This window comes from Gastrolobium bilobum, unplaced genomic scaffold (assembly GCF_033153095.1).
Source record: "Gastrolobium bilobum isolate Gb01-03AN ecotype WA unplaced genomic scaffold, APGP_CSIRO_Gbil_v1 utg7782, whole genome shotgun sequence".
Taxonomy (NCBI): domain Eukaryota; kingdom Viridiplantae; phylum Streptophyta; class Magnoliopsida; order Fabales; family Fabaceae; genus Gastrolobium; species Gastrolobium bilobum.
The window spans coordinates 692,633-818,371 of NW_026899380.1; the positions used below are offsets into that span (position 1 = coordinate 692,633).

The following is a 125,739-nucleotide window of genomic DNA, read 5'->3' on the forward strand; positions in this document are numbered from 1 at the left end:
GAAACATCGTTATTTTAATGCAAAATTCATGATTTTTTACTTTCTTTTTCTCCTTAAAATTAAGAAGAGAAAAGAGATAAGATAAAAAATCATCAATTATGCATCAAAATGACATTATTTTATGTAAAATGATACAAAATTGTGTTATTTAAAATGACAAATATTTTCTCTCCTTTTTTTGTGAGATTACAATTTTAACATATTTCTTACAATTTCATTAGATCATAATTAATCTAACAGTGAATGTAAGATTGTAATCTAACAGTGTGGAGAAAAGTAAGTAAAGTGACCATAAAAAAAGATTGATATAATATTTTATTATATTAAAAAAAAGGTTTTATATACGATATATCATTAATGTTTTATTTGAGTAAGATTTTTCTACAAGCCAAGTAGATATCTACGGAAGGATAAATTATTTATTTTCATTCAATGTTTTTGAAGTATGTGGTTGCTTAAATTTTTAAACAACAATGCTACAATGTTATAAAAGTATACGTGTTCTTCCGTTTTTCCAATATATAAATATGATAATAAAAAGATAAATACCACCGAAAAAATATCAGATATTCTTTAAATAGTCAATAAATCATGAGCGAGTAAATCATATATAACCATAAAAAGGTGGATCAATGATAATAAAAGAGGAGAGAAAAAAAATGTTAAAATAGATAGTTACAAAATCATAACCATTGATTTACCTTTGTATGGTTATGATCTTCCCACATGACCATATCATATTTTTTTTCACATGAGAAGATCCATTTCCGCAATTAACAGAGTATAATAGAAAATCATATGATTCTCAAGAACGACGACTCAATTTTATTATAAAAAGTTAAATGATCTTACACAAAAAATTTATTCTATATAATATAACTTTTCTGTCGACATTTAGGGTTAAATCATCCAAGGACTTACCGAAAGGTATTTGCAAGAAAAATTGCTGAACCAATCGGCCCATAGCATCATGTGAATTGTGGACGGACATTTTTAAAGCCCAAATCAGCGCAGGAAACATGCTCCCAATAATATATCATACTGTTTTGTTAGAATATGTGACAACTGCCATTTCAATCCAAAATTTTAAGGCATTGAGTGAGATTAAGTTAATTATTTTTATATCTCCTTAGCACACTCGCTCTTGTAAGAGTTCTTTGGACTTGAAACGTGGATATGACACAAGTTCATTATTGATTTGCCTTGTGCTATATAAGTCTATTTGCTTTTCTTAATTCTACCTGAAAGTGAGGGCGGTAAGGATCGAACTCGTGACCTCGTGGTCACTTGAGCGCCATTGCACATATCCTTCTATTGACAAAAATAAAAAATAAAAAAAATTGCCAAAATCAACTCGGAACATCAATTAATTAGTTGTCCTGCTTATCTATTAATTGGTTGGAAAATTTTAGTATGTTCTAAATTATAGAACGCAATGAATTCAGACTACGTTAAATTTACTTTGTAATTTGGGAAACGTAAAAAACTAAGCCAGAAATCTACATGCTATAACCAATAAAGGCATACATAAAGATAATTTGATAATACTTTTGCAAGCAAGACCAGCAAAGAGTATATATATTTTTTACGTTAAAAGTTTAGATGAGATTAGATATTGGTATGACATATTCCCAATTTTATTGAGAATTTTTTGGAAAAATTACAGATTGCTCACCAATAAACTCCTTACCCTTATGAAATACGAGGCTAATTCTTAACGAATTGTGGACACCTTTAGTCGAGGCAAAAGATAGATATATACATTTATGAGGTATATTTATAGTCTACAGTCTACACCGTTAAAGAAAATTGCGGGTCAAAGAATATCCAATCGAAGAATGTGGGACTGGGAGGGTACGTATCTAACTTCTCAGCGGAACAGAGTTCACAATAAGGGAAAATATTATTTACGCATAAATAAGAAGAGGTTTGCATTTGTCATTCAATATGATTATAAAAAATTTCTTACATACATAATATTTTGTGAAGCCCGCATGTTTTGAAGAAGAAAAAAACTACGGCACGCAAAACGAATCTCTATAACATAACACAATAACTTTTCCTACGACATAACTTTTATAAAACCCAAATAACAAATTCATAATAATCGAATTCGATATCGTATTTTTGATTAACTTTTTTGCAGTTGTCTCAGGAAAATTTGTCTGCCATCCTCACAAATAAAATAATGGGTCCTACAAAAAAAGAAGTGGATCTCGTGTAAAAGAATTCGTTTAAAAAAATTTATTTATATACTTCAAAAAATACATTATATATAACAAATAAAAACTTTTACAATAATTGGAGAAATATTTGTTTCCTATCTTTATAGATCGTTTTCCATATATATTTCTTAATTCATTCAACCGGCTAAAATTTATTTGTTAGTTCATGGTGAGACAGCAGCACGTGCACACAATGCACTACGCACAGTAACATCAAAATGGCAAGGGGAACCTTGGGACATTCATTGCACAAGCAGCACGTGTGTAGGAGAAATTTTTTAGTATTCGAAAATTACGATTACTTAAAATATATTGTGAAAATGATTTTTTTTTTAAAATGTGACTAAAAATTATTTGATAGATAAAAGTATTATTAAGATAAAATCATCTTTTATTTACTACTAGGGTTTCTGTGAGAATTAATGGCGACGACGGAGAAGGCTGAAATCTCACCGGAGGAATTTGACAACCTCCAGAGGAGAAAGAAAAAATATAAGGGAGATGATGCTCCTTTCAGTCAAGATCAAACGATGGTACCGGGAGAAGAGGAGTGGATGAGAGAGGGAATCTCGTTCAAAGAAATGTTAATGCGTCACAACGGAGAATGGTGGAGTGACGAGGAGGAAATACCATCGGAACACGATGAAGTGGAAGAGAAAAAAGAGGAAGATGGAAGCAAGGAAAAACAACCTGAGGTAACATGGGAAGTGGATAATGATGGTCGTATGAATTTCAAACTCTCAGCTAACTTCAAGAAGAAGGCATGGCGACCATGGAAGAAAACAATCTATGTCAAGTTGTTAGGTAAGAATTTGTCTTTGACTTTCATGTAAAAAAGACTGGAAAACATGTGGGCAAGGGAGGGACAAGTATTTATCACTGATGTGGAGAATGGCTATTTCCTAGTTTGTTTCTCATGCCAGAAGGATTTGGAACATGCTTTAACTGTTGGTCCTTGGGTAATCTTAGATCATTATCTGACGATTCGATCTTGGGAACCAGATTTTAACCCTTTTCAAGCAGTTATAGCTCGAATTACAGCTTGGGTGAGGCTTCCGGGATTTCCAATTGAGTATGCAAACACAGAACTAATTAAGGGGATTGGTAATTGGTTGGGTAAATTTATCAAGGTTGATGCAGCTACAACTTCCTTGGCTAGAGGTAGATTTGCTCGCATATGTGTTGAATTAGATCTTACCAAGCCATTGAGTGCTGAGTATAAACTGGAGGGTAGACTGAAGCAGGTGAAGTATGAAAGATTACCATTGGTGTGCTATTCCTGTGGCCAATATGGGTATAGATCAGAGATGTGCTCAATTAAAAGCCCTACTGAAAATGATGAATCATCCCAAAGCAAAACTAGGGAGGAACAAGGAGGGAAAATAGTCACAAGTATGGCTACAAGCTACACAAATGGAGAGAATGCAAAGGAAAATAAATATGGTCCTTGGATGCTAGTGAATAGGCAGAGGAGATTCAACCGAAATAGTGACTCCGCTCAAAAAGGGAAGAAGGAGAACCAATTTTTCCACCAACCCACAGGGAGACAATCATCCAAATTTACTGCTCTTGAAAATGATTCAAATGGTGCAGAAGATGAAAAAGAGGAGAATTTGAGTGTGGAAATTAATGATGAAGCAAGTACTGATGAGTAGAGCACAAAAAACCATCCTATTCGGGCTAGACAGGAGAGGAAGAAAGATACAAGAAATGCTATTCAGGTAGTTGAAACTAGCACCAATTACAAATTGGTAGGGGGAGCTAAAGAGGGACCCAGTGTAGAGAAGAGCTTGAATAAAAAAGAAGCTAGAGTTACAAAAGAAAGGCATATTAACAAGGAAAAGACATCTGCCAATTCAAGTCAAGTTGAGAATAAAGTGCACCAGAAGACCACAAAGACAGATAAGGAAGAGTTTTATCCCAAAGAGATCCCTTCAATCCAAATCCTATCGAGAAAAGATATTCCTCCCAACAAACTGATGCAGAGCAAAACTATTCAAAAAATTGAAATCCAGCAGGCACTAAGGCCACCTGATCAGAAGCAAGATGATATGGAGCAAGATAATCTTATTCAGGATATGCAGACGCGAGATGAATTGGATGGCAAATCTTCGCCAATGGAGTTGGAGGTACAGGTACTCCATAACCCTGTAAATAATGCTTCATTTATTTATGTCATTTCTTTTCTGGAATGTGAGAGGAGCTGTTGGGAAAGAGTTTAGTCGTGTGTTGAAAAATCTAGTTAAGAATTATCATATTTGCATGATAAGTCTACTAGAACCTAGAGCCAATAGTTCTTCTGGTTCAAAGATCATGAAAAAGTGTGGTTTTAATAGTTGTTATGTGGAAGAAGCTCAGGGGTTCTCTGGTGGAATCTGGTTTATGTGGGATTCAAATGAGTTTCTCAATCTGATCAAATGATTCACGCAAAAATAACTTTTAAGAATGGGAACAATTTTCTTTGTACAACAGTATATGCTAGTCCAAGGGAGACAAGGAGGGCCTATTTGTGGGATGGGTTGAAGAGAATTAGCAGGAACATGACTGAACCTTGGTTGGTTGGAGGGGATTTTAATGAAATTGCGGTTGCATCAGAAAAGAAAGGGGGATCTCCTCCAAATTATACAAAATGCTAGTTCTTCAAAGAAATTCTTGTTGATTGTCAATTAGAGGATTTGGGATTCACAGGGTCTAAATTCACATGGCAAGGTCCAAAATGGGCTCACCTTGACATAGTGTACAAAAGACTAGATAGGATTGTTACAAATATTCAGTGGAGACTCGAGTTTGATGATGCTAAAGTTATTCATCTTCCTCGAGTCCAATATGACCATAATCCTTTGCTGTTAAATCTGGATGCTAGAAAAGATACAAAAGGTAAAAAGCCTTTCCGTTACTTAGCAGCTTGGCATCAACACCATACTTTTTCTAGCCTCATAAATGATAATTGGGATCAGGATTTTGATATCCCATATATGCTCCAAAGACTAGTGCTTGCTTTTCAAAAGTGGAATAAAAGGGTGTTTGGTGATATTAATAGGAAAAAGGAGAAACTTTTGAAAGACCTGGAAAATATTCAGAATCAAAAGACCGGTAATGAAAGTAGAAGACTGAGAATATGGAAGATATTTGTCAAGAGAAACTAAAGAAAGTCTTGGAAGAAGAAGAGTTGTTGTGGTTCCAAAAGTCTAAGAAACAATGGATTGTTGATGGTAATATAAACACTAAATTCTATCACCTAAATACAATTATCCGGAGAAATGGCAATAGAATTGTGAGACTCAAAGATGGTCCTAATCATTGGATTTCTGATCCAAATGAGCTTAAAAATCATGCCTGCAATTTCTTCCAAAATCTGTATTCTGACGAGGTTCCTCATAGAAGCTGGCTTTCCTCTCAAAACTTATGGCCTTCTTTATCAAATGAGGATAAGACCATGCTTAGTAAAAGTCCATCAATGGAGGAAGTTAGAAGAGCTCTATTTAATATGGGTTCTTATAAAGCTCCAGGAGTGGATGGCTTTCCAGCTGCTTTCTTTCAAGTGAATTGGGAAAAGATAAAGAACCAGTTGTATCAGCACATTCTCAGTTTATGGGAAAATCCGGATCTAGTGGCAACTATTAACTCCACTTTACTTGTTCTTATTCCTAAAGAGAAACATCATTCTCAAATGGCACAATTTCGGCCCATATCCTTGTGTCCAGTAATTTATAAAGTCTTGAGTAAGATTGTGGTTCAAAGGATGTTTGGTATTATGGATAAAATCATTTCCCCTGTCCAAGCAAGTTTTGTTCCAGGAAGACATATCCAAGATAATATAATTGCAGTGCAGGAGTTGATTCATTCAATGCATAGAATGAGAGGGAGGAAGACTTTTATGGCCATCAAGGTGGATTTAGAAAAAGCTTATGACAGATTAAATTTGGGTTTTATTAAAAAAAATTTCCAGGAGATGCAGATTCCAAAAAAATTAATTAGTATTATTATGGCTGCAATTTCTACTGCTAAATTCTATGTCCTTTAAAATGGAGTGATGTCTGAGGAATTTCAACCTTCAAGAGGAGTCCGACAAGGTGATCATCTCTCTCCTTATGTGTTTGTTATTGCAATGGAAAAGCTCAGCCATATTATCAATACTGCAGTTCAAGGTAAGCTTTAGAAGCCAATTCAGGCTGGAAAAGGAGGACCTGATGTATCCCATTTGATGTTTGCTGATGATCTAATGCTCTTTGCTGAAGCTTCTATGGATCAGATCCAAATTATTCTCAAGTGTTTACATTTGTTTGGTGAAATTTCGGGACAAAGAGTGAATCAACAGAAGACTAGTATTTTCTTCTCTAGAAACACTCCAGATGATGTAGCAGTTGAGATCACAAATGCTTGTGGCTTTAAGAGGGTGCACAATGTAAGGAAACATTTGGGGGTGTGGATGAAGCATGGTAGAACATCTAAGGAAGCATATGCTAATATTGTTGAAAAGGTTCAAAATAAGTTGAATGGCTAGCAATCAAAGTGTCTTTCACAAGCTGGAAGGATCACCCTTGCCCAGTCTGTTCTGTCCACTATTCCCTTCTTTCAAATGTAATGTGATAAAATCCCAAAATCAATCTGCAGTGAAATTGAAAAGTTGCAGAGAGGCTTCACTTGGGGAGACACAGAGGAGAAAAAAAAGATGCATCTTATGAGCTGGGAGGTAATAACAAAACCGAAAGAAGAGGGAGGTTTGGGTTTGAAAAAGTTAAGTTACATGAATGATGATTTTATAGGGAAGCTTGCCTGGGATATTTTTGCTCATCAGGATAAGTTCCGGGTTCATCTACTCAGGGCTAAATATAGTGGTTAGAAAAGAGGGAGTGCTTTATTCAGCTGCAAAGATGGAGATTCAAGATTGTGGAAGTATATCTGTTCAATAAGGAAAAAATTAGAAAATCACCTCAGATGGGAGATTGGGAATGGAATTGATATTTCATTTTGAAAATATAAGTGGATTCATGAAGGTAAAAGGCTTATGGACATGACTGCTGACCCAATTCCATGGGAGGAAAGTAATAAAAGGCTAAAAGAATATATTGATGATCAGGGAAATTAGGATTTACAAATGCTAGATAATTGGCTTCCTGCTGATGTTGTGTTATTAATTAGAAGTATTTTACCTCCAAATGAACAGGATGGAGCTGATTACTTGCGTTGGAATTTAAATAACGCATATCAGATTTCAGTCAAAAGCATCTACCAGACCCTTGCAGGTAATGATACTAATCTTCATGGTAATTCAGCGATTTGGAAAAAGATTTGGAGATGGGAAGGTCCTCAAGTGATTAGATTATTCTTGTGGAAAGTTCTTCATAATAAATTACCAACAAAGGAAAGATTGAATTCCTTTAATATGGGTCATCCTTTCTGCCCAATTTGTTTGGATGAAACCGAGAGCTCTATGCATTTGCTAAGGGATTGCTCGACTATCAAAAGGCTTTGGGAAGAATTAATTCCAACCAGTTTTGACAACTCTTTTTTTACTAATGATTTGTTTGGATGGAAAAAAATGTTTCTTGTATGGGCAGGTATACAAATAATATTCCTTGGTGCATTGTGTTTGGTACCGCTGTTTGGTTGGCTTGGAGATGGAGGAATGATTTAGTTTTTGGAAATTCTGTTTCTTCTCATCATTATAAGAAGAACACGGTCCTTACTGCAGCTGAAGAATCCCATATGGCTTTTCAATTTACCTCTAGTCATCACTTAATCAATTATAAAGCAGAAATTCTCGTTAGCTGGAATCCTCCAGAAGAAAATTGGATTAAATTAAATACTGATGGAGCTGCTAGAAGTTCTCAAGGACTAGTTGCTTGTGGTGGAATTGCTAGAGATGAAGCGGGTCACTGACTTAAAGGTTTCTCCCACAGGATAGGTAACTGCAATGCTCTCAATCCTGAACTATGGGGCATTCTCAAAGGTTTGGGGATGGCTTGGGTGGAAGGCTGGAAGAACTTAATTGTTGAGTCTGATTCAACAACTGCAATCACCATTCTTTCTAGAAAGGAGGTTGCAGCCCGTGAACCCCATTTGGTGGCTCGAATACGGGCTTGGTTTCAAAAATAGGATTCGTCTTGTTCACACATATAGAGAAGAAAATTATTGTGCTGATTGACTGTCAAATTATCCACTGGACAATCCTACTGCTCCTGATATGTCTGTCTTCTGTTTTCCTCCTTTTCAGATTCAGTCTATTTTTATTGCTGATTTAGCTTTTGTTTGTAGTGCTAGAACAATTTCTGTTTTGTAGTTTTTTCTGCTTAATTTCTTCTCAGCATACCAAAAAAAAAATAATATTATTAAAAATATTAACTCAAATATATTAATTCTATATTTAGTTAATAGCAAAATATTCTCATATGAGTTGATTTAATAAAAATAACCCAACCATCAATCTTTTCTTCAGGCACGATTTATCTGTTCGTTGGATTTTCTACACCCACTTTCGTTCAAGCACGACTTTCTACATAGGTTTGTTGGTTATTTGACTAGATTGGTATCTTTTGAGTTTAAATATACGAATTTGGTATCTGAACAAGAGAAACTACAGTATGGGGTCGTTAAGTGCCGGGAGGGAACCCTAGCGTATCTAAATGACGCTACCCAGTCCCTGCGGCACTCTTGTGATTTTTTTTTTGTTTCCGGAATGAGTGCCTCCCCCGGTACCCCACGAGACTCAATGACGCCCCCACTCCCAGCGGCACTCTTGTCATTTAATTTTTTTTCGGGCATAATGCCGCACCCTGTCCCCCACAAGACTCAATAAAAATTTTGATTTTAAATCAAACAAGTACAGCACTACACCCCTTACTGCACTAATTAAAAAAAAAAATTATATTGAGAAGTGCCACCCAGTCTCACCTTCGGCACCAATTAGATAAAAAAAAACTTTTTTGAACTTCTGCGAATCAAAAAGTAAAAGGGGTCAGTTGCAAAGTGGAAGAAGACACTGGAACTGAAAGCGACGCTGAATTTAGGGGAGAAAAAACAAGGGGAAAGGAAGAGCGGGGGAATTATTCACAGGCTGCATTGTGTAGTGAGTGGGAAAAAGTAAAAGAGGTCAAGGGCGTTGAGAGGGACAACATTGTCAGGTAACTCATTCATTCTGCCGCCGTTCGTTCATCGGAGCCACCTTCGCCGTCAACCACCAGCAGACGAGGCCTCTATCACTTCGAATTTGGGTTTAGAGGAAACAGGTTTTTGACTTGAAAACCCTAAAGTCTCTGTCACAAAATATAATCACAGGTATTGCGGGTTTGGGATTTTCCTTTGATGTTTCTCACTTTGACATGTTACTCTTGAGTTTGAATCTGAAAATTAATTGCTTTATCTATTTTTCTTCTTAATTGTTTCTCACAAAATATAATCACGGATACATTAAGTTGTTTGATTGTGAGCTCTTATTTTTAGTTTTCTTCTCCTTATAAACAAAAGTTTAACAAAACATAATTTTGCAAAAAAAATTATCTTAAAAAGAGCTTTTTTTATAATGAAAAAAAATTAAAAATTAAAAAGTTTTTACAAAACATAAAGAGCTTTTTCAATCCTTGATTTAGTTTTTACACTTAAAAAGTTAAAATTAATGAGGTGTTTCATATACTAGTATTTCAAACTGTACAAATGTACGATATTTTGTATAATTCTTAAAGTTGTCAAGGTTGGAAAAAGATCCGTTTATAAATTTTTACAAATTATAAGTGTTTTCTGGAAGAACATAGTGTAGTTTGTAAAAGTTCATAAACAAAAAATTTATAAATAAAAAATTTGTAAACAAATTTTTTTTAAATATAACCCTCTCCGTCAAGGTTTGAGTTAAATAAAATATTTAATTTAAGATTCTAATATTTACTGTCATAATATCAAATTATCTTACAGTTATTGAAGTGTTCAGTAAGAAAATAAAAGTAGTAATTAATAAAAATACCATAATTTTTGTTCGAGAACATGGGTTTTCATATGTCCTGTGAGATGTCAGCCTTGAAAATTACTGAAACGAAGATATATAGGTTATAGAAAAACGGTGTCCATAGTAATCTCATAATTAAATAAAAATCGGTATGTTAATAAAGAATAAAATATTAAAAATATTAAATGCCTTGACAAAAAATACTTATTTACTGAAGACTTTCTATATATAAGATGAGGAAACATTTTCTCATTTTAAAGGAGAAAATTTTTCTAATGTTAGTGACACATTGTATAAGTGGGTCCCACAAAATAGTGGAAAGAGAAAAAAATTAAAGGTGAGACCCACATATGCTTTGAGTTACTAACATGAAAAAAAATTTCTCTTTTAAAAGAAGAAAATGTTTTCCCAGATATGATTGTTCTACGAGATATTTTGTCACACGATTCAAAACTCTGATGTTGGAATTTACCGTCGAAAAGAAAAAAAATTAAATGACAAGAGTGATGCTGGGAGTGGGAGGCGTCATTGAGTATTGTGGGTAACTGGGGGCGGCACTTAACAAAAAAAATTAATCACAAGAGTGCCGGAAACAAAAAAAAAAAATTAATCACAAGAGTGCCGTAAGGACTGGGTAGCGTCATTTAGATACGCTAGGGCCCCTTCCGGCACTTAACAACCCCATGCTGTAATTTCTCCCGTTCAAATATCAAATTCGTATATTTAAACCCCATATTATAATTTCTACCGTTCAGATACCAAATTCGTATATTTAAACTAAAAAGGTACCAATCTGGTCAAAGAAGTTTGTTAGCTGTGTTTTCTTCAACCTCCATAATAAGGTTTAAGACGCTGCCTCATCTTCAGGTCTCAGGAGTAGATGGAACAACTCGTTTTTCTCTGTGTGTGTGTTTTCTGCCAAAGGTTGCAGAGCAACCATTGAAAAGGAAAAGGGGTTCTTTTCACTATTGAAAGTTTATTTTATTTTATTTTATTCAGGTGCTTCATTAAAACGTTGGATTTCCTAATTTTCTGTTTTCAACATTGTTTTCACTTCAATTTAGATGGGTCTTCTATAAATTCTTCTGCCGATATGAATTTGCGCGAATCGAATGTTTTGAGATTTCCTTTGGTTCAGGCAAATATGGGTTCCTCATCAAGGAGGGTGAAGCACAAATGGCATAGTACAAAAGAGAGGAAGATAGATGGGGAACAAGATGTTGTTTTGGTTCCTGATGGTGGATGGGTTTCTGGTTATGGACGAGATTATGGTAGAATGGTGGAAGATAACAGGGTTAATTTTGTCAGATTTTTCATGTGATATTTTCACATGTTCCGGGAATCAGTTGGTGGTATTCTAGGATGGCATTTTGACTTACAATTTGTTAACAAATCAAAATCCTCTGCAAATTAGATTTTTTGAAAATTTTTTACAAACCTAATGTGGATAAATGAGATTTTCAATATCAATTGTTGGGAAATCTAAAAAAAAACCATCTACCAAACACTCCCTATAGGAAACAGGTAAAGGAAGGGGCAGTAGAATTTCCAAATTTCACTAGCATAATGGTCTATACAATTTGCTAATTCTGCATTTTGAAGCAGCTCTCCATCAAAATCTAAATAATCTATGTACAAAGGCATGATTTTCAATACCAATCTGAATAATCTATGTACAAAGGTTTGAAGTTTCTACTGGCGGAAGCAGACATTAATTGATGAATTGGAACTTCACTGTCTAATCTGAGAAGAATTCTTGCAATTCAGCTTGGTCCGTTCCCATTTGAAGAGGGAGTGAATCCGTTCTAGTTCCTTTGAGCTGAATCTGATTTCTACTGTTTGAATAATCTACATCGGACCACTCCTGCTCTTCCTCGGTAAACTGCTCTTCCGTCCTGTTTTCTGTCTTACTATCACCTTCATGGCTGTCACGAGTTTGAATTTGGGGATTGGAAAGGACCTCAATTTTTACCTCCGACTCTGAGTTTTGACATATGCAAGATGTTGGATTCTCGTGAAATTCACCTCTGCCAGGCTTCAACTCATTTGGCTCTCCCATGAAGCCTACCTGGGAAGTTCGAACTCGAGAGGCAAATTCTTCCCACGTCATATTATTTTTATTCATGAACAACCGGTTCAACTTTTTTCCGTTTGGGCGGATGGTGGGTTTATGACCGAAGTACCTCCTGCAACAGAGAAAGTATTAGTACGCGTAGGCAAAAACCTGATTTTATCAGCACACAGAAATGTTGAAATATGAAACCAACTACTTAGAATAAAAAAGATGACACTAGCTACTAGACGATAGAAAAATAATTCATCTTACTCGTGAGAAATGTATTTTATAAACTTATATTCAATCTAATAAAAGACTTGTTGATTAATACGAGAAGTTAGTTTCTCAAGTATCAATCAGTACTGTCTAATTTGATGGAAGTTGCACACAATGAAAATGGTAATGCTTTCACTATAGTTGTTACCATGAAGAAGGGTTTTGTAAAAGGAAGGAAAAGACGAGACATAAATTGGGTTTGTGTAGATCATTGCTTTACTGTCATAGATCATGGTCAAAATCCAAGTTTTATACTTCATTATGTTGATGTTTAGATGTGATCATGTGAATGCAAATGAATTCCAAAGTCAGTGTTGATCTTTTTTAATGACTATCTTATGTTTTTACATAGAATCTAAAAATATAAGACTTCTGTTTGTTAAATGTGAACACACACTATGTATGTGTGTGTATGCTTACAGAATAATTCCTATTTATATCCAATCTCTTGATTCTTCCCTCATAATCGCATTGGATACTCAACTTCTGGGATTTAATTCTCTTAAGTGTTAGTTTAGGCTGAACTCAGTGAAATAGTTGCTATCAGGCTTAAGAAGATCGTTTGAAGTTGGTAGTTCAAATCATCATTTGAGTTGCTTTTGCTCCAATGATGCAGCTTTCCTACTTCCAGCTAATATTTTATCCATTATAAACTTAAGCATCGCACTAAAGAAACAGCTTACCTTCTTCCAGCTAAAATTTTGGCCATGTTACCATTGTTGTTTGTGACAAAAACGTCACTGTCATCACAAACTATATAATCAAGTGCAGCCATGCGAGAAGAAAATGATACAAATGGTGCCAACTCCTCCTTGGTAGCTAAGGTCTCCTTTGAATGGAAGTTTGGGAAAAGTGCCTTGAGGGGTGCTAACGTTTCCTCACCTCCATATATTTCGCCAGATGCCACGTACAAATGCACGTCACTTCCAAAACCTAGTGCTCTAAGCATAATACCAACTTCCTCTGGGGTAAGCGGGCATCTTCCATGCCTTCGAACTTTGTCAGGATTGCTTACCTGTGTCCCATTTCCAAATAAGAATATAATCAATTTTTATACAGGCTAAAATGATTTGAAGTTGATTTCTTAGATGCTAGTAAAACCTTACATGTAAACTTTTCCACCGCTTCCTGATTTCACCAAGTTCTATTCTTTCTTTGTTTCCCCCGCCATAATAGCAACCAGAGAATGCAAGCATATCCGGTTCAAACCTATGGGATAAAACATCAGTTTGAATCAACAAATCATCACATTGAACTTAAGAAAGAAAAATGAAATCGAAGTCGGCCCAGAACTGTGCGTCTCAACTACAAATATGCAAGTTTTCCTTTACAAAAGAAGCTGATCGCAAATTCTGACGGTGATATGCTGCTCATTGATGCATATTGCATTCTTTTTTGAGGAACTAATGCCAAAGCAAAAGAACCAGAGACAGAGCTTGGCTATAATTATCAAATCTTACCTCAAATGTAAAGCAATGAAATGCTTGCTTTTCAATCTCATCCGCTCAACCAACAAGTTACCCATTACTTGAATGGAATCCGTAAATTTGAGAGCATGGTAGTTAACTCTGCACCTCAGCCTTTGTAGATCTTCATCCAACATATTAGAAAGTCTGTAGTCAAACTTAGTGAGCCGAACAGCCTGCATCAAGAAATTTATGAGTCATTAATGGGATAAAGGACAATACCATAACGTACTTATTCCGTTAACTAGAAGTTAACAATTATAATTAACTATTTTACTATGGAGGATGGCTCAACCGGTACAAACAAGCAGGCCCCACAAAACAGTCTCAGTAGATAATAAAATTTTAGTTAAATCCTGTCGTATACGTTGACCTTAGAATGAAATAAATAATGTTTCTTCTTTTAAACTTTAATGTACCAAAAAATAATTAACACCGCAATAACACATTAATACTCAAGGTGTTAATTGGTGGAAGGAATGCAAATAATTTTGATGAAAGCCTACAACTCCAATTGAGGATTTTAACACTTACACGCTTCTTGAGCATCACGGGTAAAACTCGATCCTCATAACACTTGGGGGTGCATTTCCTTGGAACACGCATTGTATATGGAGCCACAAATTTCTCTCCCATATCTGGAAGCTGTTTTATAATTCTTACGTCATTCTGGAGAGATGTTATAAACCAGTCTGCATCAAATAGTTCGGAAAAGTGGCTGCAAAAAATAGCATATGTTACTTACTGATTAAGAAGTGAAAAGACGATGAAATTTGCTTCCAATAAGAGATGTCTAATAGAAGTAAAATGTGTAAAGACGGACCTGGTGTCTTTCCAGAAAGATGTATGATCCAACTCTGGAACAACAAGAGTAGCATTCAAAAGATATGCAGCGACAACAGCATCGATTATCTGCAGTCACAATCAGCACTTCAACTACATAAATTGTCCAACTACATAATTTAGCACTCACATGACTCAAATTTGAGTCTCTAATCACTCATCAATTGTTTCCTAATTGAGTTTTTGCCAGCCAAAAACCAGTATATCAAATCTTCATTACAAGAATTTTAACCGTTACTTTTGCAAATAACCATAGGGCCTTTCCTTGTTTTTATAGCAAATGATATTTTAGGTACCATCATTAATAAAGAAACAGTATGCTTACAGTACTTTCAATACAATTATGTTTCCTTACGGAAAGAACTACTCAAATTTGATTGTAAGTGTTGCATCTAATACTAAACCAATGCCATAGTTTATGAAGAAGCTTACCCCTGTTCTCTGTTGATTTAAGCCTCCACTGGTGGCGATCAACAAGTATCGATCTGGATGTGTTTTGACATTAGCCTCTGCAAGAAATACGTACATAAGGAATCAAACTGCAGATCAAGTAAAAGCGAATCAATATACGATTTACCATTTGATTTAATTAAAATTCCTAAATTGAATAACAAAAAACAGGAGTCTAAATTTTCATAAATTGGTTGTGAAAAGCGAAAAAAAAGATTGCTATTCACTTTACTTGCAAAGTTGACACTGGCGTTACTGCAGCCAGAGAAAAGCTCTGAGTGCATTGAACTCCATAAATCACGCCCGCAACTACCTCCAATCGCCTTTAAAGTCCAACAAATAAAAACATAAGTAAAATAAAAACGCAGAAGCAGAGTGACATTTCATTGAATTGCTTACCGGAACTCGAAACGCTGAATCCTGATTTGAATTCAATGCTGGTCCATTCACGCGCTCCACCTAGCAGCGCAGCACAGAGAAGAAACAAAGATTGATATAAATAAATGAAATAAAATACTAATGAAATGGAACTGAATTTATAGTGCATTTAATTTACAGGTGACGGAGCAAACAGAGACAGCGCGGCGAAGAGCAGGAGAAGGGAACCGGAGACGGCGGAGATGAGAGGGCGGTGGAGGAGCCGATGGCGAAGGAAACGCGCGACGAGAAGTCCAATAATTCTGGATTTCTCTGTGTGTGCATGATGCTTCTTTCTCTTCATTGACACAGACATTGTTACGTCGTGCACTTTAGACAGCAAATTTTCAACGTGGCGTTATGTGTATTTATTGTTGCTATTGATCGCATGGAAGAAGAAGAAGAAGAAGTGCATTCGAAACGACGACGCCGTTTCTTTCTAACTTCCGTGTGCAACACAGCAGATCAAGTTCTTTCTTTTCTTTCAAGAAGAATAAGAAGACGACCCGTTAACAATAACTAAAGCAACCGATTAGGTGCTGATACACGTGGATGATCAAAATTATATCATCAGCCGTTGATTTGATTCGAACGGCTCAAGATGCTCGTTCGCCATCCCTATCTTACCGAAATATGTCTATGATGATCTTTCTTCTAACTAAATTATACTTCATTATCATCAAACCATAAAGTAAATTAAGCTGGCGTTAATCTAGAATTTATAATTTATCAAACGGTCGTTTAGCAATTGGTTGTCCAAGTTGGTTTTGACTCACACTCTGGTGTGAGGTGTTTACGATCCATTCCATCACTACGAAACTGTTCTGTGAAAATATAGTGCATACTCTAAATATGGAGTGCATGGCAAGTTTCTTGGATGCTGACTCGGACTAACTAACCAGCGGATTCTCTAGCTAAATTTGGTATTCCAAGTTGGCTCAAGTGTAGTTACTATTATACATTCTTCCCCTGTTTATTTGCTGGAGCAAAATTCTTACTGATTAGTCCGTTTCTGTTTGTTATTGCTTTTTTTAAGGAGTTTCTTTTCTTTAGTTTATCCTTGTATTCCAGAAAAAGCGGGAGTAGGATATGATGCTTTTTCGGGGGAGAAATCTTCAATGCAGATGCACCTAATTCAATACATTTGCACATTTATTTTATGACAACGTGGAAAAAAATTCGCATCACCCAAAAAAAAATAGATGATATGATATTTTTTTTGTCTACGTATCATAAAATGAACGAGAAATAATATGATATTTTTTGTTCACGTATCACAAAATTAATGAACCAATTAATCTTCGACTAAAATTTTATTTTTTTTCAGCTCAACTTTTAAGCTAATAGTCTATTTATATTATTCTAATAAATTAGCTTTAAAATCATTATCAAGAAGAGGTGACGAAACAAAGTGTGTTTCATGAGGATTAAGATGTGAAATAAATGTATATCATTCTCATTATTTGCAGTTTTACACTGATTAATTTAACACAAATTCCTTATAAAGAGATCATTTTCTGTACATATGTAGTAGATATATTTGTCATTCAACAAATGACACTTGAATAAAAAAAATATTTTTTTTTCTTTTTCATACAAGCATGACAGATATTACTCATTTTTTATTGGATAGATATACTGAATGAATTGTACAGCAGATAGATATTTCCCCTCATAAACCCGCAGTTCATTGGTTTTCAAACTGATATAATCATTTATTATATATATATCATAACGTTTTGATTTATGTCTGTATAAAATCTAATTATCTGATAACAATCATTTCCATATGTATTAAGATTAAAAGGGAAAAAAGGCAAAAGTTCAAAAAAAATAAAGTGGTTACTTAAATTATACGTGGGTACTGCCAACGGTTGCAATGACATAAATAGTTAAATACATTGATGGATGAATACGTTAGGCATAAATTCTTTCTCTAGCTTAGCTTTATTACACTTATTTGCAGTCCCATCAAAAAAATTGGTTCCTCTTTAATACTCTTAAGTGTGTTTCATGTGGTTGCAGAATTTCGCTCTCGCATATAATTTCTTAGTTACGGTTACGAAACGAAAATGGGAAAAATGTAACTATGGAAAGGCGTCAAAAGGACTTGCTACCTGTGAAAAAGATAGAGTGAGTGAAGAGTAAAAATCACCAAATCGGTTTACTCGAGACATTAGTTCGTAAAAGTCACCAAATTGATTATGCAGTGCTTTACAAATTATTCCATAAGTCCAACCGTTAAGTAATTTTTTTTTTTCAATTAACAAAATAACTAATGTGGTGCGTTAAGTGTCTCAGTGTCCCTGTTTCTTTCATATATGCTACATTAAAAGATGTGTCACATTATTCTTCAAAAATTTGAAAAGTCAACGGCATTATTAGTCTTTGAACAGTTAACAAATATATACTCATTTACACACAGAAAATATAAAGCTTGACATTTTTCTTCTTAACCAAATTTGAAGAAACAGTTTGGCTGATAATACTTGCTAGATTTCAAATTAATATTGGGATATATTGAATATCCATCTATGAAATAAACCTGGTCAAAGAAAGTCACGAGTAAAGCAAATACTGATAATTAAGATTTGGCATGAAACAAAATGACAGATAGACCACCACAGCTATGGTTTTCTTGCAAAGCGATAACTATTTACTCATAAGTGAATCAGGTATGATTAGGATATGATTTATAGCTCTAAAATAAGTTTTAAAATAATCTAATTTTAGCATAGAACTTTAGTCATGTATATTATCCAATAGCGAACAAGATTGCATTTTTGTGCAATTAGTTTGGGTTATATCAGTTGGATCGGTTGTAGGAATCAATCATATGTCTAGTTGACCGTATTGGCATTGGTTTGTTGCAAAACGAAACAATTATGGTGAAAAATGTACCTAATCTTTAGCTAAAAATACTGGGTAGTTCAAATTATAAGTCAAGATAAGGATGGTTATAATGACATTGGTGTTACTGAAGTATTCGCTAGGTTAAATCCGAACAAAGTGCTCTAGACGTAATGTCAAAAATTCAATCAATTGTACATTAGCTTTATTATCAACTAAAAATAAAAAATAAAAATCAATTCTGCATTTTTTATAAAAAATTAATAAGCACATGTCAATGTGATGATAAGTAATGCTAACAAAATTAAAAAATAAAATTTTATAAATGAAAAATAAAGTAAAATGATGCTATTGATTTATTTATTTTTATATAAATTAATAAGCTTCTGAACCAATAACGTCATATAATTTAACCTAAAGATTTTAATAAATAAATACGATTAATTAAGGTCATTAATGGTATTAAAATAAAAGATAGAATTTGATTAGAAGAAACTAAGATAATATCATTACAAGGACTCTTATAATTTTTTCTTTTACTTGACAAATATGTATCTCTTATGTATCTTTTTGAATTTTATTACATTAGTAACAAATATTCCATACATTACATAGACATTTCAAAATTTAAGTAAAGTTTAAAAATAAGTTTAAAAAAATATTGAAGATAAAAATATTTAAAATTATCACAGAAATATACATAATTAGTTTAATCAATATTAGAAATGCATCGCTTGGGTGCAGCTCAGTTGGTAATTTGGCGCTGAGTTAGTTGGATTGGTATGTGTTCGATTCCCGCTGAATGCATTCTTGGGGAGGGGGCTGAACCTTTAGCCATCACTGTTCCCCCGCACTCCGGATTAGTCCCATAGCTGGCTCAAAGAGTCGAAGCTCGTGGGGATACCGGAGGGAGCCAACTCGTCTCAAAGAGATAATTAGGGTTGGGTAACTCAAAAAAAAAAAAAAAAAATGCATCGCTTGTAATTTGTTATTGTGATGTTCGGGTCGGTGTACACGGCTCAACTATTCTCCACTTTCGTGATTTGGTCAAAGGTAAAACTAATTACGCTAGGATTCCCAATGATATTCTTTATAACTTGACTTCTAATTGACATAGCTAATTATTCATTCACTGTGTATCTGCTTGATATGAACAGTGGTGGAGTCAGGATTTAATTTTAGTCGGGGCCAAAAAATTTGACATAACAAATTATAAAAAAAAATTCACAATTACATAAATCTATTAAGAAAAAAAATTAGTTAAAATTTTCAAAGTAATAGGATCGATGTTATTTTAACAAATACTAGTTATTTATTTAAAATTTAGAATATAATATGAAAGTGCAAATTATATATACATATATGAAATTTTCATGTGATTTTTATGAACATTTTCATGTGATCTTTAATAATATTATTTCATGTGATGTTAATGAAAGCTTATTTCATGTGGTCTTTATGAATAAATTTTTTATTTTTCTATTTTAATTTGATTTGCGCCTACATACTTTAGTTTGCAACTTGGTAGGTCTTTCAAGTCGTATTCGATTTTTTTAATTTTTTTATAACATGACAGACCATAAATCAAGTATTTAATAAGCTAATAGGTCAGTATAGGTTTCAAATATTTTACATGAATTTAGGCTATCAAAGTCGAAGTTTGGCTTAACTAGACCCATTTATACCCCTAGTTGTGACCTGTGAAGAACATTAACATAGAAGGACAACAAACTTCGCAATTAAAAAGAAACATGGAATAATCAGCGACAAATGTCTAAAATCTTTTAAATGATATTGGATTCACATAAATCATTTAATTAGTGTTTAGATATTTTAAAAATTTAAAAATACAAAAAAAGAAGTTGTTAATGGATATGTATAAGAAATTTTCATACTCCCTATATATACATATATCTTCATTGATTTTTCTCTTTAATAGTTTCCACTAATTAATAACCAAAATTCACATTCTTGTTGTGAAATAAAATACAAATAACACCAATAAACAATTCAATTCCATTACCAATAGCAACTATAGCTCAACATTAAAATAATTTTTTTTTAAAAAGGGAAACGTAAAACAACACACCATTTTTTCAAAAGAAATAAAATCAATAACTACAACCACAAAAAAAAGTTGTTAATAAAATAAAGGGGGCGTGAATTTCACTCATGTTAGAAACACCCAATAAACAATTATGGTCCGCAAAGACAAATAATTTCACTTTTATAAGGTTAAAAAATATAAATCTTTTTCGCCAATGGACAATATAATTACCAATGCATATTCCAAGAACAGGTATCTATAAAATCTTGAAGAAAGGAACGAAACATCGTGCCTTATTGCAGAATGGCTAGGTTCCGGATGGTGAGTGCGAATAAGAAAAAAAGGTTAGAAGAAAACCTCAATTGGAAAAAGATGAAAGAAGAATAAAGAAATCTGTTATCTAGTCATACACGGAAAGCAGCTCCATATCTTCATATGTTACCACTGTTACAATTTTAGCTAGGGCCAACTTACAATTTTAGCTAGGGCCCAATTATAATTACTTATATAAGTATATACACGAAGGAAAGTTCTCACATTTGAGAATTAGGTTTTTGACTATTCTTTGTGTGCAATAACCCAAAACACAATAGTTCCATGGACCTTCATATTCCATAATTATAGTCTAGTTATTCATTTGGTTTCATGATTGTTACTTTCAAGGTTAAGTGCTTGTTCTTTTAAAGGACACAAATTGTGTCCTTTTAATTTTTAACACTATGCCTTACCGGTAAGACATAATTATAACATGAAAAATAGTTTTTTCTCTCTCTCCACGTTAGCTGAAGTGACTGAGAAAATATTTTTTTTTTTTCATATTATAACTATGTTTTACAGGTAATATATAGTGTCAAAAACTAAAAAGATACAACCTTGTGTCCTTTAAAAGGACAAACCCTTTTTCCTACTTTTAAATGAGTTTATTTGGTTTTATTGAGCCCATGTTTTGAAATAGGTCAATTAATCATTTTTGTGATTAAGTTTAGAAGTCTTTCTTTTTTAAAATAATCGGAGTAAGAATAAATAACATAACTGATTAGAATAAAACAGAAAAAAAATACAGGATAAAAAAAAAAAAAAAGGTAAAACACAAAAATAACCATACTATACATGTTCTTTATTATTTGTTTGCATTTAGATTGTTTGTTGTTATTTTGTATTGAGTATTTGATTTTCTATTTAGGTGGTGCCAAATTATAATTTTTACCTTAGTTAATTATAATTAATTATATAATAAGTAAAAAAAAAAACAAAAACAAGCAGGTGCCTATGCACCTGCTGGCTTGGATGTGGCTACGCCACTGGATATGAATAAGTGAATACGAACCATCTGAACTCCTTTTCTTTTGATATTATCACAGTATTTATAATAGTTCCCATAAGCGGTTATTGATAAAGATCATGAGTAGGGAGTAGTTCTCATAGTGATAATCATGAGTTCGTAACAGTTACATAGATCGTGACTTTAGTATTGCAGAGTGGGAAAGGATCGTGAGTCTAAATCCACGATCCAGGCTCTTAGCCTATAGTCTATATAATCCGGGTTCATGGCCTAAGATGTTAGTCATATGTGCTGCTCCGGATAAAAAGATCTTGGATCAACGCTTTGGATTATAACTTGATGAGGCTAACCAAGTTAATGAACCCGGGACAACTTGATGGGCGTAATCAAGTTCAGTGGCGGAGCAGCCCAAAAATTTAGGCGGTGCTAAAAAATTTGACGTATCAAATTATCAAAATATTTATGATAATTACACAAATTTATTAGGAAAAAAATTTATTGTGAATTCTAACATAATTATCTAAATTATGTACTAAATAATGTCACATAATATTACAAATTCAAATGAACAATTATCGTTGATTATATATCAAAGCAAACATATAAAAATGCATTAACCTTTTCGGTAAACATTTCAAACATAAGAATTTCACTTTCTTCCCACAATATAATAAGTAATGAACCAAACATTATCCTAAGGATATGAAAACACACAAATATAATAATTATGTGTATAATAAGCATTGTTTTTCGTCTCCTCTTTTATTATTTTCATTCATTAAATTTTCAATATCTCACATTAGAGAACATCACACTTGTTTGCAACAACCATAAGCACGATGAAAAGTTCTCACATTTGGGAATTAGGTTTTTGACTATTCTTTGTGTATGCAATAACTCAAAACACAATAGTTCAATGTACCTTCGTATTACATAATTATAGTCATGTTATTCATTTGGTTTCACGATTGTTACTTTCAAGGGTTAAGTGTTTGTCCTTTTAAAGGATACAAATTGTGTCCTTTTAGTTTTTAACATTATGTCTTACCAGTAAGACATAGTTATAACATGAAAAATTATTTTTTTTCTCTCTCCAAGTTAATTGACTGAGAAAATAGAAAAAAAAGTTATTTTTCATATTATAACTATGTTTTACCGGTAAAATATAGTGTCAAAAACTAAAAGGGTACAACCCCATGTCCTTTAAAAAAGACAAACAATTTTTCATACTTTTAAATGAGTTTATTTGATTTAGTTGGGCCCAAATTTTGAAATAAGTTAACTAATCATTTTTGTGATTAAGTTTAGAAGTCTTTCTTTTTAAATAATAAGAGTAAGAATAAATAACATAATTGATTATAATAAAGCAGTAAAAAAAACAAATATACAAGATAAAAAATAAAAAAAAGGTAAAACACAAAAGTAACCATACTATACATATTTCATATTATTTGTTTGCACTTAGATGGTTTGTTGTTACTTTGTATTGTGTATTTGATGTTCTATTTAATTAGGTGGTGCCAAATTATAATTTTTACCTTAGTTATTTATAATTAATTATATAATAAGTAAAAAAAAACAAGTAGGCCTTTGGCTGCGCATCTGATCAAGTTAATGAACCCAGAACATTAATGTTCTAATTTCCAACCATATATCTACTAACACATAACATGTTCATCAAAAGCTAAGTCAATCTCGTGAAATTGTCTTTACTTTTTGTAAAATTTGCAGAGAATGTGCAAGTTAACTTCATTCAATTGTATTTATCTGTATACAGATTAATATTTTAAAATGAAATTTAAAAAGTAAGTATTTATCATATATAAGAGCTGGTCATGGATGAAAGTTTTATCTGATTTGCAACATGTCATAACTCATTGATAGGGTTATACTTTCATTAAGGCAAACAAATATTTATTTCGTAATAAAAAAAGGGAAACACTCATTTTAATAATTTTTTTATATTTTTTTCTTAAATAAAAGAGTAAATTATATTCCTCTTTCTGCAAGAGATTCTATATTAATAAATTATACTTCTCTCTTTCAACCAAAAAAAAAAAAAAAGATTATACTTCTCTCCCATCTATTTTGAAAAATTATATTCCTCTCTCCTAGTAAATTAATATATGCTACATTTAAGTCCATTTTAAGAGTTTGTTTGACACATTTTGTAAGGTAACAATTTTTTTTAAGTGAAAGCTTAAAAAAACGTACTTAAAAAATAAAATTAAAAAATATTTGGTTATTATATAAAGTTATTATGAGGGTTTTCAGAAAGAGAAGATGAAAATAATTTGTTATTAGGATAAAAAGTAAATTATTTAATTTAACTTTAAAATAAATATAAAACTGAAAAATAAATATGAAAATTCTAAAAGCCTAATATATATTTTAGAAAAAGTCCCTCTACGAAGTTTTAACTTTTATTTTTATTTATTATAATAAAAAAGACTTTAATATTTCTAAAGTGAATGTAAATAAGTTATATATATTCGCTGCTAAAACAATGTCGTTTTAGGTTAAAAAATTAAAAAATTATAATGAAAAAACTATTATAACTATGAAATAAATTATAATTATAAAAATACCTTGATTTTCGTCTCAAAACGACGTCATTTTATGCTTAATATAAATAAATTATATATATTGACCGTATAACAAGCGAACCCATAAAAAAATTCTTTTTACAGTAAGAGTGGTTGTAGAAACAATCGCTGCCGTCGCTCTTAGCATTGCTAATAATTAGTTTTGAACTTTTATTATTATTGATTTTGAAACACTAGAAGATGAAATGAAAAATTTGAATAAAGTTCTTCAAAATTTTATTTTATTTTTTAAAGTTCTAGGTAGAATTTATAGTAGAATGGACAAAATTAATAGGTGTTAGAATTATCAAAGCTAGCTGCTCTGACACAGAGAAATAAAAAATGCTATTGGTAGGCTAGTTTATAGTTGTTCATCAGTCATCACTCATCACCACTAATAGTTTTGTTTACTTTAAAATAACAATATATTTTATCTCTGAGGCGAGAAGAGTGTAATTTTTCAAAATGAAAAAGAGAATAATGTGATTTAAGTATTTTTCATAAAAACGAGAGCACAATTTATAACAAAAAAAGACACAAAAAATAATGTGAACAAAACAGTGAAAAGAAATAAGGATGGGACACAGAAGTAAATAGTGGTGAAGCCATGAACAAGTAAGGATGGATGTTTCCAATTTCCATCCAGTCAAATTTGTAAGTTTTTTGTGAGATTTATTTCCGTATTTTTGATTATATAGATAGTGATCGTTTTTTCCGTCGTAAATTTATATAAGCCTTTAATTATAGTTATTATTTATATTTTCTTCTGTCATATAAAAAGTTTTTTTTTGGTAGATATAAAAAGTTTTAATTTATAAGAAAAATACACTTGTAATTTCCTTTGTAAAACTTTCTGGCTCCACCATTAAAAGTGAGAAGTCTATAACCAATCTATTTTTCATCCTATTTTAGTCTAGCTTATTTAACAAACAAGTCAGGCTTATACTTTCAAAATGCTTATTTAATAATGTAATCTAAGTCATGTCTAAGAAAGATTAATTATAAGGACATAGTCATTTTTGTTTTAAAGTCCTCTGAAAAAGCTATAAAAAAATAAGAATTATTTCTTCAAAATAAATTAACCGAAACACACATTAGATCTAGGGTTTTAAAAAAACTTATTTAACCTACTAAAAATGACTTAATTATTTGTTTTATATATACTTAAAAATTTATAATATATGGGGCTTAGCCCCTCTTTATTTACAAAAAAAAAAAAAAAAATTATAATATATACGTAAATTATTAATTATATATTAATGTAACATATTTAATTTATACAAAATACAATAATTTCGTTAAAGGTTATATTTATTTAAAATATTATTTCTTTTGCCTAATAAAAATAATCATATGACTCATATGAGATACGATTTTCGCACGCCGACCTCAATAAAGAGCTACGTTATAAAATTGGGTTTAAGGCTCCGTTTTACGAAATAGGCCCAAATTAATTGGGTTTAGGGAAACGTGGCAAGAAAGTTGGGTTTAAGGTGGCAATGTAGCGAAGAACGCTATCCCAACTCAAAACGTTCGTTCGCGACGATACATTCTGTGGGCGGTTGCTGCTTCTTATAAATTTATTATTATTATTTTGTTTCTCTCTGTTACGAGATTTTGATGTTCATTTCCTTCCAGACGATGAATAATTAATTTGTAATTATCCCTCATCATAACCAAACTCGGACTCGGAACTCACCGCCATGAAGGGTACCCATTTCAGCACCGCTTCTCTCTCTCAATCTCATGGCTTTACTAGAATAACCTCAAGACCCCGCAAATGCTTATGCTATCATAAACCTTCTTCTAACTTTCACTTCCTTGGGAATTCCCACCTCTCTTCCACCACCTCGCCATTCTTAACTCTTCGCGCTAAACCCTCTTCGTTCCTTCCCATTCACTTCAGTTCTGATCCTCATGTTGATGAACAACCACCTTTGCCTTTACAACAAGACACTCTCCTCACTAATTCAGATAAGGACCAGGCCTCTGCGTAAGACCTTATTTCTACTTTCACTCATGTATCACTAGTATGCAGTGCAGTTGTAATAGATTAAAAAAAAAATGAGTGATAGTTAGAATTGTCAGGAATTGTTACGAATTCAGTTTAATTAATTAGAGGATATAAGAAGCTAACTCCTGTTATCAAGAGCTGATGCTTAAAAATGCTGTAAATCAGAATGGAGAGACTGGAGAGGAATTTGGATCATATTTAGGGTTTAGGGTTTATGTTGAATACAATTCAAATGTTCAATAGTAATAATATCTATCATTGGTTTTTTCTTTCAACTTGTTGACAGTCAATTGCCACTCAATCAAAATCAGAAACCTGATGTCAAACGTGAGCTTCTGTTGCTGTCTTTGCCTGCACTTGCTGGACAGGCAATTGATCCCTTGGCACAGTTGATGGAAACTGCTTACATTGGTCGACTCGGTTTGGACCTATGCCTCTTATCTCTCCACTATTTTAAAACCATTACTTCGGTTTGGAGCTTTAATTGTGTGTTACTTATTATTCATAGGCACTGTGGAGTTGGCTTCTGCTGGTGTTTCTGTAACCATCTTTAACATCGTTTCAAAGCTATTTAATATCCCCCTTCTAAGTGTTGCTACTTCTTTTGTTGCTGAGGACATGGCCAATCAAGATTCTGCTTCAGGTGAATTTATTGTGTGCATAATTGATGGCTTTGTTGCATTTTTATTCTAGTTGTTGTATTTCTATCACTGCATTCACATCATTATCTAATGCCATTCATTTGCGATATGCAGATCAGGGTGGTCTAGAAAATAGTGGCAATGGTAAACCTCTGAAAAGAGTTTCTCAGAGAAAGCAGCTATCCTCTGTCTCCACTGCTTTGCTATTAGCACTGGGGCTTGGTATTTTTGAGGCTTTAGCCTTGTATCTGGGATCTGGAACATTTCTACATATAATTGGTGTATCAACAGTATGTTTTCACTTGAACACAGTCTTCCTTATCATTGATGGCGTATCTTGTGCATCCATTTTTTGTACCTTGTTAAATGCGGGATACTTTTAGTTGTGAATAATACTGATTAGAAGTTAATACTTAAAGTAGGTGAATTGTAATCTCATTTTTGAATAAATTCTTTTCAACAGGGAAATCCAACTTACGTTCCAGCACAACATTTTCTCTCTTTAAGAGCAGTTGGTGCTCCTGCAGTTGTTCTATCTTTGGCTCTTCAAGGCATTTTCCGTGGTTTTAAGGATACAAAAACTCCTGTTCTATGTCTAGGCAAGTGTTTGGTTTAGTGTGCGTTTCTTAGCTAATTTCATCTTTTTAATACTTTTTATATTTTTTGGGGTCTTTCTTCTGCGTCTACTATAATACCTTGCTTTGCTATTATCTGCTTTGAAGTTTAATGTTTTTTAATCCTTTTGAAGGCTCTTGTTATATTCACAATTCATGAATAAATTATTATTAGTTTTTAACAACCTCACGTAAATCACTGAAAAATAAGTTTTCCATCATTACAGCCATTCCTTGCTTTAGTAATAATCTGCTACGAACTTGAAATTTTTTTAGCCTTTTGAAGGCCTTATAGTCATGATTCTTGAAAAAAATAAGTAATTTGAATTTTCAGATGAGCTCACTTAAATCACTGAAAAGCCTTACTGCCTAATGTTTCTTATTGCTAGCATGTGATGATTTTAAGGAGTTCCAACAAAAAATCCTTTCTGCATAAAAGGTTACCCATATGCTGCTAGAAAGTTGGTGACTAACTGTGAATTGTTTGTGATTGTTAGGAAGCTTGATATGACTAGATAGGGAAGATCACCCTGTTTTTTTTTTTGGTACATAGATCACCCTGTTTAATCATATTGAAATATGTTTATACTGATCACAGAGCTTCTATTTAAAACAATGTATTAAGTTCACTCTATGATGTAAAAGCAAAGTTATGGGTACAGCCTGGAAAACACCGATACACTTTAAAAAAAAATTTGCGTGCCAGACACGTGTCGGACATGTTCCAACACGCGTTTTTGACAGGCGGTCAACGCTCCTACACGTTTTTTTTTAGGTCTAAATTTTATTTTATTAACTAAACATGAAAAGATAATTTGTAAATCCATTTTTTCTGTTATGGAATTTGACATGATTATTTTTGCTTTATATTTATGTTATGGAATTTGAATATTTGATTGGTTATATGACTTATTATGGGCTGTTATATGTACTAAATATAAATTATATTATATATATTAAAAATATATTTTAATATCAAAATGTGTCCTAATATGTCGAAATATGGCATTTTTTAGAATTAACGTGTCGGCATGTCGTGTCCCGTGTCGGTGTCGTTGCAACATAGGGTACAACTTTTGAGCTGGACATTGCTCTTATTAACCTTTATTATTATAATTTTTTTTTATCCACCATTTATCATGCGTGTACCTGACTCTAAGGAAGAAAAAAAATGCTTATAGTATATTTGCTGAATGGTGAAATGGTTATCAACATTTTAAATTTTTGGAATACTTGTGACTTTATCTTGAAGAATGAAGAATAATTTTATATTTTGATATCTTTAGTGTGCATGTGTTTTACTTTCTTTCAAAGAATGATTAGATCTTATAATCATATTCATTATATTGTATGTATTGTCCTGAACCAACTTTCCTAAAAGTTGTTGGGTGAAGAAACATGAATAGTTTTATATTACATATTTAACATGACCCCGCATAAAAGAGTTTTTTGGGCTTGAAGCATGGACAATAAACAAATTCATCTATCTTATGTTGCCATTCAACTTCTATTAGAAAAATGGGGCGACAAGGCTAGAACTCTTGGTCATTTGGTTACAGAGGCTGTGATACCATGTCATGAACTAACTCTCCTAAAAGCTTAAGTTGTTTGGTGAAGAAATGTGAATAGTTTTATATTATATCTCTAACATGTATGTTTATGCTAATTCATTTATCAAAATGCAGGCATTGGTAATCTTTCAGCTGTCTTTTTATTTCCCTTACTTATGTATTACTTTCAGTTGGGTGTAACTGGTGCAGCCATTTCCACCGTTCTCTCGCAGTATGTCCTTTTCAAAAGCATTATTTTCTTCCTTTATTTCATAACTGGATTTAAGCCGAATTATGACGGAGTTTTTATACCTCAGATATATTGGGACTTTGTTGATGATCTGGTTTCTGAATAAGCGAGCTGAGTTACTACCTCCAAAGATGGGAGACCTGCAATTTGGCAGTTATATTAAGTCTGGTAAGGGGTTGTCTTTTTCTTGGTGATTTCTTCTTTTTTTTATGCGTTGCTAAAACTGGAGTGGTTTGGCTTTCTTCCTAAAATAATTTTCTCTCCCTAGAAAAAATAGGGGAAAGAGGGAAGATAACATCTAGATGCTAAATGAGATCTCAAAAACTGTTTCCAAAACAATTTCCAAGAAAAAGAGATCGCTTCAATTTTTATTTTCTGTTTCTGTTTGTAATTTTTTAATTTAAAGGCAATAGCGTTAATAGAGCAAATTTGTTTGATTTATTTTTTTAAGTTGGTTTTTTAAGTTTTGTCACCTGAAATGCAATGCTATTTCAGCCAGGCGTTTGTAGTACATTTTGTCAACAGATAAAATTGGATTATTATTTGCGTGGTCTTTCTCGTTTGATAGTAAACAAGTATTTACTTGTAGTCATTTCTGTTTCCTGTTTTACTGTGTATATTATTTAGCTTTCTGTTAGGTTAATGTTGTTGTTCCAGCTATGATCTGTGGGCTGCTATAGGTGGTTTCCTTCTTGGTAGAACACTTGCGGTTCTTACAACTGTGACATTGGGAACATCAATGGCTGCTCGTTATGGTCCAGTAGCTATGGCTGCACATCAGATATGTATGCAAGTGTGGTTGGCTGTTTCCCTTCTTACAGATTCGTTGGCTGCATCTAGTCAGGTATTGAATCATGCTTTATGTAAAACATTTACATTTTTTTAATTTTTTTGGCCCTTGTTGTATGGTTTCTTAAATTTCTTTTAATCTAGTAATAATACTAATGTGTCTTGCAAGAAAACAACTTAAACCAACTAAAGGCAGACTATAATGGAATACAAACAAAAATGCTGTAGTTCCTATTTCTTAGTCAGGATTCATTAAATCTATTGGGAAAATTTCCAGTTTGTTTGAGCATGATGCCTTTTTACATTTTAAGTCATAGTTTCTTTAAGCTTGGCTTTTACTCACTTCATTACTGTCCTCTTGTTTGCATTTGCCTTTTTTATTTTTTTTCCCTCTTATACTGCTATATTATTATTTATAGGCCCTTATCGCAAGTTCTCTATCCAGACATGAATACAGAGTTGTGAAGGAAATTACTAATTTTGTATTAAGGGTAAGCCTTTTCTTTTTTGTGCATTGAGTTTTGACCTTTTGATGCCTTTCCTTCATTAGTTATTCTCAGAATTTATGTAAACGATGGCTGTTTAACTATGTTAATAAGAAGTTTTATGAATTTGTTTGAGAACCTGATGATGTCTTTCCAGATTGGACTGCTTACGGGTATCTGCTTGACTGCTATTCTGGGTGCTTCTTTTGGATCTTTAGCTAACCTTTTTACCCAGGACTACGAAGTCTTGCAGATTGTCAGAACTGGGGTGTTGGTATGTATGGTATTGATTATTTATTTGTCAGTGTTTGTTTGCTTTTGTCCCTATATCTGCCTCGTATATTAGTTTATACTGTTATCTGTGATTTTTGCCAGTTTGTTAGTGCTTCTCAGCCATTTAATTCTCTGGCATATATTTTTGATGGTCTACATTATGGGGTTTCTGATTTTCGATATGCTGCTTTCTCCATGGTAAGTTGTTTGCTTGTCAAAATATGTTCCAATATTTCTGTGTGGGTATATTTCACGAAGTTAATTTTTATGATTATTGCTTCATAGATGTTTGTGGGAGCAGTCTCCTCAGCATTTTTGGTATTTGCCGCTCCACTTTTTGGCCTTTATGGTGTGTGGTCAGGCTTGGTTCTCTTCATGGCTCTTCGTGTTGTAGCTGGTTCTGTCAGGTAAAGTGACCTATTACTGTTGCATATATACACACACACAAGTGCGAGCGTGCACTCAAGCACATATTCTTATATGTAATGCATATGGTCAGAGAAAGAGATAGAGTATAGGAAGTGAGAGTATCATCCTGTCCTCTTAGTCTTAGTAGATTTGCTGAGGTTCCATTATTGTTTTTTTGGCTGTGCCTGTTAAGCTATTTTTTGGGTTGAATCCTTCTTGTGTTTACATTTTCAGATTATTATCAAAGAATGGTCCTTGGTGGTTTCTACACAGGGATTTACAAATTGCGGAGGTCAGTAACATGTCCGTTCTTTGTGAATGACTAAAATTTAGTTAATTATATTCCTGTCTTTTATTTTTCTCTCAACTTTTGAATATTTTATTGTTATTATTTTTATCTTTCTGCCCTTGGTTTTGCTTATCTATTTACTTGCTGTATTATATGACGAGAAGTTAAATATTATATTATAATGAATTCCCAGAGTTTTATATCATTAAGAAGTAAGAACTTGAGATGAAATGGATGACGACTCCTTTTTCATAAATGAAACTGGGTCCGTGTATGCATGTTGAAGTGCAGTGCAGAAAATAGAGTGAAATTGATATGTGAATGTAAATCTGACATTTGAATGCCTTCCCAAAAAACTTTTTTCCTTCACAATATTTTACGCACCAAACACATAATTTTCTCGAAAAAATCTTCCACGATGGATTATATTAAATGCTAGTTTAGCAAGATGGGAGGAAGGTAGAAATGTTTTGGGGGTTAAAGTTGGGGACCACATCATACCACAAGTTGAACGGTTTAAGTTTCTTGGATCTATCTTACAAAGTGACGAGGAATTAAGGAGGTTGAAGGGTATACGCATAGGGTTCCAGATGGGTGGATGAAATTGAGAATGCTTTAGGCATAATTTGTGATAGCAACTTGCCTATCAAGTTCAAAGGAAATTCTATCAGATAGCAATAAGACCAATGATGTTCAATGATGCGCAATGAAGTTCCAACAAGAGCTAAAACTAAGTGTTACGGAGATAGGCATGTTGTGCTGGATGAGTGCATAACTGCATATACAAGAAAAATATAAGATTATATTCAAGAGAAAGTAGGAGTAGCACTTTTTGAGAAAATGATAGAAACTTGACTAAGGTGTTTTGGTCATGTGAATCAAATGGAAGATAGTTCAATTAGAAGAGGTGGAGGAAAACCCTGGTAAACTTTAGGTGAAACCATTAAAAAAGACTGGCTCTAAAAGGACTTGTTGAAAATTTGATTTTTGATAAATCCCAATTGCTTTATTTGATCTATGTAGCTGATCCCAGCAAATGGGATAAGGCTTGGTTGTTGTATATCTTCTATGAACCTCACTCTATCCTCAACTTTGGAAGTTTATAGATGAATTTTAACCTGTTTAAAAATGATATTGACTGTAAATTTGAACATGTATGTCATTGCTGATAGCCTGGTGTCCCGTTTCTCAATGTCACTAGAAAGAGCAAAGATAATATTACATGGCATGATCTTGGCTGTGTGCCCATTTATGGACACTTAATTTTTGCTTCTTGTGAGTATAGAGGTGAACTAGGGCATGCCTAATCCCCTTTAATCAGAAAGTGGAAAACTACACTGCTAATTTCTAATTTTTCTCTGTTGATTAATATTATGTGATGACGCTCTTGACATTCTGCATAGATATTTATATCTACTTCTTAGATATTTGGTACCTTAAATTTTGCAACTCATATTTGCAGATGGTCTCTTGAGTCTTAAGATGGAGAAGATGGATAAAACACTGGATGTGAAAATTTTCAGGATGATTCTCTGCATCGGATATTATATTTAGATGTTTAACTTGGGTAGAATTTGGGATTTTCATTTGTGCATGTGTAGAAAATAGGACTTAGAAGCACTTTGTAGGCTCTGGCAATGAAATCAGTCAATTCTCAATATTAGTGTAATTATATGACGTCCATCTATTAAGTACTTGTTACCCATCAATGTTACTCAACGTAAAGGACAACGGTTCAATTTAAAATTTTTATAAACCCAAATTGCACTTCGGCTGTATTTTGATCAAATATTGTATAGATAAGTAGACTGTCCAGGTTTTATAATCCTTGGCCAAAACACCAATGCTCTGAGTAAGAATTATGTTGTATGAAAAATATGGAATGACGACCACATTATTTAGTCGTTGTGTTGCAGACACGACCATTAACAAAGATGTGAATATAAATTGAATTTATACAACGTTTTAAAGCTAGAATGATGCTCCCTTTACATACTTACACACACATATCCTTATATATGTAAAGCTTTTACCACCTAATTACGATTGACTTATCTCATTTTCTGCACAATTATACTCTAATTTTCCTAGTTGTGGAACATGTAAGATGTAGATTTGCAAAATAGTATTTTTCTTAGAACTATATGCATTTGGCACTTGCATATTTCCCAAGTTAAATAATAACAGTGTAACTCAATTGAGATTAGTTCAAGTCGTGCTGAGGTTTGATCTTTTAGCAATACTAATTTCCCCCCACTTTCCTCCTCCACCTAATTGCCTGTGCTTTAGGTAATAACCTGATCTAGAACAAATAAAAAAGGTGTAATAAAAAATGTGATGTAAAAAATGGACGTGTCATTCGTTTCAATCACGTCACACAAAAGGAACAGCAGCCTCTTTTAGATCCATAAGCGTGTCTCATCTCTTTTTCCGTTTCTCAGGACATGATGCACCATGAATGAAGTAGCCAATTTTGTTCTCTCCACCTGAGATTTGAGAGGATGAAAAAGATTTATTTCATTGCCTCGATTCGAAGTCATGGACTTTCGAGACATGTCAGTCAAACATGCTACTTGAGCGTACTCTCACGGCTACTCATCGAGTGAGCATTCACTATTCTTTCAGACCCCGAACCCAACCTTGGAATGCAACAAGTTAGGCACTGCCCTTGCAATCGCAAATTGACTTCTAACGATAGACAGAAACTTGCTATTGTACCATAATGCATCTTCCATTGAGGAGCAAATATCTCCTTACATGACAAAGCCGAGCAAAATTGAATAAAATTGTTCATCTAGTAATAGAGTGGAGAAGAATGTAAGTCAAGCCTTCAACCATTTAAAAAAAAAAAATAGTGAAAGAAACTTATTACAAAAAACCGCCATAGAAATCACCTCCTCCATGCCAAAAGTTTTATTTCCAAAAGATTCTGGCAGCAATGATGGAGAATTAGAGATATATAATCGGTATAGGAAATCTTATACCCATTCAGCTGGTCAACAAGACTTAAGAATGGTAAACGAACACCCATTAATAATTTAGTCGAGGTTGGCAATGACAGCGTCAACAATCTCCTGGGTAGTGCTGTCTCCCCCAAGATCTTTTGTCCTGTACTTGCACTCTGAAATGACACGCTTCACAGCAGTCTCAAGTCTATCAGCAAATGAAGGGAACCGAAGATGCCTCAACATCATGGCGGAGGAGAGAAGCAAAGCAACTGGATTAGCCTTTTTCTGCTCCACCATCTTTTCATTTCCCACATTTCCTGCCGAAGCACCTTGCTCAAAGACAGCATGATCAGCCCCAACGTTGCCTGCAGTCACCACAACTGTTATGCAACAGAACAAAAGCTTTGAACCTCTAAGCAGATGGATAATTAATAATAATCTATTTGTTGCTTCTTCTTCAACTTCATTTTGATATTAGGTAACTGATTGAAAATAATAAAGTTGGCACATTGTTTGTTCGGAGAAAAGGTATGATCCATTCTATACATGTTAACAGAAAGAAAGATTATTGCATATTAGTATTACCTCCAGGCATGACACCAGTGCCTCCGGCAATTCCAGCTGCCGTATTTGCCACTAGATTGCCATAAAGATTAGGAGTGACCTAAGGTAAGATGGAAAACATTTTATTTATTTATTTATTTATTTAGAGTATTGAAAATGTAAAACATTAGAACATGATTCTTCATACCATAACGTCGAACTGCTCGGGTTTAGAGACAAGTTGCATACAGCAATTATCGACAATAATCTCATTGTACTTGATACTAGGATATTTTGTTGCTACTTGTCTGCAAGATTCTAGGAAAAGACCATCTGCGAGTTTCATGATGTTGGCTTTATGGACAGCGGTGACTTTCTTCCTGTTATTTAGGTACGCATACTCGAACGCATATTGTGCAATACGTTCGGAGCAGAACTTGGTCATGACCTAGTTCAAGTTGAACAAACATTAATTGAATTAAAAATTTTGAAATTGAAAGAACAGAATAAAAGAAAAGAAGAATACTAACCTTGAGGCTCTCGACAACGCCAGGAACAACCTCGTGCTCGAGACCTGCGTACTCGCCCTCGGTGTTCTCCCGAACGACAACGATGTCGACGTTGTGGTGGCGCGTGAACAAGCCGGGCAAGTTGAAGCAATTGACGAGGGAAGCGTAAAGATCAAGCTCCTTTCTCAGCTGCACGTTGAGGGAACTCACTCCACCACCCACCGGAGTCCTCAACCCCCCTTTCAAGCACACCTTGTTCTTCCTTATTGACTCCAAAACCTCCTCCGGAACACGCTTCATATCCCCGTGCACCTCGTATCGCTCGAAGTACAACGGAGCGTGCATCGCTTCCATAACTTGCTCCACCGCGTTCGTCACCAGAGGGCCAATTCCGTCCCCCGGTATCAGCGTCACAGCCCGCGGTGCTCCGTCGCCGGGTCTCGGCATATACGTCACATTCCGTCCACTCACATGCTTCGCGAACTTTATCGCCTTTACCAGTGTGCTTCTTCCACCCATTTCCTCCTTCTCCTTCTTTCTGATCCAAAACTTCACCCTTCACAGACTCACTGGAACATATTCCGTTTCCACGGTGCGAGAAATTGATGATATTTTGCAATTTGCAGTGATGCCCCTCTTGTTAATAACACACACTCGCCACCTCACCTCACTGAAGATATTTTCTAAAAGTTTAAAAAAAAAAAAAATTTGCTCTGTCGTGACAGCTTGAGGTGGTTATTATGTTGTGGTGGTGGTGAGTATATGAAATGGTAAAAAAAAATTTAACTGATAACATGATGAAGCAGATTGCGTGCTGGGTACGCAGGTGAATGCTAATGGGCCGTTTCAACAGTGCGGGCTACCGTAACGAGAAGTGATGGGCCGTTTCAACAGTTCGTTATTGGGCCGAATGATCCAAAACAGAAATATTTTATTATTTACGGTAGAGAAAAGAGCGAGGAAGAAATCTGAATCAATGTCGATTGAATTGAAGAACAGATACTGGGTTCTCAGGCATGGGAAGAGCATTCCCAACGAGCGAGGCCTCATTGTTTCATCCATGGTTTGGTTTCTTCTTTATTAATCAATGATCAGATCCATATCCAATCTTACTGGTTATTAATCATTATTGGTTAAATCACAGGAAAATGGCACGCGTCCTGAATTCCAGTTGGCTTCCGATGGTGTTAATCAGGCACAACTCGCTGCAGAATCATTTCAAAAGGTACTTTACTTTAAGCTACTATGATTGGTGCAGTGCTAAGGAATTTGGGTAGTTTGAATTAAGATATGTGTTAGAATTCTCATTCATATATAAAAAAAGTACCTTACTTTTCATTTTTCTAATATTTAATTATATTGTTACAAAAGGATTGTTCGATCAACCTCGCAATTTCACACCCATCTTTGACAATTAATTTCAATTCACCACACCATACCACCTTCTCTATATGTATTGCATTTACAACCAATTTAAGGCTAAGCTAAGTGTTTTATTCTTCGACAGGAACTAGAGGTTAATAATATACCACTTGCTAATGTACGTATTTGCTACTCCCCATTTTCGAGAACAAGCCACACGGCAAAAGTTGTTGCAACTGTGTTGAATCTTCCTTTTGATGGCCCCCAGTGTAAGGTGAGCCTTTCAAATTCAACTTCTGTACTCAGTAGTTTACTTTTGTTAACCGATATGGTACACAAGAAATACCCTTTTACCACTTGTTTCTTAATGTCTTTAGCACTCAGAGTTCACAATTTTTTCATATACATGTATTTAATCTGTTTTAGTTGCTATGCAGGTGATGGAAGATCTTCGAGAACGCTTCTTTGGTCCTTCATTTGAACTTGAGTCGCATGATAAAGTAAGTGATGGTCAATGTCACTTTCTTCAGCTGTGTTGGCACTTCACCTAGAACTTTTTTCAAAAAGAAAAAAAAAGATTTGGAAATTGAAGGACTTTTAATTTAGTCTCTGCAACATATTTGGTTCTAGAGATATTGGATGTTCAGAACATTAGTCAAGTTCTGGTTAAGACCTTTCAGTACCACTATTTAAATGTTCTGGTGCATATAAGTATTCTCCAACCAACTGTAGTTTGGGAAACTCATTGATTTTATCTTTCATTTCATCAACAGTATGAACAGATTTGGGATATAGATATAAAGGATCCACTTGTTGGGCCAGAGGGAGGGGAAAGTGTTAAGGATGTTGCCTGTAGACTTGCAAGAGCAGTGACCATCATGGAATCAGAATTTGAAGGGTAGTGATTTTTGTCTTAAACATTCTTGTTTTTTTTAGCACAAACCAGTGTAACAAATCTGTTGGAGGCCTGCAGTTATTTCAAGCTACCAAAAGACACTTTGAAATGCAAATGCATTCAAAATTTTAAGAACTAAATTTTCTATTCTAGCTTGTGATCTAACGGAGCAGGTCTTCCATCTACAGTTACAAAATATTATTCACCATCGGGATGTTCTTATTTCTCAAAGTATGCTTTTTTTGGTATTTTCATTCATATTCCATCAGCTAATATAATTCTGTTCCACATCCTGCAGATGTGCAATTTTGGTTGTCAGCCATGGGGATCCCCTGCAAATCTTTCAGACAATTCTGCATGCAGCTAATCAGCACAAGGAACCCACTTATAATGACTTAGTATCGATACTAGAGGCAGTTCAGGTGGCATCGATCTTGTCCCAGCACCGTAGATATTCACTGGAAACCGGAGAACTCAGGTGGGTCATTTGAGATTTGAGGTCTACGATTTGGATCCCCTATTGTTGCTAAAACGCAAAAGGATAGTAGGCTTATAAAAAAAATAATGAGAGACCACAAAACAGCACCCCCGCTATTTAGGAATTGGGATCTAAATCCGTTTTGGTTTCCCCAATTCCATTGATTAGTTTATTATCGTATTCAAAACTTTTTTGGGAGTATTTAGCAAATAATTTGCTGGTGGAGATGCTGACTTTTTTGTGGGAAAACAAATTGCTGTTTATCATATTCAAATGCTTATATATTGGGTTTTGTGTGAAAGATGAGTTTCCATCTATGTACAACCTGAAATGGTATAAACTTCTCAATCTCTAAAAATAATTACTTTCTTTTCTATTTTCTTGTCGTATTGGACAGGAACCACACAACACTGCTGTTATTTTTATTACAGATGAAGTATAACTCTGTAGCAGCTTCCATCCAATGTCTTCTTGATAAATCACTTGTATTCGCATTTCTGAGAAAAATCCGAAGTCATTCTATTCTGATGTCTTATGAAAAAAAGATCCTAACGACTGGAAATTGAGAAAACGTAAAATGGAAACGGACATGTTATATTTAACATGATCAACATAACATATTGGTGTCCTCTCCTTAGACTCGAGTTAACACAACGGTAATCTGTTTTATTCTCTATCGCTTTTGTTTTTTAAGTCGTTCCCTATTTATTAAAAGATCCTCAACCACATAATTCACTGCGTTTCTCGTGGATGTTGATGGCATAATCATTTCAGGGGACAATATCTGGTAGGGAAATATTTTTAGTATTCCCGAGAGCAGTCGTATATCACTTAAAAAAAAGTAACCTGTCTAATACCATTTATACTATCCTTCCTTTATGATTAATGCCATATAAATTTCCCTTTTTACTACTTGAGTACCTACTGGAAGCACTTAAAATATGCTCATTCAAGAGATTAAAGATGCTAATCAGTTGTTAGACTGTTCTTTCAAGATTAAGGACCCGCGATATCCAAATTATTTCTATGTTTTGAGATTGCTCCATCCTCCAAGGGCATTTCCATTTTCCAAAGGAGATATATTCTAGAACTGTTGCAAGATACTTGGATGCTTGCATGTAAATCTGATTTCAAACCCATGGTTATTAAACTCAAATTGCAGAGGGATAACGGTGCTTCGTACTAGATATTTCCTCCTACTACAAGTTAATTGGAGACTGCTTTATCTCACCAACACATGAACTGACATTAGCTTTGCTGTTAATCAGCTTAGTCAATGTCTTGCCAATCCCATGCAGTACCATTTCAGATTTTTTTTTACAAGCTACGAATGCTCAATATCCATTCTCCAGGTTGAGGGGGTGTTTACAGTTTACACATTGCTTATTATGTATTGAACTTGTATGGCTACTTGAAGATGTATAGTAGTTTGTATTGTACAATTACGGTGTTAATTAGTTGTTAGAATCGATTATGTTTGCCGTCAGAATTGTTATTTGAGTTAATTAGGTAACTGTCTCCAGGAGCTTGTATATAAGCCAATCTGATACTGTGATACATTGGAACAGTGAATGATCAATGAGTTCATCCAATTTTTTTCTCGATCTCTCTTTTCTCAAAATCCCAACACATAAGAAAACAAGCGGCTCACTGATTACAAAAATAATGGTATTTTATTATATTTACAATAATAACTAAAATTGACTTAGGAAACATTAAAGTTTTTATTCTAATTTAAGATTTGTGTTTTTTTTATTATCTTAATTTCGTATGTTATATCTTAATCGTAATCTATTCAAAAAAAATTAGAATTTGTCATATGACTCATATCTACATATTGGTGTCCTGTGATGTCCATATCCAATTAGTGTACCCGTGCTTCCTAGACCAAAACCCAACCAACCTCTTCCCTGCGAAGCCCATGGGATTAAATTTTTTCAATGGGTTCATCCCAATCCTAGGACATATCAATATTCAATACCGGTGGCACACTGATTAGATAAATAATGATATTTATTATACTTATGATTTTGACCCATATTAAGCGGGATAAAGGATCCAGTCTAATAACAACCTAAAAGACCTAATGATAAAGACTTAATAAATAAGAAAGTATGTATATCCCGTACTCATGTAATTGACTTATAACTGAACTAACAACAACATAGAACTCATAAGCCTTCTCCAGAGTCAATGACCGAACTCTAAAAGATAAGCACAAGGCTCCAACTAAGTTTATATATCATAGCTCGCCAACACATAATCTGCAAACAAGATAGATTGACAAAGTCACCTCAATCCACCAATGAGAGTGAATGTTGTCATACTACGACGATACAAACAGGTCGTGTCGCTATTATATAAAGAGGACTCAAAATCAAGATATAATCATCTTTTCACCCATTCAAATAATGACTTGAGTGTGAATATCTTACAAGTACCTCCTCCATTAGTCCCGGATAAACATCTCTCCAACAATAGTGCGACCATCCAGCATAATCATCCTGCCTCAAAGCTCAACCATATCCCATTGCAGTCTCACTTCAAGCATCACTTAAACTAGATTTAGGGCTCATTTGAATGAGTTTTTTTCAGTTAAAAGTTACTTTAAAAAAAAACACTTATTGTAAAGTGCATTTGGATGACTGCTTTTAAAAAAAACATAAGTCATAAAAAAAGTAAAAAACCTGCTTTTTTTTAGAAGTTAAAAATTTTTGCTTCTCAAAAAAATAAAAGTCAAAAGTCAATTTTTTTTCAAAAAATTATTTTTTTAAAATCTAAATAATTTTAACTTTTATAAAAAGTACTTTTAAAATCAGCAAGGCATAAAAATAACTTTTTTTAAAAGGTAATCCAAACACACTCTTAATGGTGTGTAGTTAGGTCCAACATTTCTTGGACTAATCAACTTGTAATAATCAAGGTTGACTTAGGAAACATTAATGTTTTTGTTCTAATTTAAAAATTGTGTTTTTTTATTTGAAATAACTATATTAATTTTATGTCATATCTTAATCGTTACGCATTCAAAAATTTATTCTATCTTAATCCGTTTTGGTTGCTCCTCCTATTCCAGTCATCGGTTTATTATCGCATCCAATTCTTTTTGGCAAATAATTTGCTGATATAGATGCTGACCTTTTTCGGGAAAACAGATTGCATTTTATCATATTCAGATGATCATATATTGAATGTTGATTGGATTTAGTGTGAAAGAGGAGTTTCATCCATGTCCAACCTTTTTAATCAGTAAAAACTATTACTTCGTTAGCTATTTTCTTGTCGTACTGGCCAGTAACCACTCAACACAGCAATTACTTTCTTTTCTATTAAAAATGCGTTGTCGTATTGGCCCGTATACTCTTTTTTTATTTGGTAAATAGCCCGTATACTATTTAATATAGATGTTAATTTTATTTTATTTTATTTTTTTCCGTAATCCAAAAAAAAAATAGATGTTAATTTTATTTTATTTTTTAATTACACGAGGAAAAAGAAGAAGAAAGTAGAAACCGCCAATTCAAAGTGTGAGAGAAGTTGCAGTAACCGCTCCTCCGGTGAGGGGTGTACATAAGCCGTGCGCCTCCATTGGAAGAAGGTTTTGGTTTATTTGAGCCATGACGGATTCTGATTCTCGCGACACAGAAACACAAAACCAACATTATCATGATCATCATCATCAACAACAACAACAACATCCATATGTGGTTGCTGCTTCTTCCTCTTCTTGTTCTCGTAACCCACGAAAGAAGAGAACCAAAATGGAAGAAGGGTTGAAAACCAAGAGACCAGACCCTAGTGCTCCTAAGATCACCCGTCCCTGCACCGAATGTGGCAAGAAATTCTGGTCCTGGAAGGCTCTGTTTGGCCACATGCGATGCCATCCAGAGCGTCAGTGGAGAGGGATTAACCCACCCCCCAATTTAAAACGACAACAACATCATCATCAACAACAACAACAAATGACTCAAGAAGACCACGATGTTGCTGCTTGTCTTCTTTTACTTGCAAATGGAAAGGTTAAGGAAGATACTGTGGATTCACCGAGTCTAAGCATTTTCGAATGCTCAAGTTGCAACAAAGTGTTTGGATCACACCAGGCTCTTGGAGGACACAGGGCTAGTCACAAGAATGTCAAAGGCTGTTTCGCCAATGCCATAACAACCAGGTTAGTTACTGACGACGACCACCACAACCACATCAACATGATGATGCTTCACGGCGGTGCAGGTACAACAACCACCACCACAACAACAACCACCACTACTAATAGCATAGGGGAAGAGCCAGATGACAGCGTGGGTCACAAATGTAGCATTTGTCTGAGGGTGTTTCCAACAGGACCAGCACTTGGTGGTCACAAGAGGTGTCATTGGGAGAAAGGGGAGAATGTGATTGAACCATCACACAGGTCTGTTGACTTGAATTTTCCTCCTCCTTCTCCTTCTCCTTCTCTTCCTCTTCCTCTTCCTCTTGATGATCATTGCCCTTCTTCTCCTCTCACTCTGGATTTGAGGTTGGGACTTTAGTCATCATAACCAACTTCACAGCTCATTGAATTTGCTATATTTTGTATCTTTAGGTTAATTGGTAATTGACTATGCCTCTCTATTGCCTAACACATAACTGGTTACGTTACCTTCTTTTACACAACATTCATTGACTATTCATCATTCCTTGTCTTTAATTACTTACTGATGAACTTTCAATGTTAATCTGTTAGCCTCTCCCCTGCTCTTTACTTTCTTTTTTATATGTATGCAATAATGTGTTTGTGGAATTAATGCTCTGTGGCATTAATTAAGCCATTCTCTGTTGCTTTTATTTTGTTATGGACAAATATTATGATTGCTTCTTATGATGATAATATTATATTATAAATATATAAATTGATAAATTAAGAATACTTAATAATACATCTTATTTCATATCACATTTTCTAATTAGAACTCATTTGTTTTCTCGATTTTATTCTATTTTCAAATATTGCCCATACTGTTTCCAACAAATATAACCTAATCAAGAATAAAAAGGATGATTTATTCATGTTACATAAGTTTTTTTCTTCACCAGATGGAAGGTTTGTTGGATTTTTTGTGGTACAAACAAGAAGTTTTTTTTTGATTAAAAGGTCAAAGAAAATAGAAATAATAATAATAATAAAAAACATTATGTACAACATAGTATAGGGATACCACAGCTAGAATAGGACAGTTTTCATATGCTTTTGAATACTGGACATTTTTAGAGGAATTTCTTTTTTTCTTCTTCTCCCTCTCCCTCTCCCTCCTCTTTCCCTCTCTACTTTTTTGTGTCTTGGGGGACCAATGGGCCGGGAGCCCTACATTTTCTCTCATCTTCAGATGGTCCAATACGGGTTATTTAGGTAAGCCTCAACAAATAATATCACGTTAGAATGATTAGACCTAACTAAATCAACCCCAAAATTTAGCTCATGTGAATGCTCAAGCATTACAAAGAGTATTTATTATATGTCAGTTTACACTACCAATCTAAGTTCTAGTGATAAAAACACAATTTGAGACACTAAAAAAATCTAATCCACATTCTTATTAATCTATAAATATCTTATTTGTTATTTGTATTGATATAACCTTAACTTGCTTGGACAATAAAAAGAAATAATATATACGGATAGACAGGAGCCCGTGGTTATCCAACACAAAATAAAATAAGGGGTTTATGGTTAATAATATCTAAAATATATGCATAATAAGCATATATAGCCTTAAAGGATTTAGTCAAACTAGCTAATAGTGTCTATAACATCCAAAATATTGACAAATTATAATGTATCATACTATTACTATGTAGTAAATCTAATAACGAATATCAAATTTCACTCCACCATCACATTCTCATTATCTTTCTCACAAAAGGACATTTTTGGGGGATCTTAAACTCCCGAAGAATTTTTTGAATTGTTAATTATGAGAAAATTTTATAACTACGTCAATTTCCTCTTCCTCAGTTAATTCCAATTTCTTTCTTCTTCTTTTTAACAAAGTCAATCCCAATTTTTTAACCTTTTTAACAAAGTTCTTTTCGAAGGATCCAGTATTTTGGCTGCTAACTCTTCAAAATCAGCTTAAAACTTTCAACGAAAACATGTTGAGAAAGGCGTTGGCGCTTAAGAGGTGATCCAATATGTTCAGTCCTAACTAAATTTCAATATAGAAGCAAGTAAATTGCAAGGCTATTGAAGCCAATCATCACCATCATAAATTTAATTGTCACCCATTTTCTTTTTCAGTACATCAGCAGTTTTAGCTCTATGATGGTTTGTGCAATCCTTGCCGAAAATACCTTGCAAACTCAAAAATTTTAAACTCTTTATTGACATAGTTGTCAACTTTAGCATACTTTTGCAAGTCAAAAAATAAAACTTACTAATTAAATAAAAATAACAAATTAAAGCACTTTACAAATTAATAAATTAAGCACCTCCAAATATTGGCCTAGGACTTAATTGCTACCAAGCATGATATATTTTCTTGTACGTTATGCATTTAAATGTTAAGTAAGGATTGAGTTATGTTTTAATTTACGTTAATTAATGAAATAAAAAGTGTTTGTCATTTTAATTGACATAAAGTTATGTCATTTTAAGAGAGAGATAGACACAAAAAAATATTTTTTTATTTAAATTTTAAATTAAAAAAAAAACCACCCACTTTCTCTCCCTTGATTTTCATTCCTTGTGTCTATCTCTCTCTTAAAATGACATAACTTATGTCATTTAAAATAACAAACACCAAACTCATTAATGAAATATGAGGTGAGGGAGCCCATTGATTAATTGGTAATACAACCATAATTATCAATTAGAAATTGGGGTTTGCATTTGTCATTTAACATGACACAACAAACTTTCCTACACACACGACATTTTGTGGGCCCCACACTTTTTGAAGAAAAAAAAAAACTACGCACGCAAAACGAATCTCTATAACATTACACAATCACTTTTCCTACAACATAACTCTTATAAAACCCTTAGAAATTAGGATAAAACCCAACGCATTTACACTGTTAAGTGTGATATGATTAATAGATGCTTGAGAAGTTGGTATTCCTTCCAAGCAGGCTTTGGGCCAGAAGGTGGATGTGGGACTGGACAACTTTAAAACTGGTTTATAGTTACAGAGTCCACAAGATAAAAAAACGTACATACTCCCAACCCAAGATTATTATATTATAATAGTTTAGGGAGGAGACTTTTCAAGAGGGTCAAGGGAACCGGTCCATTAGTATGTATTGGGCCATTGGCTGCGAGATCTGATATTACTGAATTTTAAAGATATATTGCGATCATTCCGTGTCTTATTTCAGGTACTGTTTAAGATGCACCCCATAAAAAAAAATGTTCCTACCTGAAAACAGAGACCAAAATCAAAGCCCCAATCTACTTTTTACCTTCACCAAATTAAACCACCGTTCCCCACCTGAGAAACAGAAACCAACCACCATTTATCCAAGAATCCACGGTAAAATTCACTCTTATTCACTTTTGTTCTTAACTATCCACAAATTAATTTAGGCCGCCACTTGTGAAAGTTTTATATATTCTTATTTCTGATAATCACAAGAATGACGCATCACTTAATGTGCAAAATGATGTACTTTAGAATCAATCTATTTATTGTTATATATAAAAGCTGAAGCAATGCATGGAGGATATATATCAGCTCATGAATAATGAGTCTTATCCTATAGACAAACGAATTCCTTGTTTTTGAAGGGCCAAGATTGAGTATCTGATTTGGTAATATAGATCTGATTCGCATGTACTTAATTGTTGTTAATTAGTCTACCTGCCCATCTCATGTCCCTTACAATATTCTGGATTTTTTTTAATTAAAATGAAAAAGAATAAGATATAATCAAAGAAGAAGAAAAAAATTGAAATCAAGCTCGTAGACCAAGTTTTCTTCTTACAAATAAAATACACAGGAGAGGATCTCCATTGCAGATGTAATGTAGATTCATTAATATCTAACGTGGGCCCCTTTAAAAGTTCTATAGATCGATTATGGAAAAACCAAAAAACCATTGATATTTACGAGCCATTAATAATTAAATAGAGATGTCTTAGATATAATTTATCAGCCATTTTGGTTTGTTATTTTCTTTATGGATCTTGGTTTCAATCTTTAGATCATTGCACATACATAGAGGTTTACTTTATTACATTTTATGTTTTATTTTTTTTAATTGAAAACTTGCTTAAATCAAAAGAAATTTTTTGGGGCTTTTAATTGGTACAATATTTATTTAAGTGTGGTGCTATTAGAGCATACATAAATGCTCGAGCTATTCACTGTGGTAAAGCTTCATCAGTTTATATAGCTTCTTAAAAACAAAAAAGATTCTCACATAAAATTGGTTCCTGACCAATACATGAAGTTTTGGTTCGATTATTTCATAGCAGCACCCTTTATTTAATACATCAAAGATAGTTGAAGAAGCGACTAAACCAAACATATATTAAATAACTAGAATTCGGAAAATAAATAGTAATTGATTTGATTCAATGGCGTTGTTGCAGGTTGGAGCAATAATAATAATTATTTCATGTGATGGCAAGATGCGACTATTCAACTGTTATTGCTAAAGGAAAAGAGCAATCAATCAATCAAAAGAAAAGAAAAGACAATTGTGGTAACATCTCTATAAGATATGGAAATCCAAAACATAGCAAAACTGTATCTATGATTTAATGTGAGAATCTAAAACATTACGATTGCCTATCTCATAACCATGCATTCTTATATAACTCAAGCAGATCTTGTTAAAATTGATTGCCGGCATACTTTAGTTTAATTTTGTTTCCTGTTGATCAGACATGTTGCATTGCTATGGAAAGTAATTTTCATCATTATTTAAATACTAAACTAAAATTATGTGTCATGTCAAATCTATAGTTTCTAGAGCCTAATCTATATTGCGATATGAGGGAATTTGGAACTCGAGGAGAAACAAGTCAAGGAGAAGATCCCAATGAACCTTGCAAGCACCTTCCCCAGCTGGTCTACAAGCATGTCATTATTTTAATTTTCTTGCTTTGACACATGCACATGACTTAGACCTTATGGCACGAAATATGTAATCATGTATTCTGATGAGAAATGTAACGTATATATGAAGAACGTTTGTGTACTTGTGTTGAGGCAGATACAAGTGAGGTCGATTCAATTCAAACATGAGATTCCCATCACTTTTATTCGTAATTATTTTATACATAAGACTTTGAGACATGCTTTCGCACTCTATGTGTGAAGTGTAACTAAAAAAATGCCTTTTGAAAGTTTCTGTAAAATGTATGACACCTCTTAATGTTAAGTTAAATTTTACTTAAAATTATTTTGATATCAAAACATATGTACTTATTTAACAAACGTAACTAGAAAAAGTAATATATTTCTTTTCTAAATGTTGTGATTGATTACCTGCCAAATGTTTGAATTTTTAGAAGGATAAAATGCACAAAAACATTTCAATTTTTATTTTGTTAGAAAGAGTATCTTTAGGATATCTTTATTATTGTTGGAAATAATATCTTTAGGATATCTTTATTATTTATAAAGATTTATTTTCTCATTTTATTAGGATTTAGGTTAGATATAGGCTAAGCCCATTAGTATTTCTTTATATATTGTATTCTCCTTAATCAATTCAATATACAAATTTATTCTATGTTCCTTTCGTCTCTTGTTATTTTACATATTTTATTTTTGTGATTGTATTTTGTCCCCTTTCTTACTTCTAATTAGGAATTTAATGAGAGAAATGAAATAAAGTAGTTGTCAAAAATATTTTTAGAAAGACTAAATTATATATAAAAAATGTCTTGATATACAAGCATTAACTAATTAGTTAATTCGATAATAATTGAATTGCTCATGGGCAAAATTGTGGTTATTAATTTAAAAAAAGGTGAAAAGTAGGGTCTGTTGATCTAATTAACTACTAAAATATTGGAGGCATGACTAAAATATTTGAACCTAAACAGTTGCGAATCAGCTAAAGTTAATGGGGTCAGAAAAAACAAGTTTTTTAAGTTCAGCAATAGCGTTCTTACCTCATTAACAAGTTATTCCAATTCTTAACATCATTATCAACTTATATTATTATTTTTATTTCTTTATCGGTTGATGGACGTACTATTCAACTTAATTCCATTTGAGCATATAGTTGGATTTACATATGGGTGGCTCTTGCAAGAAGGGTTGGTAAAAATGAACCAATCGTCGGTTAGTTTGTGACCCGTCAAAAATAAGTCGGATTGAATTGGTAAAAATAAGATGTCAACCCGAGTTAACTTGACCTGAGCCAGCGCGAGAAAAAATGAGTCAACCCACAAGTCAAATGAGTCAGTTCGTGGGTTAAGTTTTTTTTTTTTAAATACAAAATATAATATTAAAAAAGGACAAAACCCACACACGTTGTCATCGTCTTTCTTCTTTCTCTAAACCTAAGTCCCTAATCTTCTCACATTGCTACCATTTTGATTCTGTCTCTCACTCAGAAATCGAGACGCAACCATCAGCCACCACCATCCGCGTTTTGTCAGCCCCTGGCTTCATCGCCTTAACTGCTCAGTCTTGGCCTCAGTTCTTGCATTGAAAGCTTCTTGTATTCTCGATTTTTTTGCTTCTCATTTTGTAACCCATTTCTATTTTGCTTTTTTTATAAACTATTATGTAAGACAATTGTATTGTTTAAGCGAATGGAAGCCACATAGCTGGTGCATTAATACTACATGTTCATTTAAATAGGCTAAAAACGAGCAAATCACGAGTCATTTTTGAGCCAACCTGCGAGCTAATTTTCGAGTCGACCTGCGAGCCATTTTTTCAAGCCAGCCTAGAGCCATATTTTTTAGGCAACCCTAATTCGGCCTAATTCGGGTCGAGTTTTCTAGCTCTTTTTTTTTTCGAGTCAACCCTAATCTGACTTGTTTTTTTTTAGGTTGCACGTAATTAATTTGGGCCAGGTCGAGCCGGGTTGACTCGTTTTGCCAACCCTACTTCCAAGTCCTAAGACTATTTTCTATATTTTGAAAGCTCGAATAATTCATGACCTTTAATTAAGAAAAATAAATTATTTATCATTTGAATCAATGGTTATTGATAAATTATTTCCTTTTACTCATATTAATAGAAAAATATCTTGTTTATAAGAGAAAACAATATAAATTATTATTGAAGGGCCTATTATATAATTGGTGCTAGATGTTTATCAATCCCATATCAAAATTGTTTGACTCTTTCTATCATGCATCCATTTTTCCAAAAAATTAAATTGTTTGATGAAGGCACGTGAATATTAAAAATTAGATTTCTCTACATGCCTCTCACACGAGACTCCTTATTTTCATAGACCCTCCTTACTTTTTTTTTATTTTTTATTATCTTGTGCTAATATTTTAATTTTTTTTAGAAAAATGAAAATGATTAAACTTTACATGACTTTACTAATCAACTCTCCTAAAAATTTAAACCACGTGATCTCTTTTATTATATCTATTACACTTTCTCTCTTATAATAAGAGTATTTATTGTTAATGAATAAATAGAGAGAATCCCTATCTCATGATCCTTGCTTATCGAAATTTAACTGAATATAAACCTTTGAGGGAATTCAAGTCCCCAAAAAAAAAAAAGCGAAGGAGAAATTAAATAGTATAGAAATTATGGGAGGAGGAAAACAAGTGGATGTCTAACTTTCAGTTCAAAAATCCACCGCATATGACTGGGTTTAAACGTCATAGAATGAAAATGATTGGTTGGGTGTCAAATCTTTCAAAGGTGCAAATGGAGGGGTCAACCTCAAAAAGGATATCATCATTAAAAGCATACAATTAGTGGACCACGATTAGTGCTTTAATACAAAAAACTTAGGTGCAAAAACACGTAGGCATAATTCCTAATATAGCATCATCTTGTTGGTCCCCGAATCCACATTCCAATTACTTTAATTGGACACAGGTAATCAGCAATTCGCCGCTTAGAATTTCTACATCAAATGACATACATCGGGGAAAGAGGTTCTATCAACAAAGAAGAAGAATAATGTAAATATTGATATACTGTTCTCTCTTATTTCTATGGTTCAGCATCAAACTTTAATTTTTAGTCTTAGGTTCGTATTAATTAACATTTTATTTCGTTTTCAATGACTAACCCATTATTGTATAATATTAAATCACTTTCTGCTAACATTAACATATAAAAATAAATAAATCATTGAAAATGATAGACTGCGACACAACTCATGATCATGGCCTGATAATAGAGGACTAAATTATTGTTTATCTAATAAATGAGTAAGTGATAACCATTTGATAATTTAAATGTTATTGGCTTGAAGATTGTTGATGCAAAGATCTGATTATCTTGATGCCAAACTTGCCGGCCAAAGATTTTAGGGGTTTTGACAATTCATTTATGGAAAATGCATTTGTCATATTACATGACAAATGAATACTTGTTATGTTAAGAAAAAGACAAATTATATAATATTAAAAAAGTAAGAGGACACATTATTCAATGAATTCATCTTGTTTTTTCTTAACAAAACAACTATTCATTTGTCATGTAACATGACAAATGCATTCCCCTTCATTTATTCAATTAAACAAATGCATATTGCTTTGAAAATATAATAAGTTTGTTGAGCAAGAAAATCATAAAAAAATATTATTTCTTAAATTTGATAAAATCATCATTAAAAATATTTAAAATCATGAATTAATAAAATTAGAATAATGACTATTTAAATTTTATATTATAAAGAGTTCAAATTTAATGTTGTATTGGTTTTGTATTATGCTATATTATAACAATGTATTATCACAGTTTTTCTTTTCTTTTAAAAAAAGAGTTAGTACATTATTAAAAAAATGCATTTTTTAAAAAGTTATCGTGATATTTGTTTTTAAATAATTTAGTTATATATATGACCGGATATAGAATAAGTAAAAATGTAATGCATATGATTATATGAAGCATCTATCACAACATATCTTAAAAATTGATTGATATTTCTATAAGAGTAGCGGAAAAAAGATCATAAAAGAAAACAATCCATTACAGATTTTATGATTGTTACCATAAAAATCTTATCAACGACCATGCATAAAATAATAACAACTATTTTTAACAAACAAAAGTGAATAACCATAACATTTTGTTAAACGATCCTTGATATATATATATATATATATATATATATATATATATATATATATATATATATATATATATATATATATATATGAGATTTATTAATCTACTACAGTAGGAGATGACTTACCTCATGTTATAGAAATAAATCAAGTAGGTCCCACTATTTTCTAAAAAAATCAAAAAAAGAAAAAGGAATGGCACGGTTTTTTATGTCTCACTTGCATAAGAGAATTCTCTTCATCAACATAAGATAATTTAAACCATATATATATAAGGATCCGTTTACAATTTTTTTTTACAAATTACACTAAGTATGACCACTCATACACTCTTGATTAGTAAATATAATTTTTCCCTATATATATAGGGATTTACATTTCTGCAGCTGCTATACGTGGAGCAATCAAATACCTGCAATATATATACTTGAAATCATTAAAAGTGGATAATCATAACCATACAAATGATGAAAGCATTAAATGTAGAGAATCATAACCATACATATGACGTTGCTGTACGTAAATCGGCTGCAGAAATGATTTTACCATATATATGTGTGTGGAAAATTATACTCTTATGTTACATAAGATCCATCTCTTATGTTACACTCACATAAAAAGATGTGCCTCTTTTTTTTTTCTTTTTTTAAAAATTGGTGGGCCCCACTTAATTTCTTTAGTCACTTGGGATAAGCTTATGTATTATGGATAGTACATAATTATAATGTTAAAGTTATTTTTTTTTTCTCTCCAATCACTTTTTAGAACATGTCTGCTCACGTGGAGAGAGAAATATTTTTAACATTATAACTATGTATTACGAGTAGTACATAGTTAAAAGGGATAACTTGAGATAAACTTATATCAAATAGTTGGAGAAATATTTTTTCAGATATATATATATATATATATATATATATATAGAGAGAGAGAGAGAGAGAGAGAGAGAGATATGATCATTTAAAATCAGTGTCAAATTTAAAATTTGACACCTCATCTGATAGCCATTAGATCAAAAAAGATCAATGGTGTCACATGCTTACAAATCAGAGCCATCTGATAGCCATTTTACACCAGTGTAAGTTACACTCTTAATCTTGTCCGTTGATCCCACTTATATCTAAGGGCTCTAATTTTTTTAGTAAATTGAGCCATTAGATACAAGTGGATCAATGATCAAGATTGAGAGTAAGACTTCTAACTTTTACACCGGTGTAAGAATATTCTATCCATATATATATATATATATATATATATATATATATATATAGGGATATATTTTTCTTATGTTGTAGGAAAAGAATTACCTCATGTTGTAGAAATAAAAGTATAAGTGGGATCCACATGTAAGAGGAGAGAGAAAAAAAAAGTGGTGGGACCCAACCCCTTTTTGTGTGTGTAGGAGAGATGTTTATCTCATGTAAAATGAGATAAACATAACCCATATATATATATATGGAAAAAGTGTGTGTCATTCTAAAGGATGTAAAATTGTGTCATTTTAAGAGAGAGAAAAAGATAGATAAATGAGGAGAGAGAGTTGACAAAAAAATAAAGGTGTGGGTCCCACCTCTTTGTGAGAGTGAAATAATATAAGTTGTGTCATTTAAAAGGATAAACAATTTTTCATATATATATATATATATATATATATATATATATATATATATATATATTTGAGTTTTCTGAGGCATACTTACTTCATGTTAAGGCTAGCAAGTAGCAACTCACGGTAACGGGGCGACTACATGAATAGTAAATATTCAATATTTTAATTTGTATTATACAATTTCTTATTAAAATTAAAAATATTATATGAGAAAGGTATTTCTTCAGACACTGGAGATAAAGTTATCTCAATGAGCTCAAAACGACGTCATTTTGGGTTATAAGATTAAAAAATTATAATAATAAAGACTAATATAACCCTACAATATATTAAAATAGAAAAAAAATTCTGCATTTATTGCAGATAAGTTATATGCATTTACTCTCAAAACGACGTCGTTTTGAGATTGAAAAATTGAAAAATTATAATTATAAAGACTATAATAACCCTGAAATAAATTAAAATTACAAAAATATCATGATTTTCGTCCCAAAACGACGTTGTATTGGGCTTACTGCAGATAACTTAGCTGCAGTAACTGCAGAAAAAGCAAACCCATATTAAAATTATAAAAATACCTTGATTTCCATCCCAAAAAGACGTCGTTTTGGACTCACCGAAGATAACTTATCTACATTGACTGGAGAAATCTTTTACCCATATTATATTTATGTAATATTAAAAATAAAAGAAATGAGTGTAATAAGTATAATTAAGTGAATTATATTTTTAATTTTAATGGGTATTCTACTAAATGGTGAGTAATACAATAAGGGAAAAGTTTTTCTCCACCGAAAATAAAATTATCTTCAATAAGCTTAAAACGATATCGTTTTGAGATTATAAGATTAAAAAATTATAATGACAAAGACTAATATAACTTTGCAATATATTAGAATTACAAAAATACATTAATTTCTATCTCAAAACGACGTTATTTTAGACCCACTGAAGATAACTTATTTTCATTGACCAGATAAATCTCTTACCCATACAATAATAATGATGAAATTATTTTCATTGAGTGCTGTAGTGCGGATCCAGGAAATATATTCTCTGTGAATCTTTTGTAATGATTCTTAAGGATTTCAAAGTGTGGATTAGCCAAAGTACAACGCTAAATTAAAAATAAAGATGTACTTTAACCAAAATAACTGGAACTAACAAATACATTAAAAAAAAAAGAACTGCTGAGAATTATGCTTTTGAAAATAATTTATTTCAATTATTTGTTATTTCAAAAGCTTAAAAGTATATATTTTTTAAACTTTATCATAATTATTTTACTTTTGTTAAGTACAAAATTATTAATAAATTAAAATGATAATTTAATTAAGAACTTAATATTTCAAATATTATAGGTAATAAATTTATCTCCTACACGGCTATACACATAAAAATATATAAACTCCACATTTTTTCTTTTTCTTTCTTCTTTCTTCTCTTCAAATGATCCTACATTGACCCATATATTTTATATATATTGGAGATAAATTGAGATAATTTATCTCTAACAATATGATAAATATTAAACACTTTAAATAAATAAATAAAAATTTAAGGAAAATTTATTACTTTTTGATTTTTATACAAAAGTATTAAATAATTATGAATTTAAAATAAAAAGTACTTGTTTAGGCTAAGTTTGGCTCGGTGTGGCTTACCGGAGCATCGAAAGGCAATTTAAGACAAAAAAGTCACCTTAACATTATTTTTTACCGCAATTCGAGAAAGTGACCCCACAAAATTATTCATTATTTTAGTTATTTTGGGTTGTGAGTGGAAAGTCTCAACCTTAGAGAAACCTGTCACGTATTTATTGGATGCTTTAAGGAAAAGGAATTTCATTATAAAATAACCGTCCATTTACTCAATATACTATCAACAGTAACTATTCACACTTTTCCCCATCAATCATTTTAATTATTATATATTATATTCTCTTTCGAACTTCGACTAATATAAGGTTTCCCTTTTGGGACTATAAAGTAGTACTTTTAAAAGTAAAATTGCTTGAATCATACTTTTTTTTGATGAATAATACTTGATACATACTTGGTGAGGGTTAATCACATTATATTAAATATAGGCTATAAAGTTATAAAATAATAATGTAAAAAGTAAAATAAAATAACTATAATTAAAGGATTTATTTTTTCTACGGTCAATGTAGATAACTTATTTATATTGAGCTCAAAATAATGTCAATTTAAGGCAAAAATCAAGATATTTTTATAATTATAATTTATTTCAAGATTATAATAGTCTTTTTTATTATAATTTTTTAATCCAAAATGACATTCTTTTGGAAGAAATGTAGATTATATTCATTGTAGAATAATGTTACTGTTACATTCATTGTAAAAATATTAAAACCATAATTAAATCATAAAAGTTATTAAAATGTAAAGTAATATGTGCATGAATGTAATAGTAACATTATTCTTGCTTCTGTTTTATTGCATTTTTTAAAATAGACTAATTACATAATTTAATAGTAGTTTATTAATTTCAGTTTGAGTGTAAAAAATCTAATACAATTATCTAAATTTAATTAAATAGCTAATATAATTGTTTGAAATTATATATTTATATTATATAAATTACTAAACAAAATAAAAATATATTGCTAATAATTAGGTATTTTTAGTTTTAAAAATCGATCTGTTTTTCCTGTGATATAGATTTTTTTTTCAAATTATAAACAATACCATTAGTTAGTATTTTTTTCCCTCAATTATTTTAAGCGAAACAGTGAATTTCTAACGTTACTAAAGAAATTAAGATCACATTACAGTTTGCGCAATAAAGATCTACAATTTCACATTCTTTTTATGCACTGAATTATTTTATTATTATTATTATTATGAAAATCTTTTTCTCTTTTGTTATATTCGGACTCGTGTTGTAGGGAAGAAGCAGGTTAGCTGAAGTAGTAAAGTGTAATAATAATAATAATAATAATAATAATAATAATAATATATCTAAAGCTGCAACAGTTTTCGATCTAGTTTGCAAGAGGATTATTTGATATACTTTCATTTAGTTACTAGAATTCGAACATGTAAAAGATTGAAGCATTGTTATCAAAAAAAAAAAAAAAGAAGAAGAAGATTGAAGCATTAAATTTAGCTATATCCATGACGAGAACAATAAATGTGCTGATTGGTGAAGAAATTCATATCTACCATCACTTATCTCAAGAGATTAACTTTTATGTTCTCTGCTAAAATCGTAGAGAAAAAAAAATTAGATTTAGATTGTTGAATTATGTGAAATTTATTTATTGCTTCGAGAGGCTTTTTGCCCTCCTTATTTATAAAATAAATAATAAAAAATCTGTCACGAAAATCACATTCCTTTTCAAACGTATATTAAAAATGTACTATGCCGTGGTGCTTATCTATTATACACATGTCAGCAAGCAAATCCAATTTAGGACATGGTTAATTTCTTACCCTTTTTTTTTAGTTTAGTTTTTGCAAATGCAAGGAGGTGACTCAATATCTTATAAGAGTAGAATTAATTTTTAATCAGGTTGACTCTTGGCGCCACATACTTTAATTTAAATGGGCTAATCCTGTTGTGTAGGTTCTTCAATTCAAGTTGTTTTTTTTTTCTTCTCTTTATCTTTCAATTTTTTTTTCTTATTAAACTTATAATTCGTTGAGGAAGGTTGAAAGAAGATTCGTTGGCCGACCAATTTGATAAAAGGGATTTCTTTGCTCAGTTCACTAACTACTATACGTAAGCGCATTAGCAATGATCCACCGTGACCAAAGTTGGCTTAGTAACGAAGTATAATTAATTATCGGATGATAAGCATAGAATAGTTAGGCTAACGTAACCACACTCCGTTGAAGATAATCAATCGACTTGGGCTGATCTACAAACAGTTGAGAAGGCTCATTTGGAGGTGTTCCGATGGTATTTTTTTTGTGATTTACAAGGTAACAAGTGAAAGGTATATTTGTAATGCATTCCAATGCTCAAATTAGTTATTGACATAAGTACGTTTACATATTAAAGAATGAGTTGTGTATCTTGCATGAGACACACATTTATTTATAGTATGCGTAGGATTTGCTTAGAAGTTCTTATTATCAATCTTTTATGGGTGGGTGTCAGTACTCTTGAAACTTTATGGCGGAGATACTTTTGTGGGCTACAAGTATGGTATGTGCTTGAGTAACCTTTGCATAACTTTGCAATATATTGAATCATAATGGTTAATTGGGAACTTTCTTGATGGTTTGGGTTATTTATGGGAGGGTTAAAACTCCTTGGTATAGTGGAATCTTGAGTATTGAACTTTCTATATCTTGAGCATGTTATATTGGTCCATAACATTATATATAACCCTATTTTATGAAGCTGAATTACAAATATTAAGCTCTTATATTGTTATATCTTACCTATTTATAGCCATAAATTAATATTATAACTTTTAATATTATTGGAACATAGGGAGTGGGTATTTTTTATTTTTTTTTAAAAAAAAAAAACTTGAAAGAAGCTAAATTACGATTTTGCTACTCTTAATAAGCATTAACTACTCTCAAACTTTTTATTGATTAGCCACTTATAGTGATCCTCGAGCAAAGATATATTGCTAGAATGATTTATTAACACTACTCTTGGGTTTTTAGGAAGTTTGATTGACCTCATTTGACTGGTTTTCTTTCATTCATTTTTTTGTTTGTTTTTTTTTTCATTTTTTATTATAAATTTTTGTGATGATTATTATTTATTCTTTTTTGGAAAATATTCTAATCGGTTCATTCATTCGCAACTAATCTGATTTGGGGATTAAAGCTTTAAACCCCTCCCAAAGGTGATACTGGAGAGATTCGAACACATGCTCTCACCCCTACTGCTTAGCTCTCATGCGCCAACTGAGCTACCACCATTTGGTATTTTTGTGATGATTATTGTATTCTTAAATAATGGTACATTCAATCTTTAACAGAGGCGAATATGGTGTTGAATAAAGAATAACCGATTTATAACTTGTAAGGCAGACAAATGTAGCGACAAGATTTTAGCAGTAGAATAGAATGAATGTAATTAAGAAGAATGAAAGCAAATTGAGACGTTAACCCTCATATACCCGTTGGTTCAGAAGTAAAATTTATAGTACCTTATGCAGCTGGCCTTGTTGGTACGGTAACCCATTTCATGACAGATGTCAGTACTATAAATTCCTTCTCCACATATAATTTTTAATTATTATCATTATTTTGATATATAGATATAATTCCTTTTAGACCTATAAAGGATAGCTCGAGTAGTAAACAATTTTGAGCTCATTAGTTGAGGGTCATGTACAATGTTAATAATTTAAGTTAGTAAAAAGTACTTGTAGATAGAGACAAATTCAGTATCTTGATTGTGAATTAGTTTGATGTCTAAAGAATGATAGAAAAATATTGTAATAAAAAAATTTATGCAGTTCTTTTAATATTTTGATGGGTATTGCGTGCTTCTCAATTTGCATCTTTTTTTATTTGTAGTTAAGATTAAAAGAATTCAAAATTAATAAATGAAGATCATACAAACCTATTATAAGTTGCAGTGCGCTTAAGTATTTTGATTTTATCATACAAAGTGATGATGAAATAGAGGGATATATAAAACATAGAATTAATTCAAGCTGGTAGATAAAATGAAAAAAAGTTTTGTTTTATTTATGGCTGAAAGATATGTTTCAAACTCAAAATAAAATTTTACAGCACAGACCTATGATGCATATATAATATTGATTAGTGAATGGTAAAGAGCCAACAGAAGTATGAGGTAAGTGTTGTAGAGATAAGGACGTTGTCGTAGATGAGTAGACATAATATGAAAAGACTTCTATTCTTGTTGAAATAATGAAATAAATTATACCATTAAAGTTTCTAAAAAAAATGATAATTACATCGTGAATAGTTAAAGACTGTTTAAAAGTTATGACAACTATAAAATAAAATATATTTACAAAGTAAATATAATTAATAATTCATTTTTTTCTATTTAAAATTATCACTAAATGTGTGAATCGTTATGATAATATAGAATATAGGCACAGAATATAACTTAATTAAAATTATCACAACTTATCTGCAATAGACTTTATTTTTTATTTTGGAATAGTATATTATGTCTATATTTTTTCATATCTACTCTACCTACTAATCTCCAACACCATTGAATCAGAATCTTAAAAGAAGAGAGAAACGATGAAAATTAATTGAGATTCTGATCTAACAATATTAAAAAATGAATAAGTAAAGTATGCATTAAAAAAAAGGCAAGTAGAGTATCATATCTATTTATTTTATTTACATTTTTGTTAGGGATTTTATGAACTTTTCTCGGGACCCATAGTGGATCCTTTCCTTTTTTATAAGAAAAAAAAACTAGCACTAGTTGAAGGAAAGTGATTTCTATGAGTTGTCCGAGAATCTTAAATCAACAAACCACAACAAAAAAATAATAATTCTTTCGTTTTCAAAAAGGGGCCCAAACCATGCATCTAGCTAGCTAGCTTGAATAACCATGCCCAAGGTTTTTAACCACAGTGGTTATCCTTGGTGGAGATGCATTCGGTCAATGAATTCACCAATGAAACAGAGAAGAATCTTTTTCAATTTTCACGGCCTCAACTTGGAATGTTTAGAATATATTATCACTTTTTCTATTTAAAAGAAAAAAAATAAAAATCCCAGAATTCCGAATCCACAAAACAAGCTTAATTAGTCGCTCAATATTATTGTTGCCATCCACTTGCATTGTTAAATTTGAATAATTAAATGCAATAATATGTATGTAGATCGTAGAGACATCAATTTCGCCGATATCGTACCCTTATACGCAATCTCTAGCATCCTTAGTTTGCTTTTGTTGAGACACAAAATTTGTGGGATTGCCATGTGGCGAATGGAGAGGTGGCCCCCCTCCTACTCCTACTCTCTCTCTCTCTCTAATCTCTCTTTATATATATTCTTTTTGTTTTGGTCATAACTTGAGCTTAATATTCTTCTTAAGATTCTTCATCATAATGATCTACCACTATTATATAGCCGGTCATGCATAGTTATCTTATACATATACAAAGGGGTGAGACTTTACATTACATATATATACATTTTTAGGTATAGACAGACAGACATCCCAAAGTCAGTAGCATTTGTACCCCCCAACACTTCAATTAATTCTATATATAACAAAAGAATAATATACCCTTTTGTGTCTCTTTCTGTCTTTCTTTCACTCCCTCCCACTGTATTGAATTCATCTTTATATGTTGCTCTCAGATTGAGTACTACTTGATGTTTTTTGTTGTGCTGTTTGTTATACAAGAAGCAGCTAGCATATTCTCTATAAACTAAACACTGCACTCATAACTGAGAGGTTCTACTTAAACATACAAGAAAAATAAAAAGAGATTTCTAGAATCGCATGCTCAGCTAATCATTCTCTTTACAAGTAAGGTGAGTACTTCTTCTACTTCTTAATGCCCTTTCTCTCTCTCTCTCTCTCTATGTATATATATATATATATGTATGAACTCTAACCTTAATTAAACTTTTATGTGATGTAAAATTATAGGATCACATACTAAACAAGTGAACCAACAACATGGAATATGGTGCCTTAGTGCACAATTCTGCATTTGGGAACTTGTCAGACTCTGCCACAGTTACAGAAGGAGAATTCATTGATGAGCTTTTGGTTGAAGGTTGCTGGTTGGAAACAAGTGCTGGTGGATCCTACAACTTCATGCAACAACCATGTGGTAGTGTTGTTGTGACGGAGGCTTCACAACAACACTACTTGGGAGCTTCAGAACAGTCCAATCAGCAGCAGCAGCAGCAAATGTTCCAACAAGAATCAGAGGAAAGTTTTGTTGTAGGGAAGAGATGGTGGATTGGACCAAGTGCGAATCCTGAGCCATCTTCTTCTGTGAAAGAGAGATTAGTGGTTGCTGTAGGGTACTTGAAAGAATACACAAAGAACGCTAATGTGTTGATTCAGATATGGGTGCCCTTAAGGAGAGGACTTGATCAGTATCATAGAAATGTTTCCAATCCAGATGAGGGTGTTTCAGTTGGTTTTCCTATGAGTCCTAATGCTAACCCAAACCCCAATGTTTACGTTCGCTTCTTTAGAAGCAACGTGTACCCGCGTGTTCATGATGGTCGTGGATCTTTGGCTCTTCCTGTATTCGAAAGAGGTAGTGGAACTTGCCTTGGTGTCTTCGAGTTTGTAATGACCAACCAAAGCATCATCAACTACCGCCCACAACTTGAGAATGTCTGCAATGCTCTCGAGGTTTTCATCTTCTTCTTCTTCTTTAGAAGGAAATTATATCCAACTATTACTATCCTAGTTATGTAGATGATAAATATATAATATAAAATGACGAATTGAATGTATAGTATACTTTTGCCCCCACCATCTTTTCACCTTTCTTCTATCTTTTAAGGGTCTCAATAATTGCTGGCATATATATAGTAGTTTTCTTAAATTCTGAAGACCAATATATGGTATAATAACAAAAGTACGTGTACGTACTTACATGTTATGTATGGTTTTGCTTAATTCACATCTTAATGATTTCATCAAAGGTTTTGATAAAATCTGGGACTAATTATTAATTCAAAAACCTCTCTCACATAAAAGCGTATCTAATGATTTGCAGGCTGTTGATTTTAGGAGTTGTCAAAACTTCATTCCACCTGCTGTAAAGGTACGTAGAACCTTACCTTTGTACGTATATATCCAAGTTTTAACAAACAATAATGTTTTGATGTTATTAATGATTAATGATCAGGTATTTGACGAGTTGTACCAAGCAGCACTGAATGAGATAGTGGAGGTGTTAACATCTGTGTGCAAAACACACAATTTGCCTTTAGCTCTGACTTGGGCTCCTTGTATACAACAAGGAAAGTGTGGCTGTGGTCATTCAACTGAGAATTATGTGTGTTGTGTGTCCACTGTGGATTCAGCATGTTTTGTTGGGGATCTTGACATATTGGGATTCCAAGAAGCATGCTCTGAGTATCACCTTTTCCGAGGTCAAGGAATAGTTGGAACAGCTTTCACAACCACCAAACCTTGTTTTGCTATTGACATAACTGCGTTTAGCAAAGCTGAATATCCTCTTTCTCACCATGCAAAGATGTTTGGGTTGCATGCTGCTGTGGCTATTCCTCTTAGGAGTGTCTACACTGGATCAGCTGATTTTGTGTTGGAGTTTTTCCTACCAAAGGATTGTCATGACACTGAAGAACAGAAGCATATGCTCAACTCATTATCCATGTTGGTTCAACAAGCTTGCCGTAGCTTGCATGTTGTCATGGAAGATGAATTCACGTTACCACAAGCACCACCACCACCACCACACAATAATAAAGAAGAAATTAATACTCATCGTGCTTCACAATCACAAGTTGAACCATGTTCAAAAGAATCATCATGGATTGCACATATGATGGAGGCACAAGAACAACAGAAGGGGAAAGGTGTGTCTGTGTCATTGGAATATTTGGAAGAGCCAAAAGAGGAATTTAAAGTAACAACAAACTGGGATAGCACTGATCAGGATCAGGATCAGGAGCATGTGCAAGCGCAGGTGTTTTCAGATTTTGGACAATTTGAGCAAAGTTCAGTGTCCAGATACAGAACAAGTGTAGAGGGTGGGGAAGAATCTTATACATTCGGTGGACGCCGTTCATCTTCTGGTGGCAGAAAGTCAGGTGAGAAGAGAAGAACCAAAGCAGAGAAGACTATTAGTTTACCAGTTCTTAGACAATACTTTGCAGGAAGCCTAAAAGATGCTGCAAAGAGCATTGGTGGTGAGTTCATGACTTCAAACTCTTAACTAATTAAAATATAAAAAGTAAAAAACTAAAAGTTATTACTTTAGTATTGAAGTGATTTTGTGTATATATTTAATTTCTTATTCTTATTGCTTTGCAGTATGTCCCACAACTCTCAAAAGGATATGCAGACAACATGGGATAACTAGGTGGCCTTCAAGGAAAATCAAGAAAGTAGGCCACTCTTTGAAGAAACTTCAACTTGTGATTGATTCAGTCCAGGGTGCTGAGGGTGCCATTCAAATTGGTTCCTTTTATACCAGTTTTCCAGAGTTGAGTTCTGCTGATGCTTCTACCTTTAGGCATACTGATTCATCTAAGAAAATGCATACTTATACTGATAATGTCTTGTATGGGCATGGAGATGGAGTTACTAGTTTAAAATCCCCACCCTCTTCTTGCAGTCAGAATTTTGGTCCAACCATAAACCAACCTTCCACTCTAATCAACACTGTATCTGTATCTAATAATGGGGATGTTCTAATGACAGAAAGCACTGTTCCTGATGCATTGCTAAGGAGAACTCATAGTGAAGCTGAGTTGCATGTATCAATACAAGAGGATACAAAACACTTCACAATACCCAAGAGCCAAACTCTACCTCCCTTGTCTGAAAGTAGTGGCTGGAACTCTCGAGAAAGGGGTGCTTTTAGAGTCAAAGCTACTTTTGCTGATGAAAAAATCCGTTTTAGCTTGCAACCCATTTGGGGCTTCAGAGATTTGCAGCTTGAGATCGCAAGACGTTTCAATCTTAACGATGTAAGCAACATAGTCCTCAAGTATTTGGATGATGAAGGGGAGTGGGTTGTTTTAGCATGTGATGCTGATCTTGAGGAGTGTAAAGACTTACATAGATCATCACAGAGCCGCACAATTAGACTCTCCTTATTTCAAGCTTCACCTTTGAATCTAGCAAATACTTTTGGTAATAATAGCCCATCCTAACACCAATTATGTGGCTTTCTTTAGCTTAAAGTGGGGGTGAGTGTGTATACTGTGTAGGATCCCAAGCACACATGACGGTCATATACATTTTCTGATTTTACTTATGAGAGTTGGCGGCTTTGTCAGATTACCTGATGTTTAGAGCAATGAAAAGTGAGAACCATTTTATATCTGTTACTTCTCTTATTTATTTTGAAATAATGCCAAGATTACCCACACTTCTACACTTTATGCACATGCCTACAAAGAAGGGTGGCAATTGCTTACCCATCCAATTCCATATAACCAAGCATAGCTTCCAGGCTAGCTAGTTCAACATTAGATTATTTCTCTCGCTTAGTTTTTCCCCCCTTTAACAATTATCTAGTAGACAGGATAGAGTAGCATTGGAATAGTGTAAACTTAATTCTTGACCATGCGTGCAATGCAACTCGATTTTTTAACAATCTAAGTAGTTGAAAATTTCGGCTTTTATAAATGAGTTAATTTTGAGTTTTTACATGTTCAACTTATTAGTTCGTGAGTTTTTTTTTTGATACAATAGTTCGTGATATATATATATATATATATATATATATATATATATATATATATATATATATATATATATATATATGGAATAGGATCAAGTTACACCGGTGTAAGAATAATAAATCTTACACCAAATCTTAACCGTTGATTTTCGTGCATCCAACGGTTGAGATTTATTGAGAATTAAATTTAATTAATGAGTGAAACCTAATAAATCTTAACCGTTAGTACAGAAAATCAATGGTTAAGATTTGGTGTAAGACTTATTATTCTTATACGGTGTAAGATGATCCTGCCCCTATATTTTAACTCTAAAGTAAGACTTACAAATCTTACTCTCCATTTTAATCGTCGATTTCCGTCCATCTAACGGTTATAGTTTAGAAAATTGTACTAATTAATTAATTATTAATTACACTACAAATGAAAACTGTTGAGATGGGAAATAAGACTTAGAAGTCTTACTCTGAAGTCAAAAGAACCCTCCCTATATATATATATATATATAGTTAGAGATCTCAAAAGAACCCTCCACACACACACACATAGTTAGAGATATCGTTTAGTGAACTTAAAACAACACTATCACAAATATTTATATGTTTGATTGATCTTTTATTAGACAATGCTATATAATTTATTGTTTTTCATATTAAAATATTTGAATTGATATCATTTTTTATAAGTATATAAGTATATTTATAGTTTTTTAAATATAATTATAAATTTATATATACTTAGTGAGTCATGCAATTGAACCAATGACCTACTAGTTAAACCAGTAATTCAGTGACCAGTGACCCAGTACCTCGACCGGGTCAATAATCAGACCATGTTTAATAACATTGATTTGATTTGTTCCCTTGAAAATATATTTGGTTTATTTTCTGGTAAAATGAATAAAATAAAATTCAAATACATGTTCAGAAGCTAAATAAACAAACAAACAAGTAGGATTGTAGTTGACTTTATTAAAGTACATTTAATTTCTCTAATTGTTTTCTTTCTTGTGATTATTTTCTTGCTAATTATTTTCTTATACAGACCCTATATGGTAAATTTTAATTAGAGAATTAATTTAAAGATTTAAATGCCATAATTAGATTTAGGGCATGATTTCGAGTATTTTGACTGTAAATATGACTGGATCATGAACAGTGCATTCTGTCGAATTTTCTACATTGTTGTGTAGCAACCCGGTAGAACTCAGAATGAGCAAAATGAGTTTAGAGACCTAATTTGGCAATTCTGATGCCAAATATGAGTTAGAACGAAAAATTGTATAGTCTGACACTTTCCGTGAAAATCTCGTGAATAACATTTCTGCCGGGTATTTTGTACCGCTGTTTAAGCAACCGGTAGAGTCCAGAACGAAATAATTGATGAAATCAGAATAAGAAAGTCCAATATATGCCAAACAAGTCATAGTAGACCTAAAAATGATAAGTTTATAAGTTCTAAGTTTCGTATGCAAATGGTGCACAGTTAGTGATTCACAGTGCATTTTGTCAAAAACGGTGCAGAAACCATACTGTGAATTGAAAATATTATTCCTTAGAAAATAAAAATTAATGTAAATGAGTTCAGAAAAATAAAAATATTTTCGTAGCTTTAAGTTAGTTCCAGGTCAATTAAGTGGAATTACGCGAGAGAGAAACAACCGGTAAAAGATTACACATCATTATAACTTAAGTTTCCTTCCACTTAGCACTATTCACATCAGCACCCTCACCTTCTCTCTCTTCTGGTCGAAATTCCACCATGGATGGGGTTTGGGTTTTCAATTCTTTTTCCTTGATTTCTCACACAAACAACCACCAAAATACAAAGTGTTATACATGAAACTTTAAGTGGAAATCGTTGTGCATCCATTCCACCCATTTGTTTGGACTGAAAAGGCTTGTGTGAGAAGCTCTCTCCTTCTCAAATTTCGGTCACCATTCATCCTAGAAAGAGAAGTGGATTTTTGGGTGGAACCAAGCTTGGATTTTGTTTTCCAAGCCTTGTATAGGTGATTTGAGGTAAGAGATCCTCGTTCCAAGGGTTTAAATGCCATGATTTAAGTTTTGAATACTATGAGCATGTGTTATGGAAAATTTTGGAGTTTAAAATTTGAAATTGATGATGAATTAGTATTGTATACGAAGTGTTAAGGTGAGATAAGCATGAAAATGTGTAGAAAGTTTGAAAAGTCCCTTGCTCCTCCTCCCACTAGGTTCGACCATGATGGTATATAAGGGTTCTTTGTGCAAAAATTTAATTGCTTGGTTGTGAAGGTTGTTAGGTTAGTGTATGTTGAGGATTAAGTGTTAAAGTGAGAATTTAAAGAGGTATATCCCTTGGAAACCTCCTTGGAGCTTTCGGCCATTATGGTTCCAATGGGAGATGATTGTGTAAAAAATTATTTTGATGATGTGTGTAGGTTCCGATGCATGGCATTGATATGATCTTGAAGTGAAATGACTTAAGAAATAATGAGACACCTTGGTTCCTTTGTATGGGTCTCATCGGCTTTGTGAAAGAAGAATATGCCCAAGTTGTACTTAAAACTGTTAAATGGATGCCTAGATAACTTAGGAACCTTTGGTTGTGTGAGATGAATAGATAAAAATTATGAGCTTCCCCTTGGTCTTGGATTCGGCCATATAGGGATTTGTGGGTCTAGGAAATGTTAAAATTTGTAAATGATATTTAGAAGCTTGGTTGGGTCATTTTAGGACCCTATGTGAGTATGAAACCATGTGAGTGCTTATGGTTCAAATAATCACCCTTAAAATGGTCTAACAAAGGAGTTTAAGAAATTACGGCCTTGACTTGTGAATTGGCATATGTTTGGCATAAGTGTGAAGAAAGGAAAGTAAGCAATAAAATTTATGCCTTGTATAAATTGCATAGCATTGTATCATTCGATTGATTTTTGTTTTGAATTCTTTCTCTAGGTGTGCCTAGGGACTGAAAGGGTTTGGATCCTGTTGGAGCTATATAAGTAACTTGTGCTACAAGTAAACGAATTGGTAAAGCTTCAAGAAGTAAGCTCTATGTTTAATGAGTCTTTTCCTACTTGAGTGCTCCACCATGGTTAGCGGACTATGGTTGGATTGTATGATTGTATTTGATGCTTTGTATAGATGCATTCATATAGAGTTATTTGATAATATGATATGTTTTGTTCTGATGTGATTTCTGTAATGATCTCTGGCCATTGATTGTATGTGCACTGATGTCTGCTTGGGGTCCTCCCTCAGGACTGACTGTGTACACCTCTGATATGTTTTGGTTTCGCTTGGAGTCCTCCCTTGGGAACACGCGCATTGATTTTCGCTTGGGGTCCTCCCTTGGGAATGACTGCATACGCCTTTGATAAGATATGTATATTGTTCAGTTATGATATGTTATATGATGTTTTGTATACTCTGTATCTGACTCTTATGCAGAAGTGGGCCCAAGGCAAGGGTATGAAAAATTCTCTATAAACCTGGAGCTTATTGAGATTTGTTATCTCTCCTCATTTGGGAACATCATTTCAAGTGTTCAGATTCCCGGTGAGCCCTCACGAGGCAGGGAAACGGATCGTGGCTAGAGGGGTTGCGACGAACCGAATTTTGGAGTAGCTATAGGCTATTGATATTTGGTGGATATTTATGTTACTTTAGTATTTTGTTATTTTGGGATCATGATGTCTGACTCATTCTTGTATATGGCATGTATATGTTTTGTACATGTCTTTTAGTTTGATGCATGTATAATTGTGTATTCAGGCATGCTTATATTATGATGTAGTATTCAGTTATATGATTACATGTTGGATATGCATGCTGTTAGACATAGTGGCACGGAGCCAAGTTATGCATGCGCCCATGAATGGGTATATGGTCCTATATGGATATCTGGTATTTCTGAAATCATATATTGTATAAATTGTTTATCAGGATACCTTGAGAGTGAAACTTGCAAATCACGGTTTGTCCGATTTACAGACGTCACTCTGTCCGATTTTCGTCTCCGTCAAATAAAAATTAAACTAGAAGATATATGCAATGTGATATATCATGTGAAAAGGATTAAAGAAAAGAAAAAGTTAACTCGTATTTTTCTAAGTTAAGACTTCCGTTGTTTCTATTTAGTATCATATGTATGTAAATTAAACCGACTCGAGACGGGATGTTACATTTCTCTTGTATGTCTATTTAATTGCATTATTAATACATTTTCTTAAATTAGGATATTGTGTTAATTTGGAAAAAAAAATAAAAGTTAAAAGTTAACTTTTCAACAATAAAAAAAGTTGACTGAGTCGTGATTATTTACTAATCCTATAATACTTTTTAAGGATAACACATCTGTATTAACGTTATAATCCGAATTTTTTAAAATAAATAAAATAAATTCCCTAAAATAAAATCAAACCTTTCTCTACAATTAAAATCAGCAAGCAATTTTATTTTTTTAGAGAACGTGACTTTGAATTTTTCGTTGCACTAGAATATATGTAAGAACAAGAACTCTTACGTCAAGTTAATTTAAATTTTCATAAATTAGTTTTCTTGTTTGTTTTATAGAGTAAAATAAACATATCTAAGGCCATTAAAATTACATAATTTACTTGTTCACTGAATATGTGGTCAGCCTGTAGTAAACTAGCTAAAATCTAACTTCATCCTTACAGAGGCAGTTATGATGAAGCAGAAGAGATGTCTTCTTGCTGCTCCTTAATGACTGTATATCTTGATGGAGGACCAAACAAGCTTAATACCACCTGAAAAAAGGGGGCAGGAAATGTGAGACATTTCACAATTAATTGTTGTGTATTTTTATTTTTATTTTTTGGTTCAAAAATATTTACGGGAGAGGATGGATGGCTACCCTATTCTAAGGTCAAGACATTCAACAAACCTTAACGAGGGCTTATAGTGGTGCTTACAGATCGCTTACCGAAGAGGATGAATGGCAGTGGGAATCGAACCTACCTACCTAAGCCTTGAAAGCAAAGTGCTTTGATTCTAACAATCGGCAATATTAATGACAATGTGATATGTAAGACATATCACAATGAATTGACAAATAAAAATTATTCCCTAATCCCTACTCATAATCCAGCACAACAAAGGCAAGAGCACATATTGCCAAATGTGACCAATAAAACTCGCAAATTGGAAATGGAGTAAAACCTATAGTCTGACGTCAATGAAAGGACTTACGGGTAGAAACACAAGACCATGCAAGAAGCCAATGATAACCAAGGCCAGATACATCTGGAAGTAATACACCTGCAAAGAAGGGAAAGCTACTTTTACCATTCCTTGAGCAGACAATCAAGTGTCAGGGGCCAAGGGTGATATATCACGTACCACAAAAATTTCTGAAGTTGAGAAGCAAAGGACGAGAACTCCGACAAATTTTGTAAGTGTGATGCCACTGCCAAACAAAGTCAAATAATACAAAAAGAAAATTGTCAACAAAGTCTATCAATTGTTTGACAAAGCGCAAGAGTTATATCAAAGCTACACTACTTAATAACTCTCTGTAAGATAAACTTTTCGAGAGATAAAAAGTTTATATCATGAATCATGCACACGTCCGCCCAAGGGTAGGTTGCCTGAAAGTTCTCAAATGGCAGCAAAGAGCGGCTGCCGGGAGTTCATGATTTAGGGTTTTCCTTTTTATTTTTTCCATGGTGTCAAAATACAAAAGAAATCAGAGGAAATTATTAAGTTTCATGAAAGAAAATAAATGGGAGAAAGTACAATGAAGATTTCCATATTCAGATAGTAGAAGCAATCACATACAAGCTCCTGCTCTCATACCATGTTCAAACTTCAGGATTTAAAAGGAAAAACAAAGAATGATGGCCAAAAATGTATTATGATATTGATAATAAGATGTTACACACAAATACAATAACCTAATAAACCTATTTATGCTATTAATTAGGTCAAGCACTAATACTATTAGTTCAAGTCCAGGTATACTACTAATAACCGTAATATCTACAATCTTATTAAAAAAATTGTACTCTTATTATTCCATAAGTTTAACACATAATAAGGTTTCTAAAATATAAATCCATGAACTACACAATTTCTGACTTATTGCAGACTAAATTGTTAGATTTGGCATACATGATCAAATTGATAATATCTCACGATTTGCATTATATATATATATATATATATATATATATATGGGTTTACATTTCTACAGCTGCTGTACGTGCAGCAGTCAAATACTTGTCATATATATACGTGAAAATATTAAATGTGGGGAATCATAACCATATAAAAGGAGAAAACATTAAATATGGAGAATCATAACCATACACCTGCCACTGTTGTACGTAAAGCGGTTGCAGAAATGATTTTACCATATATATATATGTGTGTGTGTGTGTGTTTTTTTGGAGGGGAGCCCCAAGGCGATAAATGTCACCACATTTCGACTTGCAACAATACATATAGTCAACCTGAATACAGAAGCCCCCATAGTGCACAGTGCTGTCTTTGCTCGTTGGCTCCTATCCCCCGAGCTTACCTGCATAAACAGAAGTGATATAAGGTCATTAGTAAAGGGGCATATTCACTAACACAGGTGGTCCAATTGCATAAAGGTATTCCTTAATTAATATATCATCAAAATTCCCTTGACGACAAAGCAGGTTGAATTTTCACACAATACAGTAATCTCCATAACATTTACATAACGAACAAGTAACAAATTATGAAGTGCCACTTTGACAAATAATAATTTTCCTCCACGACCATCTTTCTGTATGGGGAAGACCATCAATTTATAAAACAACAGAGGAATAAACTAACCATGAATGCATGTGCTATATGCACACAGAACTCCACAGCAATCCCTATTGACATAAGAAGGTTTACAACAGACACCGCATTTAGTTGAATACCCAGAACTGCCATTACACCCTGCAGGAGTCACAAAGGTAGCGAATTTCATTTTACAACTAAGGTATTCATTGAACATAAAAATGAACGTTCAATTAAGTTTTGCAAGAGATAAAATGTTAACCACCCCCTCCCCAACCACTCTAAAAACCAAGTAACAAGAAAAAAAGAATGCCAAAACGGAAGGAAAATCAAAGATGTATTTAAATTAATAAATAAAATAAAATGATACCAGGAGGTCCAAAATTATCATGACCAGAACAAGTAATATGATTGCTGAACTCCACAAGCTGCATTGGATTGCAAACATAAAAGAAATATATTACATTTAATCCTGAAAATGAGAGAACAAATTTTCAAGTTTACTGTAAACATACAAGGCTTAAGTTTGAATAGATTTTATACCTGGATGTGATGACCAGACAAACAACAAAAACAGCACCTGTTATATGATTGTTAGTTAGTTAATGACAAATGAACTTGATTAAAGAAAAATAGACCTGATATGAGAAATTTAGTAGACTCATACAAGCAATAATTGAATAGATAGATCTAATCAGAAATATGTGTAGAGATATAAATAAATTTTCACTTCCTAATTTTTGTTCTAATCAGAAATGTTAAGTGAATAGTAAATAAGTAACACCCAAGGATATGGAGCTTACATCCCGAGCAATATAGACAGCGCAAAAGATGGTTTCGGAGGAAGAAAGAAAGTAATTTGATGTTTACAAGAAAACAAAGTACTCCATCAAAGACCATAATGAGAAAGGGCAAAGGGCAAACACAGGTGCACAAGGCTCCCTAACTTGTGAGGGCAGAGGTGAAGGTTGATTATATGTAGCCTTACCCTTGCATTTTGGCAAAGATCGTAATGATATAAGATGAATTTAAAAGTTTGAAGCCAAGAAAACAAGTATAAACCTTCTTGGCATAAGCTCAAAATCCAAAATCTAAACTGTAAACAGGAAGGAAAAAAATAAAACAGACGGCCAAGAATCTAGGATCACAACAGATAGTTGAACTCATACAAACAGGGTTGACATTCGAGTATGTCATGTTATGTGTATATATTTGTTATTAAACTGTTTTGGTATACCAACCTAGTGCTATGGCAATGTTGATCAGAGCTACCTTCCATATATCCAGGTACTGTTCAAAGAAGATATAAAACACAGAGTACGGAAATATTTCCATCTGCACCAAAGTAGTTTAGTTAGCAAGAAATGGAGATCCAAAAAAGAAGCAAAAATGTTGGACACAATGTCCAGTTTAGCCAATACAAAAAATCCTTCATACGGATGAGAAAATGGAAAGCAGATCTACAATCATACCATCTATTTTTTTTTTAAAACGCTTTATGACAACTAAGACACATACAGGTAAACAGTTTGATGAATAAACAATTCCCAAGTCTCTGAGACTCAAAGCTGAACAAAAAATAAGGCTAACACTTCCAATTAAAATATTAGATTGGTGAAAGACACAAATAACACATGGTAAGCAAGAAAATAAAGAACTGAGTCAACCATATAAAAAAGTATCATAAATGCAGTTCTAATATAAAGTAATAATTGCAAGAAAAAGGAGGGGGGAGAGCGAGAGAGCGAGAAAGAGGGGGGAGGGGGGGACTTCAGTTCCTAAGCTAGGTACATGAAGACTATATTCCCTACTGTTGAGAATGTTAGGCTATTGAGAGTATATGGGCTTGGCCCATAGTACTTTGTATTATCTAACTTTGAGGGGGAGTGTTAAGAGTATATATGTTTGGCCCATATGTACTTTGTACTACGTTGCACTCCACTCATAACCTAACAGTATATATAGGTAGGAGGTTGTGTTTTACATATCATCCAATTACAGTAAAATTCTCGTCTCTATACTCTTGTCTACACTAACAATTCCTGAAAACTAAAACAAGACATGTAAATAAACACATGATGCAATTGATGTCTGAACCTTTAAAGCAGCAGACATTCTTGAGGAAAAATCCCTTGCAGCTCGTATTGCATTAACATAGTCACCCTAACAAGATTCCAGTTAGATCAAACAGAGAAATGTATGAAAGAAATCATGCTGAAGACTGTAAAATAAGATTATTATTTATCACACAGCATACTTGTCTATTAACTGGTGTGTGATAAGTACGAAACTCAGAAGCTTGTATGACACCACCCTGGTAACCTGAAATCCAGTTATAAACAAAATATTTATATTAAAATTTAAAAAATGAGAAGGATAAATATACTATACATGTAGAAAAGTATAACAAAGATTTTAGGAAGGGTAGAACTTACATAAAGTTCCTTATATGCTTGCTATACAGTTTTTTGTTTATTTAGGGACACATGTAAGCTTTTTGCCACTCAGTTAACCCTTCGTTAACACAATTTTTCAGTTTTAAACAATGCTCATCCTTATATCTAATTCCTATCTACCATCATTATTACCAGAAAACGAAAGCCTCTAATGCGGTGTCAGTAATGCTTCTTATTGTAACTTCTAACTCTTGGGTCCGCCACTCTTCACAATTTCTACAAATGGATATGGATCCTCTCCATGGTCATCAATAGTCACGGATACTCTTCACAATTTTTCATTCTCCACATTATATTATTATAGTCCTTGTTTTCTCGCCACCTCATTGTCACTGCCTTGTTACAATACTACTTGTTCACGGTCTATAGTGCCATCGAGTTAATTTATTAAATAGAGAAGGCACAAAGAGGTTGTCTAATTAGTTCCTACCAAATCAAATAACAGCTCTAAACAAGAAAACCACAACAGGGATGGATCAAAACAGTCTACCATATCACAAAATTAATAATAAAGAAAAAAAAGAAATTAAACAAAAATCACAAAGTTTAAGGTATAAGGGTGATGTGGGGAAGTAGGGTGGAGAAGATTAGTAATTGCAACAAGAAGCAGAATAATCTGAAATTGGATGTGAATCAAAATTGTAAAAAGAGATGAAGACAAAGGTCTGCATAGCCTCATTACTAGAGGAGCATGGACAATTCGGCCAAGGAAAAACCGGACTTCAAAGCTAATTTAGATATTCTACAACAATGATGGCCTTGATAAGGAGATCCAATGGTCTCATCGTCTCAACCACCAGTTAAAACAAACAGATAAAGGCAAGAGAAGCCTCATAGTGATAGAATAGATGGAAGCACGGAATGAACTAGGTCACATTGAGATTCGACCATTAAGAGAAGGCATAATTGAAGATAAAAGGTGGAGAAAAAGGAAGAATGACATAATGATGAGGTCGTTGAATGGAACCAGCATCAGCAGCTTTAATAGAATGTTACAAGTTCAAAAAATGTACACATGTAAAAACTTAGTTGGAGAACCTTTCAGCAAATACATAAGGAACAAATGTAAATTTTATCCTTTCGAAAAGAGGGAGTGAGTATCTTTCCAACCATTCAGATCTACACTGTTGGTGTAAGCCCCATGACCACCCTTTGCACAATCAGCCGATGGCAGTGCATCAAGAAACCAGGGAAGCTTCTCTCTGAACTGTGCAGTAGATGGACGATCATCAACCAAATCCAAGTGGCGGAAACACTAGGAATCAACCAAAAGTGTTAGTCCTTTTGTGAATTAACCCTTCCGATTTACGTTTGGGCAATTAGTCTACCATATGATAAACAAAATACTTATAGGAAAAAGTATATTACTGTTGTACAGTCTTTGCACACTCCACCCAACCCGCATGGTCCTTCATCTGGTAAACAGCAAGGTGGCTGTAGAAATACATTTATTATTTTAATTGAAAGATATATGATGGTACAGAGAGCAATATCTAATTAGATTAATAATTCAGACAATTGTGTAGAAAAAATAGGCAGGACAAGGAAGAGAAACCATAATGTGGCCAAGTATATACATATACTATATGCAAGTTCAAAACATGTAGGAGAGAAGGAAAATAAAGCAAGCTCACCCAAGATTTTATCTAAGGACATACAAAGAAGCATATACCTGATCATCAGGTGGACAATAAGAGCCGTTTCTGAATTTTCGACAGCAACTAAAAGCTTCAGGTGATATCCATACAAGGAAATCGTCAAGCCATGAGGCAGCTGGCTTTGCTATGTAGCTTGATTTTGGCATCAATGATGCTCTAGATATCTGCAGTGTTATAGAGCAAGATATGCAGAATTCATTCATATATACCAAGATAAAAAAAATACATGGAAGAAGGCATCCAGCGAGCCATTTGACAATATCTTCAGAGTTTCACACACAAGAAGATATGAGGTGTAGTTATGTACAAGTTTACATAATAATGTGTAATTGAGGTGGTATTCACGCTTGACTAAAACTAAAATAAAGTTTAATTAACTGACTTGAGGTTTATGTAAACCACTTATTATTACTGATCGCCAACACAAATGATGAGATATTAATTGAACTGACAAGAGGTTGACTAAAATAATGCTTAGTGTGGTTGATGGAAAATCAAATCAGGTAAGTCAAAGTCAAATTTGGTTACAGATACAGGTGGTATCAATACCACAGAAAATTGCAATTGAACTGTAGACATGGCGGAATAGTTGCTATTAGGCTATACTCAACTATAACAATTAAATTTGATGAATCGCCCTTTAATAAAATATAAAAGTTAAAGAAATGAAGAGATGTCAATAACAACCACTTATTGACCATTGAGTTACCTCATTTAAAAGAGAATTTGAATCGCAATGGCTAATGGAGCATAGCTGGTTTGTATGATTGGATTCCAAACTGCAGGAGAGAATCACAGGAAATTAGTTCATGAAATCATATAATAATTTTAATGTGATACATCTATATGAAGTTTTACACATGCTAGCACATTGGAGGAAAATAATGATATGCATAATTTGTTTCCCACTAATTCTATTTCTTTTTTTATTCAGTCAAGGCTGCATGCTTAAGGCATCATTCCAGTTTGTAAATAATACAACATTGAATTGTGTGAATAAAATACAATGACATCAATGAATAAGGAGACAAGTACACCAAGAACAATAAAATTAATCAACCTGTAATTGTAATTCTTTACAACAAAATATAACGGTGGTCCGACTCTGAGGTACTCTGAAATGTCACTGAAATATCCCTGGAAAAAAAATATATTAACGAATGTAAGAGGCTGGAGAGTACAGAATGGAACTGCAAGAAATTGCAAAAAAAATGAGGAAAAAATTAGAAACTTAAACCTGAAGGTAGGAATCCCGTGGAAGAGCAATCTGTTGCTCCAGACCAGGTTCAATCCTTGTGCATAATGCCTATAAAAAATAAACAAGCATAAAGAAAATTATAGTGTCCAAAAAGATCTTAAAACTGAACGCTGATGTTCTCTCATTACCCAAGCAACTTACGATGCTTGCTAAGGTAAATGCAACAAATATGGCGATGACCAAGATTTTAACTCCCCATAGTCCAAGAAATGGTGCATGAACCTCCTATATTTACACAATGATAGCAGTGTTAATTTTGATAAGAAAAGCAAGATAAAGTATAATGTCTATGCTGTTAACTTGAGAGAAAAATTTCTTTGACAAAAAATTAGACTAAGAAAACAACAGAACTGAATTCATAAAACATGGGTAGCACAATAAAATCTATTTTTGAGTAATCCCCCATATTTGTCCCCCAGAATCTTGGCGGTGGACACATTAGTCTAAGAATGCAGAAATTCCACCCTAGTCCCTAAGAACTACAAATTTTTGTCATATTAGTCATTAGGCTCCAGAAACATTAGTCCATAGCGGCTGACATTTGTTTAGGGACAAAGGTGGAGTATGTGCATTCTCATGGACTAATGTATACGCCACAAAAATTTTCAATGATAAGTTTGCAAGTCTAGTCTATATTTTTTTATCTAGACATATTCATCCCTAAACTAAATATAATTTTACCTTCATATATCGTGTCAGCAATCCATCTCTTTCCTGCCTAATGCCTACACTTTGATTATGAGATGATTAGAACTAAATATAAACAAGGAGAGATGAAATTTTAAAATAATAAATATCAAGAGAAGCTGAAAATAATTCACAATTATGCTTGAATGGAAAATTTTAGAGATATAAACAATTATTGAGCATCAACCAAAACCAAAATTACTAGGTAGAGGCCTGATTGTGGTTTATACCCTAACATGCCTCATGCTTTGTCACATTAAAGTTCTATGGAGTTGGAGCATGGACAAAGCACATGACAACCATAAATTAAATCTCATTTAGACAGAAAATGGGCGGCAACAACAAGCTTGTGACCACACTTGATCATTGAGCCTTTGATACCATGTGAAGGACCAATCCTAAAAGCTTAAGGCTTAAGCTATTAGATAGAGAAAAAGATTGATTTATATCTCCAAGTAGACCTCTCATGCAGAAGCCCTTTGGCTTGAAGCATGGACAAAGCAAAGACCCATTATATCCCATGCTGAAATTCAATTAAATTAAGAATGGGGCCATAATTCATCAAATTCCTGACAACTTGGTCATAGAGGCTCCAATACCATGTCACTAACCAACTACCCAAAAGCATAAGCAGTAAGATGCAAGCTACGGAATGGTTTTTTTCTAATAGAAAAGCAGATCATCCATGAGTACCATAGCTTGCATGTACCTTCACTCTGCTCCATAGAGGATGGGTTCAACTTAATGCATGGAAAGCAATCAATCCTGTTATCCTTGGCTCTCGCAAAGTCTAATGTAACCAAAGCTACAAAAGCTGTAATTTGTAGAAGGAAGTCCAGTAGAACCGCCAAAGCTACACAGAAGATATTGTCGGAAGTTAAGAAACATGAAGAAAAAATAATCTTAAAATCACTTTTTATCCTTTTCCCCTCCTTTTTTATATGGAGTGGTGAAAATTTTATAGTCAGTATACAACGACGTCAATTTTTTTATCCAAAAACATAGGATGAAAGGAGAAAATTCTTTAACCTGCAATCATGGAGAAAACACGGCATGCCGGCATAGAAATGAATGATCCTAGTGCAAATGCTAGAATCTCAGAGGAGCTGGCCAGAGTAATGGAAGGTCCAACTTCCCCCATTGCATTGCTTATTTGTTCTTCGATTGGTAAACCTGATGGTTGGCGTTTCACAGCATCTACAATTATACACATGTTATCTACACCAACCTGATCAAAGAATGAAAATCCAAGAAAAACTGTGAAATCTCACAATACTTGCAGAAAGCTATAACACAAACAAGATGGAAAAGTAAGTAAGAAATTTATAAAAATTAGAAATACACAGAAAGTATTGAATATGCAAGAATGAGATGGCTCGAGCAGCAGCAGCAGCTGGCTATACATAACTTCAATTCAATGGAACTATAATACATCAACTGAAAGCAGAGAGAAACAGAGAAGACGAAGATCTAGAGTAAGAAATTAAATCCTTACAGTTCTGTAATCCCATTGAAAAAGTCAAAGACCTACTGTTATTTAACCCTTGTAATGAACCTTTGGGATACACCACCTCAAAAGCTAGCTCAAAGGGTGGGAGTGCTCAATGCCTTATAAAGGCCACACTAGTTGCTTATACAACCAATGTGAGACTATATATCTCAACACGCCCCCTCACACGAGAGCCCTTTGGGCTTGAAGCGTGGACAATGCAACAGGCCCAGCCTACCTGTGCTAAGAAACTCCACAAGAGAAAGTGGAGGGCGGCGAGGCTCTGATACTATGTAAGGAACCTTGGGATACACCACCCCAAAAGCTAGCTCAAAGGGTGGGAGTGCGCAAGGCCTTATAAACTCCACATTAGTTGTTCATATAACCAATGTGGGACTATATATCTCAACACGCCCCCTCACACAAAGCCCATTGGGCTTGAAGAGTGGATAATGCAACAGGCCCAGCCTACCTGTGCTAAGAAATTCCACCGGAAATAAAGTGGGGGACGGCGAGGATCGAACCCGGGACACGAGGCTCTGATACCATGTAAAGAACTTTGGGATACACCACCCCAAAAGCTAGCTCAAAGGGTGGGAAGTGCCCAAGGCCTTATAAACTCCACATTAGTTGTTCATACAACCAATGTAGGACTATATATCTCAACAACCCTCACCCCTAAAGTAAAAGACCAACTGTAAGGTGCAGGCCAAAGAATGAATTTTACCTCATTTCATCCCCTCATAAAAAAGCCCTTTGGAGTTTGGGTTTTTTTGAAGAATATCAAGAGATAAGAAAAGATGTATTGAGAATTAAGTGTATTATGTACGCATTTAAGAGCAGTGGTAAAGTTATTCCTTTGTGACTGAAAGGTTGCGTATAAGGATTGTCATCACCCCACCTTCTCTAGTTGGGGTTTAGTGGAGAGTGATTTATGTATGCGTTTAATGTGCGGAGCATATTTGTGTCCTTTGAACTACTAGCCTAATGCACTTAATATAAATACAGAGACTTGCATCCACATTAGTACAATTTCCCAAACATATCTTATTTTAAAATGGTATTACAAGACTTTTATTGTGATGTTCATGAATTTGCAAAATATCATCATGCATATTTTGTTGGTAGCTCAATAAAAAATGTTGAACCATTGATCTTGTTCACTTAGATGTTTGGGGACCATCTAAAATACATAATATATCTGGTGCTAGGTGTTTCGTTTCTTTTATTGATGATTGTATTCGGGTAACCTGGATTCTCCTAATGAAAGATAAACCAGACTTGCCACAAGTATTCATCCAATTATATCACTTGGTTTAGACATGATTTGACAAAAATATCAAAAGATTAGTGTTTGATACGAGTGCATTGTCTGTTCGATGAGATTGGGTTCAAGAATCCTCTACCCATGAAACTTTAGCTGAGATAATCAAGTTGTTATCCACATTGCCTTGAATCCAGTCTTCCATGAAAGAACGAAATGCATAGAAGCAAATTGCCACTTTATCCAGGAAAAGATTAAAACGGACTTGTATCCAATAGACATGGTAGAACTAAAGAATAATTGACTGATATCTTCATTAAAGAACAGTTAACTGATATCTTCATTAAGGTACTTAATGGGAGTAGGGTTGGGTACCTTTGTAACATGTTAGGCATGATTAACATCTATGATCCAATTTGAAGTATCTCAAAAGCTAACATGGAAGAAGCCAAAGGAATGTCAACTCCCTTGAGGGATCGTTATAAATTGACAAAATATGATGCCAATTACGTTGCTGATCCTCATTTGTTCCGCTTCGTTGCTCTAAAATATGATACTGTGATTAGGCCTGGGATTAGTTTGTGTTAACAAGGTTTGCCAATTCTTTGCCAAGCTCCTTGAGGCACATTTGATGGTGGTCAAGCGTATTCTCCGGTATCTCAAGGGTACTTTGTCCTTTGGATTACTTGTGTAACCTGCCAATCTGCGAAAATCACTTCCCTTAGATGCCTACTATGATGCTGATAGGACTAGTGACCCTAATGATAGACAATCAACCTCTAGATCCTGTCGTTTTCTTGGTCGTCCAATAAGCAACAATTGATAGTCAATCTAGCATAAAAGCATACTATTGAGTTTGGCTAACATTGTTGCTGAGATTCTTTGGGTGGAGACTCTACTTCAATAGTTGAACATCTCAACTCTAACACCCATTACGTTTCGTAATAAACTAAATACCATATCTCTCTCTCCACCATAATCTTGTGCTTCATTCTCAAAGTAAGCATATGGAGATAGACTTATTCTTTGTCCAGGAGAAAGTACTCAATGAGAACCTTCTGTACTTTGCGTGACATTAACTCATATACTCAGGTTCTTGGATCACTTTCGCATTGTCCCAACATCCTAGATTGAGGGACTGTTAGAATAGCACATGTATAATGACGTGTTACTGTTGCAGTCAGCTGAGTCTGTTACTGTTATAGTTCTGTTACTATTAGTCTGCTAATGACAGTTATAGTCATTAGTTACTAGTCAGAGTTAGTTATGAGTTTATTCTGTTAGTTGAGCCGATAAAAGAAACACTTTGTATAGTTCTGAACTTAGTTGAATACAGAAAAGATTTAGGTGTTGTTTGGTAGGAGGTAAATTTTGAGATGCCTGAGATTTTGAGGTTGTCATTCCTACTTTCCATCGTTTGGTAGCACAAAAGTGAAAAAAATCCCGGAAAACTTGTTTTCTTGGATTTCCCTCTTCAGTGTAAATTTGTTTCCAAAATCCAGTCCCAAAATACCACAGATACGTTAGTAATCTTGGTTTTCCGGGAAATGCAAAATTAAGCGCAAATCAGAAGACGAAATTGACCTTGATGCATTGTGTCATTGGCTTGTGAAGAAATTGGATCTGAGAAATACAACCACATTCGAGCTCATTCATCACGTCGTTCCGAAATTACTAACGCAGATGGCCCGTCCGTCTGGGTGGTCAAATCTGAGGGAGAGGAGCTATAGACCAAAGTTGTTGCTAACAAGCACTGTTCTCCACCTTCTGTAAAATGCCCCATTTTGTAAGGTTTGATTGAATCTGTTACTTTTCATTGTCCGACAATTTTTTTTTTTCCGTTTAGATTTTTATTGTTGTGGACTTGAGTGAAGTAAACCCACGAAACAACATCTTTGTAGAAAATTGTGATTCAATGAATGTGGGTGAAGAAAACCCAGATCACTTGTTTATCTGTAGAAAGAAGAACGAATAGAAATGATATTTGAATAAAAGTGTGGAGATGGGGTTATTTTTGTAAAATAACCCCATATTCCCAGTAATATTTGACAATCAACCAAACATAAATTCAGTAAACTAAGCAAATAATCCCGGTAATATTTTGACATATCAAACAACTTTTTGCTAACATTCCCGAATAAATCACTTTCTCACCATATTCCTTGGATTCATGAATCCTGGACACTAAAGAATTTCTCCTCTACCAAACGCCCCCTTAGAGATCCTCTTAAAGCTCATTCTCTCTTTGCATTTTCCCTCTTTCTATCACTTTCTCTCGTTTTCTATTCAGAGGCAAAGCTACAACAGTTTGCTTCTTACATTTCCAAAAGACAAGATTATCCTTAAAAAAAATGCAATAGCCAGCAACTGACCACCTTTTTATTAGAGAGCGAGCTCAATCTGCATTAGAGAGGCCTTCTATCTCACAGTGATCATAATCAATATACAAGATGCTTCATTGAAGATATCATACAAAACGCATAATAGCTTCCCAATGAGTGGTTTGACTTTTGAGAAGACGAGGCTGACTAACCCATAAGACTTTCTTCCCATTGATCATAACCATACAAATCCAATGACTAGTTGAAAAAATCGTTCACCTTTCATGCAAATATAAGATGATGTTTTAATTACTTGAGTTTGAAAGCCAAGATAGATTTTTTTTTTTAGTAGCTTTCAACCCTACAAAATGAAAATGACATACCTTTTAAATTATAGACATTCTGACAAATACATGCTAGTTATCTTACGTGCTGCATTTTGATTTTCCATTCTAGTAAAGCTACTTTATGCCAAGCAAGTCATTCACTAAATGATTTTATAAAAATTCATCGACATGTTTTCCACCATAATTTCATTTTTAATAAAAGATTACATATAGATTCATCAACCGCCAACTCCAACTAGTTTAGGATAAAGGTGATGTTGAATAAAATTTTACATATAAACTATTAGGACCCATTTGCAAGGTAAGGGACTTGGAGTCCTACATTGGTTGTATGGGCAACTAATGTGGGATTTATAAGGCATTGGACACTCTCACCCTTTGAGCTAGCTTTGGGGTGGTGCATCCCAAGGTTCTTATCAAATAGTATCAGAGTTTTCCACTATGTCTCCCAGTTGCAATCGAGCGGCGCAACTGGTGACGCTAGCATTGCAGTGTTCGCTCAGGGCTAGTAAAAAGACTTGCGCAAAGCCAGCCCGCGTGGGCGCCGGGGCTGCGGAGCATGGTGGAATGTTAGGACCCATTTGCAAGGTACGGGACTTGGAGTACCACATTGGTTATATGGGCAACTAATGTGGAGTTTATAAGATCTTGGGCACTTCCACCCTTTGAGCTAACTTTTGGGGTGGTACATCCCAAGGTTCTTATCATAAACCTTTGAGGAAACAAAAAGATTGGACAGCTAAATAGTTCGAAATTAAACATTTGTAGCCCATCCAACTCGCATAATACTTAGATAAGACATAGATAGTATTTTTGAAAATTCATAAATTATAATTGATAATGATGCGAACAGAAAGACTTACTGCTAAAACCAGAAAAGGTATGACTTCCATAATGATTAATGTAGACTTTACTCCAATAGCACTCAAAAATCCAACTGATCCAAGGACAGAAAGCATAACAAGCAAAACCCCCGAAAGACCAAGCAATACCTGAATAACATCAAGTTAAAGAATGAGTAATGTTAAATAATCATAGCAGCATCAATTCAAGAGACTATTCATAGCACTTAAAAAAGTTAAATTTTATTTCTAGTATATCTGCATCAACCACATGAGAAAAGAAATGAAAGGAAATAATGCAGTTGTTGATATTCATAAAACCTGCAAAAGAATTCAAGATAAGATGTACTTCATTTGCATTAAAAATTACAGAAGGGTCAACAACTTAAACCTGGTCTGATATTAACCTATGTCTCCCATCTTATACCACTTATTACACAGGAAATTAAAACCTCTTTAAACTTAAAATCTTAAGGCACTAAAGCAAAAAGTGAATTCATACAAATGATCTTCTTCAATTAAAAAATAGCAACTTAATAATAAAGCCCGCTTGGAGATCACATAAATGGAACAAAACCAAAATAGCTGTAACACCAACGGATGAATGAATTAGATACGATCTTGATAGAAAATGAAGAGAGAATAGAGAAGGGTATAGTTTAAGAGAAGTAAAATCTATGACAAGCACGAGGTGAAATTTTGGTCGAGGGAAAAGAAAAAATTCTGGATTCTTCGTCAATAACTAATGGCAATCTATAATGAACAATAGTGTCCATTGTAAATAGAGTAGTATAAAGTAATTTAGTGTAAGGGACAAAGTCCCACATCATGACTATCTCTTTGTAATTCCTTTTCATTCAGTTACATAATAGAGCCTCTGATGTATAGTTGAAACACACGGATTTCAATACATGCCTCTTGGGTCCTTATATTTAACATAGTATTTAGAGTCTAATGAAAGAAATCATAATTCGTGCCTTTTCGGCGGATAACTTTCCACTAAGTAAATTTTTTTCTTTTTCAAAAACGGTTACGTTCATCAATTTTCGGCCTAAATCCTTCTTCGACAACCATCCAAGAGCCTATGACCGACGTTGACCACTGTTGACCGGCAACTTCCTGGCATTGACCAATGATTTTTTTGGCGGTGTCTGTCTCTCCAGTGTAAGGGGGCGAACCGGAGCAGTGGTAAAATTGTCCCTTCATGACTGAAAGGTCATGGGTTCGAATCCAGGAAACAGCCTCTTTGCAATTATGCAAGGGTAAGGCTGCGTACAAGGATTTCCTCCACCCTACACTCGCTAGTCGGGTTTAACGGGGAGTGGTTTTTGGTCTGTCTCTCCAGTGTGTTCAATAGCCAGATCTGGCCCCTTTGCCCTTCCTAAGGTTGTCTTGACACATATGACTTTTAATACCATGCTTTTGTTGCACACATTGGTAATAATTTTATTGGTTTGACTCATACTCCATCAATTGGTCATTGGATTCTTTATTTCAATGCTCCTGATCACATCTTCGGTAATAACTACATATTCTCTTTCTTTCTACCTCTGGTTACTTGCCTACGATCACTATGGCTAATGTTTCCCAAATATAGTCTCGTGGGGTTGGAACTATCTGCATCTTTCCCTCACATTCTATTCATAATATGCTTTATATCCCTAGTTCCCCCTTTAATCTTATATCCATTTCGTTCGCTTGATTGTCTCATCTCTTTTACCAAAGACTCTGTTGTTTTACCAGGTTGGGATTTGAGGACGATTGGTGTTACTGTTAACTATGAGTGTAATGGCCTTTATCAGCTTTCCATCTCTTCTCGTGCTTCCAAGAATCTTCACTCAATATCCAAGCTCAACTTGGTCATCCTAGTCTTGGTAAGCTCTAAAAGATAGTGCCTCGTCTATCAAATTTGTCTACCTTGCAATGTGATGCGAGTCATGTTAATTAAGGAAACATATATGTAGTTCCTTTCCCAAAAAAGTCAATCGTTGTGCTTTATCTCCCTTTAGTTTGGTTAATTCCAATGTTAGGGGCCAAATCGTAATGAGTCTACCATGTGGTTTACATACTATGTCACATTTATTGATAATTATTCTTTGTGCACTTAGTTATTTTTTAATGATAAATCGGTCTGAGTTGTTTTTCATATTTCAACAGTTTTATCATGAAATTCATACTCAATTTGGTGTTTCTATCTGCACTTTCCGTACTGACAATGCACGTGAATATTTATCTCACCCATTTCAGAATTTAATGGCATCTCATAGCAATCTTTACCAAACGTCTTGTGCTCATACTTCCCAACAAAATGGGGTCGCTAAACGAAAGAACCAACATTTCATTAAAACAACTCGGACGTTGTTATTCCATTGGTACGCCCTCCTCTGTCCTGGATAACCATTAACTAAGTACCTTATTCTATGTTGTTTCCCATCAACCTTTGCATTCATTGGCCCCCCGTGTGTTTGGTTCTACCTATATTGTCCATAACCTTAGTTTTCGCCTTGATAAATTGGTTACTCAATCCCACAAATGTGTCTTTCTTGGTTACACTCAATCTCAGAGGGGTTACGAGCGTTACTCTCCTACTATGAAGCACCGACACTTCAAAAATCCCGACGTGTCGTATTCGACACTTTCTGACACTCGGACAATCCCCGACACTTCAACGCGCATTGTAGAAACCCAAAAAAGATTCAAAGGTTGCGTTGCGTTGCGTTTTTAGTTCTAACTATTAGATTCGTTGGATTACTATTACCATTTTATTGAATTTAATATAAATATTTGTAATATCTTATGTTTCTTTGCAAAATTAATGGGTATTATAAGTTTAACTTTATTTTTTTGTTAAATTATTGAATATTAAATATAAGATACGTAACATAAATTAAAAATATTATTCAATATCAAAACGTGTCCTAACGTGTCAAAATCTAATATTTTTTAGAATTAATGTAATACCCCATATTTTCTTTTAATAAAATAATAATAATAATAATAATATAATAATAATAAATATTTTTGGATAATAATGATATTTAGTATTTTTGTAATTAATATTATTGGTATTTAATATTTTTAATTAATGAGTTAATAATAGTTAAAATAATAAGGGGTAAGATAATAATAGTAATATTATTTGATTGATGTGATAATATATAATTATATATATATATATATATATTAGATGATAAATTATGATTAATTGATTTATTAATTGATTGATGATTTATGTATTTATGTTTGATTAATAATAATTGATTAATAATGATTGATTGGTAATGTTGATTGGTAATTTGATTAGATATAATGAGTTAGCATTGAGTCAGTAATGTATGAAGTCAATATCTGAGTCAAATACATCAATAAAGAAAAAGGAAATAAATGCACGAAACTCATATCCGAGCCCAAAACTTCAACTATAAATAGAGGCCTAGCCTAAACAAACTAATTCACTCTTCAACATTTCTCCTCTACTACTCTCTCTCCTTACTTCAAAAGTTTATTTGTTTTATTTTCTATATTCTTTTGGTTACCAACCGGTTCTCTGTTCCAAATTATTCTCTTCTAGAAGTTAGCGAAAACGGAGACCAGGTAATCCTAATCCCTAGAGAGTCATAGATTATATTGATATGAATTTTGGTATATGTAATCCTATTCGTAGGTTATTTCTTTTATAAAACTTGGATGTAATCTTAATCCCTAGATGTTCTTAGTATTTCTGTATGAATATTTTTTATATATATAGGTATTTGTTTTTTTTTAAAATTTAAATTACTACATATGATAATTAGAATATGGATACAAGTTGGAATGAAAGAGAATTCCGAATAAGCTTGCAATATATGATATAAACTTTTATTTTAGAAATTATGATTATGTGCAATATATGATATAAAATGTTATTATTTTAGAAATTATAATTATGTGCAATGTATGGTATAAGATTTAATTCAGGTGCAATATATGGATCTTATTGAATAATTATGAAAATTATGGAATTATAATACTCTTTAAGAAAAACTTTCCAAATATGTGTTTTAATGATTGAATTTGAATATTTATAACTATGATAATTGATGTGATGGGATTATTTGAATGACGATGATTGGATTTGAATTTTTCTATGATGAATGTTGCAGATTTGAATTATTATATCCTTGAATAAATTTGAAAGTTATGATGAGGATCGGATTTGGATTTTACTATGACGAACGTTGAAGATTTGAATTATTATATCCTTGAATAAATTTGAAAGTTATGATGAGGATCGGATTTGGATTTTACTGTGATGAACGTTGAAGATTTGAATTATTATATCCTTGAATAAATTGGAAAGTTATGATGATGATCGGATTTGGATTTTACTATGATGAATGTTGAAGATTTGAATAGTTATATAAATTCAAAAATTTATGATAATAGTTGTTTGAATTATGATACTTTGGAAAATTATAGTGCCCTTGAGTAACTCATTTAGAGATGATAATACTTAAAGAATAAATAATTATGATTGAATCTTTCCTGATTGTGTGTGTTTGTAATAATTAAATAGTGGGAGGATAGCTTTGGGATGGTACCTCCCAAGGTGATGAACACAACTTTTGGGCTTTATGCCTCCGATGTGAAACTGATGTGAAAAAGATTATATCCGTTCTTCCCAAAGTGGTATCTGGTAACAGTGGTTTTTTCCCGGGGTACTAGTAGCAACTTTGGGAAGAGGTGTGCACACTAGGAAGATGTGAATTGATTATGGCCAATTTTGATTATACGTGGCTGGTAACAGTGGTTTTTTCCCGGGTCACGGGGTAGACTGGCAGGGTTTCCCGGGTCTACCATGGTTCTCTTCCCACTAAGTACAATGAACTTAAACATGATTAATAATGAAACGTTATTTGATTTGATTATGATGAATGTCATTGAATTGTGAATATTACCATTTATGTAATATTATGATTAATGTTGTGCTAAATATGTTAGTTGACAATTACCCTTATACACTAAATGGACTAAATAATCTTAAACATGATTAATAATGATATTAATACTTGATTTGAGTTATGATTAAATGACTTATTTGAATTATTGCTTGATTTATGATTAAATTTCTTATTTGAATTATTACTTGATTATGATTAAATGACATATTTGAATATTGCTTGAGTTATGAATAAATGACATATTCGAAATATTAATTGAGTTGATTATGTTGATTATTCTTAAATAAATGTCTTGATTGATATTGGGTTATATTATCCTCGTTTTGTATCTTGATTGGGATTACCAGCTTTGCTGACTTTTGTGTTTGTTTGACTGCAATGATCCTGCGGCTGCGGGGGAGCAGATTTTCAGTGAAGCATGTTGCAAAGGATGGGGCTAGCTGTGGGCAGTGAGGATCACGACTCGGATATTTCTAGCTGTCATAAATATTATGTATAAAAAAAAACTGTAGTCTTAGATTTTTATTTGAATGTAATAGAGTTAGCCTTGCACTTGTCCCTATACAAGTGCGGCGGTAACACTTCCCAAATTTGATTATTTTGAACTTCCGCTGTTATTTATAAAATTATTGAATTTATTTATGCTATTATAAATTGTTAGAATTTGGGGTGTTACAATTAACGTGTCGGAGTGTCGTGTCGTATCGTGTCCCGTGTCGGTATCAGTGCTACATAGCTCTCCTACTCTTCGTTGTTATCTAATCTTGGCTAATATTACCTTCTTTGAGTTAGATTCCCACTTTGGATCCTCTTCATTAACACCATGAGTCAGTTTATACTACCTTATCGCTTCCTTCGATCTCGATTGAGTTCACACCACCACCACAATTTCCTCCTGCCTAAGATGAACCAATTTTTGTCCACCCATTACAGGTCCATCACATGATATTGCACCAGCTCCTGTTGTTACTAAATTTCCTGCAAACTCTGCTTCGGCAATTTCTCCGCCTCCAACTTCAACCTTGCCTCCTGACAGTGGCCTACTCATTGCTCTCCACATAGGTCTTCGTACTACTTGAAATCCCCCTCCCCAATTATGTTACTTTGAGTTATCATCGACTTTCACCTTTGCATTTTGTTTTTCTTTCTTCCTTGTCTTCTATGACTATTCTGAAGACTATAGGTGAGGCTTTATCTCATTTAAGATGACAACAAGCTATGATTACCGAGATGTGTGCCCTTCAAAGTAGTGGTACTTAGGACCTTATTCTCCTTCCCTTTGCGGAATCTGTTGTTAGTTACACACGGATATACTATGAAAGTTGGTCCTGTTGGTCAAGTGGGCTATCTCAAGGCCCGGTTGGTGGTTAAAGGATACCCTTAGATCTTTAGCATAGATTATGGAGATATATTCTCCATGATGGCAAAAAAGACCTATGATCGCCTCTTTCTTACTGTTAGAATATTAGATATGATATGATTAGATTTGATTAGATATGATTGGATTCTGTCTTATCCGTAAATAGTCTGACTGTATTCTGACTGTATTAGGATTAGGTTTGGATTAGGTTTGGGCCTTACACTTAAGCCCATTAGGGTCTCTATATATTGTAACTCCCTGACACAGATCAATACACAACGTATTCTTTTACATTTAACTTGGTATCAGAGCTCTTTCGTTCTAGGAACCCTCGCTTCCGCTCAGAAACCTTGTTTTTTGCTTTAAAAACCTAAGCCCACTGCTTAGGAGTCCTCTTTCTTGCCGTGCGTCCTTCCGGCAAGCCTTCTAGGGCTGTAAACAGCCTCTGAGTGATTTTTCCAAACGCGTCAGCACCTCCGACGGCCACCGGAACCACCGCCCGCCGTCAGAATCATTGTTCAGGCAACCGGAGACTTTTTCCGGCGACTTTTCCGACCAAACTTCACGCGATCAGGACCCTCTCTTCCCGGCGACCAGGTCTGTGGTGGTCCGGTCAGCACCGCATATCCCACGCGCCGTCACGCACCACCTGTCTTCACTGCGCGTGGGCTTCACGCGCCACCTTCTGCCGGCGCGTGAGCACTATTCCGGCGGCTTTTTCCGTCTGGTCTTGGACAGAGAAGCTCGTCTTCTCCTCCCCTTTCTGGATCTGTGATTGTTTCTCTGTGGGGCTGACCTTAGACGCGTGGTTCTTCTTGATTGGATATCGTTTGCCTTCGTTTACGGCTTTTATATTTTATCTTTAAATGGCAGCAACATCTCCTGATCTCTTGGAGGTTAACTCTCCTTCTATTGTTGCAAATATAGCTCAGTCAGACAAAGCATCATTTGGTTCAGGTTCGGACTGTGCTGCACTCCAAACCCCTCTCAGGAAGGCTTCTCCTCAGTCTCAGCCTTATACTGGTAATCCCGTTGCTTGTGTTTCTCATTCTACATCACTTGGCACTTGGATATTTGACTCCGGTGCTACCGATCATCTCTGTGGTAATAAGGAACTTTTTACATCTCTTACTTATTCTGATCATTTACCGTCTTTTACCCTTGCGGATGGAACCAAAGCCCCAGTTCGTGGGATTGGACAAGCTCGTCCGACCTCTACCTTGGCCCTGACATCTGTCTATTACATTCCTGGCATCCCTTATAACTTAATTTCTATTAGTAAGTTGATCCACTCCCTCACTTGCACCATTACTTTCTCTAACCATTCTGTTTCTGTGCAAGATCCGGGTACGGGGAAAATGATTGGAGTGGGTCGTGAGTCACGGGGGCTTTATTATCTGGATGTGCCTCGTCCTTCAGTAGCATGCTCTCTCACAGAATCTCCACAACTTATCCACAGTCGCCTTGGTCATCCAAGTCTTTCAAAGTTGCAGAAAATGGTTCCTCTTTTGTCCGGTCTTCAGTCTTTAGATTGTGTGTCATGTCAACAAGGGAAGCATACACGCTCCTCTTTTGCCAGTCGAGTCAATAAACGAGCTGATGCCCCTTTCTCTCTTGTTCATTCAGATATCTGGGGTCCAGGTCGTACCTTGTCTGTCTTAGGTTTTCGGTATTTCGTTACCTTTATTGATGATTTTTCCCGTTGCACTTGGACCTATTTAATGAAAAATCGTTCTGAGTTATTTTCCATTTATAAAAAGTTTTCTACTGAGATCCATACTCAATTTGGTGTTTCTATTCGTATTCTACGTAGTAATAATGCTAAGGAATATGTTTCTATTGATTTTTCTAATTTCTTGGCCACACAAGGTACTTTACATCAAACTACTTGTCCTCACACTCCACAACAAAATGGGGTGGCTGAACGTAAAAACAGACATCTCATTGAAACTGCCCGTACCCTTCTTATTCATATGCAGGTTCCTCTTCACTTCTGGGCAGATGCTGTACTCATCTCTTGTTTTCTCATCAATCGCATGCCTTCATCTGTGCTCCACAATGACATTCCTCATAATCTATTACTTCCAGATGTTCCTCTTTATCCTCTAACTCCACATGTCTTTGGTTGTACTTGTTTTGTTCATGATCTCACTCCTGGTAAGGATAAGTTAACATCCAAAGCCTTTCAATGTATCTTTCTTGGTTATTCTCGTCTTCAAAAGGGTTATCGTTGTTATTCTCCCGACCTTAAGTGTTACTTAGTTTCCGCTGATGTCACTTTTCTTGATCAACAACCCTTTAATTCTATCCCATCTCAGATGTCACAGGTTGATCATGTACTTCCTGTCCCTTTTCTTGACTTGTCTTTGCCAGCTGCAGGTGCTTCTATTCCAGATGAGCAACCTATTGCTTCTATACCTGAGGACCGTCCACTTCTCACCTATCAGCGTCGCAAAACTGTGCCTCCTGTCGACTCGACTCTTGCTGACTCATCGCCCACTGCTATTGCTTCTTCCCCTCCGGATCCTTCATCAGAGACTCTTCCCATTGCTCAAAGAAAAGGTACACGTACTACTCGTAACCCTTATCCTCTTTATACCTTTTTGAGTTATGACCGTCTTTCTTCACCTCATTTCACCTTTGTTTCTAGTCTTTCTTCTATTTCTATTCCTAAGACCACAGGTGAAGCACTTTCCCATCCAGGGTGGCGCCAAGCAATGCTTGATGAGATGACTGCACTTCATTCCAATGGCACTTGGGACCTTGTTTCTGCTCCTCCAGAGAAGTCTATAGTTGGTTGTCGCTGGGTTTTTACTGTGAAAGTTGGACCTGATGGCCATATTGATCGTCTCAAGGCACGTTTAGTTGCCAAGGGTTTTACTCAAATCTTTGGCCTTGATTATAGCGATACATTTTCTCCGGTCGCTAAGATGGCGTCAGTCCGCCTCTTTCTTGCCATTGTTGCTGTTCGTCACTGGCCACTCCTTCAACTTGACATCAAAAATGCCTTTCTTCATGGTGATTTACAAGAAGAAGTTTACATGGAGCAACCACCTGGTTTTGTTGCTCAGGGGGAGTCTGGAAAGGTGTGTCGTCTTCGGAAATCCTTATATGGTCTCAAGCAGTCTCCTCGAGCATGGTTCAGTCGCTTCAGTTCTGCTGTTCAGGCGTTTGGCTTAATCCGCAGTAAAGTTGACCATTCTGTGTTTTATAGGATTACATCTCCTGATAAGTGTATCTATTTGTTAGTCTATGTTGACGACATCATTCTCACCGGAAGTGATCAAGACGGAATTCGTCAGTTAAAACAGCATTTGTTTAGTACATTTCAAACAAAGGACCTTGGGAAGCTGCGTTACTTCTTGGGAATTGAGGTGGCGCAATCAAGACAGGGCATTTCTATCTGTCAAAGGAAATATGCCTTGGATATCCTAGAAGAAACTGGTATGTTGGGGAGTAAACCAGTTGATACACCTATGGATCCTAATGTCAAGTTATTACCCGGACAGGGGGAGCCGTTATCTGATCCTGGACGTTATCGGAGGCTAATTAGGAAGCTCAATTATCTTACTGTGACTAGGCCAGATATTTCTTTCGCTGTCAGTACGGCCAGTCAGTTCCTTGATTTCCCTTGTGATTCACATTGGGATGCTGTTGTGAGGATCCTCCGATACATCAAAGGAGCACCAGGAAAAGGTTTGTTGTATTCGGATCAGGGAAATACAGAAATTTGTGGTTACTCAGATGCCGATTGGGCAGGATCACCCTCGGACAGACGCTCTACTTCTGGTTATTGTGTCTTCTTCGGAGGAAACTTAATCTCATGGAAAAGTAAGAAACAACCTGTTGTTTCCCGATCTAGTGCAGAAGCTGAGTATCGTGCAATGGCAAATACTACCTGTGAGTTGATCTGGTTAAAGCAGTTGATTCAGGAGCTTCATCTTTGTGAACAGAAACAACCCATGACACTCATCTGTGATAATCAAGCTGCGCTACATATATCCTCTAATCCTGTTTTTCATGAGAGGACCAAACATATAGAGATTGATTGTCACTTCATTCGGGAAAAGATTCAGTCAGGAGAAATCAAGACAGCTTTTGTCAACTCGTCTAATCAACTAGCAGATGTTTTCACTAAAGCTCTTAGAGGTCCTCGGGTTGAATACATTTGTAACAAGCTTGGTGCTCATAATATATACGCACCAGCTTGAGGGGGAGTGTTAGAATATTAGATATGATATGATTAGATTTGATTAGATATGATTGGATTCTGTCTTATCCGTAAATAGTCTGACTGTATTCTGACTGTATTAGGATTAGGTTTGGATTAGGTTTGGGCCTTACACTTAAGCCCATTAGGGTCTCTATATATTGTAACTCCCTGACACAGATCAATACACAACGTATTCTTTTACATTTAACTCTGGTCGTTATCCATCACTGGCGTCTTTATCAGTTGGATGCCAAAAATGTTTTCCTTCATGGTGATCTTGTAAAAGAAGTTTATATGGAGCAAATTCCTGAGTTTGTTGCTCAAGGCGAGTCTAGTCTAGTTTGTCATTTTTGCAAGTCTTTACATGGTCTTAAACAATCTCCACAGGCTTGGTTTGAAAGATTTAGCAATGTTGTACAACAGTTTAGCATGACTCAGAGTAAGCACTTAGTGTTTTATCATCCCTCTGTTTCAGGATCCATTTATTTAGTGTGTATATTGATGACATTGTCATTACGGTGATGATTATCATGACATTACTCAAGTAAAACAACATCTCTGCCTTCATTTTCAGATAGAGGACCTTGGAAGACTCTGGTATTTCTTTGAGATAGAGGTGGCCTAATCCAAAGATGATATTTTGATATCCCAGAGGAAATATGCTATGGACATTCTTGACGATAAAATTTTATGAAATGCTAAGCCAGTCGACATTCCTATAAATCCAAATTTTAAGCTTCTGCCAAATCAGGGGCCTTCATTCTCAGATCTAGAAAAGTATTGACTATTAGTTGGGAAGCTAAACTACCTCACAGTCACTCGACCAGACATCTCATTTACATTCAATGTAGTAAGTCAATTCCTGAATTCTCTTTGTGAAGATCATTGGAATGCAGAGATTCATACTTTTAAGTGCATCAAGACAGCTCCAGTAAAAGGTCTCTTTTATGGAGACAAAGGTCATACCCGAGTTATAGAATATTGAGATGCTGATTGGGCAGATTACCTCACTGATAGAAAATCCATTTCTACATATTGTGTATTTGTTGGAGATGACTTAGTTTTCTAGAAAAGCAAGAAACAAAGTAATGCTTAAGACTGGTATAAATCACAGTTATGGAGAATTTATTGTTAGTGTTAGAAAAGTCTAATATAAAAGTATTAAAGTGGTCTTCACCTGACAGCTTGAGCTTTTAGGTGAAATGGTTCTTTAATATGGTATCACAGTCGGAGGCTAAGTGGTTGCAAGTTTCATCCTGACCGACCCTCATTCTTTTAATAATTATTTAAAAGAATGAGCTTGAGCTTGAGACTGGTATAAATCACAGTTATGGAGAATTTATTGTTAGTGTTAGAAAAGTCTAATATAAAAGTATTAAAGTGGTCTTCACCTGACAGCTTGAGCTTTTAGGTGAAATGGTTCTTTAATATGGTATCAGAGTCGGAGACTAAGTGGTTGCAAGTTTCATCCTGACCGACCCTCATTCTTTTAATAATTATTTAACTATGAAATTTCTTAGCACAGGTAGGTGGGCGTGTGCATTATCAATCTTTCAAACTCAGTGGGCTCTTGTGTGAGGGGGTGTATTAGAAAAATCTAATATAAAACCTTAAAAGTAGTCTTCACTTAGCAACTTAAACTTTTAGGTTAAAATGATTCTTTACTTTTACCATGACTCATTAGTAAGATAATGTCATTGACGAGGTTTATATGGAGCAACCTCCTAGATATGTTGCTCATGTGGAGTCTTCTAGACTAGTTTGTCATCTCTGCAAATCTAAGTATAGCCTTAAACAATCCCCTCGAGCTTGCTTTGATAGATTTAGCACAGTTTTTCAACAATTCAATATGACAAAGAATAAGGCTGACCACTCAGTTTTCTATCATCATTCAACTAAAGGGTGCATTTACTTGATTGTTCACATCGACGATATGTCATGAACATTCTTAAGGAAATAGCTCTGTTTAATGCAAAGTCTAATGATACTCCTATGGATCCAAATGCTAAGCTTATGCCAAATCAAGGACTGGAACTTTCAGATCCAGGAAGTTTTAAAAGATTAATTGGAAAACTAAACTACTTCACACTCACTTGTCCAAACATCTCTTTTGTAGTCAGTGTGATAAGTGGTAAGTTGGTTCCTATATTCATCTTAGGAAGGACATTGCGATGAAGTAATTTGTATCCTAAAGTACATTTAAGGTTCTCCAGGAAAAAGACTTATTTATGAACAAGTTCCCCAATAGCTGGTCCACTTTTCAGTATTGTGTATTCATTGGGGATAAGTCAAAAGGTCAAGTGCTGCAACATAATATCCAGTCTTGACATAAGCAACTAGTGAACTCATTTAGCTCAAAAAATTACTTTAAGAACTCAGATTTGGGGAGGTTACGCAAATGACGCTCATTTGTAATAAATCAATTTGCATTTCATATCTTCTCAAATCCAGTGTTTTATGAGAGGACCAAACACATTAAGGTAGATTGTCATATCATTAGAAGGAAGTACTTATCTAGAGACATCACCACTCACTCTGTTAATTCAAATGACCAGTTGGCTTAAGTTTTCACTAAGTCCTTGAAAAGTTATTGGATAAGTTATATACACAACAAGCTTTATGCATATGACCTATATGCTCTAACTTAGGAGGAGTGTTGGAAAATACGTATATAATGTCTAGATTCATTATATAAGCTAAGCATCATCATGTACCAACAGTAATTAGCATATCTATGGTCTCTGTGTTCATTACTTTTTGCCTCTATCATTAACTCTTCGCGTGTAGTTTGACTTATGGATTTCCTCATATGTCTCTCGTTTTCTCTTCTCTTAACATACATCAAGAAGTACTTTTTAGCACTTGTATTCAGCATGCATGTATGTACACAAACAATTCACTATCTCAGTGGACAATCAATATATGGAAAAAAGACTATGGGAAACTGAAGAAAAGAAGAAGTGGAAGAAGTGTTTTATCTGAATAATACTTTCTTGATTCATTGAGAGACCCAATGGGTCCTTTTTATATTGAGTACATCCAACTACCTCAACTACTTTAATAAATATACAACCACAAACTACATCAATAAATATACAACTACCAACTAAATATACAACTACCAACTACATCAATAAATACTATCTAGAATATTCTACATATTCTACACTCCCCCTCAAGTTGGGAGATATATATTGATCATTCCCAACTTGCTGATCAAATTCTCAAAGGTCAGCTTAAGTAATCCTTTGGTGAGGATATCCGCCGTCTGTTCCTTGGTAGGTATATATGTCAAGCATACACTACCGTCTTCTAATTTCTCTTTGATAAAGTGACGATCAACTTCCACATGTTTTGTTTTGTCATGATGAACAGGATTTTGAGCAATGCTGACAGCAGCCTTATTATCACAATATAATCTGATAGGTAGGGAATAAGAGATCTTCAGCTCCTCCAGAAGCCTTCGTAACCAAATTCCTTCACAAATACCATGTGCTAGAGCCTGAAATTCCGCTTTTGCACTGCTTCTTGCAACAACAGTTTGTTTCTTACTTCTCCAGGTCACAAGGTTTCCCTAGACATAAGTACAATATCCTGAAGTAGATCTTCGGTCCATTGCAGAGCCAGCCCAGTTTGCATCTGTATAGATTTCAATCATCCTTTTGTGCCCCTTTTTAAAGAAAATTCCTCGACCAGGGGTATTTTTGAGGTATTTGAGAATTCTATAAACAGCACTAAGGTGTTTTTCCTTAGGAGAATGCATGAATTGGCTAACCATGCTCACAGCAAAAGCAATATCAGGACGAGTGTGAGACAAATAGATTAATTTTCCCACTAGTCTCTGGTACTGCTCCCTATCAACATCTTCCCCGTCCTCAACTCCCATCTTGATATTAGCTTCAATTGGAGTCTCTGTCGGCTTGCACCCAAGCATACCTGTTTCTTGCAACAGGTCTAGAATGTATTTTTTCTGAGTTAAAGAAATTCCTTCCTTACTCCGAGCAATTTCCATGCCAAGGAAATATTTGAGAGATCCAAGATCTTTTAGTTCAAACTGGTCAGCTAAACATTTTTTTAAAGAGGTTATCTCCTCGCTATCATTACGAGTGACAATTATGTCATCAACATAAACGATCAGAATAGCAATTCTTCCTTTGTCGGAGTGTTTAAAAAATAAAGTGTGATCAGTCTGAGCTTGGGTGAACCCTCTTCCCTTAACAGCTTGAGTAAATTTTCCAAACCATTCTCTGGGAGATTGTTTAAGTCCATAGAGAGACTTCTGCAACTTGCACACAGAACCATCCCCTTTTTCAAAACCAGGAGGTGGATCCATGTAAACTTCCTCATGGAGATCACCATTCAAGAAGGCATTCTTAACATCTAACTGTTGCAATGGCCAATCAAGGTTGGCGGCAAGAGATAGCAGAACGCGGATAGTGTTAAGTTTGGCAACAGGAGCAAATGTCTCCTGATAATCTATCCCATGAGTCTGAGTAAATCCCTTAGCAACTAATCTGGCCTTATACCTATTGATGCTATTGTCTGCATTGAATTTTATTGTGAACACCCACTTGCAACCAACAGTTTTCTTTCCTTTAGGTAATGTCACAAACTCCCATGTTCCATTTTTTGAAAGTGCATCCATTTCTTCTAATACTGCATTCCTCCATTTTGGGTCATCAAGTGCTTTTTGGATATTTTTAGGTATCCTGGTACTATCTAACATAGTGTGGAAAGCACGAAAACCTGGAGACAACTTTTCATATGAGATATAATGGGAAATAGGATGAGCAGTGCAAGATCTAGTACCTTTCCGAAGAGCAATAGGCATATCAACATTGGTTGTACTAGTACATTCAAGTGGGTTGCTGGAACAAGGACTCGAGTCAGGATCCTGGCAGTCTAGAGTATCTTCATGTGTTTTGTGCCTGCTGTAAAATTTTCCCCATTTACCAGGAGGATCACAAGGAGGATCATTAGATTCAGGTATAGTTGCTCCCCCTGTTTCCTTCCCAATAACTCCACCTGTTTCCAAAGGCAAAGGTAAGACAGCAACATCATTTGGTTTCCCAAGCTTATCTTCATCCATACCAATACCAATAGACTCCCCCTGAAGAGAAGTCGGGGAAAAAAAGGATTGTCTCATAAAAGGTAACATCCATGGAAACAAAAACCTTACGGAGAGAAGGTGAGTAACACTTATAACCTTTTTGATTAGGGGAATATCCTATGAAGACACATCTGATGGATTTAGGGTCAAGTTTGGACCTTTGATGTGGAGGAATATGTACAAAAACCACACAGCCAAATATTTTGGGAGGAAAAGAAGAAAGAGCACTGAAAGAGGGAAAAGATTTAGTAAGACAGGATAAAGGAGAATGAAAATTTAGTACCCGAGAAGGCATCTGATTAATGAGATAACAGACTATCAAGACGGCTTCCCCCCACAGATATTTAGGGACATGCATCGTGAATAAAAGAGCTCGAGCAACTTCAATTAGATGTCTATTTTTCCTTTCAGCCACCCCATTTTGTTGAGGGGTGTTAGGACAAGAACTTTGATGAATAATTCCATGCTGGTTTAGGTAATCTCCAAGAACTGAATTAAAATATTCAGTACCATTGTTTGTTCGCAGAATTTTGATAGAAGTCTGAAATTGAGTTTGAATCATAGCATGAAAGTTTTTAAAAGTGGATGCTGCCTCAAACTTATCTTTTAAGAGATATACCCAACATACCCTAGAATGATCATCAATGAAAGTAATAAACCAACGAGCACCCGAGACATTTTTTTCACGAGCAGGTCCCCAAATATCACTATGAATCAATGTAAAGGGAGAAGATTCATGATATTTCTTAGGAGAATAAGTGACACGAGAGTGCTTTGCAAGCTGACAAATATCACAAAGAAGGGAACTTGTCTTTTTATTGATAAATAAGTTCGGCAATAACTTCTGGAGATAAACAAAATTTGGGTGTCCCAACCTACGATGCCATAACAAAACATCATTACAGTCATCTGATAAACATAGAGAGTGGTTCGAAAAAAATCCTCTTTTCACAATGAACATTTGTAAAATAGTATAGCCCTTCTTCCTCTCTAGCATTGCCAATCATCATCCCCGAGTCCTGTTCTTGAAAGATACAAGCATTTGCAGAGAACTTAGCAACACAATGCAACTCAGCAGTAAGTTTGCTAATAGAGATGAGATTACAAGTAAGAGAGGGAACATGAAGTACTGAGTTCAAAATAATATGCTCAGAAAGTTTAATGGATCCCTTTCCCGCAATAGTGGAGAAATTCCCATCAGCTGTTCTTATTCGTGACGGGTGATAGTAAGGGGTATAGGAGAAAAATAAGGTTGCATTACCTGTCATGTGACCAGAGGCTCCTGAATCAAGGATCCAACGATTACTATGTTCAACATGGAATGCCATACCTTTTTGAGCAACATGACTAGTTGCCTCAGCAGGTTGAGACATCAATTTCTGAAAAGACGAATTTTCAAAATTTTCAACGTCCATGGTTTTCTAACAACAGGTACCCAGAAAAAAGTTCCTCCAAATACGATTTTGACCCTCAAAACAGGAAGAGGGTTGCTCGCAAAAATCAATGAATGAGAGCAATCTTGGCTACAGTGAAACAGTAATTGCTACAATAATGAACAGTACTGCTACGGGTCTTCTGTGGGCTGGCTCAGAATCTTGTTCTGAACCTAATGGTGGCCTTGGTTTCGTGGTTGGAGGTGTCTAGGTAAGGATTCTGGCTTGGGCAGTGGCTAAAACGAAAAAAAAAGGAATAGGAAAATGACTTAAAAATAAATCAGAACGGGGAAGAGACTGGAATATAACCAGCTCTTGATACCATGAAGAAAAGAAGAAATGGAAGAAGTGTTTTATCTGAATAATACTTTCTTGATTCATTGAGAGACCCAATGGGTCCTTTTTATATTGAGTACATCCAACTACCTCAACTACTTTAATAAATATACAACCACAAACTACATCAATAAATATACAACTACCAACTACATCAATAAATACTATCTAGAATATTCTACATTCTACAGAAACTTAAAGAAAAATATCATACCTTGGACGAGAGGAAGACAGAAGATAGATGACGTGGTGTATCTCCCAAGGTGATCGATATATAAGCAAACATTACAATATAGCTCACCTAATAAGATGTTGAAGATCAAATTAAATGTATATTACAATAAAGTACATTTAAAAGAAACAACAACGAAAATAATCAGTCATGAGCTTACACATAACACAAACCAGATTTTCACATTCAGTTGAAGAAAATAGAAATTTCTTACAAGTATTGTTATCACATCTGCTGTGCTTTCTCTCTTTAATTCTTCCTCAATTGAACTTTCAGTCGAAAATGACAAAGTAAGATTGCTAGATTGCACCATTGGCAACAATTCCTCCTGCAAAATGTAAAATTGGTTCAAAATGTGATGTAGGTAAGAAATGAGAAGAAAAGAGGGATAGCTACAAAGTAGCTAAGCATTAAGCTAGCAAATCCTCTCTATTTAACATGCTAAAGCACAATTACTCAGGAAACATGCATGTTATATAGCCTCTTGTGCTTTGACAGTATAATCAATTTAATTCAAACCTTCAGATAAGCAGGTATAGGAAAGATTCCCTGTTGGCTATTGTACTGCATGGATATTATTGTACTTTCATGTATTCTCACCTACACACTCCTAACCCAATTTGGTAACAGCTTGTCCGTTTCTCTCTTCTCTCTCTCTCTCTCTCTCTCTCTCTCTCTCTACCACTTACATATAATAACCCAAATCCCATGCTAACAGTGCCTTAAAGAATGCAGTTAGAGATATAAGGCTGGGTCATATTACTACAAAAACTTGATGTATTTGGGCCACGAGGTTGGACTTTTTCAATTTATTCACCTAGTAGCTACTAAGATCATTAGACTTTCTCTCAGGCATTTTTCACAGCTGCAAAAAACTCCCACATCATGGTCATCCTTAGGAGGTTTCTTCGGAGAATTACAGTTAATGAGTACGTAATTTGGTACCTTGTTTATAAGGACTAATTAACCAATCAAAGTTGCCATTCAGTTAATTTTGGTTATTTATGTCGAATTGAATCACGGGCTATTTGATCCTTATCTGAAAATAAGTTGCCAAAATTCTCCTTGATAGCAAGTTCCCCTAGTTTCTTGCAGTGAAATATACTACCAAAGATGACAAACTATTTTCTTTCACTAATTCGGAACATAATGATACAAGTTGGGTTTATGGAGAGATATTAACAATAAAAAATAAAACATGATGCAGATTTTGTGCAAATAAGCTGCACAAGAACTAATAACGGTAATGAATATATTTAGTAGTCAAACCTTAGCTAACTGGACGAAAGCTTTTTCCCAAGCAATTGCTTTCCCATTCTCATCTCCAACTCTCGTAATTGCATTATTGACAGGGTACGTGATAATAAATGCAGAAGCCTGGAACAGGGATAATCAGCATAGCAACAAAATAATGCATAATCTAAGCCAAAAATCAATATCTTACCTCAGAATAATTGTTTCCCGAAAACCCTCCCAAGGCAGTAGGTGGCTCAAGGGGAGCCTTAAATGCACTAAAGCATGTTTCCGTAGAAGTGTAATGCTGAAAATGATAAATTCAAGAGTCAACATATACCAGATAGCCAGACAAATAACAAGGACACTTAAAATAAAGTCTTATTTTCAGCCAAACATAAGCATGCAGACGAATTCGGTATACTCGTATAGAAGTAATTATGTATAAAAGCAACTAGGAGGCATTGCACATTCAACGCATCGGATGCAAATATGCAACAGGCTACACCATCTAGGAAGAAAACAAAATGAAAAACGGAAATGTCAGGCTTTCAATTCATACCTATACAATTCTTTCAGCTAGAGATCAGTATATTTATTGGACTTTAGTATATCTGACACATTAACTTATATTGTTTTTCTATCTTATAGGCCCATAACCAAAATATACACCAGAAGAAATAGAGAAGAAGCTGGGGGCCCACAAGCCAACTAATGAATGACGTGGATCAACATGAGAAAGGTGGTAAGGAGAAATTAAGGATAAAAGGAGAATTCTGTTAGGAGGAGGGGAATATATTAGGAGGTAAGGGGATGAGTGGAAAGGCACGTATGTCGTGACTGAAATTGGGCATCTCTGATGTATTGGGAGAGACACTGACCTCTGTAAGTGTCAGCACTACCTTTTCTTCTTTGTAATTTTGTTATACTGTCATATGCATTGTAATCTGGATTTTCCAGAAAGACATAATATCAATACAAATCATATTTGCTTCTTTTTTGTTCTCGCAATCTCTGGTACCTATTACTATATCTGTCTGTTCATAAAGGAAACTGCTTTAAATGAAAACAGTTTGAATAATTAAACTAAGGAAATGCATAATCAGATTACTGGAGTTTACCTGAAAACAATACTCGGCATGTTCAACACCTCCATAGTTGTCAAAATTGTCCGGATCCATTTGAAAATACTATCAGAATAAAAATTAAGAGAAAACAAGGAAATCAAACGAAGGCATCTATGTTATGCCAAAAAAAAAACAGTGAATTGAACTGAATAGGAAAAGTCATCTGGTTGTACTACACACGCATAATGGAAGCCAAATGATTACACGTGCAACACAAAATTCAAAAGTACATCACTAATATTTTGGAAAGTGGGGTTTGGACCTGCAAAATGCTTTGAGTAGCACAGTCCTCGCCTAAAGGCTTCAAGCAAATGTCACTCAGAGATACCAACAAACCAGAATAATTTGCAAGAATTCCATCAACCTGTCATAATAATGAAATGGAAATATATTTTGTAATAAAGAAGGTCCCACTAAGCATACAACAGCTTCAAGCAAATTATAGCAAGTGAAAAGAATAGAAAACAGTAAAAAAAACACCTTTTCCTGTATTTCGAAAAGCAATTCAATATTGTCTTCAGTTATGATACTTGGTGGCTTGCCATGCTCAGATTCAGGGATTGTTGCTATTATAAGCTGAAACATACCCAAACGGTATTGAAAATGTAATTTATTTTAGATAGAACTATAGCTGTAAATAAGAAGGAAAGAAAAAAAGAACATCAAAAAGGAAACTAAAGTTGACTTAATATAACATGTTTGAATAGAATGGGATATTTTCTTGGAACTTGGAAGACATGGAAAAGAATTGGATACTAAAAATTGCATCAGAATCAAAATTATAATAAAATCAAAAAGAATGGTATCAGATAAATAACAAAAATATATCACTGCACATTATAAGCAATACAGAAACCTGTTCAATTCTGTAGAAAGGAGCAAGATGACTATCAAAAAACTCTTTCTCTTCTGCAGCCTTACTCCCTGGACCTACCCATAACTGCAACAAAAACATGATCAACAAGTTTAGAGAGAAATAAATGTTATTAATATCAAAAATAAAAATCAGAAACTGCTAGAGCAATGTTTTAGGACGGTGTTTCTTAGGATGGAGGGGAGAAAAACTATAAGCATGGTGGAGGATTAGACCCATTTTTATTCCTATGTTCCAGATAATCCCTTTTTAGTCCTTTTCCTCTTTATCTCTGCCCCCCCCCCCCCCCCAACCCCTCTTCTTTCTTTTTCTTTTTTCTTTTTTATTTTTATTTTATTTCTTACCTTCCTATTCTTTTCTGTCCTCCTATATATCCTTATTTGTATTTTTTTTTTCTCCTTGTAATTGCGTATTGCTTTTTTGTGGATAATATTATATATATGTGTGTATATATATATATATATACTTACAGTTTATTTTTATCATTTTTTCTCAATCATTTGGTACCTTTCTTTCTTTTGGGTTCATCTACCACTGACCCCAACTAATTTGGGATTAAAGTGGTGTTGTTGATGTTGTTGTTGTTGTTGCTACTGCTAGAGCAATGTTCTCCAACCTCCGGAAACAAATAAGGAAATCTTAACACAATAGTAGTATCACCTTTATTTATTTCTCCACGATTATTACCTTTATTTAGTGACTCCAGCATATGATAAAGATGGAGTACCAGAAATTTTGTGCGTTTTACGGGGGAGGGGATCAAAGAAGAATTAATATTGAAAAGACACAGAAAACAAGTTACAGATTTTGGGGATAAAGTCCTCCAAAAGGCAAAAGAACAAGAAGAAAACAAACACAAAATAACTTCAATATAAAATAATGATTATATATCATAAATTTAGAATATTTGGACTTGTCTGAAATTCAGGAATTCAGGCCCAGAAATGCACCAGAATGTATCCAAAAAGCTCAAGCAGACAGCAAAGTTTTTTCCCTAAGAATCCACCCTTGGGCAGCATTATTTTTGCTTGTAAGCACTTATTTAGCACCATAAGCCTTTACGAAAAAGTTTTTCTTCACATTACCTTATAAGAAGTATGGGGTTCAGGGTTCAGCAGTGTAAAACATTTGAAAATTGCTTGAGCCATTATGAAAAATGTGCTTATAATTTAAGCAATTGTTTCAACAGCCCATTCAAACAGGTCTAAGAGCAGATAATGAAAGGGACCAAAAGGGAAAAGAAACAAATTATTCTGCAGGCAGGAACAAGCTAGAAAATTTTAACATATAGAAGTTACAGAAACAAATCCAAATTGCGCATTGTGGATATGCTACAGATGAAAATATGATACCTTCTCAGGCCGGGTCTCCACTTCAAAACGAAGCAGACCCAAACAAAGCAAAAGAACAATTGCCAATGAGGAACAAAGTACAATAGTGGGCCTTCTAGCAACCCATCTTCCATAAGTCCTGGATGCAAAAACAAATATTAATCAATGGATAATGTAATTATAAACCCTGCAAGCGCTAGAGCTACGGACCTGTAAAAGTTTGACAAGCATCCTTGAACAAAAGAAAATTGCACCATGTTCTGCCCTTGAGGATCCATCAGTTGCACCTTTTATTTTTCATGACAAAGTCAACAAATCGATAATGAGTAATAACTAACACTACTCACTATATGAGTGCTTACAATCCAACAAATTACACATGTGCCGTAAATCATTTAATTCTAACACATCTTAATGTAGAAACAAAAGAGGCTAACTAAAAAACAAGATTTCAGATTTCAGAAATACCATCTGATCTCATGGCTAAAACACAGAAAACAGCACGAAGTTAGGTTATGAATTAAGGAAGTATATTGCCAAAAGCATCACTCTTTCTGCATCAATAACAATTGCAAGTCATTTTACATGCAAAATTGAAACATAGTTTCCTAGAATTTCAAGATCTTCAATGAATATATTCACAATAGAAAATAGCTCCCTAGTCCCTTGTATCAGATGCTAAGACACTTGCACAGAATTTTCAAGGATAGCCAATCCCATGCAGTTAAAATATGATGGGCCACTAGAGCCTCTGCCAAGGTCTTACAAAAGGCGGAAGTTCAGAAAAAGGCCAGCCCAAAAAAACAATGTGGAGATGATTGGTTCAGACCAACAAGGCAGCAGCGAGAAGATTGTGACAAGGATGGTTTCGGGAGAAAATAACAAAATGAAGTCAGTTAGAGAGAGAGAGAGAGAGAAGGAAGGGACAGCTGGCAGTTTTTGAATGGAGAAGTGGGAAAATGTTGTGTAGGTAGGTTATAGTGGTGTGGGGGCAAGAGAGGAAGGTAGGAAAAAAGTAATCAAGTAAATGGTATATGGAAAGGGAACTCTGCAAACATGTAGACGTTTGTAGGGGGAGCTGAGGTTGGAGGTTCTTATATCTGCAGCTGCTCTGGTGGATGTGTTCTCTATGTGGGTCTTTCAATTTCATTGTAATTACTCAGTCTTGTGGATAGTGGAGTCTGGTGATTACTATTTCATGACTAGTGATAGAGTCTGTATTTCCTTGTCATTGTGTGATAAGTTGGAGTCAAAGAACCTTATTGAAGGCTACTAGTGTATTTAGTTCCAGTATATTTGTCAATGCTGAGTCTGTAATTGATTAAGATGCTGCTGAGAATAGAATATAACGTGTTTGCTATTTGATTACTGAGTTGGTACTGATTGATTAGCTGTTATTGGTTTTTCCTGGATTGTGGGTGGAGAATTCTCATAGCATTAGCACAGGTGCCATCAAAATACTATAATCCAAAACAATTCTAGTGATTTCACCAAGCAGCTTAAGTTTTCGGATAGTTGGTTTATGGCATGGTATCAAAGTCTTTATGACTAATCTAGAGTTCAATCCATGCTACTCCCATTCTTCAAAGTTAAACAAGTTACAATTAAGCACAAGGTAGGTGAGCCTGTGCATTACTTATATTTCAAGCCCAAAGAACTCTTGCACGAGAGTGTGTTGGAAATTATAAAAGTATAAAATCATTCATGTGCTTTCGCGTAACAACTTAAGCTTTAGGATACTTTATTTCTACTCAAAATAAGCTTTTGTACATACCTCTTCAGGACGGGTTCCATCCTTTTGAAGGTGAGCAAAACTACTTCCTTCATTGATCGTATCAGTCAACAATGGTTCGGCGCTGGATCCAAATCTCCTCCTTTCTCTTGTCCTTCCCAGCAACGCCCATCCAAATAACACAAAAATAAATACAATGTACAAAATAGCCAATGAAAATTCCACGCATCTGACCTGCAGTTATCATTACATTATACAAAAACCAACTTCACAGCATGTATCAAAAGGTAAATGAAAGTTGTTCAGTAGGCAATCAAATATTCCACTACATCACTGCACCATTACTTTTAAAAAAGAAAAAGGAATTAAATTTATTTAGACATAAAGAAAATGAATAGTAATCATACAAAAAAAAATCAATTTCTATTGTTTCAACCTTCAGAGATCCAATTGTAATGGAGCAGGGATCCTTTTTGGGTGGAGAAGGTTCTGAATGTGAGCAGACAGGAGATGAAGGACAATCACCGCAAGAGCAGCCCAGTGAAGTGTCATTACATGAATACACAGATGCATTCATAAGTTCCATAGGAGATGAGTCAGGAATGGTTGTCTTAAAATGAATAGAATAAGGTGAACCAGGAAAACCAAGAGGCACTTTTTCACCAAGAAATGCAAACCACTCTGGCAATAATAATCAGAAATAAAATGCATTAGCGCATGAATAGTATGTATAATCCAAGCAGATATCGGGAAAAAGAAATATTCTAATGATAATGCAAACATAGAATCAGAAGCAAGCTACTTAATACCAAAATCGGAGCAAGAAAAAGTATGAATTACATAATTATAATTAAAAAAACAGCTCCAGAAGTGCTGGGGTTGATTTGGGCTATATCAAACAACACAATTTTAAGATCATTATCAGCAATAGCATCATCCATGACAGCGTGGAGGAAAGCTATTAGCATTCAGGATGGATAGACTTGTTATTTCCTATATTCCAAGTGGCATTTTTTTAATTCTTTTTCCTTATATTTATTTAATTTTTTCTTTTTTTTCTTTTCCTTCAATCTTTTCTTCCTTTTTATCTAGGTTCATCGACTGTCGACCCGAAACTAGTTTAAGATAAAGGTGATGTTAATGTTGATATTGTAAATATGATCAGATTTGCATTTCTCATTAATTTCTTAGTTAACTTATCTTCTTAGTTTCCTATTATTAGATATTGCAAATAATGCATAAATAGAAGGTCTTGTGTTACTATGGATTTCCTCAAGCAATTCAAAAATCTCTTTTCTATACAGTATAAGAGTTGGTTCCAATCCTGGACCTTCAAAATAAACCCACTTGTAAAGAACCAATTCAACTCAAAAACTTAAGCTGTTGGGTGAGACTACATTAATAGTTTTATATCTCTCAACACGCCCCCTCACACGAGAGCCCATTGGGCTTGAATGGTGGACAATGCAGAGGTCCACCTACCTGTGCGAAGAAAGAAATTCCACTAGAAAGAAAATGGGAGGCGGTGAGAATCGAACCCAGTACACCGAGACTCTGATACCATGTAAAGAACCAATTCAACCCAAAAGCTTAAGCTGTTGGGTGAGGTTACATTAATAGTTTTATATCTCTCAACACCACTCATATTATGATGGATTACCTTTAAAATTGTTAGCTCCAGCACCAACAAAATCTATGGCCCTTGTATTCATTGTCCCAAACTTTACATCCTTACAAGATTCATATAGGCCTTCTCCAAAAGTTTCAGTTACGTAAAAATCAATCCCATCCACAGTCATATTACCATTAACCTGAAAGGAACATAAGATGATCAATATCAAATTATAATTGAAGTCTAGAGTGACTTTGCAAGACTAAATCACATGATAAAAAAGAACTCATTTGTTATTTATAAAGTTGTGGTCTAGGTTTCATTTTTCGAAATAGACTAGATAAAACATTGGGATATGAATAGGTTTCATAACAAGTTGACTCCGGGAACAAGTATGGATTTCTTTCACAAAGTACAAAAACAACCTGTACTACACATACTAACTTTAACATTGCAAAAAGCGTTAAGTTGTTCTGTTTTCTTTTCAACATTTTTATCAAGGACATATTGATTAGTTATTTTCAACATTTTTATCAAGGACATATTGATTAGTTATAGAAGCAATGGAGCATGATTAAAGACACGTACAATGACCAAATGAATGCAGTTTACCAATATCAAGCTAAGCAGTGTTGCAAGTTCACTGAACTCATATCACATTTCTCCCCTGAATTAGCTATTAGAAGAACAACTGAAGTTTTAGGTTATGATTTCATTAATATATGCTCTCTCTCTCTCTCTCTCTCTCTCTCTCTCTCTATATATATATATATATATATATATATATATATATATCTTCTTTATCTTCTTTTTTGGCTGTTTTATTCTTTTGTTAACATCCACCGGTGGAGGGAGGACCTACTGTCATAAGAAAAGTATAAACCTGCAATGAAGATATTTCTATCTGGGGACTAATATATTATCTTCACTACAACTGGCTTCATCATAAACTTGGAATTATACACAACATAATTTACAATGAATGAATGGAAGTTTTGTGCTCAAATAGTTCAGTGTTATAGACCTCCTGGAAACCTCAAAAATAGCATCTCCAAACCAGAAATGCTAACAAATGGGTGTACATGCAGCTAAAAGGAAAACAAATACCAAAGCCGGGTCTTTTTATTATACTTATAAAGAGAGATATAAGCCCGGGGGCATTGAAAACATTCCTGTAACAATTAAAAAGCCACCAAAACAGAAACTTCAAAAGTCAAACAACAGTGTTACTACAAAACAAATGCCTGACCTCAGAAATAGAAGTCACGTTGATGAATAGACTCTGATTAGGAGAGCAAGAAAGCTCACAGAAAAGATTTAGAAAGTTCCTCAAGCATGCTGGACAACCTACTAGAATTGGTACTGCCTGCAAATATGAATATGTTTCGGTTACAGCAGAGTGAAAACAGAAATAAACAAAATACTAATCGGGGTCAGTTGGTCAATATGCAATATTAATGAGATGGTTAAAGAGAGCAGTAAAAGAAAAAAAAAATCCTAAAATAGTCCAACATAAATTGTATTTATTCTCCCTCATCCCCTCTATACTATTCCTGTAATAATAAAAATACTGAAGAAATTCATTCAATAAATACTCTGAGCAAGAGGGAAAATGATAACCCAACCTATAGGCCAGGGTTTCAAGATAGACTATGATTACAATAGACTTAATAAATACAGTTCATCATTTAATCAATCACAAATGTAACATAAAAAGTATAAATCACAAATGTAACATAAAAAGTATAAATTCATTCACCATGGTGAAACAACCAATGAACATATGATTTACACAATAACTTACTGCTTCAATAGAAATTCCAAATATTCTAGGGATTTTGTAAAAAACATTTGACCAGAATTATGAATTAGTTCTCTCCATTGAAACAAGCAGTCTATACTCTATAGTAGTCCTTTCCAGCTCCCACATATATTTCTCCATTTTAGTAAATAAAATATCAGCCCACAAACACCAAGTACTGCTTAAATGCTGCCAAACAAATATTCATATTAAAACAATCCTAGTTTTTTGCGCTGCCTAATTGATGTAGGTCAAACTGAAACATTAGAGGGAGGGAAGAGTAAAGGGAAGAACAGAAGAGAGGGAGAACAGAAACATCTTTATAGTAATCTCAATACCCAAGCATAGACCACAATTCTAAAGTAAATACAAATCTTTTTTCTTCTTTTTTTTATTTTTAAATAAAAGAAGACTGTGTCAAAAATCGGAGAAAGACAGAAAACGAGGATCATGCGTCCTCCTTACATCCCAAAATAAAAAACATCCACTTGAAGAAGCTCTCCAATCCCACTAAAAGTGCAATGAAAAACCCCTTTCAAAAAAATCATGTGAACAAAGTCACAAGGATGCATCAAAAAGAATCCTACCCAAAACAAGATTTGCAGATAAAGAGCAGTGGCTGAAAATCTGGCATTTAGCTATAACAAAACACTACATTTCTATAAAGAGAGCAAAACTTCACCACACCTAAGCCTCCTTTCTTCTTTCAAAGCCTCACAAAGAGGTATATTAAAAAAATTATTTCTGGAGGACATATGTAACGCTTGTCAAACAATTAACCACGAATGCCTAGCAAACTGACAATATAAATAAATAAAAGAAAGATGATCAGCAGTTTCTGAACTCTTATAACACATACCACAAATATCCGGAGACAAAGCATTAAGTGGTTTAAGGCTAAGCACCTGCAACAGATCATTACTACTACTAATCCTATCATGTATCGCTGTCCAAACAAAAATATCAACCTTTGAGAGAGCTTCAATGAACAACACTAAACCTTATATTTAATTAAGAGCAAGCTAATGCAAGTATGCAACCCACAACAACCAATATCATTCGGCACACGCATCTCATGAATTTCGCACTTTTAATCAGGACAAATGAATTACCCAGACACAATCCGAAGCTTAAATAAAAACAAGGAGGTTGGTTATAGCCTTAAAATTTAAATGAAGAGGAAAAATACGAGACCTGAAGACACATAGAAAGATAATTTACCTGTTGAACCTGTACTCTTAATGTGTCAAACTGATCCTCCGTACAACAAACATTTCCGGTAATGGAGGGACACAAACTTTGAATTTTGGCAGATAGTAGGTCATTAGGCTGAAATTGAAAAAGCAAAGCAGCATATACTAGTTTAAATTAAAACTCAAAAAGTAAAATAAGCTTAGCTATAACAAGATACTCACGTTGAATTAAGTGAATAAAACATGATTTACCTTTACAGAAGGGGAACCATACGGACAATTGAGAACTTTGCCATCACTACGTTGACCACATATATCATACATGGCGCAGTATTCTTCAGAATGCTTAGCCCTAAACAGAAAGAAAAAGCATTCTAACTTGTTCGAATGAAGAGAAATAATTTATACATAAAATTAGTGATTTGGAAAGAACCATCATCGTCACAAAACGTAGCCTAACCTAGATGCTTCATGTTGTGAGGCAGCAGTGGCAGTGATCGAAGGCGAAGAGAGTAGAAATACCTACATAGTAGTTGAGATGAGAATATGAGAAATGTTCAAGTTCAAGTCAACTAATTGATCGATGACATTGAAGGAGAGAAGATCGATTGAATCAGTTCTTGCCTGGAATAGTAAAGCAACAGAAATGATGATACTCATCTTTTTCCTCTTTCCGTTCAGTGAAGCTTAGAAGTAGATTGTTGAAGCAGCGCAGATACAGATACTAATACTGCTGCTAAGGTTGCTTCATGCTATTGCAATGCTTGCCTCATTGTCTTGCTCAAAACGCAACCCCGAGGTTCAGATACCGAATATAAACCTTACTAGGCGAATTCTTCTATGCCAAAGAATTTTTTATTTTTATTTTTTGGGTAAGTAAGATTTTTAATGGTAATTCTAATAATCCCTCCTAAATTAAATTGAATTTTGTTAGAATTTATATATCACATTAATCTAAGTGTTTTATGTTTATCATTTAACATAATATAACTTCATTTTCCTACATACACATTAAAGAGGTGGGATCCACATATTTTTCTTTCTCTTTCATCATTTCACTTTCTCTCTCTTGATGTGAGAGTTGGAAACAACATTTACATCACGTTACATAACACTAATAAAACCCTTAATCTAACCATTAAACACGTTTGGTTTAGCTTTATTTTTTAGGAAATATTTGTTTTTACAACTTATACATCACATTAATCTACCTATAAAACATGTTTAGTTTAGTTTTACATTCTTTAATGAAAAAATATATTTTTTATGTTACCTAAGACAATTGTCTCGTTCAAGGCAGATCTTTTTTTAGTAGATTTCATTTATTTATTTGTTGTATGAGATAATTTGTTTCATGAAATATGATAAATATATTTATTTTTTTAAGTTTATTTTATGTTTAATAAATATATTGAGAAATTGTCTATGAAAATGACGTAAAACCTTTTTGTCTTCTCTAGTCATTGTATTAGGCCTAAAAGATCAGTTTTACATACCTCGTCCTAGTCCTGGTATAAGCTTTTACACATATTCAGCATTTTTCATTATTGGTTATTAATATAGGGAAAAAAAGTTTCTGATGTTACTTTAGATAATTTTATCTAATGTTCATCGAAACGACGTCGTTTTGGGATTGAAAAATTAAAAAATTAGAGTGATAAAGACTATTATAACCCTGAAATAAATTAAAATTACAAAAATACCATGATTTCCGTCCCAAAACGACGTCGTTTTGATGAACATTGGATAAAGTTATCTAAAATAACGTGAGAAAAACAAACCCATTAATATATTACGTAGAATTTCTAATTCTTTCATTTTCTTCAAGGGAAGTTCAGGTGTCCAAATCTATCAAACTATAAGTCAACAAATTGATCAAATGAATTTTCATTTATAATTTCTGTAACATTCAGCAAAAAAAAAATTGTTAAAATTGTTGTATATAATTCAAGTGTCATGAATAAATAATTGAATGTGAAGCCGGAGAAAAAGATAGAATATTGTAGTGGGTACGTGGAAAAAGTTTCACAATGGACATTTTGCCCATGACACCCCTGGATTTATAATTAATTTCAAGAATGCCACTAACGATTTTTCGGAGGTGTTTTTCCATAAGCCACTTGTGGTTCACCGAATCGCCACTAAGGGGGCGTTTGGTTGAGGAGATATTTTTTGAATACTAGGGAAATAGAATTGATAGGGAAATGGTAAGAAAGTTAGATAAAGTGAGATAGATAGAAAAATGTTAAAAAAAGTTGTTTGATGGAGAAAAACTTTACTGGAAAAATTAGGTAAATTTTAGGAAATGTATGTTTGGTTGGAGGTGAGATATAGATGGGAAAACAATCTTAAATTACTAAAATAACCCTGATTTTAAATTATAAAAAATCCCACAGCTGTCAAATTACAAAAATGTATATTTGACTCTTTCCAACGACCATAAAAACGAAAGGGGGAAAAATATTGCATCGTATTATCTCTGTTGCTTTAGAAAGAACTTAATATTTGTTTGCTTCAGCTTTTCATTCTTTGAGGATTTCTTCTTGGTTTCAGTTTTGCTTATTGGTCTTCAATCTATCCAAGGTCACTTATGTGATTCTTATTTCAGATTTCCTCTTTCTCTTTTTTTCCTCTTTTTTTGGTTGAATTTGGAATTTTATTGTGTGTTCTGGATTGTGCCCTTTTATAGAAACTACCCCGTTAGCATTTCTGGAAGAATATCGGTTGAGGTACTCATTTTATGCAGATAGTAGAATGCAAAACGGGTTATTGAATATCTGTACTATCCCTTTCTATTAGGAAAAAGCTTGAATTTTTACTCCTGGTTTTGAGTTTCTATACTTGGGTTTGATCTTTCTGGGCTAATTCTGATTATATTTAATTTTTCCATCGGTGTGAAGTTTGAAAGGCAATATGGTTTGATCATTCATTTACAGCTCTGTTGCATTTTGAAAGGGTATATTGGTTATTCAAAAATGATTCAGACAGTGGACAGCCGTTGTTTTACAAAAACCCACGGACGAAAACGCTTTTTAAACAGTACCGAAACCTATCATTTTCCATTTAAATTCAGAAACCTATGCATTTTGGATCACCAGCTTTTTGTGTGAATCTTTTCAACCAAACATTTCTATCCTAGAATCCTTCTCTCACTTGCCTAGGAAAATTTGGAAAAGACCCCATCCAAACACCACCTAAATAATTATGATTTATAAATGAGAATATAATGTTTAAGGGGCGGGATCCTTTGATGTTAAATTTTGAATTAAATCTTAATTATTAATTTTTGTCAATCAACGATTATTATTTTTTAGAAATTAAATTTTTTAATTAATTATTAATTCACAATAAATATTAATCATTGATTGGCGAAAATCAACGGTTATAATTTGATGTCAAATTTTAAAGTTTAACACCAGTGTCAAAGGATTCTATCTCAATATTTAATGTTGCAGTAGATAAAATTGTCTTATGTGATATACAAAAGTGGGTGAGACTTATTAAAGAGAAGAAGAAAAATGGATTTCATCGACTTTTTTATGTGTGTATGAAATTTTGTCTCATATAATATGAGAGATTATATTTCTTTTATAAATATGAAGAAAAAAACGATATTTTTTTATTTCATTCCCTCACCCAAAATAAATGGTTTCATGTTTTGCTTGTGTTGGTTATACATTCATTTTGTGCTTTTGTTCAGACAAAGATTGTTGTCAATAAACAAAGATAATTTGTTTTATCCAAAAGAATAAGGGAGTGGATCCTCTCATATGCTAATTAACATGACCATGTCATGTGGAACAATCATAATCATATATGGATGAGTTAATGGTGATAAAGAAGGAGAGAGAAAATATAAGGATAGGAAGTTACACAGTTATCGCCGTTGATCATGTTAAATTACACATTAGAGAATCCATTTTCAAAAAATAATTATCATCCATTCTTGAGCACCATGGAAAAAATAAATTATTGTAAAAATACAATATCTAACATTGTACTCAGATTTTATTCTTGGAATTATGCATGTTTAGTATCTGTTTTGTATGATCATCTTTGTTCAATCCATTACTTTGTTCACTCTTGAAGTTCTTTAATAATTAATCACCACGCAATTTTCTCTTGCACCATTTACCCTAAAATCCCAAATTTAAGGAGTAAAACTTTATCGGATTAGAGAAATAAGTTTAACACCCACCTTGCCCAATATAGATGATACAAACACCAAATTGTAACGAATATCTGGACATGGAAAACATCATTAAACAAGAAGATTTTCCGAAAGTGAATTTTAAATGCACCTACTTTCTTTTATTAAGAACAGCTGCTGTTCTAGAATCACTCGAGGTCACAACACATTCATATCTCATTTCCCCCCACAAGATTTTCCTACAATAGGAAGTAATAAAGTAATAAATTAAGTCCCTCCTATAACAAGTTGAACTAGAGACCTCTCAACTTGTTCAGGAAAACCACAAGTCAGTGAAGCTACACAAATGATAACATATATACTATACCGCACTGACAAAATAATAAACGATTTACCAGTACAAATCTCTTTGCTACTTAGAATCCAATAAATACAAAATGAACAACTAGTAAACTCTTCAATGGAGAGGCAAATAACACAACCAATGGCCTCTCACTTATTCATTCAGTGGAGAACGATGGTGCACAGCTTGGTGACCTTGACGGGTAGCAAGGGCATGAGCAGAACGGAATTTAGGTTCCTTAGGTTTCTCATTGGCAGCTTGAAATCGCTCCAAGTTCTCCAAAACTTCCTTCATTGCTGGTCGATGTTTGGGCTCAGCTTCAAGACATCTTAAAGCAAGCTGAGCTATACGAAATGCAGCTTTGGATGGATAGTTTCCTTCAAAGCGAGAATCCATAATGCTCTTCAATTTTCTTCTATCATGTAAGTATGGTTTGACCCATTCCGTTAGATTATGTTGCCCACTTGGACGGTTTGTGTCAATTGCTCGTAGTGCTGTTAGCATCTCAACCAAAACAACTCCATAAGCATATACGTCACTCTTTACATATAAATGCCCTGTATAATAAACCAACCAAGATGTCAAGGTGCAGTACTACTACTATATAATAATCAATTTAAGCTTATAATTATAATCTTACAGACATCGGCGGAGCCAGAAAATAAACCTATCCAGTGCCAAGGTTGTACCATTTTTAAAAATCCAAACAGTGTCAAGGCTGTACTGTAATTTTTAAAGAACACTGTGACATTACCTGTGGCCATATATTCAGGGGCTGCATAACCAAATGTGCCCATCACCCTTGTTGTCACATGAGATTGACTAGCGGAAGGACCCAGTTTGGCCAAGCCAAAGTCTGATATCTTTGCATTATAGGACTGTAACATAAAATAATTTAATGAAAATTTAAGTTGTGCACCCATTAATACATTCTAAGCTAGAATAATTTCTGATATAGATGATAGAAAATAGGTGAAACGTTCATTTTATTATCATGATAATAGGATAATATAATGCAACAGCAAAAAATATTTTTTGTATGCTTATTAAGAAGTTTTGTGAGTGTGTGTGTGATAGAATTACTCACCCCATCAAGCAATATATTGGAGGCCTTGAAGTCTCTGTAAATTACTTTCTCGGATGCATGCAAAAATGCAAGGCCACGAGCTGCTCCAATTAGAATCTTAAGCCTGATGTCCCAAGGAAGTGGTTGAACAGCTGAGCCTCCTGTACAATTAAATTAATGTAACTTTTGGTTGACCAGCTGATTATTTCATGTTGAATTTAACTGATTAATGTCAAGACAGAGATATTGAATTTAACTGAGCACTCACTTCCAAATAGATGATTTTCCAAACTTCCCTTTTGCATGAATTCATAGACAAGAAGAAGCTCTGTTTCCTCCAAACAGTATCCCAACAGCTTAACAAGGTTAGGATGAGAAAGGCGTCCAAGAAAATTTACTTCTGACTGCACCACATGAATGAACCATTAAGTATCAGCAAATTTATAAGCCTATGATTAAACAGTTTGATAAAAACAAGTAACAAAACAAAAGAGGAGAGGGGGGGACACTTATCAATGCCTTCATTTTTATAATAAAACAAGTATCCTCACTCTTATTACAATCCCAGACACAAATTACATAATTTACAAGTGATGAAGCTCCAGCTACACACTATTCAACAATTCCCTCAAATCAGCATCTCCACTACTATTAACGACAAGTGCCTATTTGTAATCATTTACTCTTCCCATTAAAATTTAGACAGTTAGATCATTATTAACGGCTAAGTTTAACACCCAAATGGGATATAAAAGGTTTGAAGTGAAACCGCTCCAATTGTGCTCACTAAACCTAGTAGGGTTACCTTCCACTCCTCAATTCCTTGTAAGCTTTCTGAGTTCAACTTTTTTACAGCAATGACTGTTCCACTTCCATTCTTTGAAGTTATCTTCTCTTCAAGCCAACCCTTGAAGACTTTTCCAAAACCTCCCTCCCCAAGTACAGTATCAGGTCTGAAATTCCTAGTTGCAACTTTTAACTCCGCAAAAGTGAAGATCCTCAAATTTGAGGTGGGTAAGATCTGGCCATGCGGAAAAGGTTCATCACCACTTGACACCGAGAACTTGCTATTTGTGGAGCTGTTCACACTTCCAGAAGTAGTAGCATAGCTGCTGCTAGTAGTCTGGGATGTAGCATGTGTAGCTACATAGTAAGAGAGGGAAGAAGAATAAGTCAAAAGATTATATTATAGCAATACAACATCGATTATATACTTCAATTATCACGGATGTTGAAGAAACTCCAATAACATATTATCTTTCTGGAATTGAAATGAAATCTATGAGAAATCAACTGAATCTTGCAAAATTGAACCCAACAAGCATAAAACAAGTTACTAAATGGTACCTGTTGTACTAAGGCTACCGGTTGTGGTTGGGGTTTGGGTTGGATTTTCGTTGTGCAGTGGAGAACCAAAGCAAATTCCCATTTGAAACTTGTATGCAGAAGAAGTTGAGAAGAGCCTTGTCCTTGTGTTTCAACTTTCAAGCTCAACTACAATCAATCCATTGTCCTTCAACCCCTCACTTTGGTCTTCTTTCTCTTTTCTCTTTTGCTTTTTTAATTTATTTTTTCTCTCTTCAATAATTGATTTTAGCTTTCTTCGTTTTCCACTCATTCTTTGGTAGTATATGTATATGACACGGTAAAAGGTGAAACTTTAATGGAAGAATGATTATTTTAGTATAGATAGATAGTCATACACGGACTCAGTCCAACATGGGTAACGGGGAGAAAGAGACATATACCTTCGGAGGAAATTGCCAGCCAGCACTGGCATTAATATCATTATTCTAAAGTCAACTTTCTTAGCGTAATAGTTAGTCAAGTCAGACAGAAAAGTCAACAAACTCTATTGAAATTAATTGGATAGATGCAGAACGCGGCCATGACATTCAAACAAGAAAAAATAAGATTAAAACATACGACTACGACAATATTACAAATTAGACATAGAATTATAAATTTTAAAAACAAGGACAATTCAAATTAAATATTACATTAGGAAATTCTATTTCGTAGGTTTTCTTTACCTCCTAGAAATAGAAACAGAAACAGACGGTCGGTGTAGTCAGAAAGTAAGGATTTGGAGGCGTGCGTTGTGTTGTGTATCACATTTCAGGAATTTCTACGACAGAGCTATGGATAGACATCCAAGTGCAAAGTATCCCCGCTTCACAACTTTGACGTCTCCGCTCCAAAAGATAGTTCAAGGGATGAGAGTGTTCAAGATCTTATAAAGGTCATATTAGTTGTTCATCCAATCAATGTGAGACTATATATGTCAACACGCCCCCTCACGCAAGAGGGCTTTAAGCTAGAAGCGTGGAAATTGTACAGGCCCATTTTTTGTTTACCCTTTTTGTGCTTTTCTTTTTATTTTAATTCCACTTTTTAAAGCAGGGGACGGTGAGGCTGAAGGGGTGGGAGTGTTCAAGGCCATATTAGTTACTCATTCAATCAATGTGAGACTATATATCTCAACACATTTTCTATTATTGTTTAAACTCAAAAGCCTATCAATTGCAGGTTTGTGACCACTCAAAACATGATTTCTGTTCCGGAGTGAAATATTAAACCCAAGTCCAAAAGCACACACTTCAATACTCCACTTCTTAGGAACAATCGGGGACATGCCCATTATAAATATCAATCTTCAAAAAACAATATATATATATATATGGGATAGGATCTGTTTACAATTTTTTTTTACAAATTACACTAAGTACGACCGGTCGTATACTGCATATGGTTAAAGTATGACTGGTCGTACTTAGTGTAGTTTGTAAACAAAAAAACTTGTAAGTATAACCGGCCTCTATATATATAGAAAAATTATTCTCTCATGTAATAAGAGAGAGTTATCTTATGTTGTAAATACATCGACAAACGTGCCTTTTATTTATGAGAAAAAGATATATCCTTTTAAAGGATATAGACTTATATCATTTTAGATCCTAACCGTTGATTTTCGTCCATCAACGGTTATAATTTATTGGATCAACCAAATTTATTAATAATTTTGATCCAATAAATTATAACCGTTGATGGACGAAAATCAACGGTTATGATCTAAAATGATATAAGCTTATATCCTTTAAAATGACAGATGTTATTCCCTTTATTTTTTTATTTTTTATTTTTTAACTCATGGTGGGAACCACCATGTGTTGGGTCTATGATATGAGATTAGATTCTCTCATATATATATATATATATATATATATATATATATATATATATATATATATATCTTGGGAAAAGTGTGTGTCATTTTAAAGATGTAAAGTTGTGTCATTTTAAGAGAGATAAAGAGATAGATAAAGGAGGAGAGAGAGTTGACAAAAAAATAAAGTTGTGGGTCCCACCTTTTTGTGAGAGTGAAAGAATATAAGTTGTATCATTTAAAAGGATAAACATTTTTCCCATATATCTTCTATGATATATTTAAACTTGCTTGCACAAAATCTAATATTGAAGTGTCTTGCTAATATACCTCTCATATTGTTTCATTGAAGACTCACGGGTAAAGCTGCATCAAATTATTATCAAAGGGAGCTTCATTGGTCAGCCCAAAATCATCCCCAGATAATTAGTGTCATCTATGGGGATGGTAAACTTCAATTTCCACACCAAGATATACATCCCACAAACTTTGACATTAGGGTATGATCACACAAAGTTCTTTTCATTAGGATATACATCCCACAAACTTTCAAAGTCACAAGAGTATGATCCTGCAAATTTATTTTCATTGGAATAAACATTGATGTGCCTCTGGCATGTGATGTTTTCCAAGCCAAAAGTAATAAGACTTTAATCATAAAAGAGCATTTTCTGTATATTAATTGCTTTTATTATTTAGTTTTTCCATTTCAGTTTATTTCTCATAATTTTTACAAGCTAAAGCAAGAAGAAATAGGAAATTGCGAAAAATTGAAAAAGAAAAGTGGCGCTACTCGCGCCAGTTTGGCGCTATTGCAGCGCAGACTTCATCAAAGCAGTACAAAGGCTAGAGAGTTGGCGCGGGTGCAGCGCCAATTTGGCGCTACCCGCGCGAGAAACCAACTTAGTGTAACATGTTGGCGCTACCCACGCAAACTTCAGCGTGGAGGCAAATTTCAAAATTAAAAAGGACGTTGCGAGGGCTTTTTCAAGATACTTTTTGACGACGGAGCAGACAAGGATTCCAGAAAACGGAGAAGAGCAGAGGATCATTCTTCGTTCCTCCTAGTAATTTTATTTTGAATTCTATTTTATAATTTTACGTCAGTCACGTCTATGGCTGGCTAATTTTTCTTTTATTGTAGTTAGGGTCACAAACCTTATGTGAACCCTTTTTACGCTGGATTGATTATTTTTGCTTGTTTATTTTAATATATTTTTTTTTACCCTGTGCGTATTGATATTATTTCTGTTAAACTTGATCAACCTAATAGGAGATAATAATTTGGGTAGGGCTCGCAATAGGAATATTGGGGTTTTTGATTCTGAAAGGGGGTAATGTAACAATTTATGCATGCTCTAGGGATAGACTTGTGTGAGTTGCAGTCGTTTGATTTATCGTGATTAATGCTTAATTTCATGTGGGGTTGCTAAGGGATTAAGATTTCAATTGAATTAAAGGATTAGATTGGAAATGTGACTTATATAGTTATGTCTTATATCTTTTACATATGAAGTTATTAGATTTTGAGTATTATGTGATTTTGTTTACATGTATATATATATATATGACCATGGTGAGTGGTTCCTTTATACTGGCAGTGATGGAAGAGTCATACGCACAATGAAGCATTGTTCTGATCAGAAGTTTGAGAAGACGAATGAGGCCCTGAGCGTTGGATGCCGTAAATGTTATCATGTTTGGGTAGTAAGGTGAGTTTTTTCTTTACTACATGAAAGATAGGGTTTTTTGACCCTTTTGCCCCTAATTAAATAATTAATAACCAATTTGCCCCTCCCCCAGAACTATCCACCATCCTGCCCTCATTTAGTCGATTATGTTGCACTTTTAATCGACTAAATGGGCTAAACTCAGAAATTATGAAACGCGAATTTTAGTCGACTAAAAACTCATCTTAATCGACTAAATTGTTTGCACTTTTAGTCGACTAAGCACATTATTTAGTCGACTAAATGTCGCAGATCAGGTTTTTTAAAAAACCCCCCATTTCGCAAAGGGGGTTATTTTCAAACCTTAATCGACTAAAAGGCTGCATTCAGTCCCCTCTCTCCAACCAAGTCCGAATCTCAACCCTTGAAGGTGCGATTGAAGCTTCCTTGGTTCACACTTGCGAAATCGACATTTAGGTAACGTATTCTGACTTGCATTTGGTTTTAAGTTTAGTTTTTATTTTGGTTTTCTTCATGCATTTGATTTATGTTTGCGGTTTTGTGGATTTAGGTTAGGGGTAGGGTGCTAAGTGTGTTGTGAGGGTGAGGGTTAGGGTTGATGTGGTGCCTTAGGCGTAGGGTTAGGGTTATGTTAGGGTTAGGGTTAGGGTTAGGGTTTACGTTGCTGTTTTGGTTGGGTTGTAGTGTTTAGGGTTAGGAATGGGTTTTTGTGTTTTGTTTTAGGGTGTAGGGTTAGGGTTAGGGTTAGGGTTTCTGTTTTAGGGTTAGGGATTGGGTTTCTGATTTCTGTTTTATTTTAGGATTAGGTTTTGTTTTTTATATTGAATTTTAAATTTTTTGATATTGTTATTGTTCATTGATTTTTGTTTCCACTTGCATTGTAGGTACAGTTGTTCCCATGGCTGGCCGTAGAAGATCGTCTAGCACTGGAAATGAGAGACGACAAAAGCTACGACAAGACCATCTGTCTTCGTCAAGGCCACAAGAGGAAGACCCCGCTGCTGTGGACCTCCCATTCGGATACTTGTTCGAGAATGACCCGGTGGTTCATGAATCTTTTGTCCGTGACTTTGTTAACCGACCGATTTGTGGGGCCAAATCACTTGATACAACCTTTTTTGAACAAGAAGGTTTTAACATTGTGAGGTGGTTGGAGGAATCACATCTTAGGACCTTGGCTGAACTGTCGTGTTCATATTCTGAGCTGCATGTACGGGCCTTCTACCATAATCTCAGCTACCATCACGGTGAGCTGAGGTCTAGGGTCTGCGGGGTGGACATCATCATGACGGCTCCGGTATGGTTGGAGTTACTGGGGTATGACTTTGATTCTGCGCAGACTGTGGAATATGACGCAGACAGCGGGACCATACTTCCAGGATATACACGCGGTGATGCCGTGCAGGAGCAGAGGAGAGTCCGTGGGCAACACATTGCCTATACGGTGGGGTTGCTTACTGTGGAGTCCCGCATACTACACTATGTCATCACCCACATTTTGTTTCCGCGAGCGTTCAATCATTCCAGGGTGTTGGAGCATGACATTCCCATCATGTGGGCTATCCAACATGGTACTTCGGTGAACTGGAGGCACTACGTGTGTTGGATGATGTATAAGGCCAAACACAAGGGTGCACTTCCATTTGCTTGTCTTGTTCAGAGGATATTGGAGCATTTTGATGTTCCCGTGGGTAATGTGACCTTGAAGAAGACCACAGGGTATAATCATAAGTTTGGAAAACGTCTACTGGAGCAGTGCAAGATGACAAAGAACCCCCAAACAGGAGTGTGGCAGTTCACAGGTGCGGCTGATGTTGAGGTTCCTGATGTTGCTCCAGTTGTAGACATGGTTGACCCCGAGGTGGAGGATGATGATGACGATGATGATGAGGGTGACCAGCAGGAGATAGCTGAGCCTGAGGGTGGGTTTTCATTACGTGATGTCATGAAGGGCATAAACGCCACGCTGAAGAAAATAGGAAAAATGGCGCTGAAACACAAAAAATGGAGGAAGAGTCACGTGCAGAAGGGAAATGAAAGATTTAGACATATACAGGGACGGTTCAAGGGTGTTGAAGATAGGCTTGCTCGTCTAGAGCTTGGACGAGGACAACAGATTGAGGATGTTGCAGGGCAGGGGGCTGATGTGTCAGATGAGGATGACGAGGAGACGACATCCGAGGAGGATGAGGATTAGATTTAGGGTTTATGTTTCTATTTTACGTTTCTAGTGTATGTTGTAATGTAATTGACTTCGGTCTTCCTATTTTACATTTGTAGCTTATGTAATATTATGGTTATGAAATGAACTATTTGATGTTCCCATCATGTTGTGAACCGTTTACGTAATTATTGTTGTTTTCTTGTTTACCTATTAAATGACAAATATCTTTTACCTTCATGTTTTCAATTTGTGTCTAATCACAGTCCAACGGGTCTAAACTGTCCAATGAAATTCAGAACAGGTGACCTTAACAGAGTTAAAATAAGAATACAAGTTTCGGATACCCTTAATTATTGCATTCTTGCAGTACATGCACATTCGTGGTTTATAACCTGTACAATACTATTTTGTACCTGAAAGTGTGTTCCCCAAGTCATTATATGCGTGTACATTGATATTCGATCGGTTTCGTGCCAAAAAAAATCGTGCAAAACAGAATGGGGTGTCGAAACCAGTTATTTAGTCGAGCAACCCGTACTGGTTTAGTCGACTAAACCAGTACGGGTTGCTCGACTAAATAACTGGTTTCGACACCCCATTCTGTTTTGCACGATTTTTTTTGGCACGGAACCGATCGAATATCAAAGTACACGCATATAATGACTTGGGGAACACACATTCAGGTACAAAATAGTATTGTACATGATTCGTATGCGATTGGGTATGTATTACCCCAAACCGTTTGTTTACGCTCCCCGAAACTTGGTGATTTCATTTTTTGGTAATACTAGTATTAGTTATGAGTTTCAATCTATCAATATGGACCAATGTTAGATAATGGACTTAGAAATGAAATGTCAAATTACATAATTACTTAAACAGTAACACAAAGTAACAT

General features: G+C 34.2%; 8 protein-coding genes and 1 pseudogene across 11 annotated transcripts; 5 read left to right on the forward strand and 4 right to left on the reverse strand.

The window, feature by feature from the left end:
- Positions 1 to 3,073: 3,073 nt before the first annotated feature.
- Positions 3,074 to 4,646, forward strand: LOC133290057 (uncharacterized). The gene is made up of 3 exons (XM_061488109.1): positions 3,074 to 3,866; positions 3,981 to 4,328; positions 4,426 to 4,646. Exons 1-3 carry the CDS (start codon positions 3,074 to 3,076, stop codon positions 4,644 to 4,646), a joined length of 1,362 nt encoding a protein of 453 aa, XP_061344093.1.
- Positions 4,647 to 11,902: 7,256 nt separating this feature from the next.
- Positions 11,903 to 15,988, reverse strand: LOC133290058 (protein ROOT HAIR SPECIFIC 17-like). The gene is made up of 10 exons (XM_061488111.1): positions 15,812 to 15,988; positions 15,655 to 15,714; positions 15,488 to 15,578; positions 15,238 to 15,314; positions 14,786 to 14,874; positions 14,497 to 14,680; positions 13,957 to 14,138; positions 13,603 to 13,705; positions 13,180 to 13,511; positions 11,903 to 12,350 (listed from the first exon to the last, which is right to left on the reverse strand). Exons 1-10 carry the CDS (start codon positions 15,986 to 15,988, stop codon positions 11,903 to 11,905), a joined length of 1,743 nt encoding a protein of 580 aa, XP_061344095.1.
- Positions 15,989 to 26,003: 10,015 nt separating this feature from the next.
- Positions 26,004 to 33,480, forward strand: LOC133290089 (protein DETOXIFICATION 45, chloroplastic-like; annotated as a pseudogene).
- Positions 33,481 to 34,015: 535 nt separating this feature from the next.
- Positions 34,016 to 36,350, reverse strand: LOC133290071 (isocitrate dehydrogenase [NAD] regulatory subunit 1, mitochondrial-like). 2 transcript variants are annotated; one of them, XM_061488128.1, is made up of 4 exons: positions 35,771 to 36,350; positions 35,449 to 35,676; positions 35,283 to 35,361; positions 34,016 to 35,062 (listed from the first exon to the last, which is right to left on the reverse strand). In XM_061488128.1, exons 1-4 carry the CDS (start codon positions 36,266 to 36,268, stop codon positions 34,788 to 34,790), a joined length of 1,080 nt encoding a protein of 359 aa, XP_061344112.1. In that variant the 5' UTR covers positions 36,269 to 36,350; the 3' UTR covers positions 34,016 to 34,787. The 2 variants fall into 2 exon arrangements, with proteins under 2 accessions (XP_061344112.1, XP_061344111.1); XM_061488127.1 differs by having other exon boundaries at positions 35,449 to 35,688.
- Positions 36,351 to 36,715: 365 nt separating this feature from the next.
- On the forward strand, positions 36,716 to 39,866 carry LOC133290100 (uncharacterized). 3 transcript variants are annotated; one of them, XM_061488161.1, is made up of 7 exons: positions 36,716 to 36,812; positions 36,894 to 36,974; positions 37,257 to 37,385; positions 37,549 to 37,611; positions 37,885 to 38,009; positions 38,305 to 38,484; positions 39,647 to 39,866. In XM_061488161.1, the coding sequence occupies exons 1-7, from the start codon at positions 36,726 to 36,728 to the stop codon at positions 39,723 to 39,725; spliced, it is 744 nt and encodes a 247-aa protein (XP_061344145.1). In that variant the 5' UTR covers positions 36,716 to 36,725; the 3' UTR covers positions 39,726 to 39,866. The 3 variants fall into 3 exon arrangements, with proteins under 3 accessions (XP_061344145.1, XP_061344144.1, XP_061344146.1); XM_061488160.1 differs by lacking the exon at positions 39,647 to 39,866 and adding an exon at positions 38,882 to 39,071; XM_061488162.1 differs by lacking the exon at positions 39,647 to 39,866 and having other exon boundaries at positions 38,305 to 38,849.
- A 2,235-nt stretch (positions 39,867 to 42,101) lies between these two features.
- LOC133290059 (zinc finger protein ZAT3) lies at positions 42,102 to 43,013 on the forward strand. Its single transcript, XM_061488112.1, has one exon. The coding sequence runs from the start codon at positions 42,102 to 42,104 to the stop codon at positions 43,011 to 43,013; it is 912 nt and encodes a 303-aa protein (XP_061344096.1).
- Positions 43,014 to 60,926: 17,913 nt separating this feature from the next.
- On the forward strand, positions 60,927 to 64,117 carry LOC133290060 (protein NLP2-like). The gene is made up of 4 exons (XM_061488113.1): positions 60,927 to 61,619; positions 61,990 to 62,037; positions 62,122 to 63,148; positions 63,273 to 64,117. The coding sequence occupies exons 1-4, from the start codon at positions 60,927 to 60,929 to the stop codon at positions 64,115 to 64,117; spliced, it is 2,613 nt and encodes an 870-aa protein (XP_061344097.1).
- A 5,046-nt stretch (positions 64,118 to 69,163) lies between these two features.
- LOC133290061 (uncharacterized) lies at positions 69,164 to 113,014 on the reverse strand. The gene is made up of 39 exons (XM_061488114.1): positions 112,886 to 113,014; positions 112,722 to 112,783; positions 112,514 to 112,613; positions 112,290 to 112,397; positions 110,517 to 110,633; positions 109,316 to 109,466; positions 108,092 to 108,336; positions 107,698 to 107,889; positions 106,134 to 106,210; positions 105,945 to 106,062; positions 104,575 to 104,658; positions 104,199 to 104,294; positions 103,981 to 104,082; positions 103,713 to 103,781; positions 102,803 to 102,898; positions 102,628 to 102,735; positions 101,573 to 101,686; positions 101,341 to 101,427; positions 83,756 to 83,884; positions 78,501 to 78,699; positions 78,181 to 78,324; positions 77,466 to 77,509; positions 76,926 to 77,009; positions 76,764 to 76,832; positions 76,587 to 76,663; positions 76,236 to 76,305; positions 75,541 to 75,690; positions 75,237 to 75,302; positions 74,979 to 75,123; positions 73,670 to 73,734; positions 73,510 to 73,575; positions 72,654 to 72,747; positions 71,956 to 71,992; positions 71,783 to 71,840; positions 71,461 to 71,571; positions 71,109 to 71,176; positions 69,997 to 70,063; positions 69,847 to 69,915; positions 69,164 to 69,404 (listed from the first exon to the last, which is right to left on the reverse strand). Exons 1-39 carry the CDS (start codon positions 112,919 to 112,921, stop codon positions 69,321 to 69,323), a joined length of 3,858 nt encoding a protein of 1,285 aa, XP_061344098.1. The 5' UTR covers positions 112,922 to 113,014; the 3' UTR covers positions 69,164 to 69,320.
- A 3,551-nt stretch (positions 113,015 to 116,565) lies between these two features.
- Positions 116,566 to 119,454, reverse strand: LOC133290098 (probable serine/threonine-protein kinase PIX13). The gene is made up of 6 exons (XM_061488158.1): positions 119,168 to 119,454; positions 118,626 to 118,963; positions 118,089 to 118,224; positions 117,842 to 117,981; positions 117,509 to 117,632; positions 116,566 to 117,311 (listed from the first exon to the last, which is right to left on the reverse strand). The coding sequence occupies exons 1-6, from the start codon at positions 119,247 to 119,249 to the stop codon at positions 116,908 to 116,910; spliced, it is 1,224 nt and encodes a 407-aa protein (XP_061344142.1). The 5' UTR covers positions 119,250 to 119,454; the 3' UTR covers positions 116,566 to 116,907.
- Between the last annotated feature and the right edge of the window lie 6,285 nt (positions 119,455 to 125,739).

Bases quoted from the DNA above. Each gene is read 5' to 3' on its own strand.
- LOC133290057 (XM_061488109.1), top strand. From the start codon at position 3,074: ATGTGGGCAAGGGAGGGACAAGTATTTATCACTGATGTGGAGAATGGC. The intron at 3,867-3,980 runs GTACTGATGAGT...ACAAATTGGTAG, and splicing joins GGAAATTAATGATGAAGCAA to GGGGAGCTAAAGAGGGACCC. The intron at 4,329-4,425 runs GCAAATCTTCGC...GGAATGTGAGAG, and splicing joins GACGCGAGATGAATTGGATG to GAGCTGTTGGGAAAGAGTTT.
- LOC133290058 (XM_061488111.1), bottom strand. From the start codon at position 15,988: ATGTCTGTGTCAATGAAGAGAAAGAAGCATCATGCACACACAGAGAAA. The intron at 15,579-15,654 runs GTAAGCAATTCA...TGGACTTTAAAG, and splicing joins ATTCAGCGTTTCGAGTTCCG to GCGATTGGAGGTAGTTGCGG. The intron at 12,351-13,179 runs GTAAGCTGTTTC...TCTCTGTTGCAG, and splicing joins AAAATTTTAGCTGGAAGAAG to GAGGTACTTCGGTCATAAAC.
- LOC133290071 (XM_061488127.1), bottom strand. From the start codon at position 36,268: ATGGGTGGAAGAAGCACACTGGTAAAGGCGATAAAGTTCGCGAAGCAT. The intron at 35,689-35,770 runs GTTAGTATTCTT...AACTTGAACTAG, and splicing joins GCGTTGTCGAGAGCCTCAAG to GTCATGACCAAGTTCTGCTC. The intron at 35,063-35,282 runs GTAATACTAATA...TGGTGACTGCAG, and splicing joins CACTGGTGTCATGCCTGGAG to GCAACGTTGGGGCTGATCAT.
- LOC133290100 (XM_061488160.1), top strand. From the start codon at position 36,726: ATGTCGATTGAATTGAAGAACAGATACTGGGTTCTCAGGCATGGGAAG. The intron at 38,010-38,304 runs GTAGTGATTTTT...CACATCCTGCAG, and splicing joins ATGGAATCAGAATTTGAAGG to ATGTGCAATTTTGGTTGTCA. The intron at 38,485-38,881 runs GTGGGTCATTTG...CGTATTGGACAG, and splicing joins CTGGAAACCGGAGAACTCAG to GAACCACACAACACTGCTGT.
- LOC133290059 (XM_061488112.1), top strand. From the start codon at position 42,102: ATGACGGATTCTGATTCTCGCGACACAGAAACACAAAACCAACATTAT.
- LOC133290060 (XM_061488113.1), top strand. From the start codon at position 60,927: ATGGAATATGGTGCCTTAGTGCACAATTCTGCATTTGGGAACTTGTCA. The intron at 61,620-61,989 runs GTTTTCATCTTC...AATGATTTGCAG, and splicing joins ATGTCTGCAATGCTCTCGAG to GCTGTTGATTTTAGGAGTTG. The intron at 63,149-63,272 runs GTGAGTTCATGA...ATTGCTTTGCAG, and splicing joins TGCTGCAAAGAGCATTGGTG to TATGTCCCACAACTCTCAAA.
- LOC133290061 (XM_061488114.1), bottom strand. From the start codon at position 112,921: ATGAGTATCATCATTTCTGTTGCTTTACTATTCCAG. The intron at 104,295-104,574 runs GTTTCTGTATTG...GGTATGTTTCAG, and splicing joins CTTTCTACAGAATTGAACAG to CTTATAATAGCAACAATCCC. The intron at 69,405-69,846 runs GTAAGTCCTTTC...CCCTTTTTTCAG, and splicing joins ATGGTCTTGTGTTTCTACCC to GTGGTATTAAGCTTGTTTGG.
- LOC133290098 (XM_061488158.1), bottom strand. From the start codon at position 119,249: ATGGGAATTTGCTTTGGTTCTCCACTGCACAACGAAAATCCAACCCAA. The intron at 118,225-118,625 runs GTAACCCTACTA...CATGTGGTGCAG, and splicing joins AAGGAATTGAGGAGTGGAAG to TCAGAAGTAAATTTTCTTGG. The intron at 117,312-117,508 runs GTAATGTCACAG...TTTATTATACAG, and splicing joins CCCTGAATATATGGCCACAG to GGCATTTATATGTAAAGAGT.